Source organism: Phyllobates terribilis, unplaced genomic scaffold, assembly GCF_046119375.1.
Source record: "Phyllobates terribilis strain yellow unplaced genomic scaffold, ASM4611937v1 Scaffold_12__6_contigs__length_324123572, whole genome shotgun sequence".
Classification (NCBI taxonomy): Eukaryota; Metazoa; Chordata; class Amphibia; order Anura; family Dendrobatidae; genus Phyllobates; species Phyllobates terribilis.
In genome coordinates this window covers 290,197,140-290,338,067 of record NW_027362772.1, presented here as the reverse complement: position 1 = coordinate 290,338,067, position 140,928 = coordinate 290,197,140, and the positions used below count along the sequence as shown (strand labels likewise).

Here is a 140,928-nt window from a genome sequence, read left to right as displayed (position 1 = left end):
GGTCCCGGTAAAGGACTTGACAGCCCAAACAGCGGCCAGAGCCTTCCAGCAATATTTCTGCCATCCACACGGGTATGCGGAACAGGTCCTGACAGACCAGGGTCCAGCGTTCGAGGCTGAAATCTTCCAGGAGTTCTGCAACCTCTATGGCTGTAAGAAGATTCGTACAACGCCTTACCACCCCCAAACCAACGGGATGTGTGAGAAGATGAACAATATAGTCATTGATCTCCTAAAGACGTTGCCCCTGGAGGAACGCAGCCTGTGGCCAGAAAAACTGCCGGATCTGATAGACTTATACAATCATATCCCGGTGAATGCTACAAACTGCACCCCGGCTTACCTGATGCGAGCTAGACCAGGTAAGCTGCCCGTAGACCAGGAGATGGGAGTCCTAATACCTGAGGACACCTCCCCGGATGCGGACTGGGATACGGAAAGGCAACTGCAGTACAAGAAGGTACAGGAGAGTGTGGAGAAGAGCCTGGCCCAGGTGAGAGAGAGGCAAGAAAAACTCTTCAATCAACACGCCCCTGCTGGTCCCCTAGAACCTGGTGAGCAAGTCCTGAAGCGGAAGAGAAGGCTACATAAGTTGGACGACCATTGGGAAAGGGAACCCTACACCGTACTGCAGTCTGATCACGACAACCCGAAGGTGTGCGTGATCACCAAGGACGGAGGAGAAACCACTAGTGTCGTCTCCAGAGACCACCTCAAAAGATGCCCCCAGCAACTCCGTAGTGCAGAAGAAGATCAGAGTGACCTTGAACCCGCAGAGGACAAGGAAGAAATGATCAGCACCGTTCTCGGAGAGTTCCCTCAGTCCTGGACTCGCATAAATGATGCCATAGTGGTACCCGTCCTGCATTTCCTGCAACCGGCACAGCAACAACCAACATCAGAGCCGGAAGGTGAAGAGGAGCAAGCGGTTCCAGAGGCAGAAGAGCCTGTACCAGCAGCCCAGGAGAGTCAACCCTCTGCTGACAGTGAGCCTGCCATGCCTGCGGTAAGCCAAAGGACCCGCAGACAGCTGCCTGCCCTACCTGTACACCCAGCTGGTAGCTGTACCCCTAACGCTAGTGGGGAAAGCCAGGTTGGTCCACCACCAGACAGTGGGCTACGTAGATCAACCAGGAGCACAAAGGGGCAGATACCCGCTCGCTGGAGAATATAGAGTGTACTAAAATTGTAAATAACCCTGTTGCTAAATGTTGAAATGTTTGCCAAGTTACATGCATGTTTGGTAATTCTGTGTTTCAGTTTCTTGCAGCTACCGTAAGGACTCAAAGGTTATGGACTTTTTATAACCGGGACCTTGTATGGACTGCGTACGGAGCCTAACCCAGAAATGAACTAAGACTGTAAAGGACTTGGGGTAGGACAGACCCCCACCTGGTTAAGGCTCCCCGTTGTATTGGTGATATGGACACCCGGTCACAGGCCACACTGTGACCTTAAGAACTCAATCTGTGCGTCGTCTGTCTGTTATTGTTTTATGGTTATGCATATTGTCTTTGTTTACTGTTTAGTCCCGGAGTACTAAATTTCACTAGGGGGGAATGTGTCACCCTGCCCTGGATGCCACAAAATGTATTAAAGCTGTGTCTGAGAGCAAGGGGGAGGTTCTCTAGTCAGGGGAACATTAGCATGCAATGCCTCCTGTCTCAGGCCAGTAGGGGGAGCTGGCAGCCCCTATAAAAGCTGGTGCTGGGGGCAGGGTTAGAGAGAACTTGAAGGCCTGTCTCAGGACTGAGACGTGTCCCGGAGCAGAGCAGGGACAGACAGTTTTGTATTGCACCTAAGAGGAAGTGTGGCAGGAGGAGAGCCACAAGCCAGAGACAAGAGGCGACGAGAGCCTGTCTTGGCAGATAAAAGACTTACTTTACCAGACTTTGGTGTCTGAGGCTGGGAGGATTCCACATCCCCCACCAGATAACCAGTCCGCAAGGGACTGTATATTCCTTGGCCTAAGAAGCCTGGAGGCCCTGCCACAACAGAAGGGACCAGTAAAGCCGTACAAGGCTGGGAGCAGAAAGGAACCCACGTCACAGACCATACAGGCGAGAATACACGAAAAGCTCGGAAACGTGGGCTGTTACCCTATAATGAGGAGATAGCCAGAAGGAGCGCAGAAAGCACGGTAGGCCTACACCCTCACCCTGACCAGGGCCAATTTCCCCGTTGCTCTCAGACATCCAGGTCCCCTCCTAGCTAGGACTGTTTGTGGGTCAATTTACCTGTTCTAGTAAAGACCCTGGACTGCAACCTGTTGTCTGCGTGCTCCTTGCTCCTCCAGCACCATCAGCACTGGGACTCTCACTACCATCACTCCCAACATCCATTATACTGCCCTGGGGCCGCACTCTTCCCGTGGGGAGTCACACTACCCTAGCTGCACACCTCATCAGCCCCAGCGGTCTGCATGCAGCGTCGGTTCCTAATAACCGCAATCCACGGGTGGCGTAGTCGGACATTGTTAACAGCACATAACGGACTACAACTGGACTGACCACCCTGAGCCACGGAACCGGGTTGCCACTACTACTCCCATAGTTCCCCTATTGCCCGGATCCGAGTGCCCCACGGCCCAGGGGGCGAGTCACATGCTTAACATGCCCCCGATGAGTCTCAAAATCAGGTGAGTAAACAAAATATTGTCAAGATAGACCACCACAAACCTCCCCACCAGATGATGGAAAATATAATTTAGGAAATGTTGGAATACCGCAGGTGCATTGGTCAAACCAAAGGGCATAACCAGACTCTCGAAATGTCCTTCGGGGGTATTGAACGCTGTCTTCTATTCGTCCCCTTCTTTGATTCTAACCATGTTGTAGGCTCCCCTTAAATCCAACTTGGAGAATACCTTAGATCCTGCAACCTGGCTGAACAAATCAGGAATCAGAGGAAGAGGGTATGAATCACGGATGGTAATTTGATTTAATGCTTGGAAATCTAAACAGGGATGTAGACTGCCATCTTTTTTCTTCACAAAGAAAAATCCTGCCACCATGGGCGAAGATGATATGTCCCTTTTGCAGACTTTCCACAATGAAATCCTTCATGGCTTGTCTCTCAGGACCAGAAAGATTATACAATCTGGACTTAGGTAGTTTAGTTCCGGGGGTCAGAATAATAGGACAGTCATAAGCACAATGAGGAGGCAAATCCTGACACCCCCTCTCAGAAAAAACGTCCTCAAAGCCAGACAGAAAAGTAGGTAATATTTCCGTAGAAACAGTAGCCAGGGAAATATCTAAACAGTTCTCATGGCAGTAATCTCCCCATTCAATAATCTCCCCAGTTTGCCAATCCATCAACGGATTATGTTTAGCAAGTCAAGGTATATCCAAGACAATCGGTGTGGGAAGATTGTCCAGGATGTAGCAAGGAATTATTTCACAAAGAACTGACCCCACCCTCATTTTTACATTATGTACAATCTGAGTAAATGCTTTCTGTGCAAGTGGCGCTGAGTCGATGGCAAAATTGGAAATAGGTTTGTCTAAAGTACAGCAAACAAGACCATGAGTTATCACAAACTCAGAATCCACCATGCTGACTCCCCCTCCACTGTCAACAAACACAGAAATTTTCTCGGTTTTGCTCTCTAGCACCACCTCTGCTGTCAGGACAAAGCGAGAACTGCAGTATGGCCACAAATGCACCCCTTGTTTATCCAACTCCAGACTACCAAGAGTCAATTGAGTCTCCTTTTGTTTAGGAAGGACTGGTCCCAACAAAATGTCCCTTTCTCTCACAAAAAAAAACCTACGCCTTTTTTCTTGCGAATCTCCAGGGAGATGTATCACGCAGAGACACCCCCTAACTGCATGGGTTCCTCCACCTCCCTAAGCACTGGTTCACCCCCAGACCGCTCTCCTCGCAGATACACAACCCCGGCAAGAAAGCCCTGGAAAAGGTGGCCTCACCCGTCTATCCCGAAGGCGTCTATCAAGACGTGTGGCCAACAACATGGCAGCCTCCAAGTACTGAGGGGTTTCATATACTGCCAAGACATCTTTCAACCTTTCAGTTAACCCCTCACAAAATTGACTTCTAAGGGCTGAGTCATTCCATTTGGAATCCGTTGCCAATCTACGGAATCCCAAACTGTACGTCTCAACTGACCCATTCCCCTGCTGAAGGCGACGTAGCCTAGAGTCAGCCAAGGCGACTCGGTCAGGGTCATCATAGATGAGGGCCAGAGCCCCCCAAAAAACCCTCCACAGACTGGAGAAAAACCGAGTCCTGCGGCAAAGAAAACGCCCAGGACTGAAGATCTCCCTGGAGTAGAGAGATCACAATTCCAACCCATTGCGCCTCATTTCCGGAGGAATAGGGACAAAGTTTAAAATACAGTTTGCAGGCCTCTTTGAATACAAAAAACTGTCCCTACCTCCAGAAAACCTGTCCGGTAGGGCAACCTTGGGTTCTGGCTGGGCAGGTCTACCTGCAGAGACCCCCATATTGGTGACCTGTAGCCGCTGATGCTGCTGCTGTACCTCACCATGGAGGTCATTCAGCTCCAGAGACAGCCTGTGCAGCCACTCTGCAAGCTCTGCAACTGAACCCATACCAAAGGAGAAAGGAAAAAAAAAGGTGCATGCCCAAAAACACACGAAGAAAGAAAAACCCAAAATGTCAGTTTTCCTTTTTTTTTTTTTTTACTTATTCAAAACGTGCTCGGCCGGCTATAATGTCACGTAGGGTGTGGGAAATACTTAGTGCAACACAGAGGGAAGAGGGACCTAGAGCCCAGACTCTAGGGAAAGGGGGGAGTGGAGACCTCCTAGTCTGGTCTAGTGTCACCCTGTCTCAACTGCTGTTCCTATATTGGCTCTGCACTAATCGCTGCACGCATGCCTCGCCCTGTCTTTTCCTGACATACAGTACGGCTACGGCTAGGGATGGGAGGAGATGAGCACTAGTTGATCTCCACTTAACTCTATAGACAACAAGGGGAGACAAACGGGGAGATTGCTTAGCTTTAGACGACTCCAGACAAATGCACACTCGGCCTCAAGCTCCAGAGAGGACAAAGTACTGCTCTTGCTAAGCCTTCAAAAGTAAAAATGAATATAGCCGGCATCTCCCTCTCAGACAAACCAGGTATTTATGTCATGGTTGTGTCGCCACGAAGATCGTCACGATTGCACAGCCTGACTTCTCGCAGCTGAGTTTTTGGTGCTTTGTGCTTTTCGGCAGTGAGGGAGTTAACTCTCTCTCTCTCTGTGCTAGACAAGGTCCAGCCTCGCCCAGCTGCAATCAATTCTGCAGTAGTGAGATTCCTTCATATGTCTGCTGCTCTGTTAGGGAAGTGTCGGTGAAAGCATTTCATGCAGACTAACAGAGCGGATCGTGGTATTTGGAGTTTCAGAGATAAGTGTATTTGGAGTGATTTTTCCCTTCCTCGCTTTATCATTTATCTCCTTTCCCGTTGGTGTTCCCTCTGTTGTAGTTGTGTAGTTTTTGTATGCAAGGTGGTTTTGGTTTTACCCTTGTACTGTCTCGTTTGTCTAAGTACTGAGTGTTGGCATATTATTACCTGTCCCCTTTTGTTGTGATCGGGGTCCTTCTCAGGACTAGATTACTTAGGTGCAGGGATCCTCAGGAGGTAGGGGTTACGCTGGCGGCCTGGACCTCTGTACCTTTAACAGTACCTCCAGGTAGAGGGATTAGTCAGGGCCCCAGCTCAGGGTCAGCTTAGGCCCCCTACCTCCAGTACACAGTGACAGCGTGACAATTTATACACCCAGGCCAGAGGCTAATTAGCCAGAGGGAGGTAGCTACTGGGTCCTAAAGACAGCCTCTCATCTAAGAAGATGTCTGTAATGCCGAAGAGATCTCCTGCAGCCAACTGCAGTGCGACTGTCTGTCACTTCTGACATATTCATGACAATGGAGGACTATGTGGGGCCAATTATTCTATATGGAGGACTATGTGGGGCCCTTACACTGTATGAGGACCATGTGGGACCCATTATACTGTATGGAGAACTATGTGGGACCCATTATACTGTTTGGAGGACTATGTGGGCCCATTATACTATATGCAGGACTACGTGGGGCCCATTATTCTGTATGGAGGGCTATGTGGGGCCCATTATTCTGTATGGAGGGCTATGTGGGGCCCATTATTCTGTATGGAGGACTATGTGGGGCCCATTATTCTGTATGGAGGACTATGTGGTGCCCATTATTCTGTATGGGGGACTATGTGGGGCCCATTATACTGTATGGGGGACTATGTGGGGCCAATTATACTGTATGGAGGACTATGTGGGGCCCATTATACTGTATGGTGGACTATATGGGCTCATTATACTGTATGGAGGACTATGTGGGGCCAATGATTCTGTATGGAGGACTATATGGGGCCCATTATTCTTTATGGAGGACTATGTGGGGCCATTATACTGTATGGAGGACTATGTTGGGCCCATTATTCTGTATGGAGGACTATGTGAGGCCATTATACTGTATGGAGGACTATATGGGGTCCATTATTCTGTATGGAGGACTATGTGGGGCCATTATTCTGTATGGAGCACTATGTGGGACCCATTATGCTGTGTGGAGGACTATGTGGGGCCATTATACTGTATGGAAGACTATGTAGGGCCCATTATTCTGTATGGAGGACTATGTGGGGCCCATTATACTGTATGGAGGACTGTGTGGGGCCATTATTCTGTATGGAGCACTAAATGGGACCCATTTTTCTGTATGGAAGACTATATAGGGCCCATTATTCTGTATGGAGGACTGTGTGGGGCCCATTATTCTGTATGGAGGACTGTGTGGGGCCCATTATACTGTATGGAGGACTGTGTGGGGCCATTATTCTGTATGGAGGACTATGTGGGACCCATTTTTCTGTATGGAGGACTATGTGGGGCCCATTATACTGTATGGAGGACTATGTGGGGCCCATTATACTGTATGGAGGACTATGTGGGGCCCATTATACTGTATGGAGGACTATGTGGGGCCATTTTTCTGTATGGAGGACTATGTGGGACCCATTTTTCTGTATGGAGGAATATGTGGGACCCATTTTTCTGTATGGAGGACTATGTGGGACCCATTTTTCTGTATGGAGGACTATGTGGGGCCCATTATACTGTATGGAGGACTATGTGGGGCCCATTATACTGTATGGAGGACTGTGTGGGGTCATTATACTGTATGGAGGACTGTGTGGGGTCATTATTCTGTATGGAGGACTATGTGGGACCCATTTTTCTGTATGGAAGACTATATAGGGCCCATTATTCTGTATGGAGGACTATGTGGGGCCCATTATACTGTATGGAGGACTGTGTGGGGCCATTATTCTGTATGGAGCACTAAGTGGGACCATTATACTCTATGGAGGACTATGTGGGGCCATTATTTTCATGCTAGGTATGGAAAGGACCCAGCATACGACGAGGGAAAAAAAGGGGGGAAAGCCCAGCAACTAGGGAAATGGGGAGTGGAGACTCCTAGGTAGATCCTACAACACCCTGGCTCCCTTATCGTCCCTAAATAGGTTCCTCACCTTTTGCCAAGCAGGTTACCTAATCCCCACTGACCGTAGAGCTAGGCCCTAGGTAGGGAGGGGGAGAGGTGAGCACTAGTCAGCCCCACTGCAACTAAAGACAAACAAGGTAAACAGACAAGGGGATACACTTAGCTTTGAGAAGACACCAGAGCGATCACAACAACGATCACAAAGGAACTCCAAGAAGAAACTAGCCGACTGCTATAACTCCAGGCCTGAACACAGGAAAATGTTTCTATCACCGGAGATTCTCTGGAGAGACTTGGTCTGATTTAAAGTTCCAGCAAGGGTGTGTAAATTAGCAGCAGAAAGGAGAGCTCACCACTGGGTCCTAGAGAGGGGAGAATCAAGAAGGTGTCTGCAAAGCCAAGCGCAGCGACCTTCTACAGCCGGGTCCAGAATGACTGTTTGTCACACCTGACACAATCGTGACAATTATTTTGTATGGAGCACTATGTGGGGCCATTATTCTGTATGAAGGACTATGTAAGCCCCATTATACTGTATGGAGCACTATGTGGGGCCCATTTTACTGTATGGAGGACTATGTGAAACCATTATTCTGTATGGAGCACTATGTGGGGCCCATTATACTGTATGAAGGACTATGTGGGGCCATTATTCTGTATGGAGGACTATGTGGAGCCAATCATTCCTTATGGAGAACTATGTGAGGCCCATTATACAGTATGGGGGACTATGTGCGGCCATTATTCTGTATGAAGGACAATGTGGGACCTATTATACTGTATGGAGGACTATGTGGGATCTATTATACTGTATGGACGACTATGTGTGGTCTATTATTCTGTATGGAGGACTATGTGGGGCCCATTATTCTGTATGGAAGACTATGTAGGGCCCATTATTCTGTTTGTAGGACTATGTGGGGCCATTATTATGTATGGGGCACTATGTGGGGCCCATTTTTCTGTATGGAAGACTATATAGGGCCCATTATTCTGTTTGTAGGACTATGTGGGGCCATTATACTGTATGGAGGACTGTGTGGGGCCATTATACTGTATGGAGCACTATGTGAGGACTATTATTCTGTATGTAGGACTATGTGGGACCCATTATTCTGTATGTAGGACTATGTGGGGCCATTATACTGTATGGAGGACTGTGTGGGGCCATTATACTGTATGGAGCACTATGTGAGGACTATTATTTTGTATAGAAGACTATGTGGGGCCCATTATACTGTATGGAGGACTACATAGAGCCCATTATACTGTATGGAGGACTACATGGAGCCCATTATACTGTATGGAAGACTATATAGGGCCCATTATTCTGTATGGATGACTATGTTGGGCCCATTATTCTGTATGGATGACTATGTTGGGCCCATTATACTGTATGGAGGACTGTGTGGGGCCATTATACTATATGGAGAACTGTGTGGGGCCATTATTCTGTATGGAGCACTAAGTGGGACCATTATACTCTATGGAGGACTATGTGGGGCCATTATTTTCATGCTAGGTATGGGAAAGACTAAGCATACGATGAGGGAAAGAAAGGGGGGAAAGCCCAGCAACTAGGGAAATAGGGAATGGAGACCCCTAGGTAGATCTTACAACACCCTGGCTACCTTATCGTCCCTAAATAGGTTCCTCACCTTTTGCCAAGCAGGATACATAATCCCCACTGACCGTAGAGCTAGGCCCTATGTTACGCTCGCGCCCGGACTGGCTGGCGTGAGCGTGATTAGTGATCCAACTGTACCATGAACCGAGGAGTGCCTGGAGAGGCGTAGCTAAGTATCAACCCGATCCGACCAAGGTCGCACGACGGCTTAGTCGACTCCGTGGACCAAGGAGGAACCGAGCAGAGGGACCAGGTGCGACTCCAGGTCAGACCCCGGTCACAGTTGTTGACCCACACCGGGGAATGCAGGAACAGGCAGGTTAGACTGGCATAAAGAACCAAGCAATGTGAACTGAAGTCTAAGATAGTACACATGCAAGAAATAGGAGCATGTTCACACTAGCAAAAAGAAGCAAAACCTACAAAAGACAAAAAATATATCTCATACCCTACCATCATTATATATAAATGTAAAGCAAAGTTGCATATTAAATAAAGGGTACTTAGTGAACTATTTTTGATCAAAAAAAGTATACAAGCCGTCTCACCAGTGACAAGGTGACCCTAAATTGGGACGGTACCTACACTGTCTATATTAAAAACCTTACTGTATATCAAAGTTGAAGTAATGCATATAAAAGGGTAGACAAATAGGACCGGGTCCCAACTTCAGACCACCTAGGCCCGTGGTAAGCTACATATATACTAATCAGCTTAACAAAGGGGATGTCACACCCTTAATTTGCACAGAATGCAAACAAGACAAAAAAAGCAAGCAATGTGAACTGAGGTCTAAGATGGTACACATGCAAGAAATAGGAGCATGTTCACACTAGCAAAAAGAAGCAAAACCTACAAAAGGCAAAAAATATATCTCATACCCTACCATCATTATATATAAATGTAAAGCAAAGTTGCATATTAAATATAGGGTACTTAGTGAACTATTTTTGATCAAAAAAAGTATACAAGCCGTCTCACCAGTGACAAGGTGACCCTAAATTGGGACGGTACCTACACTGTCTATATTAAAAACCTTACTGTATATCAAAGTTGAAGTAATGCATATAAAAGGGTAGACAAATAGGACCGGGTCCCAACTTCAGACCACCTAGGCCCGTGGTAAGCTACATATATACTAATCAGCTTAACAAAGGGGATGCCACACCCTTAATTTGCACAGAATGCAAACAAGACAAAAAAACAAGCAATGTGAACTGAGGTCTAAGATGGTACACATGCAAGAAATAGGAGCATGTTCTACTTTGATATACAGTAAGGTTTTTAATATAGACAGTGTAGGTACCGTCCCAATTTAGGGTCACCTTGTCGCTGGTGGGACGGCTTGTATACTTTTTTTGATCAAGAATAGTTCACTAAGTACCCTATATTTAATATGCAACTTTGCTTTACATTTATATATAATGATGGTAGGGTATGAGATATATTTTTTGTCTTTTGTAGGTTTAGACTGGCATATAGGCAGGTGGGTACTGTCAAGCACGGCTGGTATGCAGACAGGTGGGTACTGTCAAGCACTGCTGGTATGCAGACAGGTGGGCACTGTCAAGCACTGCTGGTATGCAGACAGGTGGGCACTGGCAAGCACGGCTGGTATGCAGACAGGTGGGCACTGGCAAGTACGGCTGGTATGCAGACAGGGAGATACTGGCAAGCACGGCTGGAGTGCAGACCGGGAGGTACTAGCAGGTTGGAGCGCAGGCTGGATAGGGTCCAGTACAGACTGGGAGACAGGTACAGAGCCGCAGATGCGGTAGACAAGCAGAGTAAAGCGAAACCACCTAAGCGGAGGACAAGGCAGAGCAGAGAGGAACTGCTGGTGCGGTGAGCAAGCAGAGCGGAGCAAAAACCGCAGGTGCGGTGGGCAAGGCAGAGCAGAGCGGAACCGCCGGAGCGGTGGACAAGGCAGAGCAGAGAGAAATCGCTGGTGCGGTGGGCAAGGCAGAGCAGAGCGGAACCGCCGGAGCGGTGGACAAGGCAGAGCAGAGAGAAATCGCTGGTGCGGTGAGCAAGGCAGAGCAGAGAGAAGCCGCCGGAGCGGTGGGCAAGTCAGAGCAGAGAGGAACCACTGGTGTTGTGAGAAAGTCAGAGCAGAGAGAAGCCGCCGGAGCGGTGGGTAAGTCAGAGCAGAGAGAAGCCGCCGGAGCGGTGGGTAAGTCAGAGCAGAGAGAAGCCGCCGGAGCGGTGGGTAAGGCAGAGCAGAGGGAAGCCTCCGGAGCGGTGGGTAAGGCAGAGCAGAGGGAAGCCACCGGAGCGGTGGGCAAGTCAGAGCAGAGAGAAACTGCTGGAGCGGTGGGTAAGGCAGAGCAGAGGGAAACCGCCGGAACGGTGGGCAAGTCAGAGCAGAGAGAAACCGCCGGAGCGGTGAGCAAGACAGAGCGGAGCGAAACCGCAGGTGCGGTGGACAAGGCAGAGAGGACAGGGCTCTGTTAACATGGAGCAGACTGGAAAATGCAGGAAGATACGGAGGAAGGGAAAAGGGACAAGCAGGACCAGATACACACAAGGTACTTCCTATGAAGTAGCGAGTGGACACAAAACTCACAAACAGAAGTTCAGAGACAACGAGTTGGAGTTAGGTGCAGGTTCAGATACTGCAGGAAAAGGGAAGGTACGGACATAGAGACAAACAGGTAACAGGCTAGGATACAGTTCAGACAGGAACTGCTACTGCAAAGAGATACAAGAACGAGCCTGGGTATACAGCCCCCAGAGATGGCAGAAACGGACAAGAAGCAGAACTGGACCTGGCAACTTCAGAGTCAAGGAACACACTGAATGTTAGTGTTGCTCAGGCTCCTCCTTCTGGGTGGAGGGGGTTTAAATATCCAGAGACTCACAGCAATAGTCTGGAGACGCATTAGGGGTGCGCCCACAGCAGCTATAAGAATCAGGAAGTAACCGGGCAGCCGCCCTAAGCAGTCAGTCAAGAGACATGCACACAGCATGAACTGGAGCAAGATTAGCAGGCTGGACTGACAGGTAAGATTGCAGTCTTGCATAGTGGGAGGTGGTGCACTATGCAAGCACACCGCCAGGGATGTTACACCCTAGGTAGGGAGGGGGAGAGGTGAGCACTCATCAGCCCCACTGCAACTAAATACAAACAAGGTAAACAGACAAGGGGATACACTTAGCTTTGAGAAGACACCAGAGCGATCACAACAACGATCACAAAGGAACTCCAAGAAGAAACTAGCCGACTGCTATAACTCCAGGCCTGAACACAGGAAAATGTGGAGATTCTCTGGAGAGACTTGGTCTGATTTAAAGTTCCAGCAAGGGTGTGTAAATTAGCAGCAGAAAGGAGAGCTCACCGCTAGGTCCTAGAGAGGGGAGGATCAAGAAGGTGTCTGCAAAGCCAAGCGCAGCGACCTTCTACAGCCGGGTCCAGAATGACTGTCTGTCACACCTGACACAATCGTGACAATTATTCACTATGTGGGGCCATTATTCTGTATGAAGGACTATGTAAGGCCCATTATACTGTATGGAGCACTATGTGGGGCCCATTTTACTGTATGGAGGACAATGTGAGACCATTATTCTGTATGGAGCACTATGTGGGGCCCATTTTACTATATGAAGGACAATTTGGGGCCATTATTCTGTATGGAGGACTATGTAGGGCCAATGATTCCTTATGGAGGACTATGTGAGGCCCATTATTCTGTATGGAGAACTATGTGAGGCCCATTATACTGTATGGAGGACTATGTGGGGCCCATTATTCTGTATGGAGGACTATGTGGGGCCCATTATATAGTAAGGGGGACTATGTGGGGCCAATTATACTGTATGGAGGACTATGTGAAGTCATTATTCTCTATACTGGTTGGCCCGCAAATGGCAAAAAACAATTCCAAGTGCAGTGAAGTGGTGGGAAAAAAAAATTCTGTGATTTATTGTATGGTTATATTTTAAAGAGGATGTCCACTACTTGGACAACCACTTTAAGATGCTATAGTTGCAGTAAACGTGCACCCCCCCTTCCCCCAGATTATTGTCCAATTCAGTGCAATATACGGTGATTCCAAACTTGCATAGTTTTTTTTAACTATTTTAGTTTAGCTTTAGTTTGCGCCACCATTTTCTGTACCTTTATATCTTTTTTATTTTTCCAGACGGTGTTTCTATTTGTACCATTCTATTTTTTGATTACCGGTTATTGTTATAGCATTTTTTGTGGGAGGTACAGCGACGAAACAATTTTATTTTTAGTGACATTTACTGTACGGATTAAACAATTTTATATTTTGATAGATCAGACATTGTGATACCAAATGTAAGGTAATATTTTTTTTATATTTCCTTATTTTTAACTGGGGAAAAGGGGGATGATTTAAAATTATTTTAAAAAAATGTATGGCTTTTTTTTTTTGTGTATATATATATATATATATATATATATATATATATATATATATATATACTTAATATTTTTTTTTTAACTTCTCTCTTCTTTTTTAGGTCCCCCTAGGGGTCTTGAACCTGAAATTGTTAAATCGCTTATACTAAATGTACCAATGCTCCGGTATTGCTGTATATAGTAAAATCACAGTCTCCTATGATGCCCATCCTATGGTTGGATGTCACAGAAGGATTAACATGACAGGCATGGGGGTCTTCAGCAGGCCCCCTGCTTTCATGACAACCCATCAACTTGCCACAATTACATCGTGCTGGTGGGATCTATGGGCCCTGACCAAATTGCGGGGCTTAAATACTGCTGTGAGTAATGGACAGCAGCATTTAAGAGGTTAACAGCAGCAATCAGCAGCAGCGTTGATGTCAGCCATGCAGTATTGTCAAAAATCGTATTGTTATGGATGCGGCGATAGCAAAATCTTTATCATTTTATTTTTTAGATTGAGAAAAGGGGGTTAATTTCAACTTTTTATATATTTTTTTTCTCTAATATTTTTAAAGACACATATTAATTGATTTTTACTTTAGCTAGCCTTGAATCTGTGACTGCAGTACATGGTGAAAATCACAGGCTGTCCAAGGTCCGGGCTTCATAGGAGGTCTAAGATGGCAGTGACCCCCAGGCTACTATGGCAACCTAAACACATTGCCATTCCCACCATTTATCAGTGATTGACAGCAGCACATAAACGGTTGAGCTCAGGTCAGATCACTGCTGGCGCCGGTCCGGTATGAAGCGCTGTAATTGCTTGCTATGGGCAACAAAGGCAGTTTTTCCAGCTTTGATAAACGAGGCCTAGATGTCAAAAGAAAGAAATTGTCTGTCAAGGCGAGATTCACGGGCCTAGGGGTGTATTCTCAACCCAGAAACGCGCAAATTCTGTTGTAAAACCTGCGCCTGCTTGTTCAATATCTGGGAAGTTCTGAAACCCAAAAATAATACATGTATCTTTGTATATTAAAGTGTCAATGTTGGGAGCAGTTGTTGAACATTCACAGGCTCCCACCCCCCATTTACTTACAAAAAAATCCTCACTAAACTTACGTGGTCGCCTTTACGTGGTCACCGGGGAGAATCGAGGCCTTTACTTTCGCTTTCAGTCGGAATGAGTCATGGAGTCATTGCCCGTTCACACGCAACGGGGAGCGATTCTCCTCCGATTATCACATGTACTTTGTACACAGACACAGGCTGTTCACATTCTGGCACCCAAAGTCCACCAAAAGATCTATCCCGGCACTGTACTTTTTTCTCGTACATGCATTTTTACGAATATGTTTCTTGATCAGACATTTTTTATCATTTTAGTCCTGTTTTTGTGATATGTTAGGGCCTATATATATATAGATAGATAGATATTTCTTTTTTTTGGGGGGGGGGGGTTGTAGACCTGAAATAGCAATTCAAACTGATAGTGACTTTCTTTTTTTATAATTTTGTTCCATTTATTAATATAATTTATTTCACACGTTGTGACTAGAGATGGGCGAAACCGAACAGAAATGTTCGACGTTCGTACCGGACAGTCACTGTTCAGACCTGAATACCAAACACAGACTTTCCCTTGAAGTCCGGAAATCCGGGGTGAGTCGCTGGTGGCACGGCGATGAGAGAGATTTGAGTTTGGGTCTCCATTATTTTTCAATGGGGATCGGTACTGTTCTGGTACCAGAACCCGAACTTCTGCCAATCCGCCCATCCCTAATTGGGGCATTCATAAGGTGATAAAAGACCATCGAGGGGAATTTCAATCTTTAAAGAGGACCTGTCGCCAGGTCAAAAATGACTGTATTTTGTTCCTTTTATTCCCACTGCTCCTCTGATTTTGTTGCTTTTTTTTTTTTTTTTAATTGGAACTGTTTTCCAACAGTTTTTGAAGCAGTTTATGATAAAGATTTTGGAGTGGATCTGCTTAAAAAAAAACTCCTAAAAAACCCCTCTGTGTAAACATAGCCGTACTGTAAAGAAGCCTCGACTTTTTATAATATTTTATATCATTCTGAGCATTTATTATAACATTTTATCTGGCTTTTCATGATGATGCTGATTTATGTTGTGAAGTCAAGTTCTTGTTCAAGAATTCGATAACTTTCACAGCTCCAACACACAGACTGCTCTCCTAGCTGACCCGTGCAGTCTCCATTCAGAGAGAGACCCTGGCTTGTCTCTATCCCAGGCACAGCTCACGTTTTGGCTAGTCACTCACCAGCTGTACACTGTGCTCTACTCAGCATCCAGCAGACTGACACAAAATGAACCCATTTCCTGGTTCTTAGTCAAAGCTAGCCAGGTGCATCTGATTAAGACCTGCTGTGCTATGATTTAACCAAGTCCTAAATGGCTTTGCTACACTACACATATATAAATATACACATTACAAATATATAACACATCAATCTATTATTGATGACCTAGCCCTTGGATAGGTGATTACTTTCAAAGTAGCGGACAACCCCTTTAAGGGTAACAATACTATTTATAAGAATGATGAGGAAAACGATTGTTTTTTTCAATTACATTTTTTATTGACTGTATAGTGGTTTTATACACATAGACCCTGACAGACATAGTGTATATGTTTGGCAGCGAGGGATCACTTAAGAAGCTGATTCAGATATTGCAAAAAATTTGTTGGTGATTTGGCAATTCCTACAACTTTGATCCTTTTTGGATCCCAAATACAATCTTCTTCTAATCCACTTTTTACCATGCCACAGTACGCAGGCACCCATGCAGTGTCATACCCAGCTTCGTGCCACATTTTCTGTAACTTATGGCCTTGGCAATCTATCATCTTCACCCGACCCACATTCACTCTCAGCTTCAGGATAACCTGATCCCGTTGATCCCCTAGAGGATACCGTGCGGCTTTCTCTATATCTCTGCTGACATAGACACCGGGCCCTAACATGCCCTCACGTGATGTCACAAAACCATTCTGAATAATCTGAACGGCCGCCTTCAATGTGGTTCCGTGGTACATCACATAAATTTTCCGATCAATTGGCTTATCATCGCTGCGCAGTGTGACTTCACGGAAATTAGGCAGGCTCTCTTCTTCCCAGAAATCTTCATCATGTGCATAGGCCATGTTCTCTGTAAGAGTAAATATCTATTAGACTTGTACTGTGTGTTATTGTGTTGCACTAAGGCTCTGTTAACATTTACGTCTTGTTTCTGCTATATATAGTGGAAACCACTAAGTGTAGCTGGATCCATCAAACGTTTGATTGAATGGATCTATTATGGGTTTGGAGTTTTTTTTCATTTGAAATGAAAAGTGTCAGAACATTATAATCTCCAAATCCTTAAATGTGTCAAATAGACAGAGTCCTGATGATGAAGCTTAGCCAGGTGGAAAGAAATTGGAGTAAGCAGCTTGGTGAACTTTTCTCCCCATTCCTGGCTCGTTTTCCAAACTTTGTTTTACAGAATTTTGGAGTAAAACACAGACATTTATACCAATGGACTCTTATACTTGTCGAAGTTTGTGTCTCTGACTCTTTCACTTGCTCTGGGAGGCCATAACATGCATTATGCCTGTGGCCTACCAGAAGTCCGGAGCACTAGAGTTTGTTAGGCTGTGCAATGATAGTACTAGGTGAGATTAAGTTAATTTTAAATTGCATAAACAGGATATGAGAGAATATGATGGGGACCCAAACAGGGGCACTATTACCATGTGGAGGCACAGAGGGGCACTATTACCATGTGGAGGCACAGAGGGGCACTATTACTATGTGGAGGCATAATAGGGGCAATATTACTATGTGGAGGCATAGTGGTGGCACTATTACTATGTGGAAGCACAGAGGGGGCACTCTTACTAAGTGGAGGTACAGAGGTGGAACTATTACCATGTGGAGGCACAGAGGGGCATTATTACTATGTGGAGTGTAACATCCCTGCCGGCGTGCTGGCATGGCTTACCATCTCCCACCATGCAAGACTGCCAACTTACCTATCAGTCCAGGCTGTGCACTATACTCCTTTTCTTTCTGTGTGCATGTCTCTTGCCTGCTGGCTTAGGGCGGCGGCGCTGGTACTTCCTGATTCTTAAAGTTACAGTGTGCGCAGTCCTAATGCATCCCCAGCCTATTGCTGTGAGTCACTGGATACTTAATCCTCCCTCACCCAGTGGGAGGTGCCTGAACAACACTTTCTTTCAGTGTGTTTTGTGCAACTGAATTGCCAGGTCCTGTCCTGTATCTTGTCTGTTTTCTGCCACCCGGGGGCTGGGTACCCAGGCCCGTTACCTGTATCTGTGACTTCTAGTCTATTTCCGCTACCCTGGGGGCTGAATGCCCAGGCTCGTTCCTGTATCTCGTTCCTTTGTCAGTTCCTGTCTGAACTGTGTCCTAGCCTGTTACCTGTTTGTCTCTATGTCTGATCCATCCCTTTTCCTGCAGTGTCTGAACCAGTACCTAACTCCTACTTGTTGTCTCTGTACTTCTGTTTGTGAGTTTTGTGTCCACTCGCTACTTCATAGCAAGTACCTTGTGTGTATCTGGTTCTGCTTGTCCCGTTTCTCTGGCTCTGTATCTACCTCCTGTGTTCTAACTATCTTCTGGTGTTTCCCAGTCTGTTCCATGTGCACAGAGCCCTGTACTGTCTCCTCCGCACCAGCGGCTCTGCTCTTCTCCGCTTGTCCTCCGCATCTGCGGCTCTGCTCCGCTTCTCCTCCGCACCTGCTGCTCTGCTCCGCTGTCCTCCGCACCAGCGGCTCCACTTGTCCTCCACACCTGCGGCTCTGCTCTGCTCCACTTGTCCTCCACACCTGCGGCTCTGCTCTGCTTGTCCTCCGCACCTGCGGCTCTTCTCTGCTTTGCTTGTCCTTCACACCTGCGGCTCTGCTCCACCTGTAATCTACAACTGTGGCTCTGTTCCTGTACCCCAGTCTGTACTGGTCCCTATCCAGCCTGTTTTCCTACCTGCCAGTACCGGCCTGTCTGCATACCAGCCGAGCCTGCTAGTACCAGCACGTCTGTATACCAGCCGTACCTGCCTGTACCTGCCTGTCTGCATACCAGCCGTGCCTGTCAGTACCCATTTGTTTGCATACCAGCCAAACCTGCCCTTTCCTGCATTCCCAGGTGTGGGTCTACAGCTGTGACCGGGGTCTGACCTGGAGTAGCACCTGGGTCACCTCCCACGTCCCTCCTCGGACCACGGAGTCGATTAAGCCGCCGTGTGTTCATGGTCGGATCTGGTGAGGCCCCTAGTCACGCCCCTCCAGACACTCCTCGGTTCGTGGCCCAGTGGGACCACTAACCACGCTCAGTCCGGGCGTGAGCATAACAGTTTGCTCAGGCCATTTTCCCCATTGAGTCCGACAGCCCTTAGCTCTCGGAGACATTTGAATCCTTGTCTGGTGAATACATGCACCAAGAAATTTTTTTTTCCCAAGCTGAGGTCCAGGCGACTTACGCACCAGCCCAAATGGAACTATCAGCACTCGTTCCTGTGGATCTACCACAGTACTATGGAGATCCAAAACAAAGCAGTGCGTTTGTGGAGCAATGCATGATGCATTTCAAATTCTATGCTCATTATTTTCCCACCGCTCGGGTTAAAGTAGCATTTCTGATGTCCTACCTAGCGGATGATGCATTGAATTGGCTCACCCCCCTATGGGAAGCAAGGTATCCTATCGTTGCTGACCTGCAGGCCTTCCTGGTGGCCTTTCTAATGGTCTTCGATGACCCTAACCCTGAATCTTCTGCTAAAGCTTCCCTTCTCAATATCCTGGAGCAGTCCAGATGGTTGATGCGTGTAGGTAGCCCACCAGTTCCCCAGCCTGAAGAGGCTGCTGCCCACGCAGAATTCACACAGGATGACAATGCTCCGCAGAATACTTCACTTCCCAACCTCAAGAGGCAGTCCAGACATGCAAGGCGTAGAGGTAAACCGTCAAGTCAGGTTCTGTCCTCCCAAAGACCTCCTGTTCCCCAGCCTGTAGAGACCGCTACCCGCACAGAATCCATGAAGGTTGACCATGTTCGTCAGGCAAAGCAGAGGCCGGAACTCGGTCATAAAATCGGATTGCGGACCTGCTGTGGTTGTTTGGGACACCCTGATGGTCTTTGTCCAGCGAAGGTTGGAGAGTCCCAAGACATTAGGCCTGTAGGAGAGGCTTCCCTTGGCGTTAGTGTTTCCTTTCCACGGATGACCATGACTGGACTGTCTCCATGGCAAGTGAAGGCCTCGAATTAACCGGAAGTTTCGGGCTGAAAACCTTGAAGAGTCGGTGTCTGATTCCCGTCCGACAACTCCTGAATCCAGTTTGGGCATTGTCAGCGGAAGGACGAGCCCTACTCAGAAACAGTCAAAATATGTCTGTACAAATTAAGCTCCAGATTGAAGCATTACACATGAAGAAGATCACATTCCAGGTGCTGTCTGGTTTACCCACTGGTCGTCCAGAGCCGAGAGCTCTAGTTCCCGCTCAGATCTGGAGATCCCACATGGTGTTTCCTGGGGGACTGCTGAGGTACAAGGGGTGTCCTGTCCCCATATCTTCAGGACAGTCAGCTATGTCGTCTTCTTCTTCACCAGATCTAATAGTCGCTGACTCTCTGTGCGCTGAAATCTCCGAAGGTAAGGAAGCGGAGGCAATGTCCCCACAAAGTCTCGACTATTGTACCACTCCGCCTCGCAGACGTGTCATCTCAGAGACCAGACTGAAGATGGTCCCGAAGCAAGGATCTTCCATCTCTAATAAATCTAGCAATAAGTCCTTCAAGGCGGTGGCTACCTCCAAGTCTCTGCACCCCTCCAACCAGGCAAAGGACCTCCAGTTGTCTCTTGAATCCTCCGGGGTGCTACCTGATGTTAAAAAATGGAGATAGACTTTCCTACACCCTGTACCTGGTGCTTAGCCCACTTCATCCAGTAACCTTGGCAAAGGGTACGTCAAAATGGTGGCTACCCCCAAGTCTCTGAACCCCTCCTACCAGGCGGAGGACCTCCAGTTGTCTCTTGAATCCTCCGGGGTGCTACCTGATATTAACAAATGGAGAGATACTTTCCTACACCCTGTTGCTGGTACTTCGTCCACTTCATCTGATGCTGAGGATGGCTCGATGGGATGAAGCATCCTAGTCACCAGGTTGGTGAGACCAGTCTCGCTCCCTCTAGTGGACAGAAGAGGTAGTCTTCTTGAAGAGAAGTCTTGGGAATCCATTGTAAAGGATCGGCCTCCAACTTCTCTGCAGAAAATCCTTGCAGGCTTGAAGAAGAGGGGGGTAAAGGGGGGGTACTGTAACATCCCTGGCGGCGTGCTGGCATGGCTTACCATCTCCCATCATGCAAGACCACCAACTTACCTATCAGTCCAGGCTGTTCACTATACTCCTTTTCTTGCTGTGTGCATGTCTCTTGTCTGCTGGCTTAGGGCGACGGCGCCGGTACTTCCTGATTCTTAAAGTTACAATGTGCGCAGTCCTAATATGTCCCCAGCCTATTGCTGTGAGTCACTGGATACTTAAACCTCCCCCACCCAGTGGGAGGTGCCTGAGCAACACTTTCTTTCAGTGTGTTCTGTGCAACTGAGTTGCCAGGTCCTGTCCTGTATCTTGTCTGTTTTCCGCCCGGGGGCTGAGTACCCAGGCCCGTTACCTGTATCTATGACTTCTAGTCTATTTCCGCCATCCTTGGGGCTGAATGCCCAGGCTCGTTCCTGTATCTCATTCCTTTGTCAGTTCCTGTCTGAACTGTGTCCTAGCCCGTTACCTGTTAGGCTCTATGTCTGATCCATCTCTTTTCCTACAGTGTCTGAACCAGTACCTAACTCCTACTCGTTGTCTCTGTACTTCTGTTTGTGAGTTTTGTGTCCACTCGCTACTTCATAGCAAGTATCTTGTGTGTATCTGGTTCTGCTTGTCCCGTTCCTCTACCTCCTGTATTCTAGCTATCTTCTGGTGTTTCCCAGTCTGTTCCATGTGAACAGAGCCCTGTCCTGTCTCCTCCGCACCAGAGCCTTTGCTCTGCTCCACTTGTCCTCCGCACCTGCAGCTCTGCTCCACTTGTCCTCCGTACCTGCGGCTCTGCTCTGCTCCGATTATCCTCTGCACCTGTGGCTCTGCTCTGCTCCGCTGTCCTCTGCACCTGCGGCTCTGCTCTGCTCCGCTTCTCCTCCGCACCTGCGGCTCTGCTCTTCTCCGCTTGTCCTCTGCACCTGCGGCTCTGCTCCGCCTGTCCTCCACACCTGCAGCTCTGCTCTGCTCCGCTTGTCCTCCGCACCTGCGGCTCTGCTCCACCAGTCCTCCGCACCTGCGGCTCTGTTCCTGTATTTCAGTCTGCACTGGTCCTTATCCAGCCTGTTTTTCTACCTGCCAGTAGTGGCCTGTCTGTATACCAGCAGAGCCTGCTAGTACCCGCCCGTCTGTATACCAGCCGTACCTACCTGTACCTGCCTGTCGGCATACCAGCCATGCCTGCCAGTACCCACCTGTCTGCATACTTGCCAAACCTGCCCGTTCCTGCTTTCCCCAGTGTGGGTCAACAGCTGTGACCGGGGTCTGACCTGGAGTAGCAGCTGGGCCGCCTCCCACATCCCTCCTCGGACCACAGAGCCGCCGTGTGTTCGTGGTCGGATCTGGCGAGGCCCCTAGTCATGCCCCTCCAGGCACTCCTCGGTTCGTGGCCCAGTGGGACCACTAACCACGCTCACGCCAGTCAGTCCGGGCGTGAGCGTAACATGGAGGCACAGAAGTGGCACTATTACTATGTGGAGGCACAGAGGTGGCACTATTACTATGTGGAGGTACAGAGGTGACACTATTACTATGTGGAGGCACAGAGGGGCACATTTACTATGTGGAGGCATAGTGGGGGCAATATTACTATGTGGAGGCACTATTACTATGAGGAGTCACAGTGGTGGCAATATTACCATGTGAAGGCTCAGAGATGGCACTATTATCATGTGGAGGCACAGAGGTGGCACTAATACTATGTGGAGGCACAGAGGGGCACTATTACTATGTGGAGGCACAACAGTGGAACTATTACCATGTGAAGGCATAGTAGGGGTACTATTACTATGTGGAGGCACAGAGGTGGCACCACTAACCACGCTCACGCCAGTCAGTCCGGGCGTGAGCGTAACATGGAGGCACAGAGGTGGCACTATTACTATGTGGAGGCACAGAGGGGGCACTATTACTATGTGGAGGCACAGAGGGGGCAGTGTTACAATGTTAAGACACAGATGTGGCACTCTTACAATGTGGAGGCACAGATGTAGCACCCTTGCAACGTGGAGGCATAGAGAGGGCACTATTACCATGTGGAGAAACAGAGTGGGCACCATTACTATGTGGAGGCACAAACATGGCATTGTTACCATACAGGGGCACAGAGTGGGCACTTTTACTGGAGTTGCAAAGGGGACACTATTATCATGTGGAACTAAAAAAGGGGGCACTATTATTTTATGGAAGGAAAAAAATGGGCACTATTACCATGTGGAGGTACAAAAAAGGGCACTATTTCTGTGTGTAAGTAGAGTGGGGGAGGGGGCAATATTATACTGAGGAGATATAAGGGGGGGCGCTATTACCATGTGGAGGAAGAGAGGGAGATGTAATGTAACTAATGTCCTGTGGATATACAGAGGCGGTAATATTATCATGATAGGGTTCAGAGAAGCACAAATGAGGCAATATTGCTGTGTAGGACTACAGAGGGGGGTATTATTTTTGTGCAGGGGCATTTAGTGGCACTATTCCCACATGGAGGCAATGAAGAAGCACAAGTACTGTGTAGGAGCACAGAGGGGGCAATATTACTGTGTGAGGCACAAAGGGGGCACTATTAACATGTGAGGCATAAATAAAAGGGTCACTTTTCCTCTTGGAAGCACAAAGGGCACATTATTACTGTGTGGAGGCACAAAAGGTGCACATTTACAGTGTGGCTATGCAAAGGTGTCACTATTACCTTGTGAAGGAAAAATGGGGGCACTGTTATTGTGTACGGGCACAGAGTGGCATTACTGCCATGTGGAGGCACCGAAGAGGCACTGTTACTATAAATGGGTGCAGAGGGGGAATATCTGTGGTGTTACATAGGACTGCAGGTGGCATCTAATACATTATCTGTACTCAGAGAGTTATCACTGTTATCTGTGGTGTTACATAGGACTGCTGGTGGCATCTCATACATTATGTGTACTCAGAGTGTTAGCACTATTTTATCTGTGCTGTTACATAGGACTGCTGGTAAAATATACTACATTATCTGTACTCGGAGTGTTATCACTGTGTTTTCTTTGCTGTTACATAGGACTGTGGGTGACATCTACTACATTATATGTACTCAGAGAGTTATCACTATGTTATCTGTGCAGTTACATAGGACTGCAGGTGACATCGACGACATTATCTCTACTTAGAGAGTTATCACTGTGTTATCTGTGGTGTTACATAGGACTGCAGATGGCATCTACTACATTATCTGTACTCAGAGTTATCACTATCTTATCTGTGGTGTTACATAGGACTGCTGGTGGCATCTCATACATTATGTGTACTCAGAGTGTTAGCACTATTTTATCTCTGTTATTACATAGGACTGCTGGTAAAATATACTACATTATCTGTACTCAGAGTTATCACTGTGTTATCTGTGGTGTTACATAGGACTGCAGGTGGCATCTAGTACATTATCTGTACTCAGAGTTATCACTATCTTATCTGTGGTGTTACATAGGACTGCTGGTGGCATCTCATACATTATGTGTACTCAGAGTGTTAGCACTATTTTATCTCTGTTATTACATAGGACTGCTGGTAAAATATACTACATTATCTGTACTCAGAGTTATCACTGTGTTATCTGTGGTGTTACGTAGGGCTGCAGGTGACATCTACTACATTATCTGTACTCAGTTATCACTTTTTTTTTTACATAGGAATGCAGGTGACATCTACTCCATTAACTTTACTCAGAGAGTCATCACTGTGTTATCTGTGGTGTTACATAGGACTGCAGGTGACATCTACTCCATTATCTGTACTCAGTTAGCACTTATCTGTGGTGTTACATAGGACTGCAGGTGACATCTACTACATTATCTGTACTTAGACAGATATCACTCAGTGATCTGTGGTGTTACATAGGACTGCAGAGGACAGAGTAATGTGCATTCATTTTGGTCTGCTACTTTAAGTTTACAGATACTCTGTCTTACTTACTATGTAAATATTGCCCAGTGACTGACTGCAGCATGTTAAAAAAGATTGGTGGCAGTACTGGAGCGACAGGAGGTAAGTCAGGCTTATTTTCTTATTTTTGCTTCCTTTGAATTAAAAAATGTATGCGTGGAAACTTTTTTTAATCTGCAGTTACTTTACCTGGTGCCTCGATGTACGACGATAAGTTTGATGTTTTGATCACGTCTTTATTTTCTTTCAGCAAATAAACTAAAACATTAGTAGAAAAAATAGTTATTTCCAAAAATCAATAGTCAGGTTACAAAGCTTATCTATTCTGAATCAGGAAAAATCTTTATTTTTCAATCATTTTTGCTAGGTATACAGCAAAATCTGCATAAAATCCACCACAAAATAACAAACGCAGCACAGGCAGATTTGTTATGAATTTTGGTGTTTTTTATGGGAATTTTAAGACGGATTCCGCTCCAAAATTCACATGGCAAAATGCTTTGATTTTTTTTAATAAGCTTTCTATACATTTTAATTAGTAAAAAGCCCCTATAGTGCAGATGGTGCAGAAATCATATGAAAAACTATCATAAAAAACTTAAAATAATGAACATACGTATGCAGTTCTATGTAGTAGTATGTTCAGGCTTTTTAATGTTTTTTAATCATTTTAGGTTTTCAAAAACTTGGTTAAAAGAAGTGACGTCCATTCTTCTGGCATTTTCTGCTCAGAAGACACTTTGTACTTTATAAGACCAGTGAATGGGAAAGCTCGGAAGACGACTGGATGATTTTTTGGAGTGTTTTGCCATTATTTTTGCTTAAAAATCCACTTGCAGTTTCTTCAATAATGGAATGAAAAAAAACAACAACCGGAAAATAACAGTTAAAGACCACAAAAACCATGGGAAAACACTCACCAAAAAAAAAAACCATCTGAAAGGTGCTCAGGAAATGACCCCAAAAAAAACCCCAAAAATGCTAGAGTTTCCTTAAGCGTATTCTGCTTGAAAAATTCATTGCGTTCTCCTGAGTTTAAAAGACATATGCACAAAAACACCCATCAAAAATGCATGAAAAATAAGTAGGCTTTAGAAGTGGATTCTTTTCTACTAACATTGCCATTTCTACGATATATTTTTTGAAGACTAAAGTAGCAAGAACAAAGGAAAAAACGTATGACCCAGAGTTTTTAACGCACTTACCAGGGCTCGTCTACTGCGGGAGTGGCGGACGAGAGAGGACTAAACTTTATATAGTTTTATTAAGTTTCGATTCTAAATAGCAGCTGAGGATTTCCTGTAAAAATCGTTGTTTCCTGTTATAATGAATAGCCAGCGTATGTCGTCTGTTTATAGTCTAAGGTAAGAAGAATGATTTCATCTGTGTTATCTCACCACCTACAAACAATCAGACTTGGGGCTCCTTCACACATCAGTTTTTTGGTACATAGAGTATTCGTTATTTTTGCAGGTAGATCATGGACCCGTTATGATAAATGTGCATTTTCACCTGCCCTTTTTTTTGGCCTGATTGAAAGGAATCCGTCAGGAGGATTTGCTATGTAATCTGATAGCAGCATGATATAGGGGAAGAGACCCTGATTCCAATGACGTATCACTTACAGGGCTGTTGTTATGATAGTGTAACCACTCACTTGGGAAAATAGGTGACACACTAAAAACTGCAACTGACCCTGCCAGTTCCTGTACAGACTAGAGATCCTGACCCAGCAGTCCATAGTGGTTCCTGCATGAGCTGAGATAGCGCTTACCACAGACTAGACGATTACAACTCAGACCTATTCTGTCTGAAAGGAAGTCGAGTGCTTCACGTTACTCCTAAAAAAATGGAGGACAGAGTAGAGTGCAAATTACCTACAGAAGGGAAAGTGTGCTCAAATAGAAAGATCCCAGAGTGAGTAAAGCTAACCAGGAAATACAAAATATAGGATTAAGTATGTGCTGTTAGAGAATATGCCGCCTACTTCCTAAAAAGAACAGAATATAGGTGAAGGGTAAAGAACATAAAGAGCAAAGAGATAAACCCTAGCTGGTCTTTCACTGACTGGGTTAAACTACTGCAGTATGGCTGGACATCCAAATGAGAATATCACCAGCAGGAAATACCAGCAGGGGGAAGGTACTTAAAGCTGCACCTGAAAGGTGATAGGGCAGACAAATGAGTAAATAATAATACCTGGTACCCTAAAAACACTGAAGCAAGTAAGCTAGTATAACAGAAACTAAACACCTGGAGAAAAGGTGTGTCTGCTGTGGCTCAGCAGACAGAGAAGCCGACCACAAAGCACAGGCTCAAGGGTCTCTGCCTCTACATTACGCTATTCTCAGAGAGAGTAGAAAAAACCTGGTGACATATTCTCTTTAAAGAGACATGTCCTACTTTGATCTGTGTTGCAATTCAAAACAAGTCAATACGCCCTTGAAAATAAACTGATATCACCCAGTTTTCCATAATTTACTGTTTAACTCCATAAGGCTAATAGCTCGATATTAGGGAAAAATTCCTTCCCAACTGCATATACGGCAGTCTGAATTATTGCCTGAATCAATGTCCCATATCAGAATCTTGTCCCCGTAAGCTGTAATTTTATATTTTCCAAGAAAGGCATCCATACCCTCCTTAACTTTTGGAAGTGAAATAACCATTTCAGCATTGTGTAATAAAGAGTTCCATAGTCTCACTGCTCTTACAGTAAAGAATATGTGACGCGCCCCTGGGCCTGCTGTGTCGCGCAGCGTCTCGCGCACGGGGGCTTACCCGGAACCGGATCAGATGAGGGTTGTAGTCTCCGAGTGGCGGGGACCCGGTCCGTGCCCAGGGAGTCAACTCAGTGTGTGGCAGTCTTGATAGATGTTATTTGAGTGTCGACTACGCCACCCGTTGATTTGCAGCTATGGAGCTGCCGCTGCAGGGCAGACCGCTGAGGCCGGTGTAGAATTGTGCAGCGTGATAGTATAACCCCCAACGGGAGGGGTATGGCCTCAGGGCAGCCGACGTGGAAGATGAGGGTAGCAGGAACCACTCAGAGACGGTGCGGTGTAATTCAGGGTCTTTACTGGTAACAACGATAGACCCTCCCGGAGTACTTGCTAGCGAACGGGGCCTGGTCAGTCCTTGAGCAGATGGGATCTCCCCTGGCCAGGCGGAGTTGTAGGCCTCCCAAACTGGCTGTACTCTTCTGGCTACCTTGCTAGAAGCGGGTATAAGTAGCCCACGTCCCTGAGTGTACCGTGTGGTGCTCACCCGTATGGCCGGTGACTCGGGGCCTTCTAATGGCTTCCGCTCCACGATGGCGGCGCTGGTCCCACGCGTGTGACTGTGCCTTCGGGTTTCTGGGCCTGAGGACCTGAAATCCCCTGCCGGTCGGCTTCTGCTGCTGGGTAAGAGTTAGTCCCCACAGCCTCGGACGCCGGGCCCGGTAAGAAAGCTTCTCAGTCAGGGCGAGCTCTGCAGCTGCCAGCCCCTGACTTGTAGTAGTATTGCTCCCACTGAGCTTCTGCTGTTTCTTCCTGTGACTGTTTCTTGTCTCTACTCTCCTTGACTGACTGACCCTGCTTCAGCCCCGGGTTTATATAGGGGAAGGTCTTCCCCTCCCAAGACTGGGCAGGAGGTGTGGCATGCACAGGATCCCTGGCCAAGAGACCTCCCACCTGCTCTCAGACATAACATTGCTTGTTACTGTGGAAACCAGACCCCTGGGGTGCCACATATGCATCTGTGATTATAATTAAAGTTTCTTTCCTGTGGAGGTAGAGGATGCCACCTTGTCCTCGTCGCAGACCTAAGTGTAAAAAGATCACTAGAAAGATCTCTGTACTGTTCCCTCATATATTTATATATTGTAAAAAAAATCACCCTTAAGCCTTCTTTTCCCAAACAACCCCCATTTTATAACCTGTCTTGGTATGGCAGTGTACCCATTCCCTTAATAACCTTGGTTGCTCTAGTTCAGCTATGTTCTTCTTATACACCGGAGACCAAAATTGTACATAGTGTCTAGGTGTCGCCACACTAGTGACTTGTATAGAAGCAAAACTCTTTTAATGCATCCTATTATTTTACTTGCTTTAGCAACAGCTGCCTGACACTAATCACTAAAATGGAGTTTGCGATTCGCTCATACACCCAAGTCTTTTTCAGTGACAGTTTTACTCAGTGTATTACAATTTAGTACATAATTGTACATTTTATTTTCTATGCTTAAGTACATGACCTTACATTTATCTACATTAAACATCAGTTGACATTTCTCAGTTGAATTCTCCAGCTAATATAAATTCCTCTGTAATATTTAATTATTTTCCTCTGTGTTGATTACCCAGCAGAGTTTAATATGATTTCTAAATATTGAAATTCAACTCCGTATGCCCCCTACAAGAGGTCATTAATAGATATGTTAAAAAGAAGAGGGCCCAATACTGACCCCTGTGGTACCCCACTGTTAACTGTGATCAAAACAGAGTGTGTTCCATTAGTAACCACCCTTTTGTTTACGATTTCTGAGCCAATTGTTAATCCAATTGTTTCATACTTATCCCTGGTCAAGATATCCCTGGTCCTGCTCTGCTCCATCTGCCCCGGTCTGTTGAACTTTGTTGTGCTCCACGTAGGGCTTTTCAGGTAGCCTGGCGTCCTTCCATGTGATTAATTACCTGGGCCTATTTAAGGGCTCCTAAGACAGACACCCGGGCCTTGGTATTGAATCTGTGACTGACTTGCAGTTTGTGTGCACAGCAGCCTGGCTCTTGTAGATGAGCAGCTTCTAGTGCCTCTACCTACTTGTCTGTGGCTTCTTGTGACTCTGGAGTTCTGTCGGCTACCTGGACCTCTTCTCTGTATTCACTTGTGGTTTTCAAGACTTCTTCTTGGCTGTGTGCGGCTTCCTTGGTAGCTGACTTCCCCGTTATCCCAGAGTGTTATTTGCTACCTACCTGCGGTTTCCACCATTGCACTACCTGCCTGCGACTTCCTGACGTCCTCAGTCCTCCTGCACTTTCCTGCACTCCACATACTTGCCTGCGGTTACCTGATGTTCACCTGCTCACCTGCGGTTTACTGATGTCTTCTGCCTGCCTGCGGTTTCCTGCAGTTCACCTTCTTGCCTGCGGTTTCCTGATGTCGCCCTTATGACTGAAAGCCAGAGGCTGCCAGGAGGAAAAAAGTTAATTTACTCCCAGCAGTGGGGCTATGTAAGAAACCTCTGTTACTGAGCAAGGGGATAAGAGACTCCTGCCTCAAAAGAAGTTTCCAGCTTCATATATACATACATAGAATATTATAATAATGCAGTATACAGCTGCCAATTATATTCTAAGTGACTGGTATCCTATGTGCAGAGCATAATGGCCATTATTAATATTAAATATCGCAATCCATTATGTTTACACTGCCTGAATTATTATTTGCTACATTAGGGGATGTTCCCATATAGTAGTTGTCCTACAAACCTTCACATATTATCAATGATCCAAGGGCATTAAAGGAACAATCCAGAAAAAACACATAGACTTTGTTAAGCCTATAGCAGGATCTAAGGGGCAGGTGACTAATTTCTTTGGTGATGATCATATTAATTATAATGATTAAAATAGATTACAAGTTTTTTATTGACTATATAACAGTATTACACACTATTACACACACAGAGTCTGGCAGACGTAACATATACAGCATGCGCTGTGTATATTTTGGGAGCGAGCGATCACTTTCTATACATCTTAATAAGATGATTCAGAAGTTTGGTTGTATAGGCTGGAGATTTCGCGGTTCCTATAACTTTGATCCTTTTTGGGTCCCATATACAGTACAATCTTCCTCTAATCCACTTTCAACCATGTCCTCAGGCACCCAGGCGGTGTCATACCCTTCTTCGTGCCACGTTTTCGGCAGTGGATGACCTTGGCGGTCGATCTTCTTTACTTTTCCCACATTCACTCTAAGCTTCAGGATGACCTGATATCGTTTTCCTACTAATGGATACCGTGCGGCTTTCTCTCTATCTCTGCTGACATAGACACCGGACCCTAACATGTTATCATCATTTGATCTTTTAAATCCATTCTGAATAATTAGTATGGCTGACTCCAAATTGGTTCCGTGGTACATCTCATATATCGTCCCGTCATTTGGCTTATCACCGCTGCAAAGTAAGATTTTACGAAAATAAGGCAGGGTCTCTTCTTGCCATAATTTTTCATCAATTTCTCTGGCCATGTTCTCTGTAAAGGAAAATATGTGTTAGACTTGTAGTGTAAATTACTGTGTTTCACTAAGACTCTTTCACATGCACGTCTTATATTTCATTATATAGATGGAGAAAAAAGCACAGAGCTGAGCCCTACAAGTGATGCACAATATTAATCTATTAGGGGGGACTGAGACATCTGTTATTTCGTAGGAAAAAGCATCAAAACAACAGAATCTGCAACTGAAGCTCCGGATATATACATATAAGAAATAGTCAGAGACCTGTCAATCAGGCCGAGTCAGGGGGAGAGAAGCCAGGAGGGGGCTGCTCGCTGGACTGTCCACTCCCTCGTCCCCCATTTAATACACCATTTTCAGTTACGAACATACATTAATTGCTGTATTAATGTTTATCAATACCATTTACAGTGGTGGCCAAAAGTATTGGCACCCCTGCAATTCTGTCAGATAATACTCAGTTTCTTCCTGAAAATGATTGCAATCACAAATTCTTTGGTATTATTATCTTCATTTAATTTGCCTTCAATGAAAAAACACAAAAAGAATTGTCCTAAAGCCAAATTGGATATAATTCCACACCAAACCTAAAAAAGGGGGTGGACAAAAGTATTGGCACTGTTTGAAAAATCATGTGATGCTTCTCTAATTCGTGTAATTAACAGCACCTGTAACTTATCTGTGGCACCTAACAGGTGTTGGCAATAACTAAATCACACTTGCAGCCAGTTAACATGGATTAAAGTTGACTCAACCTCTGTCCTGTGTCCTTGTGTGTACCACATTGAGCATGGAGAAAAGAAAGAAGACCAAAGAACTGTCTGAGGACTTGAGAAACCAAATTGTGAGGAAGCATGAGCAATCTCAAGGCTACAAGTCCATCTCCAAAGACCTGAATGTTCCTGTGTCTTCCGTGCGCAGTGTCATCAAGAAGTTTAAAGCCCATGGCACTGTGGCTAACCTCCCTAGATGTGGACGGAAAAGAAAAATTGACGAGAGATTTCAACGCAAGATTGTGCAGATGGTAGATAAAGAACCTCGACTAACATCCAAACAAGTTCAATCTGCCCTGCAGTCAGAGGGTACAACAGTGTCAACCCGTACTATCCGTCAGCGTCTGAATGAAAAGGGACTGTATGGTAGGATACCCAGGAAGACCCCACTTCTTACTCCGAGACCTAAAAAAGCCAGGCTGGAGTTTGCCAAAACTTACCTGAGAAAGCCTAAAATGTTTTGGAAGAATGTTCTCTGGTCTTTTGTGTTTTTTCCTTGCAAGCAAATTAAATGAAGATAATAATACCAAAGAATTTGTGATTGCAATCATTTTCAGGAAGAAACTGAGTATTATCTGACAGAATTGCAGGGGTGCCAATACTTTTGGCCACCACTGTATGTATGTGGCTGACAGTGGCATAACTATAGTTCGATGGGCCCCGGAGCAAGACTATGACCGGGGCCCCCCCATCCTGGCATATATATCCTCTATTCTGGTATTTATCTCCCTTATCATGGCCCCATCATGGTATAAATTTATCCCTCATCCTGGTATATATATTCCCCACCCCGGTATATACTGTATATCCCTTGTCCTGGGCCCCATATACAGTGGGGGCCCCATATACAGTGGGTACAGAAAGTATTCAGACCCCTTTAAATTTTTCACTCTTTGTTTCATTGCAGCCATTTGGTAAATTCTAAAGTTCATTTTTTTTTCTCATTAAAGTACATTCTGCACCCCATCTTGACTGAAAAAAAAAACAGAAATGTAAAAATTTTTTCAACTACCTTTTCCCGTAAATCTGTTGACAATTGTTTTGCTTTCCCCATGACTCACAATCCAGAAACATCAGTGGCTGGATGAAAGATGCAAGAGTCTTTCTGGATCCCAGAAGCTCACTCAGCTTTTATGCATACCCACTGATTACAAGCAAACAGGTCACAGGTGAGGATGTTACCTTTAGCAGCCATTCAAACCCATTTGTGTCAAATTCTGTGCATGTTTTCAGGCCAAAATTACCAGGGTATGTGAACTTTTTATCAAGGTCATTTGAATGTTTTTGGTTGTCATTAAGATTTAAAAAGAGAAAACACAGTAGTTTGACAATAAATGGCTTCAACCAACCAATTTTGTTATCATTCATATTCTCTGAAACAAGGCCAAGAAAGGAAAAATTCTGCTGGGGTATGTAAACTTTTGATCACAACTGTATATATATAATATATATATACAGTTATATGAAAAAGTTTGGGCACCCCTATTAATCTTAAGCTTAATGTTTTATAAAAATTGGTGTTTTTGCAACAGCTATTTCAGTTTGATATATGTAATAACTGTTGGACACAGTAATGTTTCTGCCTTGAAATGAGGTTTTTTGTACTAACAGAAAATGTGCAATCTGCATTCAAACAAAATTTGACAGGTGCATAAGTATGGGCACCTCACCAGAAAAGTGACATTAATATTTAGTAGATCCTCCTTTTGCAAAAATAACAGCCTCTAGTCGCTTCCTGTAGCTTTTAATGATTTCCTGGATCCTGGATGAAGGTATTTTTGACCATTCCTCTTTACAAAACAATTCCAGTTCAGTTAAGTTTGATGGTCGCCGAGCATGGACAGCCCTCTTCAAATGATCCCACAGATGTTCAATGATATTCAGGTCTGGGGACTGGGATTGCCATTCCAGAACATTGTAATTGTTCCTCTGCATGAATGCCTGAGTAGATTTGGAACGGTGTTTTGGATAATTGTCTTTCTGAAAGATCCATCCTCTGTGTAACTTCAACTTTATCACTGATTCTTGAACATTATTGTCAAGAATCTGCTGATACTGAGTGGAATCCATGCGCCCCTCAACTTTAACAAGATTCCCAGTACCGGCATTGGCCACACAGCCCCAAAGCATGATGGAACCTCCATCAAATTTTACTGTGGGTAGCAAGTGTTTTTCTTGGAATGCTGTGTGCTTTTGCTGCCATGCATAACGCCTTTTTGTATGACCAAACAACTCAATCTTGGTTTCATCAGTCCACAGGACCTTCTTCCAAAAAGAAATTGGCTTCTCCAAATGTGCTTTTGCATACCTCAGCCGACTCTGTTTGTGGCGTGCTTGCAGAAACGGCTTCTTTTGCATCACTCTCCCATACAGCTTCTCCTTGTGCAAAGTGCGTTGTATAGTTGACCGATGCACAGTGACACCATCTGCAGCAAGTTGATGCTGCAGCTCTCTGGAGGTGGTCTGTGGATTGTCCTTGACTGATCTCACCATTCTTCTTCTCTGCCTCTCTGATGTTTTTCTTGGCCTGCCACTTCTAGCCTTAACAAGAACTGTCCCTGTGTTCTTCCATTTCCTTACTATGTTCCTCACAGTGGAAACTGACAGGTTAAATCTCTGAGACAGCTTTTTGTATCCTTCCCCTGAACAACTATGTTGAATAATCTTTGTTTTCAGATCATTTGACAGTTGTTTTGAGGAGCCCATGATGCCACTCTTCAGAGGAGATTCAAACAGGAGAACAACTTGCAAGTGGCCACTTTAAGTAGCTTTTCTCATGATTGCATACACCTGGCTATGAAGTTCAAAGCTCATTGAGGTTACAAAACAAAAAAAAGTGCGTTAGTAAGTCAGTAAAAAGTAGGTAGGAGTATTTAAAACAAGAAAATGATAAGGGTGCCCATACTTATGCACCTGTCAAATTTTGTTTGAATGCAGATTGCACATTTTCTGTTAGTACAATAAACCTCATTTCAAGGCAGAAACATTACTGTGTCCAACAGTTATTACATATATCAAACGGAAATAGCTGTTGCAAAAACACTAATTTTTATAAAACATTAAGCTTAAGATTAATAGGGGTGCCCAAACTTTTTCATATGACTGTATATATATATATATATCCCCCATTCTGTTGCATGGGCTGCACCAGAATTGTCACAGTGTGCTTTGCTGCATGGACAGTGACACAAAGGCTATGATAGAGTGATGAAGGAGCTGCTGAAGAGATTGCCAGCAGATGACAACTGCTAGTAAAGTCTAACAGGTGTCATCCCACTCTGTGTATGCCAACTCTGTACATTTCTGCACTCCTGTTATTGGCTCTTGTGAGGTTGTTGAACCCACAAAGCTCATTGATTCTTGTAACACATTGTAACAATCAAACTTGTTGCCTCTTTGGCCATAAACTTATGGAATTGTCTTTTTTATAAACCTGCATTCCTTCCAACATCTCTGTGTAGGATGATCTGCTAAACCACCCTAGGACTTTGCACCTTACCATAAATTAAAAACATAAACAAGACCAATTAACCATACATTTCCCTGTCGGACCTTACAGAGATCAAAATGATACAGCACAGAATTTCCCACAACTACCCAATGTGCACGATTAGGTTTCATTGTAGTTTATTGCATCAAGTGGTTTGCATATCAATGTGTATAGGAAAATACTGCAAAGGAACTGCAGCACTAGTTAAGATTTATTCCTAATGAGCTTTGGATGCATCAACAGACAGACCCTGGGCTGGGACGATGGTTAGGTAGACGTAGACATCTGTCTATGGCCCTCATTCCTCTCTGGGGACATGCTAATGAAAATATATATATATTACTTGGGGAGCCTGCGGGCTACGGCCGCCTGACACCATCCATCAGCTTTCAGCATAGTGACAGCTGGGGCGCCCCGGCTGTCACCCCCTGTATACTTTAAGCAATCAGTTCCCTACCCCAATGTGCAGCGGTATGATGAGGTCACCCCATCACGCTGCTAACATCACTACAACACCTTATCACAGTGCTGATGCCTTGTAAGCACCACGAGGTGTCAAACATGGCAGAAAAGTTAAGCACTCATAGGAGCCAGAGATTCAAGAGAGAGCATCATGGGAGGGACTGTCAGGAGGGAGCACAATTTGGAGAGGGCAGCATGGGGGACAGTATGAGCGCAGAGTGTAAAGAGGGTTCAGCATGAAGTGTGTGCAAAGTATTGAGAGGTGGTAGCATTGCATTGGCACGCTGTGATGATGGAGGCAGCGAGGGGGGGTGGGAAGTGTAGAGAAGGGAACAGTGTGTAGGTCATGGTTCAGAGAGACGGACAGTGTAGTGGTTCTAGTTTATAAGGGCACATAGTGTGGCAGTTATAGTTCATAAGGTTGAACTGTGTGGTGATTATTTCTAATAAGATCAGATAATGTGGTGGTTATAGTTTATAAGGGCAGACAATTTGGCAGTTATAGCTAAAAAGAGTGGACAGTGTAGCGGATATTGTTCATAAGGGCAGACAGTCTGGAGGCTAGAACCATAAGAGGGATATCATCAGGGACATGAGGGGCAATGATATATTCAGGAAAAAAGCATAGGAATCTATCTTTATTCAGGAAAATTATAATGACATTGTTATTTTTAAGGGCATTGTGCCAGGTTGTGCAGCAGAAGACCGGAGAAGAGGAAAATCTGCAGAGACAAGCTGTGGTCATGCAAAGTTATCATGGCATCTGAACAAGATGAAGGCGACAGACATGAGAACTACTCCAATCAGAGGAGAGGTCACATGTAAGGTACCTGGATGTATAGCCCAAATTCCAAAAAAAAGTTGAGATTTGTCCTCATGTTTTTGGAATTGGGATTGTAAATGTTTATTTTTGATATTGACTGTGTCTAATCAGTACTATGGTCCTAAGTCTGATGATGGATGGCAGCAAGAACTCCCAGCATATCTTTACTATTTTTAAGGACATATTGGAAGTTGTAGTTTCATGAGATTCAAAGGTCTATAAGGCTGATATGACTTTGCAATTGGTCACTGTAATAAACTTTGTTCTTATAATCATGTACTAATGATGCTTCATGATGTATACATGTATTTATGTTGGTTCTCGTGATGTATTCATGCATTGATGGTGGTGTATTTATGTATCTATGGTGCTTCAGTTGATGCATTCATGTACTGATTGTAGTTCTGGTGATGTATTCATGTACTGATGATGGTTCTGGTGCTGTATTCCTGCGCTGATGGTGGTTCTGGTGCTGTATTCATGTCATAATGGTGTTTCTAGTCATGTATTCATGTACTGATTGTAGTTCTGGTGATGCATTCATGTACTGATGGTGGTTTTGGTCCTGTATTAATGTACTGACGATGGTTCTTGTGATGTATTCATGTACTGATGGTGGGTCTAGGGATTTTATTACATTTAGAGCCTAATGGAAGCTGGATATTAATTATTGCAGGCATTATAATGATCAGTGTTTGTTATCAGCTCTCTATACCAGAGAGGAGATGTAGGCTTATATATAGAGTTTCAGCAGATAGTATCACGCACTATAGTCTTAAACAAGAGTCACACTTGCGCTTGAGCCTCAGTAAGGAAGTTTTGGCGTAAACTGTATTTGCCCGGTAGACAAATGCAAATGCCATCAGACGGATTCCTTTGTGTTTTGTTTAGTTTTCAATAACATATCTTTCAAGTGCTGGACACCTTAATTGAAACCAAATGGCCCACATTATAGTTGAGCTATATTCGTTTTCATGACAATCCTTGGGTTTGACAATTAAAGTATAGGATGACAAGGATGAATATCACCATTGGTCTATGGTATTGCGTAAACAGTCTGCAAAGAATGAGTCGCTCCTATCTCTAACTGTGAAATTGCACCCCCTGTTAAGTCACACTTCTAAAGGATAACTAATTTTCATTTTTTGCTGATATTTTTTTGAGTGAAAAAGCGAACAATTCTAGTGTAATTGGTCATGCAAGTGTGTTACCATCTGGAGAGAATGAGTGTGTTATGGGTCTTGTTACTTTACTCTCTGAGTCATTACTTTTCTAGAGGGCAGGAGGCATCATTGGCCTCATCTGCTTAAGGCATCAATATAAGTTGTCCCAGCCCTGGATAGACCCCTACTGATATGAAGGTGTTGGCCTAATGTAGTGATGTGTCATCACCTCTAATGTGGAAAAACCACATTGTGTTTTAGAGAAGAGCATACGATTCCTTGGAACCCTTTTGAGTCTAAAACCATGTCATTATCATTATTATACCTGATGCTTCGATGTTGAATGATAATTTCAATGTCTGGATCAGTTTCTCGATTTTCTTTTGTTGTGAACTGAAATACATTTGAATAAAATGGTTATTTCTAAACCTGCAAGCATGGATTATCCAAGTCTTCGCACTTCAGAACTTCGGGACGTGAAGAACTGCTGACGCGGTGTTCTTGGGCTGTGCACACCCGGCAGGTGTCATCTGATAGCTCTGCATGCTCAGTGGGAATGGTACACATGCCCTACCAATCAGAATAGCACGTGTGCATGATTCCCGGCAGGCAGCTGATGGATGCCACCGCAGTGTCTGTCACCCCCTTCCCGATATGTGTTCATGGTTTGAGCGGGCTCAAGAGATGTGTTATACAGCCGGTATCTTTCTGTAAAAGCAGCAATTGGAGCTAGTTCCGATTGCTGCTGTTTAACCCTTTAAAAGCTACTGTCAATCGCTGACAGTTCCATTGAAGCGGCCTAATCATTGGAGTGCGTGTAGAACCTCCCATTACTTTTCCCCTGTGATTCGATTGTGGGGTGCAGATGAGTTGTTATATTGTCTGGGGGAAGTCTGAAAGCCCCCATTGTTTCCATGTCAGTCCTCTTAAGAAGCCCATGATTTTTACTTTACACTGGATATAAATAATCATGCCAAGAAGAAGCATTTCAAATCATTCTCCACCTTTAAAGTTGTCCATAATCTATACAAGTCAATAGAAAAACACAGTGATTTCTTTTGGCAGGAAAAAGGAAAATAAAGAACTAAAATAATTTGGTTGCATTACTCACTGCACATCCTTACACTAATACTTGAATTTTGGACACAATTAAGTCTTTTGGGGTCGGAGCAGCACAGCACATCTTGAATTGGTGATCTTTGCCCACTCTTCCTTACAGTAGCTCCACATCTGTCAGATTCGTGGGGCATCTCCTGTGTACAGCGCCCTCTTCAGGTCACCCACAGATTTTTCCATTGTACTCGGGTCTGGGCTTTGGTTGGGCCATTCCAAAACTCTGATCATCATCTAGTGAAGCCATTCTTTTGTTGATTTGGAGATTGCTTAGGGTCGTTGTGCTGAAAGGTGAAATTCCTCTTCAGCTTTTTAGCAGAGGCCTGAAGGATTTATTGCAAAATTGACTGATATTTGGAACTGTTCATATTTCCCTCTACCTTAATTTAAGCTCCTGTTCCAGCTGCTGAAAAACAGCCCCAAAGTTCAATGCTTCCTCCACCATGCTTCACTATGGGTGTGGTGTTCTTTTAGTGATGCACAGTGTTGTCTTTGCACCAAACATACCTTTTGGAATTACGGCCAAAATGTTCAGATTTTTCCATATTCTTTTGTCAGACTTGATGTACGCTTTGGCAAAACATAGCCAGGCATGGATGTTTTTCTTTGTAAGGAAAGGATTCCTTATTGCCCCTCTACACCACAGGCCAGACATGTGAAGTTCACAAACAGTACTTGTGGGAATTGTTGCTGTAGGCCTCTTGGCATTCTCTGGGACTAATTAACCTTTTCTCTTTTCATTAAATTTTGAGGGACGTGCAGTTTTAGGTAATGTCATTGTTGTGCCAAATTTAATCCACTTCTTGATGATCATCTTCCCAGTGTCCATTGTATATCCAATACCTTAAAAAAAATTGTATCCTCCTCCTAATCAATAACTTTCAACAATGAGATCACTTTGCTGTGTTGTCAGCTGTTTATAGGCTGTGGTTTTTGCTGTAAAGAGCAGCTAAGAAAATGTCAGGAAAAGCCTGCTAGAACAACTAAACTTTATATGAAGTTAATCAGAATTGTTGTAAATGACGGCAGCCGTATATTGACAACTACTGTGATTATCTGATTCTGAACACAACCACAATCTCAATTATAAGAGGGTATTCACACTTATGCAACAGCATTGTTTTAGTTTTTGATATTATTTTGAGGGGGGAAATAAAAAGTATCAGTTTGTTTCTCAGTGAATTTGTACAGATTATGGGTAACATTAAAGGTGGAAAAGTAGTATTGCAGTATATTATTACATTAGTAGTAAATAATATTATAGTAGTATTGCTGTCAATAAAACAAGTAATTAAATTAGGTCAAAGTCCCCTAAGGGAACTAACATATAAAGATATAAAATAAAAATATAACGTTTTAGAAATATTAAAAAAGTGTTTAAAAATATGAACTATTTTTCACTTGCTAAAAAATAAATAAATATGAATATTTAGTATCGCAGTATTGATAAAATTCCAATCTATCAAAATATACAATTATTTAACCTATAAAGTATAAAGTGGGAAGCTGGAAGTTGCGCCCCCTTAAAAATACAATAAAAAATGGTAAAAATGTCAATTATATCTCAAAATTGCATATTTTTCACTATTTCACCCCACATGTAATTTTTTTCCTGTTATTCAGTTTTGAGCGGTTTGCACCTGGTCGTGGCCGGTTTATGGTGAAATTATGTTTTTTCCACTTCTGTATTATGGCATCAACAGTGCTCACTGGATCATTCAGTAGTTTACAAATTCTTCTGTAACTAATGCCATCAGCATGTTTTACAACAATAAGGCTGCGAAGGTCTTGAGACAGCTCATTGGTTTTACCCATCATGAGATATTTCTTGTGTGGCACCTTCGTAATCAGACTCCTTTTTATCAGCCATAGGGTGAACCGGCCGATATTATTTTTCACTAAGTGGCAGGAAATATATTTACTTAGAAAATTGGTGATGTGTTTAATACCTTTTTCACCCGCCCCCTGTAGATCCTGGCAGACATAGTGTATATGTGCTGTATACTTTATATTTCGTCACTGAGCGATCACTACCTTTTAATATGCAGAGTCAGGTATTTGGACATTTTTGGTGGAGATTTTGCGGTTCCTATAACTTTGATCCTTTTCGGGTCATAAATACAATCTTCCTCTAATCCACTTTCAACCATGCCACAGTACGCAGGCACCCAGGCGGTATCATACCCTTCTTTGTGCCACGGTTTCTGCAGTGGATGGTCTTGGTGATCGATCATCTTTACTTTTCCCACATTCACTCTCAGCTTTAGGATGACTTGATCTCGTTTGTCTCCCTTGGGATACCATTTGGCTTTCTCTCTATCTCTGGTGACATAGACACCCGACCCTAACATGCCGTCACTTGATCTCCTAAATCCATTCTGAATAATTTGAATGGCCGACTCCAATGTGGTTCCGTGGTACATCTCATATATCGTCCCATCATTTGGTTTATCGTTGCTGTTAAGTAGGATTTTACGAGATTTAGGCAGGGTCTCTTCTCCCAATAAATCTTCCTTTGCACGAGCCATGTTCTCTGTAAAGAAAAATACATACTAGACTTAGGGTATGTGCACACGATGCAGAAATGAAGCAGAAAATTTCTGCATCATTTCTGCATCTCCCTGGCAGAAAAAACGCATGCAGATTGTGCATGCGTTTTTCCTGCAGAATACATGCGGATCCACATGCGGATTCACATGCGTTTCCGCATGCAGATTGACAAGCGCTTTCCAGGCGATTTTAGCATCACCTGGAAAGTGCTTGACAACTAGGTCACACTATATAAATCCATGCAAACAGCATGGATTTAAATAGTGTGACCCGAGAGAGTGTATATACTTACCTCCGATGGCCCGCGCTGTCCTGCTTTACACTCCGTTCTCCCGGCTGCCGGCAACTTTGAATTGAAAGACCTGCCGACGTCAGCGTCACGTGACCCGTCACATGACTCTGACGTCAGCGCAGGTCCTTCAACTCACTGCAAGTGCCGGGAACCAAGCAGGAGCGATGCGCGGGCCGACAGATGGTAAGTATATACAGTACAGACCAAAAGTTTGGACACAGCTTCTCATTTAAAGATTTTTCTGTATTTTCATGACTATGAAAATTGTACATTCACACTGAAGGCATCAAAACTATGCATTAACACACGTGGAATTATATACTTAACAAAAAAGTGTGAAACAACTGAAAATATGTCTTATATTCTAGGTTCTTCAAAGTAGCCACCTTTTGCTTTGATGACTACCTCTTGAAGCTCATCAAGAGAATGCCAAGAGTGTGCAAAGCAGTCATCAAAGCAAAAGGTGGCCACTTTGAAGAACCTAGAATATAAGACATATTTTCAGTTATTTCACACTTTTTTGTTAAGTATATAATTCCACATGTGTTAATTCATAGTTTTGATGCCTTCAATGTGAATGTACAATTTTCATAGTCATGAAAATACAGAAAAATCTTTAAAAGAGAAGGTGTGTCCAAACTTTTGGTCTGTACTGTATATATACGGAAATCAGACAGGGACCATATGGCAGGACTGAGACGGATAGAAAGTGTGCTGCAGACTCAGTTTTTTCTTTAGAATATCAGGTTTGAGTCATTCTCCCCCATCTTATTGTTTGTTTTGTGTTTGTTATATTGGTCTATATAGAGAAAGATGGAGAAATTAATGCAGTTTTGTCGTATTGGCACTAAGCCAAATTCAGATGGGAAGTTAAACCCGTGTGCATTAGTCGCGACTCGTGAAGGGAAAAGTCAAGTTAAACAATGTAAAAAGCTTATGAAGTTGTGTGGAATGCCAGAAGGGGTGAGGTTACAGCTCCTGGAGAGGAAGACTCTCTTAAAAGAGAGAAAAGGTCCTCTAGAAGATAATGGATTGTTGTCTACTGCTAGGGCATGGGAAAGAGTCTCTGAAAGTTTGTATAGAGAAAATTGTGTAGAAGAGGAAAGGAAAAAGAAGGACAGAGTTTTGAGTTACAGTATGTGTATTACAAAAATGTATCCTGTGAGCGGCCACCGCCGTATAATGGTGGTGATGGTGGCACATTGCCATGTGCTCCTTCTGGCGGCAGCCATTTTGTGGATGGCACATGTGCTCCTTCTGGTGGCCATTTTGTGGATGGCAAGTGTGCTGCTTCTGGCGGCAACCATTTTGTGGATGGCAAATGTGCTCCTTCTGACGGCAGCCATTTTTCGGATGGCAAATGTGCTCCTTCTGGCGGTGGCCATTTTGTGGATGGCACATGTGCTCCTTCTGGCGGCGGCCATTTTGTGGATGGCATATGTGCTCCTTCTGGTGGTGGCCATTTTGTGGATGGCAAATGTGCTCCTTCTGGCAGCAGCCATTTTGTGGATCGCAAAAGTGTTCTTTCTGGTGGTGACCATTTTGTGGATGGCACATGTGCTTCTTCTGGCGGCAGCCATTTTGTGGATGGCAAATGTGCTCCTTCTGGCGGTGGCCATTTTGTGGATGGCACATGTGCTCCTTCTGGCGGCGGCCATTTTGTGGATGGCAAAAGTGCTCTTTCTGGTGGTGGCCATTTTGTGGATGGCACATGTGCTCCTTCTGGCGGCAGCCATTTTGTGGATGGCACATGTGCTGCCTCCGGTGGCAGCCATCTTGGAACGTTGCCCCAGATCATACAAACTGAGCCATATCATCATGTAACTGACATAGATCTGGCTAAATCGAGTGTGGCACAATCCAGGAATATACACACGACTTTCGGTGGTGAACATACTAGGCCAATGCTACACACCACAAGACCAGATCCTTTTTACCCAGTAATGGCCACTAATGGCCAGTACTATACTCCTTCGGGAAGTGAACAGGTTTTACCCATGTTCCCTGTCACAACGGTGTCCAGTGGGCCACCGACCCTTTCACCTAACACTCTCATCGTCAGCCCAACTATTCTCCCACCTGGATCATCCCCAGAACCGACCCTTTCCACTGTCACTTCCATTGGCAACTCAGCCGCACGTCCACATGAGCTACTTCAAGCAGCGACCTCTCCTCCCAACACTTCCACTACAACAGCATTCTAACGCAGTCTACTTAACTCTATTCCCAGTACCTCACAGCCTCTCTCGCAGCCGAGCGCACACCTGTATGGAACAGTGGCCACTGAATCAAGGAGGGGCTCAATCTGGGGGGGGGACACCAACATCACAGGAAGCACAAAGGGGATTGAATATTGGCAACCCATTTTTGAAAAAGAACTTCCTGAGGGAACCTTGTTAGTGGTGGGTAAGGGTGACATAACGACAATGGAAACGGATGCTATTGTTAATGCTGCCAACCCTGGGTTAGAGCACAGGGGAGGTGTGGCTAGAGCTATAGTGGGCGCAGGAGGGGCGACTATTCAAACTGACAGTTGAATCATTGTTGAGTTGCGTGGTCAGATAGCTGTTGGGGACATAGCGGTGACTAAATCTGGCAATCTTCCTTGTAGAATGATCATACATGCTGTGATCCCTACTTTTGACCCTATTCATCCAGATGTCAGTGCTCGACGACTACGGGCTGCAATAACTCGTATCTTAGAGTATGCCAATATTAGTGAGCAGATTGAGACCTTGACAATTCCTGCCAGTGGTGTTGGCATCTTTGGGTTCCCTGTTCATGCATGTGCAAGGCAGATTGTTGGAATTATAATGAACAAGTGTAGCCCCCCAAGCATTTGCTGCCTCTCCGAAATCAGGTTAATTAGTAATGAGGACAGGATTGTTAAAGCTTTTAAGACTGCCTGCGTCACCTGGACTCCACCCTATGATATAGGAGCTGCCCAAATAGAGCCCCTCATTCCAGGACTGTTACGTCCTCCTGCTCCTCATACACAAGTAATTACACATGTACTTCCGGTGCCATCTCTACTGCCGCCCCAGGTGCGACCACCAACCGTGCCAATGCCCACGTCCGAGGATCCCATCCTTTATGTCAAGTGTACACCCCAGCATGCTGCTGAACCAACTCCCAGATCCAGAAAAACAGCCGATGCCTTTCTATAGAAGCATGCTTCAAATCCAAAGGAATTACTCCGCCATATGGCAAGATCTCATTTCCCTGGCAAATCTTAAAGCAGGTGATGCATATTGGCCTGTTATGGACACTGCATTTAATGATGCCTCACTTGTCAGTGACACCACATGGAACTCTGGTGTTCAGTTCTGCCAACAACTTAAGCTCCGAGCTGTTAACGCGGCAACCGTACTAGAAAGTCCCATTGTGCCCAATCCACATACAATGTTGTCAGAAATACCATCAGATGCAAAACGTTTCACTGTCATCGATCTGGCCAATTCTTTCTTCAGCGTACCACTGCATCCAGAAGATTGGTACCTGTTTGCCTTCACTTACAGAGGATCACAATACACCTGGACGGTCTTACCACAAGGAGCATAGAACTCACCAAGTCATTTCTCTCAGGCTCTTGCCTCTTGTTTACAGCGGTGGAAAGAGACTAACCATCAAGTTGTCCTTCTTCAGTAAGTTAATGATCTCCTACTATGTTGTCTGGATCAGGCGACAGCTGAAGAGTCGAGTCTTCTCTTTCATTTTGCACAACAAAACTGCAAGGTGTCCCTCAACAAAATCCAGTGGTGTCAGCCCAAAGTTGTGTTTTCAGGCCACTGTCTCTCTCCAAACCTGAAACACCTAACAGGTGAAAGGAAACTTGCTATTGAGACCGTTCCTCTACCAAAAGGACCTAAGCAATTACAAGCTTTCTTAGGACTTATCATATATTGTCGCCAATGGATTCCAGATGCCTCAAAGCTGATGCAACCGTTGTACGATGACCTCAAGACCTCAGCTTTTCCACTACGTCCCAAATCTGTGGAAGCCTTCTACGCTCTTAAACAGGCCATACAGTTTGCACCAGCTATTGAAATCCCAAATTATCAACTACCTTTTTACTTGTTTGTCAGTGAAGTAGCAGGACATGCTTCCGCAGTCCAAGCACAGAAACATGGGGGAAGAACAAGACCCATCGGCTATTACTCTGCCCGGCTGGACTCGGTGTCTCAAGCTTCCCCGACTTGCCTCAGAGCCGTTCATGCTGCACATGTGCTTCTGAACAAAACTTTTAATATCATCTTAAGACATCCGGTTCTCTTAATGGCTCCACACGACATAAAAGCTATTCTTGACCAAACTCAACCTAAACATCTATCGCTGCATCGTCATATGAGACTCCAATGTTCCCTCTTGATTCCGGATAATGTCACTCTTGTCCGCTGCACCATCCTCAACCCGTCCACGCTACTTCCTCTTTCCAGGGGGGATGTGGATGATGATACTGATACTCTAGGTGAACATGCCTTTACACACTCAGAGGATCATGATTGTCTCGAACAGATGCAGGAAGAAGCTGCCTCCAAGAGAAATGTGTCTGAAGACCCACTCCCGCATGCTGACATGACGTTCTTCACCAATGGTTCCAGATTTGCAGATGAAACAGGAAGATTCCATACGGGATATGCAGTGGTTACACATGACCAGGATTTATTTAGAAAAGAGAAAGCAGCAGTGTACGTGTCTCAAGACACTGAAGAAGGGCCTCAAAGCTCTCTTATGAAGTTTTATCCATTTAAATCAAGACAAGACACCAGATGATGAAAAGAAGTCGTGGCAAGAAGCAGGAGCTAAAAAGGATGAAGATGGAGTCTGGAGGTAGAACAAAAAGATCTGTCTACCTCATAATCTGTACCCCTCGGTGACAGAGTGGGAACACAGTATCACCCATAGAGGCAAGAATCAGATGAATGACTTGTTTTGGAAGACCTATATGGCACCTGGGATTTCTACTGTCACCCAAAAATATTGCAAGTCCTGCTTTGTGTGTGCAACATGCAATCCAGCACCACCTCAGAAAATTACTCAGAAACATTTGGCTAAACCACTCTATCCCTTTCAAAGAATTCAAATCGATCATATTCAAATGCCAAAAGTAGGGAAGTACGAGTATGTACTGGTAGTGACTGACATGTTCTCGGGATGGCCTGAAGCCTATCCAGTAACCAACATGACTGTCAGAGTGACTGTTAAGAGACTGATCACTGAGGTAGTGTGCAGATATGGAATCCCAGAGGTAATTGAGAGTGACCAAGGACCCACATTCATTGCAGCACTGACTAAGGAACTATGGACATTGGTAGGGGCCGATTTGGGTTTACATACTCCGTATCACCCCCAGAGCAGTGGTAAAGTTGAAAGGCTAAATGGCTAAATTGAAAAACAACATACTGAAAGCCAGTCAGGAGGTCAAACTTCCTTGGGCAGACATTTTGCCCATTGCCTTATATTCAGTCAGAAACACTCAGAGGGGTCCAGCTAAACTCACACCATATGAGATTCTTTTGGGGGAGGCCTCCAAGGTTGGGTCAATATTTTCCACTTCAGCTAGCCTTAGGAAGTGATACTCTTGTAAATTATGTCATTGCTCTTACTAAAGAATTGTCAGTAACACATGCACGAGTTTTGTCATCCATAACAGATCCAGATTTCAATGAAGGTACTCACACTTTCCAACCTGGTGACTCTGTGCTGGTAAAGAAGTTCACTAGAAATACATCCCTAGAGTTGAGATTTGAGGGTCCCTAACAATTGCTCCTGACCACTCCTACTTCAGTCAAACTTGAAGGAAGACTGACATGGATACACGCCTCCCACTGCAAGAAGTTCGTGCCTCCATCAGAACCTTCGTCAAAATGTTACATATCCTCTATTTTGTGTGTTGTGCCATTCTATACTCATTTGTAGGAGGACAACAGGTCGCAATCACCCAAGCAAGGGGGGTGATCACGCACTGATGGGTGAGGGAACCACAGTAGGGAGAAAAGGTTAATAAATAGTGTTGAGCGAGCATGCTCGACACTACTCGTTACTCGCCTGAGCATCACGCTACTCGGGATGTTCGGCGAGCACAGAGCATTTCCGGGTTACTCGGGCGGGAGCTTGGGTCTCCGTCCTGCAAGTTTGGCACTCTGTACAGAGCCAATGAACATGCAAGGATTGCCAGCCAGTCACTGTAATGCCGCAGCCATGTTGTTTGTGGGCATTACAGTGATTGGCTGGCTGCACAGCGTCACCTTGAGTATTTAAAACCGGGCGCCCCCATCTTGGACACAGTCGCTCCGGATCAGACGGTGTAGGGAGAGCGCTGCTGAGTTAGGGAGAGATATATAGTGCGAAATATATAGTGTAGGGTCTCTAAAGCCTGCCAAATCAAACAAACAGTCCTTCTCAGGACTAATATCCATCCCAGATATCAGGCAGGCTGTATAGGAGACGCAGTGGTTATACCAGCAAACGTTGCATTACAGTCCTGTGTGCGCCTGTTGGTCAAATTGCTAGACTTATCACCCCGGTCTCAGGGGCCAGGAAAAAAATTTTTTTTCATCTAAATCCTGTATTTTTTTTTTCCTCAGTTAGACTGTCCAAATACGCATCTTATTAACCTTTTGGTATCCCCCCCCCCAAAAAAAAAATTAAGTGTGTCTGTGACTGTTCAGACACCAATATATCTGTTTAAAAGAGTCTGATATACACCAGTAAATTAGAACAGTGGTTTTGCAGTTCCACGGTTCAAATCTCTGTATTATCCAGCTTTTGGTATTTTTTACATAAAAAAACAGTAATAGTGTCTCCCTGTCTGTTCAGTCACAAATATATCTGTTTAAAAGAGTCGGGTGTAGGCCAGAGCAATAGAACTGTGGTTTTCCTCTTCCACGGTTCTAATCTACTTTTTATTACCCTTTTTCCATTGATAGTGCGAGTGTAAGCTATTTTACTTCCTTTACAATGGGCAAGGCGCGTGGCAAGGGACGTGGAACTGGACGTTCTGGTGATGGTGCGTGTAGAGGACGGGGCCGTGGCCAAGGTGAAAATGTGCCACAACCAACAGTCACATCTTCTCGCTCCCACTGCTTGACCGAATTACTAGGGAAGCACACTACAACACCAGTATTGCGAACTGATCAGTGTGAACAGGTTATTAATTGGATAGCAGATAATACTTCCAGTTACCTGGGCACCACCACCTCCGGTCTGTCTTCCACACAGTCAAGTTTTAGTAGCTGTGAGTCTCGACCGCATACTCCTCCTCACCCTGATGCGCCTTCCTCCCACCATGCCGAGTGTCGTCAGACAGCAACTGATCCCACACTTGGACACTCTGAAGAGCTGTTCACTGGTCCATTTCCATATTTGTGCCCCTCGCCTGCTCCACTTGAAGTGGTGAAAGAGGAGATCCCATGTAGCGATGCACAAATATTTGAAAAGCCACGGCCACAGTAAGTCGACGCTGGCAATTTGTCACAAGAGGTGGACGATGACGAGACACAATTGCCATGAAGTGAGGAAGAGGATCGTGGTGCGCAAGTGGAAGAGGAGGAGGTGGTGGATGATCTAGTAACTGACCCAACGTGGCAGGAGGACTCGCAGAGCGAGGCCAGCAGCACACAGGGGGAGGGAGGCAGAGTACCCCAACAGGCAGGAAAAAGCAGTGTGGTGGCCGCACACAGAAGGCGGGCAACAGTTCCCCGCAACACCAACACGATGGACGTTGCCAGTATAACCCCAAAAAGGCCATTTGTACCACCTGCCATGCGAGCATCAGCAGGGGTGACAAAACTACCAGCCTGACCACCACCAGCATGATCAGGCACATGGCAGCAAAGCACCCGACTTTGTGCGGCGAACCCCAGGGTCCACGACCAGTGTCAGCGGGTGTCACCACTGCTTCTTCCGATGTTGTGCGTGTAATAGAACCCAGTGTTGTGCATGCAAGGCAATCCCCTGTCCATACTGCATGCAAAGATGCCCCCTCCTCTCAGTCTTCACTTGTTATGGCAGATTCTCAAGAAACATCATCAACGTCCACGTCCAACCGCAGCGTTTAACTATCCATATCCCAGAGCTTTGAACGAAAGCGCAAATTCGCAGCCAACGCCCCACAGGCCACAGTCCTAAAATCGCACATTTCATGACTGCTTTTGCTGGAAATGCTGCCTTTTAGGCTGGTGGAGACGGAATCCTTCCGCAACCTGATGGCGGTGGCCGTCCCTCGGCACTCGGTCCCCAGCCATCACTATTTTGACTGGTGTGCCATTCCAGCACAACACAAGTAGGTGTCCCAAAACATCTGCTGTGCCCTCAACAACGCAGTTACTGGGAGAGTCCACTTGACAACGGACACGTGGACAAGTGCTTGAGACCAAGGACGTTACATCTCCCTGACGGCACACTAGGTAAACATAGTGGAAGCCGGGACCCAGTCGGACCTTGGGACGGAACACAACCTCCCCACACCGAGGATTGCGGGCCCTATGCCAGTCAGAGTTGCCCACACAGTGTACAGCTCCTGCGCATCATCATCATCCTCCTCCTCCTCATGTTCAGCCTCCATCTCAGATATCACCACATCAGTTACAAGCTGGAAGCACTGCAGTACTGCCTCAGCCAAGCAGCAACAGGCTGTGCTGAAACTCATAAGCTTAGGTGATAAACCTCACACTGCTTGTGAGTTGTGGACAGCTGTGAAAAAGCAGGCAGATCTGTGTCTAAGACCGCTGAACCTACATCCAGGCATGGTCGTGTGTGACAATGGTTATAACCTGGTGGCGGCTCTGAGGCGAGGCGAGATCACACACGTACCATGCCTTGCTCATATGCTTAACCTCGTGGTTCAGCGGTTTCCTAAATCGTACCCTGAGTTGCCAGATCTGCTCGTCAAAGTACGCCGCCTGTCAGCTCATTTTCAGAAGTTGGCTACAGCTTCCACCGCCTTGCTGTGTTGCAGCAGCATTTGCAGCTTCCGGCACACCGACAGGTGTGTGATGTCCCCACACGTTGGAACTCTACCCTCCACATGTTGCAAAGGATTTGTGAGCAGAAGAGAGCAGTTGTGGAGTACCAGCTGCAACAAGGCCGTCGATATTAAGGTCAGACTCCACACATAAGAGCTCAGGAGTGGACCTGGATGTCTGACATATGTACCATCCTGACAAACTTTGAGGAGTCCACCAAGATGGTGAGTGGCGATGAGGCCATCATTAGCGTCAGCATCCCACTTGTCTGTCTTTTGCAACGCTCTCTGCAGAGAATTAAAGAGGAGGCATTGCAGCCAGAGTATGATGAGATGGATCAAGAACCCGAAATGGGCGATTACACACAGCCCAGCCTCATCTCATCCCAACGTGCATTGGGGGACAATGAGGGAGAGGAGGAGGAGGAGGAAGAACAGGAGCTGGTATCATGCGCTGTAGACGGTAGTACCTGTACAACTGTCATACAGTCGGTTCAGGATGGGTGGCCTGAGGACAGGGGGGAGGAGGGGGAGGAGGAGAGCATGGTCAGTCGTCATCTTGGTGTGGACACGGAAGTCTTGCCCGTTACCAGTCTGGCACGCATGGCTGACTTTATGTTACGCTGCCTTAACCGTGACCCTCGCGTTGTCAAAATGTTGGGTGACAGTCATTACTGGTTGTGACACTTTTAGACCCCCGCTACAAGGAGAACTTTCACTCTCTTATTCCTGAGGTGGAGAGGTCTACAAAAATGGGGCAGTACCAGAAGGCCCTTGCTGCAGAACTGTTAAAAAAATTCCCATCTGAACACGCTAGCGGCAGAGGTCACAGTTCGTTGACCAACCAAGGCGTACAGGCGAGAGAGACGCAACTCCAATCCAGCAGAGGCAGGGGAACACAGTCAATATTCTGGGACAGTTTTCTGAGACCCGCCCAGCTTACAGGCCCTGAGGCGTGGGGTACTTTCACAAGGAGTGGAAAGTTTCAAAACATGGTGAGGGAGTACCTTGCCGACCGTACCAGCGTCCTCCGTGATTCATCTGTGCCTTTTAATTATTGGGTATCCAAGCTGGACACTTGGAATGAACTCGCTCTGTACGCCTTGGAGGTCCTGGCCTGCCCTGCCGCTAGCGTGTTATCGGAGCGTGTTTTTAGTGCCACTGGAGGAATTATAACTGATAAGCGCACTCGCCTGTCAGCTGACAATGCTGACAAACTGACCCTTATCAAAATGAACAAGGGCTGGATTAGGCCAGACTTCTCATCACCACCAAATGACAGCAGAGTAACAAAGTCAAAACCACTGTGTTATTTCGGGAGGTGTATTCCCATGCACCGCTTCACACCCACACATTCTCCTTATCCTCAGCCTCCACCACCACTATACCACCAGGGTGACCGTGGTCCATGTTGCCAGCATTGTAAGTTCCTCCGTCCTAATTTTTGGCAGCTTTTGCTTGGAAGGCATAGGCAAAGACTATGGGAGACCCACTCCCCAATAATGGGAATAATGTTTTTAATATGCTGTACTGCATGTCTCTTGTAAGGGGCATTAAAACCGTCTTGTTAAACCACTCTGACCTCCACGTCTCTTCCAAGGGGCATTTAAACCGTCTTGTTAAGCTACTGCAACCTCCACGTCTCTTCCAAGGGGCATTAAAACCGTCTTGATAAGCTAATGCGACCTCCACCACTTTTCCAAGGGGCATTAAAACTGTCTTGTTAAGCTACTGCTACCTCCACGTCTCTTCCAAGGGGCATTTAAACCGTCTTGTTAAGCTACTGCAACCTCCACGTCTCTTCCAAGGGGCATTTAAACCATCTTGCTAAGCTACTGCGACCTCCACGTCTCTTCCAAGGGGCATTAAAACCGTGTTGTTAAGCTACTGCGACCTCCACGACTCTTCCAAGGGGCATTTAAACCATCTTGTTAAGCTACTGCAACCTCCACGTCTCTTCCAAGGGGCATTAAAACCATCTTGTTAAGCTAATACGACCTCCACCACTTTTCCAAGGGGCATTAAAACTGTCTTGTTAAGCTACTGCGACCTCCACCACTTTTCCAAAGGGCATTAAACTGTCTTGCTAAGCTACTGCGACCTCCACCACTTTTCCAAGGGGCATTAAAACCATCTTGTTAAGCTAATGCGACCTCCACCACTTTTCCAAGGGGCATTAAAACCGTCTGGTTAAGCTACTGCGACCTGCAACACTTTTCCCAGGGGCATTGATATTGTATTTTTATTCCACTGCGACCTCCACCACTTTTCCAAGGGAATTAAAACCGTCTTGTTAAGCTACTGCAACCTCCACGTCTCTTCCAAGGGTCATTTAAACCATCTTGTTAAGCTACTGCAACCTCCAAGTCTCTTCCAAGGGGTATTAAAACCATCTTGTTAAGCTACTGCAACCTCCATGTCTCTTCCAAGTGGCATTAAAACCGTCTTGTTAAGCTAATGCGACCTCCACCACTATTCCAAGGGGCATTAAAACGGTCTTGTTAAGCTACTGCAACCTCCACGTCTCTTCCCAGGGGCATTTAAACCGTCTTGTTAAGCTACTGCAACCTTCACGTCTCTTCCAAGGGGCATTTAAACCGTCTTGTTAAGCTACTGCAACTTCCACGTCTCTTCCAAGGGGCATTAAAACTGTCTTGTTAAGCTAATGCGACCTCCACCACTTTTCCAAGGGGCATTAAAACCATCTTGTTAAGCTACTGCGACCTCCACCACTTTTCAAAGGGGCATTAAAGCTGTCTTGTTAAGCTACTGTGACCTCCACCACTCTTCCATGGGGCATTAAAACTGTCTTGTTAAGCTACTGTGACCTCCACGTCTCTAACAAGGGGCATTAAAACTGTCTTGTTAAGCTAATGCGACCTCCACCACTTTTCCAAGGGGCATTAAAACTGTCTTGTTAAGCTACTGTGACCTCCACCACCATTCCCAGGGGCATTGATATTGTCTTTTTATTCCACTGCGACCTCCACGTCTCTTCCAAGGGGCATTAAAACCGTTTTGTTAAGCTAATGCGACCTCCACCACTTTTCCCAGGGGCATTGATATTGTCTTTTTATTCCACTGCGACCTCCACCACTTTTCCAAGGGGCATTAAAACCATCTTGTTAAGCTACTGCAACCTCCACGTCTCTTCCAAGGGGCATTAAAACCGTCTTGTTAAGCTTTTGCGACGTCCACCACTTTTCCAAGGGGAATTAAAACTGTCTTGTTAAGCTACTGCGACCTCCACGTCTCTTCCAAGGGGCATTTAAACCGTCTTGTTAAGCTAATGCAACCTCCACGTCTCTTCCAAGGGGCATTTAAACCATCTTGTTAAGCTACTGCGACCTCCACGTCTCTCCCAAGGGGCATTAAAACCGTCTTGTTAAGCTACTGCCACCTCCACCACTCTTCCAAGGGGCATTTAAACCGTCTTGTTAAGCTACTGCAACCTCTACGTCTCTTCCAAGGGGCATTAAAACCGTCTTGTTAAGCTAATACGACCTCCACCACTTTTCCAAGGGGCATTAAAACAGTCTTGTTAAGCTACTGCGACCTCCACCACTTTTCCAAGGGGCATTAAAACTGTCTTGTTAAGCTACTGCGACCTCCACGTCTCTTCCAAGTGGCATTTAAACCGTCTTGTTAAGCTCCTGCAACCTCCACGTCTCTTCCAAGGGGCATTTAAACCATCTTGTTAAGCTACTGCAACCTCCACGTCTCTTCCAAGGGGCATTTAAACCATCTTGTTAAGCTACTGCGACCTCCACGTCTCTTCCAAGGGGCATTAAAACCGTCTTGTTAAGCTACTGCCACCTCCACCACTCTTCCAAGGGGCATTTAAACCGTCTTGTTAAGCTACTGCAACCTCTACGTCTCTTCCAAGGGGCATTAAAACCGTCTTGTTAAGCTACTGCGACCTCCACCACTTTTCCAAGGGGCATTTAAACTGTCTTGTTAAGCTACTGCGACCTCCACGTCTCTTCCAAGTGGCATTTAAACCGTCTTGTTAAGCTACTGCAACCTCCACGTCTCTTCCAAGGGGCATTTAAACCATCTTGTTAAGCTACTGCGACCTCCACGTCTCTTCCAAGGGGCATTAAAACCTTCTTGTTAAGCTACTGCCACCTCCACCACTCTTCCAAGGGGCATTTAAACTGTCTTGTTAAGCTACTGCAACCTCCACGTCTCTTCCAAGGGGCATTAAAACCGTCTTGTTAAGCTAATACGACCTCCACCACTTTTCCAAGGGGCATTAAAACAGTCTTGTTAAGCTACTGCGACCTCCACCACTTTTCCAAGGGGCATTAAAACTGTCTTGTTAAGCTACTGCGACCTCCACCACTTTTCCAAGGGGCAATAAAACCGTCTTGTTAAGCTAATGCGACCTCCACCTCTTTTCCAAGGGGCATTAAAACCGTCTTGTCAAGCTACTGCGACCTACACCACTTTTCCCAGGGGCATTGATATTGTCTTTTTATTCCACTGCGACCTCCACCACTTTTCCAAGGGGCATTAAAACCATCTTGTTAAGCTACTGCGACCTCCACGTCTCTTCCAAGGGTCATTTAAACCGTCTTGTTAAGCTACTGCAACCTCCAAATCGTTTCCAAGGGGCATTAAAACCGTCTTGTTAAGCTACTGCAACCTCCATGTCTCTTCCAAGGGGCATTAAAACCGTGGTGTTAAGCTAATGCGACCTCCACCACTTTTCCAATGGCCATTAAAACCGTCTTGTTAAGCTACTGCGACCTCCACGTGTCTTCCAAGGGGCATTTAAACCGTCTTGTTAAGCTACTGCAACCTCCACGTCTCTTCCAAGGGGCATTTAAACCATCTTGTTAAGCTACTGCAACCTCCACGTCTCTTCCAAGGGGCTTTAAAAAGGTCTTGTTAAGCTAATGCGACCTCCACCACTTTTCCAAGGGGCATTAAAACCATCTTGTTAAGCTACTGCGACCTCCACCACTTTTCAAAGGGGCATTAAAGCTGTCTTGTTAAGCTACTGCGACCTCCACCACTTTTCCAAGGGGCATTAAAACTGTCTTGTTAAGCTACTGCGACCTCCACCACTTTTCCAAGGGGCAATAAAACCGTCTTGTTAAGCTAATGCGACCTCCACCTCTTTTCCAAGGGGCATTAAAACCGTCTTGTCAAGCTACTGCGACCTACACCACTTTTCCCAGGGGCATTGATATTGTCTTTTTATTCCACTGCGACCTCCACCACTTTTCCAAGGGGCATTAAAACCGTCTTGTTAAGCTACTGCGACCTCCACGTCTCTTCCAAGGGTCATTTAAACCGTCTTGTTAAGCTACTGCAACCTCCACGTCTCTTCCAAGGGGCATTTAAACCATCTTGTTAAGCTACTGCAACCTCCACGTCTCTTCCAAGGGGCTTTAAAAAGGTCTTGTTAAGCTAATGCGACCTCCACCACTTTTCCAAGGGGCATTAAAACCATCTTGTTAAGCTACTGCGACCTCCACCACTTTTCAAAGGGGCATTAAAGCTGTCTTGTTAAGCTACTGTGACCTCCATCACTCTTCCATGGGGCATTAAAACTGTCTTGTTAAGCTACTGTGACCTCCACCACTTTTCCAAGGGGCATTAAAACTGTCTTGTTAAGTTACTGTGACCTCTACCACTATTCCCAGGGGCATTGACATTGTCTTTTTATTCCACTGCGACCTCCACGTCTCTTCCAAGGGGCATTAAAACCGTTTTGTTAAGCTACTGCGACCTCCACCACTTTTCCCATGGGCATTGATATTGTCTTTTTATTCCACTGCGACCTCCACCACTTTTCCAAGGGGCATTAAAACCATCTTGTTAAGCTACTGCGACCTCCACCACTTTTTCAAGAGGCATTGATATTGTCTTTTTATTCCACTGCGAAGTCCACCATTCTTCTAACGGGCATTGCATTTTCTCCTAATTTTAGTCAGCTTTTGCTTTTCAATGCATAGGCGAACACTTAGGGAGACCCGCTCCCCAATAATGGGTAGAAGGTTTTTAGTATGCTGTAATCCATGTCTGAAGATCTCCATTTTTTTTTCTCTTTCCCGCATTTGCAGTGGGGAGGTGCAATCTGTCAGCCTATCAGCAGCGCACACACGGAGCGAAGTGCTTTTTTTCACACAAGCAAGGGCATGTGTCATTGGCAGTGTATGTCACATGTCCTTGCCCTATAAGACCAAGCCATTTTCCCCGTCGCCACCATTTTCTCACTGCTGCAGCTGCGTGTTAGACGGCACCGCTGTTGCTGTGTGCGCTATACCTTGTTAATTTCAAGCCAATTTTCGCACAAATCTACAGATAGCTTGGGAGTAGGGAATAGTTGTGATTGCAGTCCTTTTAAGGACTAGGTTACAGCATTTCCTACGACTTTTATCAGGCAGGTCTGTGCTCTTAAATAGATAGATTGTGGGAGTAAAGACTAATTGTAATTGGAGTCCTTTTCAGGACTAGGTTACATCAGTTCCTATCAGTTTTTGCCAGGCAGGTCTGTGCCAGTGCTGTGCAAGTTTTTTTCACAGCATTTGGCTGAATCTAGCAAAGCTAATCCTTTTTGGCCTATTGCAGAGTGTGTTAGTCAGTGGAGTAGCCTATCTGTGTTGCAAGATATACCACCTGTGTATAGAATACCAATTTTTTTACTGCACCTAGTGAAGTAAAATCTTTTGGGCATAGCATCATTCTATTAGTCCATCTATACTGACCTCCATCAGGTTGCAAATTGAATATAATTTTTTTCTGCATCAAGCTCTGAAAAAATATTGGGCTTCTAGCTGTGTGTGGGACTTGTTGTACTAGTCCATCTATACTGACCTCCATCAGGTTGCAAACTGAATATATTTTTTTCTGCATCTACCTCTGAAAAAATATTTGGCCTTCTAGCTGTGTGTGGGACTTGTTCTATTAGTCCATCTATACTGACCTCCATAAGGTTGCAAACTGAATATAATTTTTTTCTGCATCTACCTCTGAAAAAATATTTGGCCTTCTAGCTGTGTGTGGGACTTGTTCTATTAGTCCATCTATACTGACCTCCATAAGGTTGCAAACTGAATATAATTTTTTTCTGCATCTACCTCTGAAAAAATAATTGGCCTTCTAGCTGTGTGTGGGACTTGTTCTATTAGTCCATCTATACTGACCTCCATAAGGTTGCAAACTGAATATAATTTTTTTCTGCATCTACCTCTGAAAAAATATTTGGCCTTCTAGCTGTGTGTGGGACTTGTTCTATTAGTCCATCTATACTGACCTCCATAAGGTTGCAAACTGAATATAATTTTTTTCTGCATCTACCTCTGAAAAAATATTTGGCCTTCTAGCTGTGTGTGGGACTTGTTCTATTAGTCCATCTATACTGACCTCCATCAGGTTGCAAATTGAATATAATTTTTTTCTGCATCTAGCTCTGAAAAAATATTGGGCTTCTAGCTGTGTGTGGGACTTGTTGTACTAGTCCATCTATACTGACCTCCATCAGGTTGCAAACTGCATATATTTTTTTCTTCATCTACCTCTGAAAAAATATTGGGCTTCTAGCTGTGTGTGGGACTTGTTCTATTAATCCATCTATACAGACCTCCATCAGGTTGCAAACTGAATATATTTTTTTCTGCATCTACCTCTGAAAAAATATTGGGCTTCTAGCTGTGTGTGGGACTTGTTCTATTAATCCATCTATACAGACCTCCATCAGGTTGCAAACTGAATATATTTTTTTCTGCATCTACCTCTGAAAAAATATTGGGCTTCTAGCTGTGTGTGGGACTTGTTGTATTAGTCCATCTATACTGACCTCCATAAGGTTGCAAACTGAATATAATTTTTTTCTGCATCTACCTCTGACAAAATATTTGGCCATCTAGCTGTGTGTGGGACTTGTTCTATTAGTCCATCTATACTGACCTCCATAAGGTTGCAAACTGAATATAATTTTTTTCTGCATCTACCTCTGAAAAAATATTTGGCCTTCTAGCTGTGTGTGGGACTTGTTCTATTAGTCCATCTATACTGACCTCCATAAGGTTGCAAACTGAATATAATTTTTTTCTGCATCTACCTCTGAAAAAATATTGGGCTTCTAGCTGTGTGTGGGACTTGTTCTATTAATCCATCTATACAGACCTCCATCAGGTTGCAAACTGAATATATTTTTTTCTGCATCTACCTCTGAAAAAATATTGGGCTTCTAGCTGTGTGTGGGACTTGTTCTATTAATCCATCTATACAGACCTCCATCAGGTTGCAAACTGAATATATTCTTTTCTGCATCTACCTCTGAAAAAATATTGGGCTTCTAGCTGTGTGTGGGACTTGTTGTATTAGTCCATCTATACTGACCTCCATCAGGTTGCAAACTGAATATAATTTTTTTCTGCATCTACCTCTGAAAAAATATTTGGCCTTCTAGCTGTGTGTGGGACTTGTTCTATTAGTCCATCTATACAGACCTCCATCAGGTTGCAAATTGAATATAATTTTTTTCTGCATCTAACCCAGCCAATAGTTTTGGCCTAATACCACAGTTTGGCCACTCAGCTCTGCTCGGTTCCCATCCATTGTTTTTTTGTGCAAACAACTCCAGAGTTGTGAATTAGTTAACCACCAAAATGAGTGGAAAAAGGCCTGCTGCTGGTGGAAAGGGGAATAGGCGTGTTGGGAAGGGGAAAAAAGGTTGTGTCCGTGGGGTAGGTGTTAAAGCAACAGTAACATCTGCAGAAGAAAGACCATCTTCCAGCCAAACTAAAATGTCTACTTCTTTTAGCGGACAATGTGATAAGATCCCTTTCTTACGGCCACGCCAATCGCTACAAATTCCAGATGAGGCACAAAAACAGCAGGTGCTTCAACAGATATCAAGTGCTCCTTTAAGTGGGCTCTCCTCCACATCAACTTCAACATCACAAATACTCCAGTCCTCAAAGGTGTCACCCCAATCGCACTTGCTTCCTCACAGCTCCCAAATCTCCAGCTGCCCGTCTGAGTATGAGGTAGAACAGATGGTTGAGTCTGCAGAGCTGTTTACTCATACTATAGCCTGGGAATCAGAGGTCGACTCCAGCGCTTCTGTGAATCCAGACGAGGAAATGATCTGCACTGATGCCCAGAATCTTTATGAGTCGGATCCAGGACCAGACGCAGAAGGTTCTGACCATAATGTAGACCCTCATTCCCAAACTGTAACTCCTGTTGGTGGAGACAATGAGGACGACGATGATGAGACTCAAATACCTGATTGGAGCGACAACTTTAGTTTTTTGTCAGGGCAGGAACAGGTTGGCTCTGAGGACGACGGGTGTGATAACGCACAGGGTGATGATGATGAGGTTGGAGATCCCACTTACTGTCAACCCACAGTCAGCCAAGAGATGAGGTCAGCAGAGGAGGTGGAGGAAGATGCTAGTGACGACGAGGTCAGGTTGCGCCTTCCTGGACAGAGACGTAGTACTGGAAGCACGTCAACAACTGCATCCTCAAACACAACTCTGCCTCTCACCACAAGTCGTGGTGGCTCTTCAGGTCGCATGGGTGCTAAGCCTTGCATAGCCTGGGCATTTTTTCAGATCGATAAAGATGACCCAACTCGTGTTATCTGTAACATTTGTCAGCAAAAGCTAAGTAGAGGCCAAAAAATACATAGTTTGAGTACTTCATGCATGAACCGGCACATGGACATGAAGCATAAGTTGCAGTGGGAAGCTCAGTGTGCTACAATGCGGCCTAGCCGGCCGGGCCAACCACCGTCTGCCATATCTTGTGCATCCGCGGCCTCTTCATCCTCTGTGACTGGGGGGACAGCAGTCACACCTGTTTTGGGGCGCAGACCTGCCACCTCTTTACCCGCAACAGCCAGCGTGATTGGCAGGTCATCATTTTCTTTGGAGGTGGTAACACCAGCTGGTGTTGAGCGCTGTCCGACATCGATAGCACCACCTTTGGATCAAGGCAACCTAACATGTCCGCCTGCATCTTCCTCACAGACCGGCAGTTTGCCGGGGACACCCTTATCAACCCCGTCTAAGCACAATAGCCAGCCCTCGGTCCCTCAGATGTGGACAAGTAAAAGACCATTTCCTCCTAGCCATGAGAAAGCTAAGAGGTTGAATTTCACCATCTGCAAGCTCTTGGCTACAGAAATGCTGCCTTTCCGCCTGGTGGACACAGAGGATTTTCGAGACCTTATGTCTGTCGCAGTGCCCCAGTACCAGATGCCCAGTCGGCACTACTTCTCAAAGAAAGGTGTGCCTGTGCTCCACCAGCATGTCGCACACAACATCACCGCTTCTTTGAGAAACTCTGTGTGTGACAGGGTGCATTTCACCACAGACACTTGGACGAGTAGGCATGGACAGGGGCGTTACATGTCGCTGACTGGGCACTGGGTAACTATGGTGACAGCAGGACAAGGGGCTGCTGTCCAAGTCTTGCCGTCCCCACGAGTTGTGCGTCAATCCTCTTTATGTCAAAGTTCCTCCACTGCTTCTGCCTCCTCAACCTCCTCTCGGTCCTCCACCTGCACCCAAAGCCTATCTGGTCATGCCACAAGCTTTCTAACTGCGCAGAAGGGATCCTGCACACCTCCTTACTATGCTGGCAGTAGGGCTCAACGTCATCAGGCGGTTTTTACATTGAAATGTCTGGGAAATGTGAGTCACACAGCTGAGGAGTTGTGGTCAGCTCTGGAGAACCAATTTCATGAATGGTTGTCTCCACTGGACCTGAAACCAGGGAAGGCCGTGTGCGACAATGCTGCAAACCTGGGTGCGGCCCTTCGCCGGGGCAATGTCACACACGTGCCTTGTATGGCTCACGTGTTGAACCTGGTTGTCCAGCAATTTTTAGCCCACTATCCCAGACTAGATGGCCTTCTGCAGAGGGCACAGTCGCTGTGTGCTCACTTCCGTCGTTCGCATCCCGCAGCTCAGCGACTTACATCTCTACAGAAGTCGTTGGGCCTGCCACTTCACCGGCTAAAATGCGATGTGCCTACCCGGTGGAATTCAACTCTGCACATGTTGCAGCGACTGTGGCAGCACCGACAAGCCCTGGTGCAATACGTTCTGACGTATAGCCTGGGCCAACGAGATTCAGAGGTGGGGCAAATCACGCTGGAGGAGTGGTCTCAGATCAGGGACCTATGCACCCTTCTGCACAGTTTTGAAATGGCGACGAAGATGTTTAGTGCTGACGATGCCATTATCAGCATGACTATTCCGGTGATTTACATGCTGGAGCACATGTTAAACAGAATTCTGAGTCATGTGGTGGCACAAGAGGAGGTGGAGGAAGTAGAGGAGGAGGAGTTGTATGCGGAAGGGCTAACATCTGCAAGGTCCAGACGGTCGGCAGCACCAGGCGGCAGGCATGTGAGGGTGGGGGAGATGGTTTTACCAGGGCGCATGGTAGCAGCCAAACTAGTGAGGAAGGTGCAGGAGCCCAGGAAGAAGTGGAGGACGAACTGATGGAAGACTCATCAGATGAGGGAGACCTTGATCACATTTCTGTTGTGCGAGGTTGGGGGGAGAGGACAGAGGAAGGAAGCATGATTGTTACCTCGCCACCAACACAACAGGGACTTGGTGCTCCTGGATGCGCAACACACATGAGTGCCTTCTTGCTGCACTACCTGCAACATGACCCTCGAATTGTGAGAATTAGAAATAATCCTGACTACTGGGTTGCCACACTGTTAGATCCCCGGTACAAAAGTAAATTTGCAGAAATTATTCCTGCCATAGAAAGGGATGCACGCATGCAGGAGTATCAGCAGAGACTGTTGCAGAATCTTACATGTGTTTTTCCACAAAATACCAGTGGTGCACGTAGTGAATCTCACAGTTCCAACTTGCCAACCGTGGGACCGTCAAGTGTTCAGCACTCAAACCATAACAGAACCACAGTATCTGCTGGTAACATCAATTTTGCGGAATCATTTCACCACTTTTTTAGCCCATCCTTTGCAAGGCCACAGGAGACAAGAAGTCTGACACATAGTCAACGCCTAGAGATGATGGTACAGGAGTATCTCCAAGTAAACATTGAAGCCACGACTGTGTCACTGGACCCTTGCTCTTTTTGGGCTTCCAATCTGGATAAATGGCCGGAGCTAGCCACTTACGCCTTGGAGATCTTGTCATGCCCCGCAGCCAGCGTTCTGTCTGAACGTGTGTTCAGCGCTGCTGGTGGTGTGCTGACAGATAAGCGCATGCGGCTCTCCACTGATAATGTAAACAGACTCACGTTCATAAAGATGAACAAATCATGGATCCGAAACGACTTTTCTACCCCTGTGTCATCCTGGGGAGAGTAAAAGCTTGATGATTGGTTAAAATCACCCTACCAACCGTTTTAAGCTTTCAAATTACTAATCATGTTTATCTGTATCTTGGCTGGAAAATAATTTGGGCTTTGTAGCAGTGTGCAGCACTGATTCTATTAGGCCATCTATAATAAGCTCCACCAGATTTAAAATTACTAATCATGTTTATCTGTATCTTGACTGGAAAATAATTTGGGCTTTGTAGCAGTGTGCAGCACTGATCCTATTAGGCCATCTATACTAAAGCTTCACCAGATTTAAAATTAATAATAATTTTTAGCTGCATCTAGCCCGGAAAATAATTTTGGGGCTCCGAGATGCGCAAGACACATAAGTGCCTTCTTGCTGCACTACCTGCAGCATGACCCTCATATTGTCAGAATTCGAAGTAATCATGACTACTGGGTTGCCACACTCTTAGATCCCCCAAACTTTTCGATCAACCTTTTCATTTTAATAAAGACCAAAAAAATGGTCATTTTTGAAATTATAAGCATTAGCAGGTTGTTAGAAACTGAAATCAAACAGTTTTCAACTCAAAACTTTATTCTAGGTGATGTTACATTTTCACATAGGACCCCTTGTTCGAAAGGAGCTTCTGAACTCTCTCGTCCATTGAATTTGTCAGGTTTTGGATGGTTTCTGCTTCAATTGTTTTGCATGAGGACAGAATACCCTCCCAGAACTGTTGCTTAGATGTGAACTGCCTCCCGCCATCATAGACACTCCTTTTAATGATGCTCCAAAGGTTCTGAATGGGGTAGAGGTCAGGGGAGCATGGGGGTCACACCATAAGTTTGTCCCCTTTTATGCCCATATCAGCCAGAGATGCAGATGTTTTATGTGCAGCATGAGATGGTGCATTATCATGCAGAAAAATGATCTTGCTGTGAAATACACGGTTCTTCTTCTTGAACCATGGCAGGAAGTGCTGTTTGAGAAAATCCACATACATTATGGAGTTCATCTTTAGCGCCTTCAGGGATCCTAAAGGGGCCGACAATCTCTCTCCCCATGATTCCAGCCCAAAACATTACTCCACCTCCTCCTTGTTGGCGCTGTAGCCGTGTTTGCGTGGGGTGTCCATCAACCAGCCATCCTCCACTCCATCCATCTGGACCATCGAGCGCTGCACGGCACTCATCCGTGAACAAAACAGTTTTGAAATCAGTCTTCATGTAATGTTTGGCCCACTGGAGCCGTTTCTGCTTGTGTGAAGTGGATAGAGGAGGTCGACAGGATGGCGTATGCACAGCTGCAAACCTCTGAAGGACCCTGCATCTTGTTGTTCGGGGGACGTTGGAGGCACAAGCAGCTTCAAAAACTTGTCTGCTGCTATGACAAGGCTTTTTTGCCGCTGCTCTTTCAACCTGACGTAATTGCCTGTAGGAAAGAGTCCTCAATTTGCCCTTATCAGCACGCACACGTGTGTACTGTGAATCAGCTACATACTTCTTGATTGCCAAGACACTTCATCCTGATCATCGCACAATGTTGATTGTAGTCATGCCTTGACCTAAACACTCCACAATTTGTTGCTTCTCAGCAGCCGACACATCCTTTTTCTTTCCCATTTTGGCAGAAAATGTAGGCTGCTTAATAATGTGAGAGAGCCTTCTTAAGTAGTCTTGCCTTTCATTGGACACACCTGCCAAACTAATTAGCACAGGTGTCTGCAATTGCTTACAGTGATATAAAGAGCCCTGAAACACATCACCATCAATGAGTTTAACTGACAAACAAACAAATTCTTCCCTTATCACTCCTAAACACTTTTTGCATAATAATTTGGAACGCAGTGTACATGTGCTTTTCCACAAAACACCAGTGGTTCACGTAGTGAATCTTACAGTTCTAACTTGCCAACCGTGGTCTGTTTGGAGTTGTTCAATAAAGGGCCCAAAATTAAGATAACATAGATGGGAGAGGTCTCTATGAATAGGAATTCCTAAGTATTTGATACCCTGTGAGGGCCAGGCAAAGGGAAAGTTGGACTGGATGGAATCCTATATGGATTTGGGGAGGGAGACATCGAGGGCCTCAGACTTCGCTGCATTGATTTTAAAATTTGACCATGTAACAAAGTGATCTATTTCAGCCATAACAGCATGGATGGATATATGTGATTGAGTGATATATACTAGGACATCATCAGCAAATAGAGAGCACTTGTACTCGGTGCCTCCCACCTCAATCCACCTAATATTGGGGTTATGGCGAATTGATGAGAGCAGGTGCTCCGTCACTAGGATGTATAAGAGAGGGGACAGAGGACATCCCTGCCTTGTCCCATTGGTGATTGTGAAAGGTGATGAAAATGTTCTGACGCACCCCCTGGGCCTTGGGACACCCGGAGCCGGACCCTTTTTGGTGGATGCTGGTGGTTGTAGTCTTCGTGGCGGCGACCCGGTTCCGTGGCTCAGGGTGGTCAAACCAGTGGCGGAACTATTTATGTGGTTTTGATGTTTAAATGTCCGACTACGCCACCCGTGGATTGCGGTCAGAGTGAACCGCCGCTACAGGGCAGACCGCTGAGGCTGGTGTTGTGGGTGCAGCAGAGCGTAGCATAACTCCCCACGGGAGGAGTATAGCCTCAGGGCAGTGTATGCGGAGGATGGGGGTGATGGTGCAGGGCAGCAGCAGTAATGACACGGAGTCAGTGATGCAGTTCAGGGCCTTTACTCACAGTTCTTATTATCCAGACCACGTCTGCAGGTAACGGCTGCCCACGTCGTACTGTGCTCACCAGGTGAGGGGCTCAGACAACTCCCAGATAACTTTGGAGCGCTTCACAGGACCCCCTTTGTGTGTCCTTTGTCTGGCCTTTCTTACCAACACTTCTGTCCGGCTGCCTCGGGCCTCCTCTTGGTAAACTTGGCGCCAGTTTCCCTGACCCTATGTGGTGCCTTCCTAGCGGGTGTAGCGAGGGGCTGCGCCACATAAAATGTCAGAGCCTCCGGTTTCTAGCTGAGGGTCGTTTCCTGCCTCCACTAGTTCGGGGACCGGTCTCCCCCTTTGGCCTGACCCCTCCACGCAGGTGGATTCGGGCGTGCGGTGGCGACTCGCCCGTCCGCACCCCTGGGATCCCTTCATTCCTCGTTCCTGGAGCCTTCTCCGCTCCTCTTCCTTCCTCTTCCCTCTTGCAGGCCTGGGCCTCTGTTACTAGGCCCGCCTCCGGAGCAGAGCTCATGCAGAGCCCCTGCTCCCTGCCACTTCTGCTCAGACTTCTCTGCACTGAACTAAGATGGTGCCCACCTTTTATACTCCCTTCTCAATGCACCCAGGAACTGCTTCCTCCCTGCTCCTGCACTACAGGGTTCCCCTTCCTCAGTGTTCCCTCCCCCCACTCCAGCCAGGGACAGGGACTGTCGTGCCCATCTCAGGGGCATATTGGTCGCCCTGCCCCACGGCAATGTGGTGTAATGCATACAGGTGTCGGGTCCTGATCCACACTCCATCCTTACCTGAGAGTGAGATATCACACCTCTGGGTGAGGTGCAATACGTCTGTAGCAACCGAGCCCTCAGGGTGCTACAGTTCCATTTATCTTCAGCCTAGGTGACGTATTGTGATACAGGGCCGTGATTTTGGCTATAAAAGGGTCCCCTAGACCCCTACCCCAAGCTTTTTAAGAGAATCATATATGGCGTGCCAGGAGACTCTATGGAATGCTTTCTCAGCATCCAACGAGAGTATCTACTTACAAATTTTTAACTGCATCTAGCCCAGTAAATACTTTGTGCCTAGTAGCAGTGTCTGCTAGTCAGCGGATTATCCCGGCTGTTGAGCAAGCTACACCACCTGTAGTTTGGACACTTAATTTTTTCAAAGGAAATGCTTCGGGACCACGGGATACTCAGTGAAGAGCATCAGGAGGCACCCCAAGGCATAGGGGCTGGGACTGGCAGTAGGATGCCTTGCGGTGGACAGCCGAGCTCGATCCTTATAAAAGCTTTTTAACTGCAGCAGCTTTAGTGGACACTACTGGAGCTGGAATTACGCGGCTGCTGGCATGAGACTTGCCCTCCAATAGATCCTTGTAAATGGATTTAAAGTGTATTCATTCAAATTAGAGAGACAATTTAAATTATAAAACTTAGAGCTGCCTCCACCACAGGGGGGCTCGCTCGACCCACCAGCGGACAGGCACCAGTATTGGGAGAGGGGGGCTGGCCGTCAGGGTTCACCGCGGCTCTGGCACAAACCCGGCGACACGGAGGTGGCACGGGCAGGAGCGGACTGAACGTGTCGGCTTCTCACTTTTTGGATTTTAGAAGGGCATGACATGCCTATATCTGTGTCTCCCCCTCCTTTTACTCCTCCACCTCTTTTCTTTTCTCATGACTATATGTACTTGTCACTTTTCCATGTGTTAGTTGTGTCTTCTGAGCAGTTTGTCAGCTTTTGGACACCTTTGAAGGTGTTTTCTATGTGTTTCTATGTGTTTTTGTTTGCCTGCCATTGGTTTTAACGGTGTTCGAAGGTGTTCGACGAACAGTTCGACGAACAGTTCGGCGAACACACGGGTGTTCGACGAACCGAACCGAACTCGAACACTACGGGGGTGGCTCAACACTACTCAAAACCCTAAATAGCTATTCAACACTTTCAACTCTCTCCTCTGTCCCCCAGCGCCTCCTCCTCTCCTCTCATCTCAGCCAAAGACTTTGCCTCATTCTTCAAACAGAAGATTGACACCATCAGACAAATCTTTTACCTAAAGTCCCCACAGCCCCTCCTCATATCTACTCAATCCTCCTCCTCCAAAACCAGCTTCTCCACCATTACAGATGATAAACTTTCCCTTTTACTCACCAAATCACATCTCACCACCTTTGAACTTGACCTAATCCTGTCCCACCTCATCCCTAACCTTACCACAGTCTTTATCCCAACCCTAACCCACCTCTTCAACCTGTCACTAGCAACTGGTGTCTTCCCATCATGCTTCAAACATGCCTCGATCACACCCCATCCTCAAAAAGCCCTCCCTTGACCCATCCTCTCTGTCTAGCTATTGACCCATATCACTTCTCCCCTATGCCTCAAAACTAATGGAACAACACATCCATTTTTAACTCTCCTACCACCTCTCCTCCTGCTCCCTCTTTGACCCCTTACAATCTGGTTTATGACCACACTAGTCTACTGAAACTGCCCTTACTAAAGTCTCCAATGACCTACTAACTGCCAAATCCAAGCGACACTACTCTGTCCTCCTCCTCATAGACCTGTCATCTGCCTTCGACACAGTGGACCATTCCCTCTTACTACAGACTCTTTCATCTCTCGGCATCACAGACTTGACCCTATCTTGGATCTCCTCATACCTAATAGACAGGACATTCAGTGTCTCCGACTCACACCCCACCTCATCTTGCCCCCTATCTGTTGGTGTCCCCCAAGGTTCAGTCCGAAGGCTCTTGCTCTTCTCCATTTACACCTTCAGCCTGGGACAGCTCATAGAGTCTCACGGCTTTCAGTATCACCTCTATGCTGATGACACACAGATCTACCTCTCTGGACCTGATATCACTTTTTTACCAACCAGAATTCCACAATGACTGTCTCTTATTCATCTTTCTTCGCCGCTAGATTTCTAAAAGTTAATGTGGATAAAACCAAATTCCACCCCATTTCCACCATCTCACTCAACCCCCCCATCTGACCAATCTATCAAAGTCAATGGCTGTCCACTCTCCCCAGTCCCGGAAGCTCGCTGCCTCGGCATAACCCTGGACTCTAATCTCTCTTTCAAACCTCATATCCAAACCCTTTCCACTTCCTGCCAACTCCATCTCAAAAATATCTCCAGGATCCACACATTCCTCAACCACCAATCTGCAAAAACACTAGTGCCTGCCCTCATCATCTCCCACCTCGACTACTACAGTCTCCTGCTCTTTGGCCTCCCTTCTAGTACTCTCGCAACCCTCCAATCTATCCCTAACTCTGCTGCCTGACTAATCGACCTGTCGCCTCGCTATTTCCGGCATCTCCTCTCTGTCATTCCCTTCACTGACTCCCCATTGCTTAGTCTCCCGGTACTTACCTGCACGCAACCTCTATCTTCACAAGATCTCCTTCTCTACTCCCCTCTTATCTCCTCCTCCCACAATTGCATACAAGATTTCTCCCTTGCATTCCCCCTACTCTGGAACTCTCTACCCCAACAAATCAGACTCTCACCTACCATGGAAACCTTCAAAAGGAACCTGAAGACCCACCTCTTCCGACAAGTGTGCAACCTGCAGTATTCCTCGCTCCACCATACCACTAAATGACCAGCTCTACCGTCACCTACTGTATCCTCACCCATCCCTTGTAGATTGTGAGCCCTCGCGGGCAGGGTCCTCTGTCCTCTTGTACCAGTTGCCGTCACATTTATTTTCAAGATTATTGTAATTGTTCTTGTATGTATACCCCCTTTTTCACATGTAACACTATTATAGTTTTGTTTTTTCATTTCCCCCTCAAGTTGATTTTAGTTTGTTTCTCAATGCATTTTTACAGATTATGAGTGACATTAAAAATGAAAAAAGAAGTTCTGCTGTTTATAAAATTAGCATTCAAATGAAGTAAAAGTCCCTTAAGTTGAATTAAATATATACATATAGCATAAAAATAAATAAGAAAACTGTTTTTAACCCTAGAACGCATACCTGGGGCCTCGCAGGCCTGCTAGATTACTTGTTTTCTATTTTCTGCAAGATTACTTTAGTTAGAATTTTGAAACTCTAGGTATTCCTCAGGTATATAGTTGTTAGTAATTTCCAGTTGTTCATATATTTTTATGTCATAGGCATTTCGGTAAAACAACTCTTTTTTGGGACTACTCCATATTCACATACCTGGGGCCTTTTAGGCCTGTACTTGGTTTATATGTGATCCTCAGTCTTTTGGTCTGTACTGTTAATTAGAAGGAAAACATATCGCTTCAGGAAGAAAAAAAAACATGGAAAAATATAACAAAAGAGGAACTATACAGTTATATTGCCCTTACTCTTCTGGCAGGGTGTACAAAATCGTACGACGTTCCAATCAGAGAATTATTTCTGAACCCTTTTTCAGATCCACACTACAAAGCTACAATGTCAGTCAATAGATTTGAGAATATTCGGAGAAGCCTTCGTTTTGATAAGAGAACTCGTCCTGTGAGGTTGAAAACAGATAAATTAGCCCCTATTAGCTACATCTGGAATCTTTTCATCAAAAACTGTACAAAGCTTTACCATTCTAATGACAATGTGACAGTGGATAAGCAACTTCTTGCCTTTAGGGGACGTTGCAAATTCATTCAGTATATGCCCAGTAAACCTGCCAAGTATGGCATAAAAATTTTCTGGATGTGTGATTCTACAAGCTATTATAGCATGAATGGTCTGATTTACTGTGGCAAAGAAGCTGATGCTCCAGTCCAGAAAGACCTATGTTCTGACATAGTAAAAAAAACTTGCAGCACCAATTTTCAATTCTGGAAAAAATATAACAATGGACAACTACTTTACCAATCTGGAACTGGGCAAATTTTTACTTGAGAAAAAGCTCACACTTGTTGGTACTATGAGGCCAAACCGCCGCGAAATTCCTCCAATCATGAAGCACAATCCCAAGCGACCACTTTATGAGAGTGTCTTTGGTTTCTGCAATCAAGCGACAATGGTATCTTATAAAGCAAAGAAAGAAAAATCTGTGATATTACTGAGTACAATGCATGATGATGGAAGTATTGACACCGATGAAAGGAAACAAAAACCTGAAATCGTACTGCATTATAATAAAATAAAAGGAGGTGTGGACAAGATGGATGAAATGATTGGAGAGTATTCATGCAAGAGGCAGACAAAACGTTGGCCTGTAGTCATTTTTTATAATATCCTTGATGTGCCAGCCCTCAATAGCTATATTGTTTATAGTGAAACTCATCCAGAATTCCATGCCAACAGGAAGGACAAGAGATGTCTATTCTTGACGGAACTTTGCTATGAACTTTTGATGCCTACCATGATGGAGCGAAGCAACACGAAATGCTTGCCAAGGCAAATTACGGAAGCTATGATCCGATGTGGTATACATTTTCAGGAACATCCAGAGCCAAGAGATAAAAAAAGAAAGCGCTGTTATATTTGTCCAGCAAAGAAGGAAAGGAAATCTGAGCGTTTCTGTACTACTTGTGGACAAAATGTCTGCAAGGAACATTCTTCCGAAAAAATATGTGAAAATTGTTGGGGTAATCAGTCAAGTTGAAAAGGAAAGTTTTTGAAAAGAAATATTCCTGCACCATGTTTACTACAACTTTTATATAAAAAACTTTTAGACAAAAAAACGTTATATATATATACAGTCATATGAAAAAGTTTGGGCACCCCTATTAATCTTAAGCTTAATGTTCTATAAAAATTGGTGTTTTTGCAACAGCTATTTCAGTTTGATATATGTAATAACTGTTGGGTACAGTAATGTTTCTGCCTTGAAATGAGGTTCATTGTACTAACAGAAAATGTGCAATCTGCATTCAAACAAAATTTGACAGGTGCATAAGTATGGGCACCTCACCAGAAAAGTGACATTAATAGTTAGTAGATCCTCCTTTTGCAAAAATAACAGCCTCTAGTCGCTTCCTGTAGCTTTTAATGAGTTCCTGGATCCTGGATGAAGGTATTTTTGACCATTCCTCTTTACAAAACAATTCCAGTTCAGTTAAGTTTGATGGTCGCCGAGCATGGACAGCCCTCTTCAAATGATCCCACAGATGTTCAATGATATTCAGGTCTGGGGACTGGGATGGCCATTCCAGAACATTGTAGTTGTTCCTCTGCATGAATGCCTGAGTAGATTTGGAGCGGTGTTTTGGATCATTGTCTTGCTGAAAGATCCATCCACTTTGTAACTTCATATTTATCACTGATTCTTGAACACTATTGTCAAGAATCTGCTGATACTGAGTGGAATCCATGCGTCCCTCAACTTTAACAAGATTCCCAGTGCCAGCATTGACCACACAGCCCCAAAGCATGATGGAACCTCCACCAAATTTTACTGTGGGTAGCAAGTGTTTTTCTTGGAATGCTGTGTTTTTTTGCCGCCATGCATAACGCCTTTTTGTATGACCAAACAACTCAATCTTGGTTTCATCAGTCCACAGGACCTTCTTCCAAAAAGAAATTGGCTTCTCCAAATGTGCTTTTGCATAACTCACCGACTCTGTTTGTGGCGTGCTTGCAGAAAAGGCGTCTTTCGCATCACTCTCCCATACAGCTTCTCCTTGTGCAAAGTGCGTTGTATAGTTGACCGATGCACAGTGACACCATCTGCAGCAAGTTGATGCTGCAGCTCTCTGGAGGTGGTCTGAGGATTGTCCTTGACTGATCTCACCATTCTTCTTCTCTGCCTTTCTGATGTTTTTCTTGGCCTGCCACTTCTGGCCTTAACAAGAACTGTCCCTGTGTTCTTCCATTTCCTTACTATGTTCCTCACAGTGGAAACTGACAGGTTAAATCTCTGAGACAGCTTTTTGTATGCTTCCCCTGAACAACTATGTTGAATAATCTTTGTTTTCAGATCATTTGACAGTTGTTTTGAGGAGCACATGATGCCACTCTTCAGAGGAGATTCAAACAGGAGAACAACTTGCAAGTGGCCACTTTAAGTAGCTTTTCTCATGATTGCATACACCTGGCTATAAAGTTCAAAGCTCCATGAGGTTACAAAACCAAAAAAAGTGCTTTAGTAAGTCAGTAAAAAGTAGGTAGGAGTATTTAAAACAAGAAAATGATAAGGGTGCCCATACTTATGCACCTTTCAAATTTTGTTTGAATGCAGATTGCACATTTTCTGTTAGTACAATAAACCTCATTTCAAGGCAGAAACATTACTGTGTCCAACAGTTATTACATATATCAAACTGAAATAGCTGTTGCAAAAACACCATTTTTTTATAAAACATTAAGCTTAAGATTAATAGGGGTGCCCAAACTTTTTCATATGACTGTATATATATATATATATATATATAAAGAATTATATAGAATGCATATATTGGGCGTTTTAAGCCGGTGTAATTACTTTTTTTTGTTTTATGCACATAATTATAATGTTTTGAAATATTCACATCTGAAATAAACTTTGAAAAGTATTTCTATTTGAGTTACTCCATGTTATTTGCACACAGGCCTAAAAGGCCCCAGGTATGTGAAAGTGTAGATTTCTATGGTTGCGCGTTCTAGGGTTAAAACAATGTATAAAAATTTAAATCATAACACGCATTAGAAAAAAATAATATTTGATATCGCTGCATTCATATAATTCCAATTTATCAAAATATAGATTTTTTTTTCTGATGTAGATTTAAAAATTATATTGTATATATACACATACATATTTATATAGTTAACTATATATATAGTATATACACATATATACATACAGTATATATGTAGATTTGTGTATATATATATATATATATATATGTGTATTTTTGTCAATTTGTCATATTTACCACGTAATAAACAACATAATGTAATTTTTTTATGTCTTTAATTTTTTTTTTTTTTTTTACCATTTCTCCCCCTAACAGATTGTTTTCCCATTTTTCCAGTAGAACATTGTAAAGAAAAATGAATGGTATCTTTCAAAACTTCAACTCATCCCCCCAAAAAAGTCCTCATGCAGCTACATTGACAAAAGAAAAAAAAAGTTGTGACTTTGAAGAAGGGGAAGAAGAAAACGAAAGCTTAAAAATGGAAAAATCACCCTGTCGGGAAGGTGTTAAATGAAGAATTCCTAAAAAAGTGTCTGAATTGCAAGAATAACAATAATTATATAACATCAATATATCTTTAGATGGAGTTTGATTCTTTTTTATTAATGTTTTTATATTGCCCTGTTGCAACCAGAACAGAAGAGATGCCTTATGGACCCTGCAATAATGAATAGACTTACCAGAGCCTTCTGTTGCAGAAGTGTCAGGCAACAGAGAGCTATGCCCTATATAGGTCTTCTAAGTTTCGTTTCTAATGATCAATTACTTATTTTCTTTTGTGTTGTAAGAACTCGTTACAGTACTATGACGAGTTCTTACAACACAAAAGAAAATAATGAGCATCACATGCTTGAAACAAAGTTGTTTACCCACAATTTTAGAAAGGTGACAACAATTTTGTCTGGCCCAATTTTGGTGTTTTGTGTGAAATTATGTCCACTTTGCCTTTTTTTTCTCAGTTTTCTTTGTGTTATTCCAATACACACAAAGGAAATTAACATGTGTATAACAAAACAGGCAATTTTCTGGGAGAAATATTTCATTTTCTGGAACAATTTCAAGGGTGTGCAACACTTTGGTCTTGACTGTATATACAAGTATATGTTGGAATTTTCACAGTAGTGCAGTGCCACTTTAGAACTCCCCTCTCCCCTCACTTTGGTTGCACTGGTACATTTATGCATTTCTTACAGCAAATTATGTTGTTTTGTTGGTTTATTTTCTTTGTGAATTATATATTAAATAAAGTTCATGTGTGTATATGTCAGTTTATCTCACAATTGACAAACATTCTATAGCGATCAGTCTGAGTCCATGATATCTGGACCATTGACACCTGCCAATTATTGCTAAACTAAATGGAAAACATAATAATAATATCCTGTATTCACAGTTTGGTTACTTACTGTAAAGATCTGAGATTGTGGGTTTTAATAATCACCTAGGCAGGTTAGCGATGCAACAATATTTTATTCCTCACATCCATGGTAAATATCCAAAATACAATTGTCTCAGTTCACAAGATCCCCTTCCCAGGACAGTAGTTCCATTGCCTTTGTGCCAGAATAGTCTTTAGTCACAGTCCTCGATCCTCCAGACAACAGGTAAAAGGATAGAAGCACAGGTATTCAGTAGCAAAAATCCTTTAAGACAGTTTAAATCTCAATGACATATCCCACAACTGTAGCATGTTTATCCACTCCAGTCGGTAACTGATTTCCAACACTCCATGTGCCATGCATCCATCTATCCTTCCAGGTCCCCAGTCTCAATCCTATTCCTTCAATGTGATTCCACCAACTCCCCACTAAACATGTGGATTATTTTCTCCTTCACTGGGATCATCCCCCTGAATGGGCAGAACTGCTCTCACCCTCCCCCTCAAAGCTAAGTGTGCATTACTGGAGGTATTTTCTCAGGTTGATCTCATCACCTGGGTCTGCAATCTTTCAACACTCACACAATGGGCCTAAACGCTGTTTGAAAAATGGCTTAAGACTCCTGAGATACTGATGAGATTGCTGGAATGCTAGACACTTTTTTATTATTATTATTTATTAAATAGCGCCATTGATTCCATGGTGCTGTACATGAGAAGGGGTTACATACCAAATACAGATATATCTTACAGTAAACAAACTAACAATGATAGACTGGTACAGAGGGAAGAGGATCCTGCCCATACAGGCTTACATTCTACAGGAATGGGGAAGGAGACAGTAAAATTAGTGTACATAAACTAACGAACAAGCAGAACATTAATAAAACACAGCAAGCAAATCTGTAATAAAACACAATAATAATATCAATGTAAACGGAGCTCCGTGATGGAAAAGTCTCATAGTCTTTAGTAAGTGGGCAGCTCCTCACATACCTCCCCCACTTTTTCAACACGGACACAAACATAAGAGGCTTCACCTTTATGAGAACGAAACTTTGTATCATTCAGTTCACTCAAAGCATATTCCATGTCATCCTTGCGAATAAACTCCACAGTCCCCATTAAACCCTGGTATACATCAGCATAGTAGACCTCTCCAGCTTCTCTCGTATGATCTTTCAGATCCTGCCAACTCCCCAATGGGGGAAGCCCTGAGACAAGGACGCTGTATTTAGTTTGCAGGACAGGGATCTGTCCATCCCGCAGGGTTCTCCATATCCTCCGCCTGATCTGGGATATTCCACACGTGCTCAATGAGAACCAAACTTGTATCCATTGCAACCAACCCCAGAGTGCTGACTCACAGCTACGAGGATGGTCACTTAGTGGCCAAGTAAATAGTATTTTGGGGCGACAATATCTGGGCTGACCAGGGTGATGGTAGAACCAGTGACCCGAAGTCCCTGGGCCTCCTCACTGATGTAATTTACCTCCCCAAGGTTACATTCCTTCATGGTGACAGTCATTGCATTTTGTGCATTACTCACCACTGGCAGGGGGTAGTTATTGGTATGCTGAGATTGCTCCTTTCCCCCTCAACTGACGCAGGGTGAAACGGTCCGTGGCTTCGGGTTACGACATTGGCCCAGTAGCACACCAATCCTGCTCCCAGATTGTATCCCAGCAACACATCTACTGGTAGATGCCGCACTACTCCTATATCCACCATTCCATGACTGTGACCCCAATCTAAACGTAGTCGGGCCCTCCAAACATTCAAAGCTTCTCCTCTGGCTATGTTGACTAACATACAGCTGCTGGGGACAATACATTGGTCCAGTACTAGATGGTCTTTTACCAATGTGACTGAGGCTCCGGAGTCATGGAATCCCACAGTCTCCACACCCTCTACCCAGACCGGCTGCAAATGCTGGTTAATGGACTCTGAGGTGTCCCATCTAGTCCGGGACACTTGTCCTTGTACCACAAATGCCTCTACTTCTTCCGTTTGGGGTAGTAGGATCCTCTCTCCCTCAGCATTCCAGCCCCATTGCAGCACAATGTTCACAGGTTGAGGCGCAGAGGATGTGGGCTAGAACAATCCTGCCATTCCCTGGCAAAGTTTTCCATGGATCCACAGTTATAGCAGTTTAGCCCTCCTCGTCCCAACACGGGCCATACTTGGGGGCTTTTGAAACTTCTCCCTCTTTGTGAAGTTCGAAATACCTGCAGTCCCTCTTCTGGCCAGTCCATGGGTCTCGCTGGCCTCCCTGTAAGCTCCTGTTTCCGACTCCCTGTTGGCTGTACTTTCACGTAGCCCTGGTTGATTAGCAGACCAATCATTAGCTAATCTTGCAGCCTCATCCAGGCTGAGTGCTTTTCTATCTGCCACCCATTCTTTTAAGTCACCTGGGAGTTTGGACATAAATTGTTCCAGCATGAATATACAGTGTCTATGACATGTTCTGCTTTCTGAGCCCCCAGTCCTTCTATTCACTGAGTGCATGTCATACATCATGGTGTGTTAGCAAACTCCCGATGCGTGTGTGCACAGGGCTTGTCAGCCTCCCGAAACTTTCTCCGGTAGGTTTCAGGCCTGACGGAGTACCTCTCTAGTAATGTGCTGCGAAAGGTAGAGTAACATCTCTGATCCCCAGGACACAAGTTATTAAAAGCTTCTCTTGCTTTTCCTGTCAGGCCAACACTCAAAAATCTGGGCCAGTCACTGACTGACACCTCATGCAGCATGCAGAGGTTCTCAAAAAACCGGAGATGCTCATCAATATCTGAGGTGTCCTCATTAAACTGTGGTATATTCTTATATACCTTATAGATGTGGGCCCCTCTCTCCTGTTATCCACTGTCCTCTGCGCTGGGGCGGGTGAGGGTACAGCTACATGCGCACCCAGATATTTGCTTAACACTGCCGCCCGCTCTATCTCCGTGGCTGGCTCTCCTAGCGCGTCCAGCATCCACCTCAGCTCAGTCGGTCGATCCTCCACCATCTGGATGACAGCCCTGGGCTGTTGTCCCTCATCCACATCTAAACTGACCTCCTCACGTGGTTGTTCACGGTTTCAGTCATCCAAGAGTTGCATTAGGGTCACCCGATTGTCCTCCGGCAACCACTCTAGTTCTCTCTCAGAGCAAAGGGCTCTCAGATCCTCCTTCTTGAGCCTCTTGTAGATGGAGTCTGCCAGCTCTTCTGCCAAGTCACCTCCTAGTAACTTTCCCTGGTATGCTGTCCAGGTATGGGTGATCCCACCTGCTGCCACCACTTGTAAAGATCTGAGATTGGGGGTTTTAATAATCACCTAGGCTAGTTACCAATGCAACAATATTTTATTCCTCACATCCATGGTAATACAGCAATTCCAAGTAAATGTCCAAAATACAATTGTCTTAGTCCACAAGATCCCCTTCCGGGGACAGTAGTTCCACTGTCTTTGTGCCAGTATAGTCTGTAGTCACAGTCCAGGATCCTCCAGAAAACAGGTAAAACGATGGAAGCACAGGCATCCAGTAGCAACAATCTTTTAAAAAAGTTTAAATCCCAACGATATGTCCCACAACTGTAGCATGTTTATCCAGTCCAGTTGGTAACTGATCTCCAACACTCCATATGTCATGCATCCATCCATCCTTCCAGGTCCTCAGTCTCAATCCTATTCTTTCAATGTCATTCCACCAACTCCCTACTAAACATGTGGATTATTTTCTTCTTCACTGGGATCAGCCCCCTGAATGGGCAGAACTGCTCTCACACTTCTCCCCCAAAGCTAAGTGTGCATTAGTGGAGGTATTTTCTCAGGTCGAACTAATCACCTGGATCTGTATGTGAGACTCCCTGGAGTGATGGCTTAGCCGGATCTTCTTTCAACACTCACACAATGGGCCTAGATGCTGTTTGAACAATGGCTTAAGACTCCTGAGATACTGATGAGATTGCTGGAACGCTGGAGACTTTACAAGTAAAATTAGTGTACATAAACTGACAAGCAAGCAGAACATTAATAAAACACAGCAAGAAAGTCTGTAATAAAACACAATAATAATATCGCCGGAAACGGAACTCCATGATGGAAAAGTCTCATAGTCTTTAGTAAGTCAGCAGCTCCTCAAACTGACTTTTTAAGTAGTATATCATAATTGAATATCAAGGGTATAGAAAATTGCTATCAACTCCCATAGGATGATGCTTTCAAATTTACTTGTTGATAGGAAAACAGGTAAATTTGCATCTTTTACTTACATATACATGTTCATACATTGCAGTATAAAATATTTGATAATGCACATTGGTATTTATTATTCAGTAGCAAAATGTAGGGAAGGGAAAGGAAAAGAAAGGGTGTGAATATATAAAAATTTATCTTTATTAGAACAAAAAATTGATATTTTATTATATCAATTTTAATAGTTGTTCTAATAAAGATTAATTTTTATATATTCACACCCTTTCTTTTCCTTTCCCTACCCTACATTTTGCTACAGTCTTTTCGGTGGTGTACACCTATGAATATAGGTCTTATGAGGTTTGACTTATGGTTTTGGTTGTATTTATTATTCACAAATTTATTGCATCACTTTGTACTTGTCTTTGGTTATTTTTAAATAATTTTAAATAATTAATGTATTAATTATTTACTGCATGATGTTCACTAATTGAAAAAAAGGCCTCTGTATAAGCCAAAAGGTTGTTGTCAGCTGACTTTTCTGCCTGATATAAAATTAAATAATGATATGCTGATCAGGGGCGGAACTACCGCCCGTGCAGCCGGTTCATTGAACGGGGGCCCCGAGGGAGAGGGGGCCCCTCCAGCCTCCAGCAGGGCCGCCATCAGGGCATGACTGCCCTGACTCCAGTATGGGGCCCGGCCGGTAGGGGCCCCCTCGGGGGCCCCCCTCTTGTGCGTCTCTCTCCTCCTGGGGCCCCCGGCCCCATGCTATGCGCCGGGTCCGGGACATTTCAGCGCTGCGCTGCTGCGGCAGCACCTTCATGATTCCCCTGACTTCCGGTCATGTGACGGCGCCGTCACATGGCCGGAAGTCAGGAGAACCTGCTGTCAGCGATTTGGACGAGCGCCAGGATTCTGCAGGGATCGCATGGGGGTAAGTATAACAAGTTTTATTTTTTTTAAAATACAATTAACTAGGAGTGGAGAGATGGGAGATGAACATGTGTGTGTGTGTGTGTGTGTGTGTGTGTGTGTATGTGTGTGTGTGTGTGTGGGGGGGGAGATGGGAGATGCACATGTGTGTGGGGGGGGAGATGGGAGATGCACATGTGTGTGGGGGGGAGATGGGAGATGCACATGTGTGTGTGGGAGGAGATGGGAGATGCACATGTGTGTGTGGGGGAGATGGGAGATGCACATGTGTGTGTGGGGGGAGATGGGAGATGCACATGTGTGGGGGGGGGAGATGGGAGATGCACATGTGTGGGGGGGGATGGGAGATGCACATGTGTGGGGGGGGAGATGGGAGATGCACATGTGTGGGGGGGAGATGGGAGATGCACATGTGTGGTGGGGGGAGATGGGAGATGCACATGTGTGTGGGGGGGGGTGGGAGATGCACATGTGGTGGGGGGGGAGATGGGAGATGCACATGTGTGGGGGGGGAGATGGGAGATGCACATGTGGGGGGGGTGAGAGAGGTGCACATGTGGTGGAGGGGGATGAGAGAGGTGCACATGTGGTGGAGGGGGATGAGAGAGGGGCACATGTGGGGGAGGGGGATGAGAGAGGGGCACATGTGGGGGAGGGGGACGAGAGGGGCACATGTGGGGGAGGGGGATGAGAGAGGGGCACATGTGGGGGAGGGGATGAGAGAGGGGCACATGTGGGGGAGGGGGTGAGAGATGTGCACATGGGGGGGATGAGAGCTGCACATGGGGGGGTTTGAGAGCTGCACATGGGGGAATTGGGAGTAGGGGGATAATGAGCTGCACATAACGAATGTGGGGTGGGGGAGAGTAAATGATAAATGATGATGGGGTGGGGAGAGCACGGACATGATATAATGAATTGGGGCAGGGGGTGCATGTAAATATTGAATGCGGGGAGCAGGAAGTATAGAGTAGGGGGCGTTGCGGATGCAGGAGTGTGACTGGTAACAAATTGGCGGAAAGAGTAGAGGTTCTAATTAAATTATATATTAAGTGCCTATTTACAGTTAATGGGGGCACAGTGGTGGATTACAATTTATATTTGGAATGGTAGGTTGCATAATAACTAACCATATATTGATGGTGGATGCACGTCTGTATTCAGCTGCGTAATGTAGAAGTTGGGGAATGTGCTCTAGATAACTGTGTTATTTTATGCAGAGACGAGTCCTGGCTGGAAGACGTGATGGCGGTCTGTGCTGGATGAAGGAGAAAAGCGAAGATGAAGGACTTCACCTAGAGACGTCACCGGTGAGTCAGTCTATTACATATACACTGTGTATAATGTCACTGGTGATCACTGTATTACCTGTACACTGACACTATATACAGAGCTCCTGTGTATAATTTCACTGGTGATCACTGTATTACCTGTACACTGACACTATATACAGAGCTCCTGTGTATAATGTCACTGGTGATCCCTGTATTACCTGTACACTGACACTATATACAGAGCTCCTGTGTATAATGTCACTGATGATCACTGTATTACCTGTACACTATATACAGAGCTCCTGTGTATAATGTCACTGGTGATCACTGTATTACCTGTACACTGACACTATATACAGAGCTCCTGTGTATAATTTCACTGGTGATCACTAGATTACCTGGACACTTACGTTATACATACCATGTATAGAGCTCCCGTGTATAATGACACTTATGGTAATATTAGTAATGTGGTGGTAATATTAGTAATGTAGTGGTAATATGTGGTCTGGCCATGGTGTGGCAGTTTTTCTCCCTTCTGTGTGGTATTATTCGGTCACTATGTTGTGGTAATATGTGGTCTGGTCATGGTGTGGCGGTATTCCCTGTATGTGGTATTATTGGTCATTTAAAAAAAAATGTATATGACACATTCCCTTAAAGAAAACTAAATAAAAATATATCTAAAAAGAGTATTGGATATTTTAAGAAAATTTTAATAGGTTAGAGTAGGGCCCGCCCAGAAGAGTCTACCTTATCGTGGTGGCGGCTTTAAAAATCTTTTGGCCAAAACAAAAGCTGATGGCTATGTATGTGGCGCCGTCACATGGCCGAACGTCAGGAGAACCTGGTGGCAGCGATGTGGACGAGCGCCAGGATTCTGCAGGGATTGCATGGGGGTAAGTATAACAAGTTTTATTTTTTTTAAATACAATTAATTAACTAGGAGTGGGGGGAATCAGAGATGCACATGGTGGGGGTGAGAGATGCACATGGGGGGGTGAGAGATGCACATGGGGGGGATGAGAGATGCACATGGGGGGGATGAGAGATGCACATGGGGGGGATGAGAGATGCACATGGGGGGGATGAGAGATGCACATGGGGGGGATGAGAGATGCACATGGGGGGGATGAGAGATGCACATGGGGGAGATGAGAGATGCACATGGGGGGGATGGGAGATGCACATGGGGGGGATGGGAGATGCACATGGGGGGGATGAGAGATGCACATGGGTGGGATGAGAGCTGCACATGGGTGGGATGAGAGCTGCACATGGGGGGGTGAGAGATGCACATGGGGGGTTATGTTTACATAACTTTGTTGCCTTATGAAGGGCAGGGGGGGCCCCCCAAAATTTCTTGCACAGGGGCCCACTACAGTCTGTGTCCGCCCCTGATGCTGATGTTCATTTTTCTCTGTAGGCTTGAGTATAGTGTTGTCCCATTGTCATATGCCTCCAAAATCCTGGTCAGTGGTTGTTCCTGAAGAAGCAGTCAGCATTGATTCTTAGGGCCCCCATACATATTAGATGACTGACAGCCAAACCTGCCAATATGGATGAGTTCGGAAAACAGTGTAATGTGTATGGGGGCACTAGATGACTGACGGTCATGGGAGATATCGAACGTGCATGTCCAATTTCGGACTACCGATCACATTGTTCTCCTGGAAATAAGCCATCAGCCGACATGTAAATCAACGGCTTTCTCATACAGAACACATGAATACTCTGATAAACAAGGGCTCCTGAGTGCGGAACAGTCAGCTGAGATGGCTGTCGGCCTACGATCAGCCAAAGCATCATTCAACCAACAACTATCTAACGTGTATGGACAGCTTTAGGCAGAGAAGAGTAGCAGTCCTCTAGAGCCACTCTTAGTGCTGACCAGCAGACAATTTCCCTATGGTTCCAGCCACTGCATAGTCAGGGTAAATAAAAAATTGTCATTGCAGGCAGCAGATAGTTAGACTGTCCCTTGACGGGTGAATATTTCTCAGTTTGTCTCGTGGAGTATTGGGCAGACAGGTAGAACATTAAGAGTAGTTCGCAGAATAAGGAGCTTCTAAAATGGTTGGAAGCCTCACTCTACAGATCACATGTGTTTAAAAAAACACAATGGAGATATATTATCCTAAATGTGACAGAATTCTGGAGCAGTTTACACCAAAGAACTTAAATGATGACATATTTATGTGTTTTAGACACTTTCTTGTGCAATAAAGAGGTCTGGCCACTCTTAAAAGGTTGTGCTATGATGGAAAGGTGCATGGATTAACATGCAGTACCATGTTCGAGAACATGCCAAAATTGCTGTAAATTTCTGGCACAGAGTGAACCAAATAGGGGATGTAAATTTAGCCTAGACAGTCTAAAGAGTCACAAGATTTCTCAAACATGGAACTCAGATTTTCAACCAGCATGAACCACTAAGATAAATGTGATGAATTTGAAGACTGTTGAGTCAAAGTTTACAATGGTTAAGAATTTGTTTCAATAAATCTGAGCCAATATTTTGTCTACTGTAGAGCAGTAATTGGGCTGGCATATTGCTTAATGATAGCAGTAGGAAATCCAGGTGCGTGGAGTAGTGTTGAGCCACCCCCGTACTGTTCGAGTTCGGTTCGTCGAACACCCGTGTGTTCGCCGAACTGTTCGTCGAACTGTTCGTCGAACACCTTCGAACACCGTTAAAACCAATGGCAGGCAAACAAAAACACATAGAAACACATAGAAAACACCTTCAAAGGTGTCCAAAAGCTGACAAACTGCTCAGAAGACACAACTAACACATGGAAAAGTGACAAGTACATATAGTCATGCGAAAAGAAAAGAGGTGGAGGAGTAAAAGGAGGGGGAGACACAGATATAGGCATGTCATGCCCTTCTAAAATCCAAAAAGTGAGAAGCCGAGACGGCCAGTCCGCTCCTGCCCGTGCCACCTCCGTGTCGCCGGGTTTGTGCCAGAGCCGCGGTGAACCCTGACGGCCAGCCCCCCTCTCCCAATACTGGTGCCTGTCCGCTGGTGGGTCGAGAGAGCCCCCCTGTGGTGGAGGCAGCTCTAAGCTTTTTAATTTAAATTGTCCCTCTAATTTGAATGAATACACTTTAAATCCATTTACAAGGATCTATTGGAGGGCAAGTCTCATGCCAGCAGCCGCGTAATTCCAGCTCCAGTAGCGTCCACTAAAGCTGCTGCAGTTAAAAAGCTTTTATAAGGATCGAGCTCGGCTGTCCACCGCAAGGCATCCTAGTGCCAGTCCCAGCCCCTATGCCTTGGGGTGCCTCCTGATGCTCTTCACTGAGTATCCCGTGGTCCCGAAGCATTTCCTTTGAAAAAATTAAGTGTCCAAACTACAGGTGGTGTAGCTTGCTTAACAGCCGGGATAATCCGCTGACTAGCAGACACTGCTACTAGGCACAAAGTATTTCCTGGGCTAGATGCAGTTAAAAATTTGTAAGTAGATACTCTCGTTGGATGCTGAGAAAGCATTCCATAGAGTCTCCTGGCACGCCATATATGATTCTCTTAAAAAGCTTGGGGTAGGGGTCTAGGGGACCCTTTTATAGCCAAAATCACGGGCCTGTATCACAATACGTCACCTAGGCTGAAGATAAATGGAACTGTAGCACCGAGGGCTCGGTTGCTACAGACGTATTGCACCTCACCCAGAGGTGTGATATCTCACTCTCAGATAAGGATGGAGTGTGGATCAGGACCCGACACCTGCATGCATTACACCACATTGCCGTGGGGCAGGGCGACCAATATGCCCCTGAGATGGGCACGACAGTCCCTGTCCCTGGCTGGAGTGGGGGGAGGGAACACTGAGGAAGGGGAACCCTGCAGTGCAGGAGCAGGGAGGAAGCAGTTCCTGGGTGCATTGAGAAGGGAGTATAAAAGGTGGGCACCATCTTAGTTCAGTGCAGAGAAGTCTGAGCAGAAGAGGCAGGGAGCAGGGGCTCTGCATGAGCTCTGCTCCGGAGGCGGGCCTAGTAACAGAGGCCCAGGCCTGCAAGAGGGAGAAGGAAGGAAGAGGAGCGGAGAAGGCTCCAGGAACGAGGAATGAAGGGATCCCAGGGGTGCGGACGGGCGAGTCGCCACCGCACGCCCGAATCCACCTGCGTGGAGGGGTCAGGCCAAAGGGGGAGACCGGTCCCCGAACTAGTGGAGGCAGGAAACGACCCTCAGCTAGAAACCGGAGGCTCTGACATTTTATGTGGCGCAGCCCCTTGCTCCACCCGCTAGGAAGGCACCACATAGGGTCAAGGAAACTGGCGCCAAGTTTACCAAGAGGAGGCCCGAGGCAGCCGGACAGAAGTGTTGGTAAGAAAGGCCAGACAAAGGACACACAAAGGGGGTCCTGTGAAGCGCTCCAAAGTTATCTGGGAGTTGTCTGAGCCCCTCACCTGGTGAGCACAGTACGACGTGGGCAGCCGTTACCTGCAGACGTGGTCTGGATAATAAGAACTGTGAGTAAAGGCCCTGAACTGCATCACTGACTCCGTGTCGTTACTGCTGCTGCCCTGCACCATCACCCCCATCCTCCGCATACACTGCCCTGAGGCTATACTCCTCCCGTGGGGAGTTATGCTACGCTCTGCTGCACCCACAACACCAGCCTTAGCGGTCTGCCCTGTAGCGGCGGTTCACTCTGACCGCAATCCACGGGTGGCGTAGTCGGACATTTAAACATCAAAACCACATAAATAGTTCCGCCACTGGTTTGACCGCCCTGAGCCACGGAACCGGATCGCCGCCACGAAGACTACAACCACCAGCATCCACCAAAAAGGGTCCGGCTCCGGGTGTCCCAAGGCCCAGGGGGTGCGTCAGAACATTTTCATCACCTTTCACAATCACCAATGGGACAAGGCAGGGATGTCCTCTGTCCCCTCTCTTATACATCCTAGTGACGGAGCACCTGCTCGCATGAATTCGCCATAACCCCAATATTAGGTGGATTGAGGTGGGAGGCACCGAGTACAAGTGCTCTCTATTTGCTGATGATGTCCTAGTATATATCACTCAATCACATATATCCATCCCTGCTGTTATGGCTGAAATAGATCACTTTGTTACATGGTAAAATTTTAAAATCAATGCAGCGAAGTCTGAGGCCCTCGATGTCTCCCTCCCTAAATCCATATAGGATTCCATCCAGTCCAACTTTCCCTTTGCCTGGCCCTCACAGGGTATCAAATACTTAGGAATTCCTATTCATAGAGACCTCTCCCATCTATGTTATCTTAATTTTGGGCCCTTTATTGAACAATTCCATACAGACCACGGTTGGCAAGTTAGAACTGTAAGATTCACTACGTGAACCACTGGTGTTTTGTGGAAAAGCACATGTACACCGCGTTCCAAATTATTATGCAAAAAGTGTTTAGGAGTGATAAGGGAAGAATTTGTTTGTTTGTCAGTTAAACTCATTGATGGTGATGTGTGTCAGGGCTCTTTATATCACTGTAAGCAATTGCAGACACCTGTGCTAATTAGTTTGGCAGGTGTGTCCAATGAAAGGCAAGACTACTTAAGAAGGCTCTCTCACATTATTAAGCAGCCTACATTTTCTGCCAAAATGGGAAAGAAAAAGGATGTGTCGGCTGCTGAGAAGCAACAAATTGTGGAGTGTTTAGGTCAAGGCATGACTACAATCAACATTGTGCGATGATCAGGATGAAGTGTCTTGGCAATCAAGAAGTATGTAGCTGATTCACAGTACACACGTGTGCGTGCTGATAAGGGCAAATTGAGGACTCTTTCCTACAGGCAATTACGTCAGGTTGAAAGAGCAGCGGCAAAAAAGCCTTGTCATAGCAGCAGACAAGTTTTTGAAGCTGCTTGTGCCTCCAACGTCCCCCGAACAACAAGATGCAGGGTCCTTCAGAGGTTTGCAGCTGTGCATACGCCATCCTGTCGACCTCCTCTATCCACTTCACACAAGCAGAAACGGCTCCAGTGGGCCAAACATTACATGAAGACTGATTTCAAAACTGTTTTGTTCACGGATGAGTGCCGTGCAGCGCTTGATGGTCCAGATGAATGGAGTGGAGGATGGCTGGTTGATGGACACCCCACGCAAACACGGCTACAGCGCCAACAAGGAGGAGGTGGAGTAATGTTTTGGGCTGGAATCATGGGGAGAGAGATTGTCGGCCCCTTTAGGATCCCTGAAGGCGCTAAAGATGAACTCCATAATGTATGTGGATTTTCTCAAACAGCACTTCCTGCCATGGTTCAAGAAGAAGAACCGTGTATTTCACAGCAAGATCATTTTTCTGCATGATAATGCACCATCTCATGCTGCACATAAAACATCTGCATCTCTGGCTGATATGGGCATAAAAGGGGACAAACTTATGGTGTGACCCCCATGCTCCCCTGACCTCTACCCCATTCAGAACCTTTGGAGCATCATTAAAAGGAGTGTCTATGATGGCGGGAGGCAGTTCACATCTAAGCAACAGCTCTGGGAGGGTATTCTGTCCTCATGCAAAACAATTGAAGCAGAAACCATCCAAAACCTGACAAATTCAATGGACGAGAGAGTTCAGAAGCTCCTTTCGAACAAGGGGTCCTATGTGAAAATGTAACATCACCTAGAATAAAGTTTTGAGTTGAAAACTGTTTGATTTCAGTTTCTAACAACCTGCTAATGCTTATAATTTCAAAAATGACCATTTTTTTGGTCTTTATTAAAATGAAAAGGTTGATCGAAAAGTTTGGGGGATCTAAGAGTGTGGCAACCCAGTAGTCATGATTACTTTGAATTCTGACAATATGAGGGTCATGCTGCAGGTAGTGCAGCAAGAAGGCACTTATGTGTCTTGCGCATCTCGGAGCCCCAAAATTATTTTCCGGGCTAGATGCAGCTAAAAATTATTTTTAATTTTAAATCTGGTGAAGCTTATTATAGATGGCCTAATAGGATCAGTGCTGCACACTGCTACAAAGCCCAAATTATTTTCCAGTCAAGATACAGATAAACATGATTAGTAATTTGAAAGCTTAAAACGGTTGGTAAGGTGATTTTAACCAGTCATCAAGCTTTTACTCTCCCCAGGATGACACAGGGGTAGAAAAGTCGTTTCGGATCCATGATTTGTTCATCTTTATGAACGTGAGTCTGTCTACATTATCAGTGGAGAGCCGCGTGCGCTTATCTGTCAGCACACCACCAGCAGCGCTGAACACACGTTCAGACAGAACGCTGGCTACGGGGCATGACAAGATCTCCAAGGCGTAAGTGGCTAGCTCCGGCCATTTATCCAGATTGGAAGCCCAAAAAGAGCAAGGGTCCAGTGACACAGTCGTGGCTTCAATGTTTACTTGGAGATACTCCTGTACCATCGTCTCTAGGCGTTGACTATGTGTCAGACTTCTTGTCTCCTGTGGCCTTGCAAAGGATGGGCTAAAAAAGTGGTGAAATGATTCCGCAAAATTGATGTTACCAGCAGATACTGTGGTTCTGTTACGGTTTGAGTGCTGAACACTTGACGGTCCCACGGTTGGCAAGTTGGAACTGTGAGATTCACTACGTGCACCACTGGTATTTTGTGGAAAAGCACATGTAAGATTCTGCAACAGTCTCTGCTGATACTCCTGCATGCGTGCATCCCTTTCTATGGCAGGAATAATTTCTGCAAATTTACTTTTGTACCGGGGATCTAACAGTGTGGCAACCCAGTAGTCAGGATTATTTCTAATTCTCACAATTCGAGGGTCATGTTGCAGGTAGTGCAGCAAGAAGGCACTCATGTGTGTTGCGCATCCAGGAGCACCAAGTCCCTGTTGTGTTGGTGGCGAGGTAACAATCATGCTTCCTTCCTCTGTCCTCTCCCCCCAACCTCGCACAACAGAAATGTGATCAAGGTCTCCCTCATCTGATGAGTCTTCCATCAGTTCGTCCTCCACTTCTTCCTGGGCTCCTGCACCTTCCTCACTAGTTTGGCTGCTACCATGCGCCCTGGTAAAATCATCTCCCCCACCCTCACATGCCTGCCGCCTTGGTGCTGCCGACCGTCTGGACCTTGCAGATGTTAGCCCTTCCGCATACAACTCCTCCTCCTCTACTTCCTCCACCTCCTCTTGTGCCACCACCTGACTCCGAATTCTGTTTAACATGTGCTCCAGCATGTAAATCACCGGAATAGTCATGCTGATAATGGCATCGTCAGCACTAAACATCTTCGTCGCCATTTCAAAACTGTGCAGAAGGGTGCATAGGTCCCTGATCTGAGACCACTCCTCCAGCGTGATTTGCCCCACCTCTGAATCTCATTGGCCCAGGCTATACGTCAGAACGTATTGCACCAGGGCTTGTCGGTGCTGCCACAGTCGCTGCAACATGTGCAGAGTTGAATTCCACCGGGTAGGCACATCGCATTTTAGCCGGTGAAGTGGCAGGCCCAACGACTTCTGTAGAGATGTAAGTCGCTGAGCTGCGGGATGCGAATGGCGGAAGTGAGCACACAGCGACCGTGCCCTCTGCAGAAGGCCATCTAGTCTGGGATAGTGGGCTAAAAATTGCTGGACAACCAGGTTCAACACGTGAGCCATACAAGGCACGTGTGTGACATTGCCCCGGCGAAGGGCCGCACCCAGGTTTGCAGCATTGTCGCACACGGCCTTCCCTGGTTTCAGGTCCAGTGGAGACAACCATTCATGAAATTGGTTCTCCAGAGCTGACCACAACTCCTCAGCTGTGTGACTCACATTTCCCAGACATTTCAATGTAAAAACCGCCTGATGACGTTGAGCCCTACTGCCAGCATAGTAAGGAGGTGTGCAGGATCCCTTCTGCGCAGTTAGAAAGCTTGTGGCATGACCAGACAGGCTTTGGGTGCAGGTGGAAGACCGAGAGGAGGTTGAGGAGGCAGAAGCAGTGGAGGAACTTTGACATAAAGAGGATTGACGCACAACTCGTGGGGACGGCAAGACTTGGACAGCAGACCCTTGTCCTGCTGTCACCATAGTTACCCAGTGCCCAGTCAGCGACATGTAACGCCCCTGTCCATGCCTACTCGTCCAAGTGTCTGTGGTGAAATGCACCCTGTCACACACAGAGTTTCTCAAAGAAGCGGTGATGTTGTGTGCGACATGCTGGTGGAGCGCAGGCACACCTTTCTTTGAGAAGTAGTGCAGACTGGGCATCTGGTACTGGGGCACTGCGACGGACATAAGGTCTCGAAAATCCTCTGTGTCCACCAGGCGGAAAGGCAGCATTTCTGTAGCCAAGAGCTTGCAGATGGTGAAATTCAACCTCTTAGCTTTCTCATGGCTAGGAGGAAATGGTCTTTTACTTGTCCACATCTGAGGGACCGAGGGCTGGCTATTGTGCTTAGACGGGGTTGATAAGGGTGTCCCCGGCAAACTGCCGGTCTGTGAGGAAGATGCAGGCGGACATGTTAGGTTGCCTTGATCCAAAGGTGGTGCTATCGATGTCGGACAGCGCTCAAGACCAGCTGGTGTTACCACCTCCAAAGAAAATGATGACCTGCCAATCACGCTGGCTGTTGCGGGTAAAGAGGTGGCAGGTCTGCGCCCCAAAACAGGTGTGACTGCTGTCCCCCCAGTCACAGAGGATGAAGAGGCCGCGGATGCACAAGATATGGCAGACGGTGGTTGGCCCGGCCGGCTAGGCCGCATTGTAGCACACTGAGCTTCCCACTGCAACTTATGCTTCATGTCCATGTGCCGGTTCATGCATGAAGTACTCAAACTATGTATTTTTTGGCCTCTACTTAGCTTTTGCTGACAAATGTTACAGATAACACGAGTTGGGTCATCTTTATCGATCTGAAAAAATGCCCAGGCTATGCAAGGCTTAGCACCCATGCGACCTGAAGAGCCACCACGACTTGTGGTGAGAGGCAGAGTTGTGTTTGAGGATGCAGTTGTTGACGTGCTTCCAGTACTACGTCTCTGTCCAGGAAGGCGCAACCTGACCTCGTCGTCACTAGCATCTTCCTCCACCTCCTCTGCTGACCTCATCTCTTGGCTGACTGTGGGTTGACAGTAAGTGGGATCTCCGACCTCATCATCATCACCCTGTGCGTTATCACACCCGTCGTCCTCAGAGCCAACCTGTTCCTGCCCTGACAAAAAACTAAAGTTGTCGCTCCAATCAGGTATTTGAGTCTTATCATCGTCTTCCTCATTGTCTCCACCAACAGGAGTTACAGTTTGGGAATGAGGGTCTACATTATGGTCAGAACCTTCTGCGTCTGGTCCTGGATCCGACTCATAAAGATTCTGGGCATCAGTGCAGATCATTTCCTCGTCTGGATTCACAGAAGCGCTGGAGTCGACCTCTGATTCCCAGGCTATAGTATGAGTAAACAGCTCTGCAGACTCAACCATCTGTTCTACCTCATACTCAGACGGGCAGCTGGAGATTTGGGAGCTGTGAGGAAGCAAGTGCGATTTGGGTGACACCTTTGAGGACTGGAGTATTTGTGATGTTGAAGTTGATGTGGAGGAGAGCCCACTTAAAGGAGCACTTGATATCCGTTGAAGCACCTGCTGTTTTTGTGCCTCATCTGGAATTTGTAGCGATTGGCGTGGCCGTAAGAAAGGGATCTTATCACATTGTCCGCTAAAAGAAGTAGACATTTAATTTGGCTGGAAGATGGTCTTTCTTCTGCACCTACCCCACGGACACAACCTTTTTTCCCCTTCCCAACACGCCTATTCCCCTTTCCACCAGCAGCAGGCCTTTTTCCACTCATTTTGGTGGTTAACTAATTCACAACTCTGGAGTTGTTTGCACAAAAAAACAATGGATGGTAACCGAGCAGAGCTGAGTGGCCAAACTGTGGTATTAGGCCAAAACTATTGGCTGGGTTAGATGCAGAAAAAAATTATTTTTAATTTGCAACCTGATGGAGGTCAGTATAGATGGACTAATAGACCAAGTCCCACACACCGCTAGAAGCCCAAATATTTTTTCAGAGCTAGATGCAGAAAATTTTTTTATTCAATTTGCAACCTGATGGAGGTCAGTATAGATGGACTAATAGACCAAGTCCCACACACTGCTAGAAGCCCAAATATTTTTTCAGAGCTAGATGCAGAAAAAAATTATTTTTAATTTGCAACCTGATGGAGGTCAGTATAGATGGACTAATAGACCAAGTCCCACACACCGCTAGAAGCCCAAATATTTTTTCAGAGCTAGATGCAGAAAAAAATTATATTCAATTTGCAACCTGCTGGAGGTCAGTATAGAAGGACTAATAGAACAAGTCCCACACACTGCTAGAAGCCCAAATATTTTTTCAGAGCTAAATGAAGAAAAAAATTATTTTTAATTTGCAACCTGATGGAGGTCAGTATAGATGGACTAATAGACCAAGTCCCACACACTGCTAGAAGCCCAAATATTTTTTCAGAGCTAGATGCAGAAAAAAATTATTTTTAATTTGCAACCTGATGGAGGTCAGTATAGATGGACTAATAGAACAAGTCCCACACGCTGCTAGAAGCCCAAATATTTTTTCAGAGATAAATGAAGAAAAAAATTATTTTTAATTTGCAACCTGATGGAGGTCAGTATAGATGGACTAATAGACCAAGTCCCACACACTGCTAGAAGCCCAAATATTTTTTCAGAGCTAGATGCAGAAAAAAATTATTTTTAATTTGCAACCTGATGGAGGTCAGTATAGATGGACTAATAGAACAAGTCCCACACGCTGCTAGAAGCCCAAATATTTTTTCAGAGATAAATGAAGAAAAAAATTATTTTAATTTGCAACCTGATGGAGGTCAGTATAGATGGACTAATAGACCAAGTCCCACACACTGCTAGAAGCCCAAATATTTTTTCAGAGCTAGATGCAGAAAAAAATTATTTTTAATTTGCAACCTGATGGAGGTCAGTATAGATGGACTAATAGACCAAGTCCCACACACCGCTAGAAGCCCAAATATTTTTTCAGAGCTAGATGCAGAAAAAAATTATATTCAATTTGCAACCTGCTGGAGGTCAGTATAGAAGGACTAATAGAACAAGTCCCACACACTGCTAGAAGCCCAAATATTTTTTCAGAGCTAAATGAAGAAAAAAATTATTTTTAATTTGCAACCTGATGGAGGTCAGTATAGATGGACTAATAGACCAAGTCCCACACACTGCTAGAAGCCCAAATATTTTTTCAGAGCTAGATGCAGAAAAAAATTATTTTTAATTTGCAACCTGATGGAGGTCAGTATAGATGGACTAATAGACCAAGTCCCACACACCGCTAGAAGCCCAAATATTTTTTCAGAGCTAGATGCAGAAAAAAATTATTTTTAATTTGCAACCTGATGGAGGTCAGTATAGATGGACTAATAGACCAAGTCCCACACACTGCTAGAAGCCCAAATATTTTTTCAGAGCTAGATGCAGAAAAAAATTATTTTTAATTTGCAACCTGATGGAGGTCAGTATAGATGGACTAATAGAACAAGTCCCACACGCTGCTAGAAGCCCAAATATTTTTTCAGAGCTAAATGAAGAAAAAAATTATTTTTAATTTGCAACCTGATGGAGGTCAGTATAGATGGACTAATAGACCAAGTCCCACACACTGCTAGAAGCCCAAATATTTTTTCAGAGCTAGATGCAGAAAAAAATTATTTTTAATTTGCAACCTGATGGAGGTCAGTATAGGTGGACTAATAGAACAAGTCCCACACGCTGCTAGAAGCCCAAATATTTTTTCAGAGATAAATGAAGAAAAAAATTATTTTTAATTTGCAACCTGATGGAGGTCAGTATAGATGGACTAATAGACCAAGTCCCACACACTGCTAGAAGCCCAAATATTTTTTCAGAGCTAGATGCAGAAAAAAATTATTTTTAATTTGCAACCTGATGGAGGTCAGTATAGATGGACTAATAGAACAAGTCCCACACGCTGCTAGAAGCCCAAATATTTTTTCAGAGATAAATGAAGAAAAAAATTATTTTTAATTTGCAACCTGATGGAGGTCAGTATAGATGGACTAATAGACCAAGTCCCACACACTGCTAGAAGCCCAAATATTTTTTCAGAGCTAGATGCAGAAAAAAATTATTTTTAATTTGGAACCTGATGGAGGTCAGTATAGATGGACTAATAGACCAAGTCCCACACACCGCTAGAAGCCCAAATATTTTTTCAGAGCTAGATGCAGAAAAAAATTATATTCAATTTGCAACCTGCTGGAGGTCAGTATAGAAGGACTAATAGAACAAGTCCCACACACTGCTAGAAGCCCAAATATTTTTTCAGAGCTAAATGAAGAAAAAAATTATTTTTAATTTGCAACCTGATGGAGGTCAGTATAGATGGACTAATAGACCAAGTCCCACACACTGCTAGAAGCCCAAATATTTTTTCAGAGCTAGATGCAGAAAAAAATTATTTTTAATTTGCAACCTGATGGAGGTCAGTATAGATGGACTAATAGACCAAGTCCCACACACCGCTAGAAGCCCAAATATTTTTTCAGAGCTAGATGCAGAAAAAAATTATTTTTAATTTGCAACCTGATGGAGGTCAGTATAGATGGACTAATAGACCAAGTCCCACACACTGCTAGAAGCCCAAATATTTTTTCAGAGCTAGATGCAGAAAAAAATTATTTTTAATTTGCAACCTGATGGAGGTCAGTATAGATGGACTAATAGAACAAGTCCCACACGCTGCTAGAAGCCCAAATATTTTTTCAGAGATAAATGAAGAAAAAAATTATTTTTAATTTGCAACCTGATGGAGGTCAGTATAGATGGACTAATAGACCAAGTCCCACACACTGCTAGAAAACCAAATATTTTTTCAGAGCTAGATGCAGAAAAAAATTATTTTTAATTTGCAACCTGATGGAGGTCAGTATAGATGGACTAATAGAATGATGCTATGCCCAAAAGATTTTACTTCACTAGGTGCAGTAAAAAAATTGGTATTCTATACACAGGTGGTATATCTTGCAACACAGATAGGCTACTCCACTGACTAACACACTCTGCAATAGGCCAAAAAGGATTAGCTTTGCTATATTCAGCCAAATGCTGTGAAAAAAACTTGCACAGCACTGGCACAGACCTGCCTGGCAAAAACTGATAGGAACTGATGTAACCTAGTCCTGAAAAGGACTCCAATTACAATTAGTCTTTACTCCCACAATCTATCTATTTAAGAGCACAGACCTGCCTGATAAAAGTCGTAGGAAATGCTGTAACCTAGTCCTTAAAAGGACTGCAATCACAACTATTCCCTACTCCCAAGCTATCTGTATATTTGTGCGAAAATTGGCTTGAAATTAACAAGGTATAGCGCACACAGCAACAGCGGTGCCGTCTAACACGCAGCTGCAGCAGTGAGAAAATGGTGGCGACGGGGAAAATGGCTTTGTCTTATAGGGCAAGGACATGTGACATACACTGCCAATCACACATGCCCTTGCTTGTGTGAAAAAAAGCACTTCGCTCCGTGTGTGCACTGCTAATAGGCTGACAGATTGCACCTCCCCACTGCAAATGCGGGAAAGAGAAAAAAAAATGGAGATCTTCATTGTTCCTGCAGAGATCCATCCCCTGCCCCTCCCCCCGCCCCGCTGTACACTCAAACTGCGTATTAACATTAATTTTCATCATTACTGAGAAAAAATCCAGTTATGATTTTGGTGCACGAACAGTTATCGAACATAACCTCGAACAGCCGAATTTTTCTCAAATTGTTCGTGTTCGCTGACCGGCTCGAACACCGCCCAAAACAGCTCGAATTTGAGATTGGCGAACAGTTCGAGTAGAACAACGCTCATCTCTAGTGTGGAGGAGCTTCCACAGTGGGAAGGTAAAAAATATAACCCCCCCCCCCTTACCAGATGTTCACCTTTGATTTGGAACACGATTAAATACTATTTAGCCCTGCTTCCCCCTTCCACTATTCACAAATGAAAAGACCAGAGGAAAACGAGGAGCGAGCAAGCCCAATAGAAAACCACAGAAGTCCCATATGGAAAATTCACAAACTATGAAGATTTTAAATTTATTATATACTGAATCAAGGTGAGCTTGCTCTTTTGAGTAAGGGTCTAAATGTTGTCCTTCCCAAAAAATTAACATTAAGTAGACATTTTACCATCAAGAAAGGTTCGCTTGAAAACAAAACAACCCTGCTGGATGACAATTTTATACATCAGGATGTGAAACCCAGTTCCAACTTTTACCTCATACATCACAGGGGTCATGTCATCATCTCGATACTTTTTTCTCCTTAGTAGCAGAGGAATTTAATATTATTAAATCAATACAGTTCGGCACAGACAACTTTACCGCTACAGAAATAAAGGCTGTTGAATCCTTGAAAACTAATGATAGCATTTAAATCAGACAGGCGGATAAAGAGTGGTGGTGATACAAAATACCGCAGATTATGAAATCAGGTGGGAGGATGACTTTTTGTTCATGACATTGGATGTATAAGCCTCGAATTCAAATATAGACTATGACTTGGGTCTTCAAGCCATAGAATATTATTTATGCACAAATCCCGATATTGGGTCCAAACAAAATTTTTTTTTCTTAAATAGAGTTCATATTGAAGCATGTTTTTCATTTCAGGGCAAACTGCATCTACAGCAACTTAGTATAGTGATGGAGACTCAAGTCTCCCTAAGTTTTGTAAATATCTTCATGGGGCGATTTGAGTCCTTATCACTCATTACATATGACGTTTATAGCAATCATATTAAATATTATCGTCGTTATATTGTCGATCTCTTATTCTTTGGTGTGGCACTGTTTCAGAAGCTTCTCAATTTGTTTAATTACTAAATAACAATAGGTGGGGATTTTCCTTTACCGCGTATACCGCAGAGGATAGAATCATATTCCTAGATCTAAAGTTCCGTGTAAACAAATCCATCATGACTAAAACACATTTTAAACCTGTGGATTGAAATGGTTATCTGGATTTCCATAGTGCACATTTTCCCAAATGGAAGAAAAACATTCCCTTGAGTCAATTTCGCCATATCAGTAGAAATTGCATTTCAACAAAAGACTATGCGAGTCAATCTGAATTATTATAAAAAAAAGTTTTCTGAAAAAAGGTACCCTAAAAGAATTATAGAGACAACTTTCCAAAAAAATCTAGAATTAACCCAAAATGATTACTTCTGTACTAAAGAAAATATCAAATAATTATTAAAAAAAGAACATAATGATGGGAATCATTGGAAAGATAATTATATTACAATTTATAATAAGGGTAATCAAACTATTCAAAAAATTCTTAAAAATACTGGTACCTTTTGAAAAAAGATCCTATCTTAAAAAAGCTCATTCCAGCAGAATGAAACATTACATTCCGTAAGGGTATCAATGAACACAGACATAATACTAAAAACGTATTTTGAAGCAAAGTGTTTCACGTCATCCTGCTATCAAACATGAATATAATTTTGACGTGATTAAAGTTGCACCCTTTGAACAGATAAATAGTGAAAATCAAAAGAATCTTATTGGATATACAAATTACAAAGTTTGCATCCTGATGATTTAAATGATGTGGTGGAGCAAGTTTAGTGTGTATATAAGTATTCTTTCATAATTGTCATCCACTTTCTGAAAGATATTTACCCACATCTTTTTTCTGCGAGGAGGCTTTTTTTTAATGAAAAATGTTTTTTTTTTACAGCAGTTTGAGCCCTTTGAGCTTCCGTAGCAAATTTCTCAATATTACAGAACAGTTACTTTTTTTCCCCCTTGTTTTTAGGCTTCTTTTTCACTTGAGAAAAATGTGGCTATTTTATAGACCTTGTGCTGATTAGTAATTTTTTGGTTAATTTTTTTCTGTGTAAATGTAAATACATTTTTGGGTTATTTTAGTTTTTTTTGTTCTTTCATAAGTCCATATCTCTAAAACTCTTTCGATTTTATTTATCTGTTTAGGATGTAATATTACTGAGAATAATCAAACCTAAATACTGTACTTTTTTTCTTGTTAATGATTAACTCCATCCCTTTCAATTGGCTCTCCATTTCATCTGCATACCCCTGAGGAAGGCTGTTAGAAGGCGAAACATGTTTTTATTCTGCTTTTAAGATAAAAAAAACCTTTTTTTTATTAGAGATAATTTTGTCCATACTCCATTTTTTACTTTCCCACTGCATTAGCGCCACACTCCTAGTTTTCATACTGCTATCACGCGCTGTTGGAACTACACTGGAGGAACTTCCTGCAGCACACCAGGATAGTGCCTCTCTTCTTTTTCCTAATGGATTTCCATCATTTTTATATTACTGAATGGGTTTTTTTCTCACTTTTTCTCGATCTATATATTACAAAGAAAGCCCAATGATACAAACGTGTACTGTGTACAATGAGTACTTGGTAACACTTTCTCCTGTTGTGCGCTATACAGATGTCAAACATTTGTTACCAGGGTCCCCCACAGATTACAGCTGATTACTGGGGTCTCAAGCAACAGGACACCATGTGTTTATTTCATATTGAAGAGGATTCTTAACAAAAAGGTATTCTGAAATGCAAACAAGTCTTTTAATCCCATTTTAGGGGATCTTAAAAAGCCAAGAAACAAATGGTGGCATTGTTCAGTAAATGTATATTTAATTAGACATTTTGTATTACAGGTTAAGTAGGATTTTACATATACATGATTACTCAGTGATATTACTAAAACCAGCAGGACTGAAACATACTGCAATATTTTAGAATGAAATTGAAGATTATTTACATTTACTATGGCCACAGGATATGGCTTTATTCTGGAGAAAGGTGCTTGTCCCAAAGGTGCGTCTGACATTTTTGGCATCTGTATTGCAACCTGTTAGCAAAATCCTAGACATGTTACAATTTACAACACAACCACTATGTGGAGGAGAGGCACAAATGAACATGTATGTAATATACAGTATATGTCTAGCTGAGAAAGTTAAGTAATGAGACATGTACATGACGTTAAAAATAGACAATTACAAGACAGGTGACAGTAAACACATTTAAAGGGTTATTCCTACAACCACATTATTTTTTACAAAGTAGATGCATACTTGTTGTTAATATACAGACAAACCCAAACACAAAGCTTATTTCTAGCAACTTTGCTCTTTTTTCATCTCTATCTGACCTTCTGTGTATCCAGCTTCACATACAAAAATAAACGGTCCTATTCTTATCTGCTTAGAATTTCCCAGTAGCACCCTGCTTCTCCTCAGTACTTCAGACGCTCACCTCACTCTCATGTGTGCTCCTGATGAGCCCCACCTATCTGGGTTATCATCAGGCTAATCTAAATGTGGAATTCTGTGCAATCTCTGCTCCTGTACAGTTCCCTGTACAGTTTGACCAATGTCATCTTCTGCCGTCTACATCAGTATAGCTGCTAATGTGGTGTTACATAATTAGCTGGTTCTAGCCAAGCTTAACTCTCCTGCACTTCTCCACAATGGCAGTGCAGTGCTGTGTTTGTTGCCTGCTGTTGACAAATAAGTCATATCAAACTGCAAATGGCGCTACGTTGATGCATATGACGCGCCCCCTGGGCCATGTTCAGGGGATACCCGGAGCCGGATCTGTATGGGGGTAGTAGTCCTTGTGGCGGTGACCCGGTCCGTGCCCAGGGTGTCAAACTAAGTGGCAGTCTATGGCAGTAGATGTTATTAAGTGTCGACTACGCCACCCGTTGAGTGCGGCTTTAAAGCCGCCGCTGCAGAGCAGTCCACTGAGGCCGGTGGTATATGTGCAGCAGTGATGGTATAACCCCCAACGGGAGGGGTATGGCCTCAGGGCAGCAGGTGTAGATGATGGGGGTTGTGATGATGCAGAAAGAAGATTCAGAGTCAGGAGATGCAGTTCAGGGTTTTTACTTACTGGTGTTCTTGTGGTCACTCTGGCCTTGAGTGACCACCCGAGCCGTGCTGCGTCCACCAGGTCCTGGACTCGGCCAACCCCCAGGCAATTCCGGAGCGTGGTCCTGAGCTCCTTTCTGACTCTCCCTTCCTCTGGCCGTCCCCACCAGGGATCCACTTTTGGCCGGCTCCCTCGGGTCTCTTGGTGGTCAAGCCTCCTCTGGGCTCCCTGACCCTATGCTTGGTGTGCCTTTCTAGTGGATTTGGTGAGGGTCGTGGCAGATCCAGACCACGACCTCCGGTTCCTGGCTAAGGGTTGCTTCTGCCTCTGCCAGCTTGGGATTCGGTACCCGTGTCCGCCAACCCTTCACCCTTCTGTCCTTATTCTGGGATCTTGGGGTTCTCTTCTTTCTTTCTCTCTGGGTCCTTCTGACTCCTCTCTCTCTCTCTCTGCAGGCCTTGCTCTGGAGCTGGGCCCAGCCGGAGCCACAGCTCCCTGTCAGCCCTTCTGGCTGAGCTCCTCTGCTCTGCTCCTCTTCTGACTAAAGACCCTATTCTAAGATGGTGCCCACCTTATATACTCCCTCTATGTGTGAGCCCAGGTGACCAGCACCCAATGAGCTCCTAGCTTTACCCAGACTACTCCCCCTATCTGCCCCTACACTACTGGGATGTTCCACCCCCCTCCCACTCCAGCCAGGGACAGACGCTGTCGTACCTGCACATATACTGGTGGGAGTACCGTTGTTCTGTCCCCCGGAAATGGGATGTATGTAGTGCATGCAGCCTACTAGCTCAGTTCCACACTCCATCCTTACCCGGGAGTGGAATACCACACCTCTGGCTTGAGGTGTAATACCCCTGTAGCAGCCGAATCCTCAGGGTGCTACATTCCCCCCTGGTAAATCACAGCACGTCCTCGGGCTGTAAAAGAATAAAAACATCCACAAACATACAATTTTTTTTTTTTTTTTTCAAAAACATCATAAACATATAAAACAATATATATATTATCAGCATAAAACTTTTTCATATAAACATTCTTGTAAACTCTCTTGTTCCTCCGGCCACGGTGCAACTTGTGACCGGGTAAAGTGCGCCAGTCTCCTGTAGAAAAACACAGCTTTCCTATAAAACCAATAAGGGGCGCCTTAGAAAGCGCAACTATATACAAGGGGAGGTATGGCCCTCTCAGTCCTCGGCCAGGTATTAGGGAGGAATGACCGCTCTCAGTCCTCGGTCAGTGGGACTAGGGACACACGGGTTAAAGTTCACTTTGCTGGTCCCAACGGGGACTATAATGGTAACAGTTCCTGTACCCCGACGGGTAACTATGTACAGTCTCTTTACCGTACTTTAATGACGGCGTACTCCTGCTCTTTCTTCAGACCCGTCCGGGTCCTCTTGCTCCTCCTCACACCGCAGCTCCTCCTCCGTCAGGCGATGCACATGGAGGGCGTAGGGTCCTTTGGCACACTTGTGCCGGGTGAATGTGACCTCGTCCCCTACATACAGGTCACGACCTCTGTGTCCCTCCGACAGATGGCTTTCTACGTCTCTGCGGGTGACAAAGACGTCGCCGGGGGTGTGATGATCCCTGATGAAACCCCAACCATGCTGCAGTTGGAATTTAATTACAGTCCCGGTGGCACGGGGACCGTGGGCTGCACGGGGGTTCCTCCTGGTCCGGCTCTTCTGCTCTGCGCTCTGGATTTGCAGCCGCTGCTCACGGACCCGCCTCTCTCTCCTCTCCCGGTCGAAGACCTCTAACTGCTGCCGGCAGCACTCCGCACGTTCAGCTGCGGCCGCCCGCGTTTCTTGGGTGAATCCCATGAGGTCTCCTCCGGTGGGGTCCCACGCAAACTGCGCTTCCTCCAACGAGAGTGGGGTGATCTTAACGGGCTTCGGAACCGGAATCAGGGGCTCATCTAGGGGTCTTTCTTTTTGGAGCTCAAGTTGGTAATACTCCGGTGGCCATATAAAGGGCTGCCCATCCGGGCAAGTGTGCTGGGCAAACAAGTCTTCACCCAGGTGCGGCACTCTAGATGTTGAGGGCGCGGTGGTGGAAGCGGCGCCCGGGTTCACCAGGCCTTGCGACCAGGCTTGGGGCACCCTGAAGGTAAAGGGCACCGTGAAGACGGCGGCGCCCGGGGTTACTTGGCCCAGCGACCAGGCCGGTGGTTCAGTGGAGGTGGAGGGCGCTGTTGGTACTGCGGCGCCCGGGGGCACTCGGCCTTGCGACCAGGCCGGTCGTGTTTCCTGCTTTGCCGCGCTCAGGGTTGAGGCGCGTGACGTCACAGGGGTCGCAGCCGCGGCTTCTGCTTGAGGCCTTGTCTGGAGCGGTGACGGTGCAGCGACGGGCACGGCAGGGGGAATTTCGGGCTCTGCGACGGGGAGCTGGGGCAGGCTCACGGTTTCTCGTCTCGGGGTAGTGACGTCACCTTTACCTGCCTCCGTCCGTTCAGCTCCCTCCTCGGCGCCGTCTCCGGCCTTCACTCCTCCTGCACCATCCTCAGAGGCGGTCTGTCTCCTCGTCTCGGGTGGCGTGCTTCGCTGGCGGGTTCTTGTCTGCAGGGCCATCTCTCGGCTCCACTCCGTCAGCGTCTCTCGCTGCACCTGGGCCATCCTCCGTGCGAGGCGCTCCAGCGCGGTCTGCGCACACTCCCGGTCTTGGGGGAGCTGTGCTAGGATCTCCACTAGGCCTAGTGGGGTTGTTGCTTGCAGCAGGCTCCTGACCACAGGGTCGGTGCTGCCTGACTCTCCCTCCATCTCCGGGTACGACTTCTCTGGACTCCTCTCCAGACTTCTTGTCTCCGGGTGCGCTCTCTCCAGACTCCTCCAGGCTGCACCCATCTTCGTTCTTTTGTTCTGTCTCCGCCCACATTGAGGATGGTCCCGGGGCAACTTAGTGATTGTCAGTTCCAGGGGCAGTTCTCTCACGCTGATGGACACTTCTATCATCACAGTCTCTGTTAGTGGGGGCGGTTTCTGCTTTTGGCGCCATTCCTGGACCTGGCCCACGATGGGAGGTGGCCTTTTGCCACCCTCTGGCATGCCCATAATGGCGTCTGCTCTTCCAAGGCGGGAAATCCTCTGGAAATGGCGGGAATCGTCTCCCAGTGGCGGGAAACTCCGTGGATGGCGGGAAAAAGGCTGCAGATGGCGGGCAACCGGCGGGAAACGATCCGTGATGGCGTCCGATGGCAGGGACCCTCTGGAACCGGCAGGAGACTTCTTTTTGAGGTAAATGTGAACTTTTCTTCAGGCACGCAGTACCCGGTGGTTGCGGGCACGTGATCCTGCCGACTACGCCAAAGTTGACGGGCCATGTTCAGGGGATACCCGGAGCCGGATCTGTATGGGGGTAGTAGTCCTTGTGGCGGTGACCCGGTCCGTGCCCAGGGTGTCAAACTAAGTGGCAGTCTATGGCAGTAGATGTTATTAAGTGTCGACTACGCCACCCGTTGAGTGCGGCTTTAAAGCCGCCGCTGCAGAGCAGTCCACTGAGGCCGGTGGTATATGTGCAGCAGTGATGGTATAACCCCCAACGGGAGGGGTATGGCCTCAGGGCAGCAGGTGTAGATGATGGGGGTTGTGATGATGCAGAAAGAAGATTCAGAGTCAGGAGATGCAGTTCAGGGTTTTTACTTACTGGTGTTCTTGTGGTCACTCTGGCCTTGAGTGACCACCCGAGCCGTGCTGCGTCCACCAGGTCCTGGACTCGGCCAACCCCCAGGCAATTCCGGAGCGTGGTCCTGAGCTCCTTTCTGACTCTCCCTTCCTCTGGCCGTCCCCACCAGGGATCCACTTTTGGCCGGCTCCCTCGGGTCTCTTGGTGGTCAAGCCTCCTCTGGGCTCCCTGACCCTATGCTTGGTGTGCCTTTCTAGTGGATTTGGTGAGGGTCGTGGCAGATCCTGACCACGACCTCCGGTTCCTGGCTAAGGGTTGCTTCTGCCACCCTTCTGTCCTTATTCTGGGATCTTGGGGTTCTCTTCTTTCTTTCTCTCTGGGTCCTTCTGACTCCTCTCTCTCTCTCTCTGCAGGCCTTGCTCTGGAGCTGGGCCCAGCCGGAGCCACAGCTCCCTGTCAGCCCTTCTGGCTGAGCTCCTCTGCTCTGCTCCTCTTCTGACTAAAGACCCTATTCTAAGATGGTGCCCACCTTATATACTCCCTCTATGTGTGAGCCCAGGTGACCAGCACCCAATGAGCTCCTAGCTTTACCCAGACTACTCCCCCTATCTGCCCCTACACTACTGGGATGTTCCACCCCCCTCCCACTCCAGCCAGGGACAGACGCTGTCGTACCTGCACATATACTGGTGGGAGTACCGTTGTTCTGTCCCCCGGAAATGGGATGTATGTAGTGCATGCAGCCTACTAGCTCAGTTCCACACTCCATCCTTACCCGGTAGTGGAATACCACACCTCTGGCTTGAGGTGTAATACCCCTGTAGCAGCCGAATCCTCAGGGTGCTACACATATGGCAGAAGATATTCCTCTATCATATGCATCAATAGAGTGACATTTACAGGTTGATATAACTAATTTCTCACCAGCCAGTAGCACACACAACTCAACTAATTTTAGCCCGTTTACAGCCTCCTCTGGCAATATATCTCTTCTTTTAGACCACTGTGTATACAGCACTTTCCTCCAGTATATCTCTCCTCTCAGTCCCCTGTATATAGCCTCATCCTGCAGTATATCTTTTCTCTCAGTCTCTTATATGCACCTCCATCCTGCAGCAGATCTCTCTTCTCAGCCAACTATATACAGCCTCATTCTGCTGTACATTGCTCCTCTTATTTACCAGCACACAGGCACAATGTTGCTTCCTAGTATGAGATTTTTTCTGTAATGAAGGTGGCGCTTATCCTTTTTGTGAAGCTCCATTCTAGACACAGCACAGCTATGCTTGCATGATGCCTGCTGAGAAACTACACTGCGCATAATCAACCATAAGCTGAAACCACTCCTTGGCAATAAAGCCTTGAGAGCAAGCCTTGGGGAATGGGGGCTTGATATGTTCAAAACTGGGCAGATTTAAAAAGGCGTTATATTGGTTTGGCACAAATTAATAAATATACGTATACATTATTCCAAAATCCCATAGTGATTTTGGGAATAACCATTTAACTAAGAACACAGGTACAACATCCATCACTTTCGTCACTTTCATAACTTTCATCCCTATTGTAACTTCTATAATTTTCGTCACTTTCACCACTTTTATACCTTATGCAAGGGTCCCTTATGTCAATTTCGTCACTTTTATCACTTTGGTAAAGTTCGTCGTTTTGTTGACTTTCATAACTTTCATCACCAAAAAGTCTTTGATATATTCCAAGCAAACAATTCAGCTCTTCTAAATGTTGTGGAGGGGCTTTGGCAATGCCAACCAACTTGATTCTTCTGGGATCCCAGACACAATCCTCTTCCAGCCCACTGGGGACCATACCACAATATGGTGGCACCCAGGCGGTATCATAGCCATGTTCATGCCATGTCACCTGCAGAGGGTGATCTTGATAATTAATCTTCTTTACCTTGCCTACACTTACTCTGAGCTTCAGGACAACCTGATTTGATTTGTCATAAAGGGGATATCTCAGAGCTTTGTTTATGTCTCTGCTGACGTAGACCCCTGGTCCCAACATTCCATCTTCAGATTGCTCAAATCCACCTAAAATAATGTCTTTAGCTGCAGAATATGTGGTTCCGTGGTACATCACATAGATCCTTCCATCTTCTGGCAGATCAGAACCATTGAGAATGACTTCCTGAAATCCAGGCAAAAGTTCCTCTCTCCAAATATCTTCAATGTAGTTTGAAATATATCCAGAGTAAAGTGCCATGATTACTGTAATAAAGAAGGATGATCCGGTGAGTAATAGGGCAATATATAGTCTGTAGGCTCATAAAGTCTTCTAAAACCACAGTTTTTTCCCCTTTTTTTGTGGTATGTCTCTTCATTGAAGTGTGATCACCTTCATTTTTCAATACAGTTTAAAAATGGTGTACCAAACTATCTAATCCAAAGGTGTGACTAAAGGACATGAAGCCTATAGATGGCTGAACACATATACTAAAAATTAAAGGGGTTGGCCACTACTTTTCTAGAGATCAATACTTGGTTGTTAGGAGTGCGACACTTGACACCCGGCACCCCTGATGATCAGCTGTTACCGGTAGCAGCCGGAAGTTCTCAGATGCTTCCGAAACATTGCTGCTCCGTCGTAGTCACACCACCGCCAATCAAATACTGATAATCTATTAATGATAAGCCATCAATAAAAAAAAGTAGTGGACAACCTCTTTAAAGATTTCAGATTGTGTACTTTGGAATATGATAGAGCCCACTCCCTCTATAAAACTTTTTAGGTGCTATTGACACTGTTGACCTCAGCGTCTATAGCGTAAACTACCAGGAGCGTAAGTATCTCTAAACCGAGTAATTACAGCAGGGGCCTGACTGTCAATCACCATTTCGCACATGTTTATGTACTTGGTGGGGCCTTTTGGGGCAATTTATCTAATTCTTTGCACAACTCTTTTTAGCTTTAAAAAGCATATTTGAGCAAAATTTTTTTTAAAAAAAATGGCAAGAAATGTTGGATAAATGTCATGGATAAGTGGGAATTAGAAGGAGTACCCTTGGTCTACCCCCACCCCTTTAAAACCCAACCTAAAATTTCATACACATATTTACATACATATTCACAATCGGCACACATACATAAAATATACACATGCTAATACATTGCATGCACATTTACATACATAGTACAAACATGCAGGTAAGCATATATAAAGTACATACATACACATATCACATGCATATTCAGAATCACATTTTTATGATGCACTTGATGACACAACCTGTCAATTTTTATTAATTAATTAATTAATTCATAGCTTTAACAGGTATACTATTTTTATACATAAGCTTTGTGGCACCCCAGGGGGTCTGGTTGCCACAGTGGTAGTAATACCATGTTTGGGAGCAAACCAGGAGTTTCCTGGTCAGGGAACACACTACATGCAACACCTCCTGCTCCAGACCAGAAAAGGATAAGATCCTGCCCTATATAACTGGATCTGGAGGAGGGGTTAGTTGAGTTCAGTGTGAGGAGTCTGATAGGACACTAAGGAGCAAGGAGCTGAGGACTGGTGCTGGCAGAGCTTGTCCTAGCCGGAGTAGATACTGATAACCGGACACCGGAGTCCGAAGCTGTGGGACCCTTCAAGCCCAGCAGCAGATACCGCAAGGCAGGAGATTGCAGGTCCCCTGGCCCAACAGAAGCCTGGAGGCTCAGCCACACGAAAGGACCAGTACCGCCACAGAGTAGCGAGGAATACATGGGATCCGAGTCGCCAGCCATACGGGTGAGCACAGCACGTCACACTCAGGGACGTGGGCTACAACACGACTATAAGCGGGATAGCCAAAAGAGTACAGTCAGAACGGCAGGCCTACAACTCCACCTGGCCAGGGGAATTCTAGGATTGCTCCCAGACTGACCAGGCCCTCATCCCTAGCAAGTACTCCCGTTGAGGCCTATATAATTGCCACCAGTAAAAACCCTGGGACTGCACTACAAAGACTCCGTGTCATCATCACTGATCCAGGTACTATCACCACCATCATCCTCTCACGCTGCCCTGAAGCTACACTCTTCCTGTGGGGAGTTACACTACCTTGCTGCACATATCACCAGCTTCAGTGGACTGCTCCGCAGCGGCGGTTCCCAATAACCGCATTCCACAGGTGGCGTAGTCTGACTATTTAAACCAGATACACATAGACTACCCTGCTTTGAATGCCCTGGGTCACAGACCGGGTCGCCGCCATGGTGATTACTACCCCCAGCATCTACAAGGCCCGGCTCCGGGTATCCCCACGGCCAAGGAGGCACGTCAACTTTGGCGTAGTCGGCAGGATTACGTGCCCGCTACCACCGGGTACTGCGCGCCTTCACAGACTGTGTCGCATACCGTGGTGAAGATTTCCCGCTATCTGCTGACGTTTTCCCGCCATTGTCAGACATTTTTGGGTCGCCGCGCGGGAAGAAGAGGGGCGTGATCGCTGAAAACGCGCGAAGTACAAAGCCCCGCCCCACGCACTGACGCAGCGCCAGGTTCTGGAAGGAGCCACAGTGCATGCTGACGTCAGACGCGTGAGACGCCAGGTCCTCGACGGAGACCATCGCCTGCGGAACTGCTGCCTATGGAAGAAAAGAGAAGGAAGGTAGGCCACGGTTCACTAGGGGGGAGGAAGACGCCCGATATGGAGGGAACTTCAACCACTGGCGCTGCCGCTGTACTGCCATTCTCCATGCCATATATACCGTGAGCGTTGTGGTTGTCCCAGTACTCAGGAGAGTCGCACACCCTGAGTGACTTCAAGGAGAGACTCAGCAGTTTATTTAAAGTATACCCCCTGTCCAAGGAGCAGAAAGTGAGCATCCTTATAGGCCAGTTGATTGGTGCAGCCCAGAGAGAAGTAAAGTCCTGGTCAACCAGGGAAAAAGGGACTGTAAAAGAGATACTGGCCCGCCTATAGGACACTTTTGACACCCGTACTACAGCTGAGATAAAGATGAAGTTTTATGGGTGCAAACAACGGGCACAGGACAGTGTAAGGGACTATGCTTTAAACCTGCAAGAGGCGCTGAGGGCCATCAAACAGGTAGACCCTGACAGTGTGCGTGATGAAAACAGACTGTTAACTGAGCAATTTATAGAGGGTTTACTGTCCAGCGCCCACCGAACCCAGCTGCGCATAATGGCCCTGCAAAACCCTGACTTGAACTTTGCTCAGTTTAAGGACAGGGCCATCCGGGTGCTACGAGAATCAGCACCAGGTGGCGCTACAGCTCACCGCCGCCCAGCCATCACCTACCACCAGGAGGTGGCACCCTTTTCCCCAGAGCCTGTAGGAGCTGATGCACAGACTCTGGACAATGCCCCATCTACATACCTGCACCATTAGGTCCAAGAGTTAACTAAAAGTGTAGCTGCGCTAACCAAACTGTGCAGTCCTTGCAGATGTCTCCCAAAGGAAAGATCCAGCTGGCTTCCAGTCCGGAGGACGTCCCGTGGCGCCGACAGAAGAGGATTCCACCATCCAGAGGGAGGAACAGTGACCGCTACGACCAGGACAGACAACCCATCTGCCGCCGCTGCAACCAGCCAGGACATTATGCAAGGTACTGTCATTTAAACGAGCAAAACCTGGGGCAGAGGGCCAACACCCAGGCATAAGACCACCAGGCCCATCAAGCTGGCGAGACAAATATGTGGGAGGACGACCTGTCCTACCGGTCGTGCTGGACGGCTTTCCAATGAGTGCGTTGCTGGACACTGGATCCCAGGTGACCACCATCCCCTACATTCTTTTCAAACGGTACTGGACCGACTCTGACATCACTCGCCGTCCAGATGAACATTTGAGCATTTATGCCAGCAATGGTCAACCTTACCTCAGGTGGGGTTCAAAGACCATAAAGGTTGGCAAAGTCGAACTGCCAGCACAGGGACTGATTATTGTCGACATTGATCGCCGAGAAAGCCATCCCATGATAACCTTGGGCACTAATGTCATTGAAAATTGTCTTGCAGAAATAATTGTCTTGTTACAGCAGGTTGCGGACACCGCCAGTTCCAGCCAGCAGCGGGTTCTACAAAGAGAGATCAGAGCCCTGATGAAAAGACAACAGGTAGAACTGTCTGGTGGTGAGATTGGCAGTGTTAGGATGAGTGACCCATTCCCTATTGCCATGCCCCCAAGAAGTGAAATGCTGATATGGTGCCGGGCAGCCATCGGTCTAAGGGGTAGAGATTACTTCAGTAAACACCCACTCGACTTTGGGAAGGTAAAGGGGGTTCAATACCATATCCCCACGGGAAACCATCCACCCATTAAGGAAAGGTACCGGCCTGTACCGCCAGCACACTACCAAAATGCCAAAGGGATGTTACGAGAGATGAAGGAGGCTGGGGTAATAAGAGACAGTTTTAGCCCCTGGGCAGCTCCATTAGTTCTTGTAAAGAAAAAGGATGGCACAATGAGAATGTGTGTAGACTACAGGCAAATTAACTGTATAACTCATAAAGATGCGTACCCGCTACCCAGGATAGAGGAGTCACTAGCTGCGTTAAAATCTGCTAATTATTTCTCTACTTTGGATCTTACTAGTGGGTATTGGCAGGTTCCTGTAGCAGAGGCGGATAAGGAAAAGACCGCATTCACCACCCCGATGGGCCTCAGCGAGTTCAACTGCATGCCATTCGGGCTCTGCAACGCCCCAGGAACCTTCCAGCGGTTGATGGAGTGCTATCTAGGACATAAGAATTTCGAGACAGTCCTTCTGTACCTGGATGACGTCATAGTATACTCCAAGACGTATGAGGATCATCTGGAGCACCTGGCGGAAGGGTTTGAAGCCCTGGCTGGCTTTGGCCTGAAGGTGAAGCCATCAAAGTGCCACCTGCTGAAGCCCAAAGTACAGTACTTAGGACACGTGGTAAGCGCTGACGGTGTAGCATCAGACCCCGACAAGGTCACCGTAATCAAGGACTGGCCGAGACCTTCCACCATCAAAGAAGTGCGGCAGTTCCTCGGGTTGGTAGGCTACTACCGAAGGTTTATACCAGGCTTCACCAAGATGGTGGCACCCATGCAGGACCTCCTGATAGGCCAGTTCAGAAAGGCCAAGAACCAGAAACTGCCATTCAAATGGGACAAGCTGGAAGATGAGTCCTTCACCAGGCTGAAGATGGCTCTCACAGGAGACGAGGTCCTGGCCTACCCTGATTATGGCCAACCCTTCATCCTCCACACGGACGCGAGCAACGTGGGACTAGGAGCGGTGCTGTCCCAGATCCAGCAAGGCAGAGAAAGGGTGATAGCCTATGCCAGCAGGAAGCTCCGGCCCACAGAAAGAAACCCAGAGAACTACAGCTCCTTCAAGTTGGAGTTCCTTGCCATCGTCTGGGCTGTGACTGAACGCTTCAAGCATTATCTCGCTTCCTCCAAATTCACCGTCTTCACGGATAATAACCCGCTGACACACCTGGACACTGCAAAGTTTGGTGCCCTGGAACAAAGATGGATGGCCCGACTGTCTAATTACGAATTCACCATCAAGTACCGGGCTGGGCACAAGAATGCAAACGCAGATGCACTGTCCCGAATGCCTAACTTGCCAGACGGGGGAAAAGACGCAGAGGAGCTGGAAGAGATAGAAATCCCCGCGTTCCACCGCCATGGGATAAAGCAGTGCTCCCATTGTGTGAAGAACAGGTGCTCTGCCAACAGAGAAGCCACGTTCAATCCATTGCCCCACCATGGATGGGCAGAAAACACAAGACAGTCACCCGGCTGTTCACCTAGTCAATGAGTTGCTGACACAAGCTGACTCATACCCTGATTCAGATGCTCCAGAAGAGACCAAACAGCTGTGGAAAGAAAAGAGCAAGCTGTTCATCTATGAAGGGAAGCTGTGTCGAAGAACTGTCAACTCCCCGACACATGAGCTGGTCTGGCAGGTGGTAGTCCCGAGGCGAGATGCGTCTATGGTCCTGGAAGCATACCACGATGGAGCGGGACATTTCGGATGGAAGAAGCTGAAAGTCCTACTACGTGAACGGTTCTATTTTGTTGGCATGAGGAAAGCAGTCGAGAGGTGGTGTCGAGAATGCGGACCATGTAACCTGAGAAGAAAAGACCGTGACAGCCAGAGGGCTCCCCTGCAGCCCATTATCACCAAGCAGCCACTCGAAATGGTAGCCCTGGACCATGTGAAGCTATCCCCAAGCAGGTCAGGCTATGTCTATGCTCTCACCATCGTAGACCACTACTCCCGGTTCCTGGTAGTAGTGCCAGTCAAGGACCAAACGGCTCAGACAGCAGCCAGAGCTTTCCAACAGCACTTCTGCCACCCGCATGGTTATCCAGAACGTGTGCTAACTGACCAAGGTCCGGCCTTCGAAGCAGAAGTATTCCAGGAGTTCTGAAATCTGTATGGCTGCAAGAAGATCAGGACAATGCCTTATCACCCCCAGACCAACGGGATGTGTGAAAAGATGAACCAGGTGGTGATAGACCTACTGAAGACATTGCCCCTGGAGGAATGCAGTCTGTGGCCAGAAAAGTTGCCAGACCTGGTGGACCTCTACAATCATATCCCAGTGAATTTCACCAACTGCACACCAGCTTACCTGATGAGAGCGAGACCTGGTAAGCTGCCCATCGACCTGGATATGAGAGTCCTGACACCAGAGGACGCCTCACCGGATGCAGATTGGGATACTGAGCGGCAACAGCAGTACCGCAAGGTACAGGAAAGTGTTGAAAGAAGTCTGTCCCAAGCAAGAGAAAGGCAGGAGAAGACTTACAATCAACATGCACCTGCTGTTCCCCTGTCACCTGGAGAGCAAGTCCTAAAGAGGAAGAGGCGACTCCACAAGTTGGATGACCAGTGGGAAAAAGAGCCGTACACCATTCTACCATCAAGTCATGATAACACCAAGGTGTGCTTCATAAGTAAGGACGGAGGTGAGACAACAGCAACAGTTTCCAGAGACCACCTGAAGAAATGTCCCGAGCAGCTACAGCATGCTGAAGAAGGCCAAGATATCCCTCAACGCGCAGAGGAAGTTGAAGAAATGGTCAGCACAGTACTCGAAGAATTTCCCCGGTCGTGGACACAAGTAAATAATGCAATAGTTGTGCAAGTCCTTACATTTCTCCAACCAGCCCCTCAAGAAGCTGTAGAAGTCCCAGTAGAGTTGGAAGAACCACTGGCTCCAGAGACAGAAGATTCCTCATCAGCAGACCAGGAGAATTTACCCTCTGCTAGTAGCGAGCCTGTCGTACCCACGGTAAGCCAAAGGATCCGTAGGAAGCTGCCCAACCTACCAGAGACACCTCCAAACACCTGTAATGAGGTGAACATTGAGCCCACCACGCCAGGGGTAAATACAGGGGACCAAGGTAGAACACAGACAGTGTGTTACGCAGGTCTACCAGAATCACCAGAGGTCAGATTCCTGCTCGTTGGAGAATTTAAATGTAGCTATAACTGTACTATTGCAAATGTTATATGTGTGTATTGAATGTGCTTTTCCAGTTACCCTACAGGGTCCAAAAAGACTTTCAGGTTATGGACAATGGATAACCAAAAAACTTTACCTTGCACATGGAAAGTGCCCCTTTTGTGCCAGACCACAGAACAGAAACCCGTGGAGGTGGCTGAAGACGTGGTCCAACATCCGGATCATCAATGCCCTGTAACCACCCCTGGGCCTCCGTGGAGGGTTTGGGATGGGTCCCTCAAACTACATCTTCAGTGAAATGGACACCTGGTTACGGATGATACCGTGACCTATAAAGACTGTAAAGTTTGTAATATTCTAATGTACCTTGTATTTACTATTGTATTTGTTACCTGTTATTTTTGCAAAATATGTTCAGTCCTGGAGTACTGAAATTTACTAGGGGGGAATGTGGCACCCCAGGGGGTCTGGTTGCCACAGTGGTAGTAATACCATGTCTGGGAGCAAAACAGGAGTTTCCTGGTCAGGGAACACACTACATGCAACACCTCCTGCTCCAGACCAGAAAAGGGGAGGATCCTGCCCTATATAACTGGATCTGGAGGCGAGGTTAGCCAGTTTAGTCTGAGTTTAGAGTGAAGTCTAGTGTCAGGAGTCTGATAGGACACTAAGGAGCAAGGAGCTGAGGACTGGAGCTAGCAGAGCTCGTCCTAGCCGGAGAAGATACAGAGAACCGGACACCGGAGTCCGAGGCTGTGGGACCCTTCAAGCCCAGCAGCAGATACTGCAAGGCAGGAGATTGCAGGTCCCCTGGCCCAACAAAAGCCTGGAGGCTCAGCCACACGAAAGGACCAGTACCGCCACAGAGTAGCGAGGAATACATGGGATCCGAGTCGCCAGCCATACGGGTGAGCACAGCACGTCACACTCAGGGACGTGGGCTACAACACGACTATAAGCGGGATAGCCAAAAGAGTACAGTCAGAACGGCAGGCCTACAACTCCACCTGGCCAGGGGAATTCTAGGATTGCTCCCAGACTGACCAGGCCCTCATCCCTAGCAAGTACTCCCGTTGAGGCCTATATAATTGCCACCAGTAAAAACCCTGGGACTGCACTACAAAGACTCCGTGTCATCATTACTGATCCAGGTACTATCACCACCATCATCCACTCACGCTGCCCTGAAGCTACACTCTTCCTGTGGGGAGTTACACTACCTTGCTGCACATATCACCAGCTTCAGCGGACGGCTCCGCAGCGGCGGCTCCCAATAACCGCATTCCACAGGTGGCGTAGTCAGTCTATTTAAACCAGATACACATAGACTACCCTGGTTTGACCGCCCTGGGTCATGGACCGGGTCGCCGCCACGGTGACCACTACCCCCAGCATCTACAAGGCCCGGCTTCGGGTATCCCCACGGCCCAGGGGGCGCGCCAGCTTCACTATATTAGGTTTTTGAGTGATTATGAACTGTAGGTTTTATTTGAGGACTATTTTTCCAAACACTAATGAAAGCATTATATTTGTGTTAACTTTCTGAAGCGTTTACTGGAGAAAAAAAAAATAATCTCACATTTTTTGAACATCATTAGCAAATAGACTGTTTACTGTATTGTAACAATTGTTACAATTACAGGGATACCAAATATAGCCACGTTATTTACTGATTTATGACATTTCTTTAAAAAAAATATTAAAAATATCACTATTGTATCATTATTTTCTGTGTAATTTAAAGGAAAAAAAAATCTGACTTTTGTTTTGTTTTTTTACAGATATTTTTACCAGTACAATATGCCTGTAAAGAAGAGGAATGGTAGTTAGATCTTTTGGCAGTGAAAATTCCCCCTATACTTTGCAATGCAGCCTGTGGCTCTAGTCTCTACTGTTTCTGCCTGCCATGCTACAGGTTAGGAGTTTGAATCCTGTGAATGACCCTTCTTCAAGAAAAGCAAACATTTAACTATATATAATGTTATCTACTAAGTGCAGACAGTTGTCGGGAGAAGAAGAGAATCTTCAATGGGAGAAAACAGAGCAATCACAAAAGGGTTGTGACTGATATAGATATAATGTGACCGGGCACTTGTGCAGCTGACAAGGTAGGTAGCACATGCGGTATGTCTGCTGCTGCACTACACCAAATACTATGTATCCCCATATACCTATTGTAATATGTACTCACCAGATATAAGAGAAAGCAGGAGTGTACCTGCATTCGGCACTGCACCACCGTCTATTAACTTGCCAATTAGCTCAGGTTTCATTTTTAGCAATCTTTATCTACAGGCTTGATTTTTTTACTGCTAAGGACTAAGTTAAATATTTACTTATATAGTCAAAGAAAGACACATAGTAATCAATCTCTACGAAAGGGGAGGGGAAAGGGAGGAACTAAGAAGGAGCAATAAAGGCACATGCTGATATACACAATATTGCCAGAAGAGTATGCACGACTGACCATCTCACCTACATGAACTTGTTGAAAATCCCATTCCAAACCATGGGACTATGAATAGTCTTGGATTGTTTTTTAAATAACAACACACATTATCCCTTAAGGCCAAAAACAGGGATAAGCTGGAGACACGACACAATTGAAAAGTAAAAAGCATATTTTATTATTAAATTCATTAAAATTATTTTTTTACTTTCACACACATATATTAAAAATTAAGCAGGAAAATGTTATTATCAGCAATGCAGGAACAGATATGTGGGTCTCAAGCCAAAGGCTAACTAAATAAGCTAGGCAGACTAAAGGCATATATTCAGAGATATTGTAAGATATTATTCTACAGCCCAAATTAATGGACCAGTATACATAAAGTGCTAGTGCTCAGTATATATCCATCAAAACTTGCAGTACTGTACATAAAGTTACCACATATGCCTGCTGACCAGTCAGTATAAACAAAATTACCTATTGGTATAGTCCACCCTCTTTATAGATATACTGCCAATGTCAAGGTCCTATTAAATAAAAGCCCACAATCATGTGGATTCAAAACGGCAAGACACCGGGACCACAATGAGGCAGGGGTGCAGCAGCAGGAACTGTAGGCTATATGTTCTCTCCCCACTTGGCGATAGGTAATGTCCCCTTCCTTTTTATGCCTCATTGTGGTCCCGGTGTCTTGCCGTTTTGAATCCACATGATTGTGGGCTTTTATTTAATAGGACCTTGACATTGGCAGTATATCTATAAAGAGGGTGGACTATACCAATAGGTAATTTTGTTTATACTGACTGATCAGCAGGCATATGTGGTAACTTTATGTACAGTACTGCAAGTTTTGATGGATATATACTGAGCACTAGCACTTTATGTATACTGGTCCATTAATTTGGGCTGTAGAATAATATCTTACAATATCTCTGAATATATGCCTTTAGTCTGCCTAGCTTATATAGTTAGCCTTTGGCTTGAGACCCACATATCTGTTCCTGCATTGCTGATAATAACATTTTCCTGCTTAATTTTTAATATATGTGTGTGAAAGTAAAAAAATAATTTTAATGAATTTAATAATAAAATATGCTTTTTACTTTTCAATTGTGTCGTGTCTCCAGCTTATCCCTGTTTTTGGCCTTAAGGGATAATGTGTGTTGTTACATAAATTGCTTGGAGTGACTATATTTATTTTGTGACAGATGTTGGATTGTTTTTTGCAGGTTTAACATCCTCCACTCTTTGGGGAATTGTGCGTGTTGTGTCGAAATGTGCGCTCATTCAGCCAAAAGAATATTTGTGATTTTGGATGATGAGATCTGCCGTGCAAATAGTGTTTCACTAGCTCTATAGCTAAGCCATCTGCCCTCCTTTCCTGTCTATAAATCAAATGTAGCAGAGAACAGGAATGGCTTACTTACTGAAATGAACCATTCAGCCAGCCTCCTTCAAACATCTCACTGGACGCTCTGAGATTTTCTACCACTAAATCACATCTATACCATATAATATCTTTATGTAGAAGGAAGTTTGTCCAGCATACATTTCGAACACTGTAGGTGTTCTTAGACTAAGCACCCTGATAGTGTTCGAAACGCGTCAGAGGAACTTTTTTAACCCGTGTCTGTCTTTAACTTTTGCTGAAGAATAAAGTTTAATATTTAATATGTGCTTGACATACTTCTATTTCCTGCAATCTACGATGCCGGTATTCAGTCCGTGCACCTGACTTCAGCAAGAGCTGGCGCGGTTCTAATCTACTGACCATCTTTATATAGAGCTCCTATGTCATATGTGCACTGCATTAGTTATCAGATGCAGCCAAGAAGTCTGCCAACAGCATGCAAGATCCAAAAACAATATAGCTTCCAAGAGCCATAACTTTATTTATTTTTCCATTCCCATAGCTATATCAGGATTTGTTTTTTGTGGGACAAGTTGTATTTTTGAATGACACCATTTACTTTATCATGTAATGATAAACTGGAAAGCGGGAAAAAAAAATCCAAGTGTGTTGAAATGGCAAAAAAGTGCAATTCCACAATTGTTTTTTTTTATTTAAAAAAAAAATTAAAAAATTTGTTAGAAAAAAAAAATGTTGCTTTTGTCGCCATTTTCTAAGACCCATAGTGTCTCCATTTTTCGGGATCTGGGGTAGAGGAAGGGCTTATTTTTTGTGCACTGAGCTGATGTTTTTACTGATACCATTTTGCATTAGATACGATGTCTTCATCGCCTTGTATTTTATTGTAATGTTGTGGCGGACAAAAAAATTGTAAGTCTGGCATTTTGATCATTTTTTTTTTCTATTACACTGTTTACCGGCCGGATTAATTTACTTTACAGTTTAATAGATCAGACGTTTGCGAGCTCAGCAATACAAAATATGCAGATTTTTTTCATTTTTTTTATTTTTTATTTTTAATAGGGCAAAAGTGTGGAGGGGTTAATTTGAACTTTTGAGTTTTTTTATTTTTTCAATGTCTTTAAAAACTTTTTTTTTCACTTTTTACTTTATTTAATAGTCCCCTTGGGGGACTTGAAGCTGTGACATAGTACAGTCATGGCCAAAAGTATTGAGAATGAGACAAATAGTAATTTTTCCAAAGTTTACTGCTTCATTTTTTGTAAGGGCAATTTGCATATACTCCTGAATGTCAAAGAGTGATCAGCTTAACAGCAATTACTGTACTTGCAAAGTCAATATTTGCCCAGAAAATGAACTTTAACCCCCAAAACACATTTCAACATCATTGCAGTCCTGCCTTAAAAGGAGCAGCTAACATCGTTTTAGTGATTGATCCATTAACACAGGTGTGGGTGTTGATGAGGACAGGGCTGGCGATCAATCAGTCATGATTAAGTAAGAATGACATTACTGGACACTTTAAACGGAGGCTGGTTCTTGTTATCATTGTTTCTCTTCAGTTAACCATGGTTATCTCTAAAGAAACACGTGCAGCCATCATTGCACTGCACAAAAATGGCCTAACAGGGAAGAGTATCGCAGCTACAAAGATTGCACCTCAGTCAACAATCTATCGCATCATCAAGAACTTCAAGGTGAGAGCTTCCATTGTTGTCAAAAAGGCTCCAGGGCGCCCAAGAAAGACCAGCAAGCGCCAGGACCGTATCTTAAAACTGTTTCAGCTGCGGGATCTGACTACCAGCAGTGCCGAGCTTGCTCAGGAATGGCAGCAGGCTGGTGTGAGTGCTTCTGCACGCACTGTGAGGCGGAGACTCTTTGAGCAAGGGCTGGTTTCAAGGAGGGCAGCAAAGAAGCCACTTCTCTCCAGAAAAAACATCAGGGACCTACTGATATTCTGCAAAAGGTACAGGGAGTGGACTGCTGAGGACTGGGGCAAAGTCATTTTCTCTGATGAATCCCCTTTTCGATTGTTTGGGACAACTGGAAAACAGCTTATTCGGAGAAGAAGAGGTGAGCGCTACCACCAGTCTTGTCTCATGCCAACTGTAAAGCATCCTGAAACCATTCATGTGTGGGGTTGCTTCTCAGTCAATGGAATCGGCTCACTCACAGTCTTGCCTAAAAACACAGCCATGAATAAAGAATGGTACCAGAATGTCCTCCAAGAGCAACTTCTCCCAACCGTCCAAGAGCAGTTTGGCGCCCAACAATGCCTTTTCCAGCATGATGGAGCACCTTGCCATAAAGCAAAGGTGATAACTAAATGGCTCATGGAACAAAATATAGAGATTTTGGGTCCATGGCCTGGAAACTCCCCAGATCTTAATCCCATTGAGAACTTGTGGTCAATCATCAAGAGACGGGTGGACAAACAAAAACCAACAAATTCTGGCAAAATGCAAGCATTGATTATGCAAGAATGGACTGCTATCAGTCAGGATTTGGTCCAAAAGTTGATTGAAAGCATGCCAGGGAGAATTACAGAGGTCTTGAAGAAGAAGGGGCAACACTGCAAATATTGACTTGCTGCATTAACTCATTCTAACTGTTAATATAACCTATTGGTACTCATAATATGATTGCAATTATATTTCTGTATGTGATATAAACATCAGACAAACACTAATAAAAACCAGAGGCCAGCAGATCATGTGAAAATATAATTTTGGTGTCATTCTCAAAACTTTTGGCCATGACTGTAGTGCATCAGCAGTGCTAAGTATAGAGAAAATCGCAATCTCCTATGAACACGGGCCAATGGGCTGGATTTCAAAGGAGTATCGTAATGATAGGCACTGGTGGTCATCAGGAGACCCCGGGCTGTCATGGCATCCTATCGGCACCATGTGATCATGTTGCCAACACGCCAATGGGGGGGTTGACAGTGGCATTTAAGAGGTTAAAATCTGCAAGCAGGCTCCACTCCACTAGCGTCTGTTAAGGGCGCATGATGGCTAATTAAATCAGTCATTATGTGCAGGTAAAGATGGTGGTTCGGCGTGAGAGCCCGTATCAAGGACAAGGTCGCAACTTTTTTGTACGTCAAAAGCCATGAAGGGGTTAAAGAGGGTATCAGGAGGCTGTAAAGCACTCTTAGCACCTTCTAAGGGTAGTCCAGATGCAAGTTCTCTTAAAGTTTTAGCCAAAGAATGTCAATTATGGTTGGAAACATCCATTTTCATCAAGTTTTGTTGAAAGTGTACAGGCACCTGTAGAGTCACATAGATGTAACCTGATAGATTGACTAAGAATATAGTCTAATCAACCCTAAAGAATGAGCCCGGGCAGATATAAATATACAAAGACTGACTTTGTGTTTCTTCGAAAAGATTTTCCAGCAGGTTATCTCAGCTATAAAGTCCAAAGGTAAAAGGTACAATAAAATAACACATATAGTAATAGTAACTATCTCAGTATGTAAAGGGATTTTACATTGCAGGAAATTGTGTTGCTGGTTAGTCAGCGAAGAGGAAAGTCTTTCAAGAATCGGCTTTTATGGTGGACATACTGTACCTATTTCTGTCCATTTTGAATTGTATTGGACTGATATTGAGTTTCTCAAGGATCGTAGCTGATACCAGAATAACAAGCCCTCTACATTGTCATGCAGGCAAGACGACAAAACCAGGTGAGCACCGGCCACTGTGGAGACAGTTACATTATATACAGTAGTTGTGACACTTGTACATGGATCTGTAATGGGTGCCGATGAATTGTCAATTTTGGAATTCCAGTTATACTGGGAGGACTTTAGTTGGTTATTAATTTTTTGGGGGAGAAGTTCTTAGTGATATCTAAGCCAAGTTGGAAGGGATTTTCTACTTACACCAACATGTTTCAGAACACAGTCCACAGACTTTTACCAATCATGTCAGTCCCTGCCCAAAGTCCTAGTTAGTATAGTGGTGAGTATCTCCGTCTGTCACACGGGAGACCGGAGTTTGATTCCCTGATGGGGAGGCTTCTTACGTTCTTTCTTTGGGGTAGGAAGGTTGAACTTGATGGACCTAGGTCTTTATGCAACTATGGCTAACTGTTTTCTCTATTCAAAACACACGTTAAGGTCAATTTTGCAGGAATCAGATTATCCGATTTTTCTGGGAGTGTGGGATAAACCCATGAAAACACCAAAAGAACTTACAAGCTCAATGCAGATTTTACTCTTGGTTGAATTCAAACCCAAGACCACAGAGATGCGATGCAACGCAGAGGAAGTGTGCCATCCTAGACAATTTCTTCTGGTTGGAAAAGTCACTTATCGGCAAGGTATCCTACTGCTGAGACTTCTAGAAATCAGCTGTAATCTTCAAGGAAACCTTGTAAGAAATGTTTAGTTTCCCAGAAGTGCCTTCGAAGGAGCATAACAATGCCACCTGATATGGTGCCATTTATTACATCAACATGTTTTCGCAAACTGTTGTTTGGGTAAAATGACAGGCTCAAGAGAGATGGGGTGCCATTTGGCTTTTGGAGCACAGTTTTTGCTGGAAGCGTTTGTGGACAACCTGTTTCATCTGTAGAGATCCTGACCACATTTTGAAAGTATAGTAATTATTCTGAACCTAAAATTGAATGTTTAGTACTTAGAGCACAATGAAAAGTGCATCTTTCCAAAGTTAATCAATTTAATGTCCAACATGTGGCACGGGAGACAAATACTACAAAAATTGTAAAGCGGGTTCTTTTGGGTGCAGCAATAACATAAATTTGGACACAAACTGGTGGACTCAGGGATATGTGTATTGTGGTGAAGATAAAGACATCCCCTCGTTTGTATACTTGACCAGCAACATATTCTCACTGCATAGTTGTTCAATCGTACTTTCTGACTGCTCTGGCAAACAGGAGACCTGTACTTAGTTTCATTTATCTTAAGTACCATTTTCCATACTATTTTTTATTGCTATTTTTGAGAGGCATGATGAACAAAAACAGCGATTTTGGCAAAGTTTTTAATATTTTTTTAAAGACTACTTCTACTTTCATTGCACTGTTTCATTCTCAAAAAATGCTCAAATCTTTATACAGTTCTGTCTTCAGTGAAGGATCATATTACAGCTGCTGCCTATAGAGATCTATGCAGAGGTGGGAGAGGAAATAAGGAGAAACTGCTGAGACTGCGAGCGCAAAAACTGCTAAATAAATGAAGGAAACAAGGAATAAAATGGTTGGAAATAGTTTTATTCCTCGTGTACACATGTCAGCATATCCTGAAAACTAACATGAAAGTGTAGGTGTTCTACTGTTTCAGCAAATGCTGAATAAATTAATAGTACAAATGTATACAAGAAACTATATTATATATCTTATCTGATAAATAATTCTTTCTCCAATTAAGAATCACTTCTTTTCTTCCCCTTGCCTCCTAAATTCATCATTCACAGTAAACAAGCTAGAAACTATCTGGGTCAAAATAAGGACTTTCAGCTCAATGAGGGATCAGATTATACCTACCTATCAAAATCTATGAAGAGGACGGAAAAGCATAGTGAGATACACACACCAACTGTGCTGCTGCTTTCTAGTAGGTGTTTTTTTCTCACCCTCATTGCTGGATTCACACCTACACTGCTCAGTACTGCTATATATTATCTTCCATGCTGCTGATACTTTGTAGTAGGTGTAATATAGAGACAAGAGAAGAGGAGACCTGGGTTCAAATCCCACCAAGGACAACATCTGCAAGGAGTTTGTATGTTCTCCCCGTGTTTGCGTGGGTTTCCTCCGGGTTCTCCGGTTTCCTCCCACACTCCAAAGACATACTGATAGGGAATCTAGATTGTGAGCCCCGATGGGGACAGCGACGATAATGTATGTAAAGCGCTGCAGAATATGTTAGCGCTATATAAAAATAAAGATTATTATTATTATTATAGGAGTCTTGCATATCTGTGTGTGTGGAGGAAGCTAGTCGTTGAGTTTGATGCTTTCACTTCTTTATTATTACATGAGGGTGGTTGTCCAAGATGGATTCCTGAGTCTTCAGGTATACCCTTGAAGGTCTATGAGGCCATGAAGTGTGCTTCGGACCTTACTACTACTTACCATTATATAGAAGATTGCCATCAGTCCAATAAAGGTGGTACTGCTACCACTGCCCAAGTGAACAAGTGGCCAAAAACGTATGAGCTGCCAATTAGCTGCTAACCATCAGTGACCGCATGGGAGCTATTCATTTTTACTATTGACCAATGATGTGCAAACTTGTTTCCCAATATCCGAATTAGTGTTCTGTTCTCCTTCCCTTATGAACACACCAAATATATGTTATGGGCTTGAGCGGCTTCATAAAGATCACAGCCCCAATACATTTACACATTATTGTGCTTGAGATGAAGTGTGAAGTGTATCTGTCTCCATCTGGTGCCCAGTAGGTTACAAGATGGAGGTTGATAGACAACTAGGAAGTTTGTTTGAGACCAGATCCCACTGACCTCTTCAGTTATGACGTGGAGTTGCACAATTTTTTTGTGCAACTCCACGTTGCACTTTCAAAGCATTTTAGGCTCTTATTCTGATGTGAAAGCTTTGAAGAATCGCCCCCATTGTGTTCTGGATCCTGACAGGAGACATTACTGGATCTGGAGAAGGTAAGTACCGTAATCCACCAGCTATGCAGTCACAACTTGGGAATTATTAAGCCTAAGGGGGCGATTCATTTAGTTTTTACACTAGAAAGCTGGCATAAAATTCATTGAAACATGGTTAAGTATTTTTGGAACGCAAAGTTGTGAAAAAATTATGTTACTTTTGTCACTTTCACAACAGTTTAAATCAGCTCAGTTAAAGTGGACAGAGCTGAAGAGGAGCCAGGACAGACATGGCTACGCCAGGCCATAAAATTCACCAAAGTGGTGGCATTTTTTACTACAGAAATGCTACTCCAGTTCCTGACTGCAGTAGCATTTCTGACGAGGCATGCGGAGGTGCACGCCACAGGGAAGATACAGCAATAGACAGTAGACACACCGGTTATAGAAGGAAAATAGGGCAACATGTTTAATGAAACCCATTTTTTAGGCACAATTACATGTATTTAAGTAAAAAAAATGCAGCCAAAGATGGGCAACCCTTTTAACTTATATTCTTTATCTATTTCTATACCCAAGATCTTGGAAAACAGCAACAGCATCTGGTACCAAATTATTCCGTTAACATTTGGCAATGCCAAAGGAAACAAGTGAGTAAAAATCATTTTATTAGATGCATTAGATCATACTTCTAAGGTGACTTTCACAATTTTTGTATCTTTATAACAATTCGAGACCAGGAGGCCAGGACCTCCTTTGGTTCTATCACTACATAACCCAATGTTGCAACCAACAACACACAACAGAAAAATTCTGAAGAATTTTAATGAGATCATCTCCTTTCCCTCCATAAGTATTGTTCTTCCATGGGTTCCATGTCAGTCCTCCTTTCTGTTTCTAAAGAAGGCAATGTTCAGTATGCAAACAAAAAATCATATTGCAGATCCTTAATGCAAGTTGATTGTGCGGTTTCCAGGCATTGTTACTATTATAGGCTTCTGGTGTCTGTCTCTGTAATCAGATATTATTGGTTGCAAGAATTGAGTAATTAGGCTAAATTCTATGTATTGAGATAAGTAATCTTTGGCATTGTCTTCCTTGTAATAAGAATAATACTAGATTTGAATCTGCTCATCCTTCCATGTTGTTGCAAATTAATACAACAAAACTCCTTTTCTAGGCCACAGGTTCTCATAAGAACACTTCAATTCCCTTCAAAGAAATGGCAGACAACCCTCCAGGAAGAAGATTCTACACCATGTACCATGGGACAACTGTAAATGCAGCTTATAATATTATCAACAATGGATTTGCAGTTTCTAATGATGGGATGTTGGGAAGAGGAGTTTATGCTAGTAGAGATATGGAGAAGGCGTCAAGATATCCTCTAAATGAGGTAGATTCAAAAGTGGTATTGAAGCTTTCTGTAAGAGTAGGAAAAGTTAAGAAGATTGACAGTCAACAGCACCCAATGCGACTTACCTGGCATGATCATGGGTACGACACTGCTTGGGTGCCTCCTGAATGTGGTATGGTTTGGAGTGGACTCCAGGAAAACTGTATTTATGAACCTTGGAGGATTAAAGTGGTCGATGTTGTGAGTGGTCCTGCTCTACATCTCAATTCTTTAAAATCCTTAATTGCCGCCAAGAACTGAGATGACAGAAATGTGGGGAGCTTGAATATATGCAGTTAAAATCAATCTATTAGAAGGTTTCTACAAAGAGAATTTACTGATATTTAGTGAAAATGTTAGCTTCAGACTTAGCGCTAAACTAAGCTATGTGACATTACCATATTGTACCAGGAGCTGCCCGTCTTTCATAACCTGAAGGTTGAAGAACATTGGCTATGGCAGGAGTGCACAACCGTGCTTGGTCTGAGGGACACATTGTCAGACTGAACAAACCCCAAGGGCTACAATAATATCTGGTTATTATCTTACGAGGGCATATTGAAAGTATATGCCAGAAATATCTAATCGGCACTGGCTCTATTTTTAGGACTCTTGCCTATAAGGAGGATAAATGTTCCCTTCTCCGTTGTTCACAACCCAAAAAGGAAGATATCACGTATTCAGCTCTTTCCATTGCAGTTACTGCAAGATGCTGAAATGGTCAAGTGTTTCTCTTCTCCAATAAACCACATTGAATATATCATTAATAGAAGGAACAAGGTGAAAAGGAAGACCAGTAATCCGAGGGCTCGGCTTGATACCATCAAAATAACGTCGGAGAAAACCCTGGTGGACCTGTCTAGGCTTGAACAAGATTGATCTTCCTACAGATCATTCATCCATCAAGTCGCCATGACTCAAGATCAGGCTGAAGGCCATTAAATAATACATGCACGTCCACTTCTTCACCTCATTTACTCCTTTCGGTACTACAGCGGAGTTAGGATTCTCCCATTCTGCCAAAATCTGGGGGTCCCAGAGATGATTACATAGTGCATCTTTATTAATACTTACTACTCTTCTTCCTCCTCTACTGCTCTTAGTACTTACACACTACTCCTCTTCTCCCTGACATTGAAAATACATGTGAGCGGCCACCAGAAACTGACAAGCAAGTCTAACCAGATGGATTGTATCGGATCGGATTGTATCGGACCGATACCCAAAAAATATCGGATATCGCCTATTCTGATACTGGAAACCAATGCAAGTCAATGGGACACAAATATCGGAATAAAAATAAACCGTTTCTTTCCTTGTAGGTTAATTCTACATGAAGGAAAACAACTAAGAATAATGTAGAATGTATTACATGAATAGCCGGCAATTCAGCAGCGGCATACACCGGTACCCGACAATTTAGAACAGAAAGAATAGAACATCACACATAGATTATATAGATAGATAGAAACATGTCAGTCATATATATAAGAAGTACAGTGACAGTGTTGCTTACTGTACTTGTCATTTAGTGTAAAGAATTTATTAAAAAAAATAACAGTGTTTTCATGCACCGTCTCTTTAAAAAAGCCGGCCGGCAATTCAGCAGCGGTACCCGACAATTTACAACAGAAAGAATAGAGAATAACACATAGATTAGATAGATAGAAACATGTCAGTCACATATATAAGAAGTACAGTGATAGTGTTGATTACTGTACTTGGCATTTAGTGTTAAAATAAAGGATTTATTAAAAAAAAAATTGGCGTGGGGTTCCCCGTAATTTTAGTCTCTAGTGGAGGGTAAGCAGACGGCTGGGGCCGATGTTTGAAGGCTGGGAAGGGGGTAATACCCACGGAGCTTCCCAAGCTACTAATATCAGTCCCCAGCTGAATACCTAGCCTTTACTAGCTATTAAAATGGGGGACCCTCAAAAAAATGACGTGGGGTCCCCCCTATTTTAATAGCTAGCAAAGGCTAGGCAGACAGCTGGGGGCTGATATTAATAGCCCAGGAAGGGTGCCATTAATATTGGCCACCTCCCAGGCTAGAAACACCAGCCATCAGCCGCCCCAGAAATGGCGCATCCATAGGGGTATTGAGCGGCTCCATACCGGTGAAACGCGGGGAGTTCTACCTCCTCCAGCTCTTCTGGGTCTTCGTCACCTTCAGGTAAGTGAGGCATTCTTGATAGGGCGTCCGCGTTGGCATTGGTTTTGCCTGCCCGGTACTTGATCACAAAGTCATAGTTGGAGAGACGGGCCATCCACCGCTGTTCAGGGGAACCCAGTCTTGCATTGTCCAGGTGTGTCAACGGGTTGTTGTCCGTGTACACGGTGAACTTCGCGGAGGCCAGGTAATGCTTGAAGCGTTCCATCACGGCCCACACCACCGCTAAGAATTCTAGCTTGAAGGAGCTGTAATTCTCCGGGTTCCTCTCCGTGGGCCTCAGCTTCCGACTGGCGTATGCGATCACCCGTTCTCTGCCCTGTTGGTTTTGGGACAGCACGGCTCCCAGTCCCACATTACTGGCGTCTGTGTGGAGAATGAAAGGCTGGCCATAATCAGGGTAGGCCAGGATCTCATCCCCCGTGAGGGCCATCTTTAGCTGGCGGAAGGACTCCTCTTCCGGTTTATCCCACTTGAAGGGTGGCTTTTGACTTCTGGACTTAGACTGTCCGATCAGGAGGTCCTGCATAGGAGATGCCATCTTAGTGAACCCGGGGATGAACCTTCGGTAGTAGCCTACCAACCCGAGAAACTGTCTCACCTCTTTGATGTTCGAGGGGCTTGGCCAGCTCTTGATTGCCGTGACCTTGTCAGGTTCGGGGGCTACTCCTTCCGCACTTACCACGTGCCCTAGGTACTGGACCTCTGGTTTCAGCAGGTGACACTTCGATGGTTTCACCTTCAGGCCATAACCTGCCAGGGCTTCGAACACCTCGGCCAGGTGCTTTAGATGGTCCTTGTAGGTCTTCGAATAGACGATCACGTCATCCAGGTAAAGGAGGACCGTCTCGAAGTTTCGGTGCCCTAGACAGCATTCCATCAGCCGCTGTAAGGTCCCTGGTGCGTTGCAGAGCCCGAAAGGCATACAGTTGAATTCGCTCAGTCCCATCGGGGTGGTGAAGGCGGTCTTCTCCTTGTCAGCCTCTGCCACAGGAACCTGCCAGTACCCGCTAGTAAGGTCCAAAGTAGAAAAGAAGTTAGCAGATTTTAGTGCGGCTAAAGACTCCTCTATTCTAGGCAGCGGATATGTGTCTTTGTGGGTGATACGATTGATTTGTCTATAGTCTACGCACATTCTCATGGTGCCGTCTTTCTTTTTTACCAGAACCAAGGGGGCTGCCCAGGGGCTACAGCTATCTCTAATGACCCCAGCCTCTTTCATCTCTCTTAGCATGCCCTTTGCGTTCTGATAATGTGCAGGGGGTACAGGTCTGTGTCTCTCTTTTATTGGTGGGTGGCTCCCTGTGGGGATGTGGTGTTCTATCCCTTTTACTCTGGCGAAGTCCAGCGGGTGTGTAACGGGTCTGGGAGGCGGAACCTCTGAGCAACTTATACAAGGGGGCAGTCCTTGTAAGGAAGCGGGTGGCGACCAGGGAAGACAGGCAGGCGGTCACAGCAGGTGACCGGGACAGTCTCTGGGCAAACGGGCAGGAGGTCACGGCAAGTGACCGGGACAGTCTCTGGGTAAACGGGCAGGAGGTCACAGCAAGCGACCGGGACAGTCTCTGGGTAAACGGACAGGAGGTCACGGCAAGTGACCGGGGCAGTCTCTGGGTAAATGGGCAGGAGGTCACGGCAAGTGACCGGGGCAGTCTCTGGGTAAACGGGCAGGAGGTCACGGCAAGTGACCGGGGCAGTCTCTGGGTAAACGGGCAGGTACGACCTGTGACGGCTGAGCCTCCAGGTAGGCTAGCAGGCAGATGGCAGATGAGTGCTCCCAGGTGAGCAGGCGAGAGTCTCAGGATAAGCAGGTGGTCACAGCATGTGACGGCGGAGCCTCCAGGTAGGCTAACAGGCAGGTAGCAGATGAGCGCTCCCAGGTGAGCGGGCAAGAGTCTCTGGACTGGCAGGTGGTCACAGCACGTGACGGCGGAGCCTCTAAGTAGGCTAACAGGCAGGTAGCAGATGAGCGCTCCCAGGTGAGCGGGTAAGAGTCTCTGGACTGGCAGGTGGTCACAGCACATGACGGCGGAGCCTCTAGGTAGACTAACAGGCAGGTAGCAGATGAGCGCTCCCAGGTGAGCGGGCAAGAGTCTCTGGACTGGCAGGTGGTCACAGCACGTGACGGCGGAGCCTCCAGGTAGGCTATCAGGCAGGTAGCAGGTGAGCGCTCCCAGGTGAGCGGGCAAGCTGGTCCATAGACAGACTGACAGGTGTCGGAAGGCAGACCGTCGGACCTCAGGCTAGCAAGCAGGAAAGCGGATGACAGGCAGGAATCAGGCAGCAAACTGGCAGGAGACTGGCAGGTAACTGGCAGGTAACTGGCAGGTAACTGGCAACGGGACCTGAGGGCTGAAGCAGAGTAGTGAACAGTGCAACAACATTGCTCGGGAACCTCCATTTTGGAGGAGGTGCCTCATATATGGAGGGATCCTCCGGCCATTGGCCGGGGACTCCTTAGGACGGCGCGCGCGGCCCCTTTAAGAGAGGGGGAGTGCGCGCGCGCCCTAAGCACAGTGACCGGGGGAGAGTGGGCGCTGCAGGCAGAGCGGGAGGAAGCCGCCGGGCACGGAGCAGAGAGGTGAGGGGAACAGCGTCCCCGCCTAGCAGGAGGCAGGGACGCCGACGCTACAGTACCCCCCCCTTTAGGTCCCCCCTTTTTTAGGCCAGACAGAAATTTAGCAAGGATGAGAGGGGCATGGATGTTCTCCCGGGGCTCCCATGTTCTCTCCTCAGGACCAAACCCCTTCCAATCCACTAGAAAAAAGGTCTTTCCTCTTACCCTTTTGGTGGCCAGAATGTTCTCTACCTCAAACTCGTCTTCAGCAGAAACCGGAGCAGGAGGCGTACCTGTAGACTTGGAAAAGGAGTTAAGTACCACGGGTTTGAGAAGAGATACATGGAAGGAGTTAGGGATCCGTAAGTTGACCGGGAGTTTCAATTTATAGGCCACCGGGTTGATCTGTTTGATAACCTCCAGTGGGCCGATGAACCGAGGCCCTAACTTATAGGAAGGAATCTTGAGCCGGACATATTTGGATGAGAGCCAGACTTTATCTCCGGGACGAAATTGTGGGGAATCCAGGCGTTTTTTGTCGGCGTGTCTCTTCATCCGCTCGGATGACTGAAGGAGTGCGGATCGGGTGCTCTCCCAAATGGAGGAAAATTTGCTAACGAGAGATTCCGCGGCCGGGTTGTCCACAGAGGTGGAGACAGGAAAAGGGATCCGAGGATGCTGACCGAAGACTACAAAAAACGGGGATTTAGAAGAAGATTCGCTCTCGTGATTGTTGTAAGAGAACTCGGCCCATGGTAGGAGATCCACCCAGTCGGAATGGTGGGCATTAACGAAGTGCCGGAGGTAACTGGTCAAATTCTGATTGATCCGCTCCACTTGACCATTGGACTGTGGGTGGTAAGCGGAGGAGAAGTCCAGGGTGACGTCGAGCAGTTTACATGTGGCTCTCCAGAAGCGTGTGGTGAACTGAACCCCACGATCCGACACAATGTGGAGAGGCAGACCATGGAGACGGAAGATGTGGCGGATAAAGTCCTTAGCTAGCTCGGGAGCAGACGGGAGGCCTGGCAGGGGAATAAAATGAGCCATTTTGGAAAAGCGGTCAGCGACCACCCAAATGACCGTACAACCGGCAGAGACGGGTAGATCTGTTATGAAGTCCATAGCTATATGTTGCCACGGGGCAGCAGGCACAGGCAGAGGAAGAAGGCGGCCGGCAGGCAGGTGTCTCGGAACTTTGTTGCGGGCGCAGGACACACAGGCAGAAACAAAGTCAATTACATCCTTGTGCAGGGTAGGCCACCAGTAGTGCCGGGTAATAAGCTGGAGGGTCTTTTTCAATTCTCGGTCTCCTATAGAATAATTGTGCTCAGAAGAGGAGAAAAGTTTGGAGAAAAAGCCGCAGGTTACCTTTCTTCCGGAAGAAGATTTTTGGGTAAGTACCGACCCAGCTCCGGAGGAGGATGCGTCAACTTCTAGGAAGAATTGTTTGTTGCAGTCCAGACGATGCAGTACCGAGGCGGAGAGGAAGGCCTGTTTTAAGGAAAGAAATGCCTCCTCTGCTTCGGGCGGCCATTCTCTGGGGTTCGTACCTTTACGGGTGAGAGCAGAGATAGGGGAGGTCCAGGAAGAGAAGTGCGGTATGAACAGGCGGTAATAGTTGGCGAAGCCCAGGAACCGCTGAATAGCCTTCAACCCCTCTGGTCGGGGCCACTTCTGGATGGCAGACAGTTTCTCAGGATCCATTTGTAGACCAGTCTGAGAGATTATGTAGCCCAGAAATGGAAGAGAGGTCTGCTCAAAGATGCACTTCTCAAATTTAGCGTAGAGGTGGTTCTGCCTGAGTCTGAGCAGGACCTGACGAACGTCCCTCCGGTGAGTAGGAAGATCCGGAGAGAAGACCAAGATATCGTCCAGGTACACCACCACGCAGGAGTAGAGAAGATCACAAAAGATGTCATTGACCAACTCTTGAAAGACGGCAGGAGCGTTACAGAGACCGAAGGGCATCACAACGTACTCATAGTGGCCGTCCCGGGTATTGAATGCCGTCTTCCACTCATCCCCCTGACGGATACGGACCAGGTTATATGCCCCACGGAGATCCAGTTTGGTGAAGATTCTAGCCCCCCTCAGACGGTCAAATAATTCAGGAATAAGCGGAAGGGGGTATTTATTCTTCACAGTAATCTGGTTTAGGCCTCTATAGTCTATACATAGATGGAGTGAGCCGTCCTTCTTTTTGACAAAGAAGAAGCCTGCTCCCGCCGGGGAGGTAGATTTCCGGATAAATCCCCGGGCCAGGTTCTCCTCAATATATTCAGACATGGACCGGGTTTCAGCAGCGGACAAAGGGTAGATTCGCCCATGGGGAGGAGTAGAGCTGGGCATCAGGTCGATTGGGCAGTCGTATGGTCTATGAGGAGGTAAAGTCTCTGCCTCTTTTTTATCGAAGACATCCGCATAAGACCAATAGGGAACCGGAAGACCGGGCAGATTGGCTGGGGTAGGAGAAGGACGGGCAGGATGAACGGGAACTAGACAAGTCTTATGGCAGTCCTGTCCCCAGCGAAGGACCTCTCCGGTCTGCCAGTCAAGCACGGGTGCATGTCTCTGGAGCCAAGGCAGGCCAAGCAATAGTGCGTGAGAGAGTCCAGGCAGAACATGGGATGTGGTAAGAGGCCCCCATCCACGGCGGCGACAGATATAGGTACGGCCAGAGGTTTGGTGGGAATGTGGTATTTTTCTACCAGGGATTGAGAGATGAGATTTCCAGCAGCTCCAGAGTCAAGTTGAGCCAGTTCAAAATAGCGGTTCTCTCCGCAGAGGATAGAAACAGACAGCATCAGGGATGGAGAGGGTTTACTTTTGTCTAGGGCGACCTCTCTGAGCGATCCTAGACACAGGCGTTTCCCGACCTCTCAGGGCAGGAACGGATCCGGTGCTCCTTACTGCCACAGTAGAAACAGCTCCCCTCGGCACGACGTAAGTCTTGACGGGTCTTGACCATCTTGGTCTGGTCGACCTGCATAGGCTCAGGTGAGTGTGCCTGGGGAGTAACAGGGGGAGTGACGGGTCTCCGGAAGGTAGGGACTAGACGTGGAATCCTCCTCTCACGGGTGACCTCCCTAGCGCGCTCCTGGAACCGGATGTCAATCCGGGTGGCAAGTGTAATCAAGTCTTCGAGAGTGGTAGGAATGTCCCGACCGGCGAGTTCATCTTTAATACGGCCGGACAGACCCTCCCAGAAGACGGACACCAGGGAGTCGTTATCCCAGGCCAGCTCCGAAGCAAGGGTACGGAACCGTATGGCATATTGGCCCACGGTGAGACTCCCTTGACGGAGGCGTAGCAGAGATGAGGCGGATAAGGTCTTCCGTCCGGGTTCGTCGAAGACCTTCCGGAAAGCCGTGAGAAAGGCTGGCAGGTCGGACACCAGAGGGTCTCCTCTCTCCCATAAAGGATTTAGCCAAGCCAGTGCCTCTCCCGTGAGATGGGACATGATGAAGGCTACTTTGGCCCGGTCGGAATTAAACTGGTGGGACTGGTGTTCAAAGTGCAGGGTGCACTGGTTAATGAAGCCCCGAGCTTGAGCGGAGTCGCCTCCGAAGTGAGGAGGTGCAGAAAGCCGGATTCCAGAGCAGGATACTATGGTATTGGTGGGCAGCGGAGCAGCCGGGCTGCGAGTCATGACACTAGCGGTGGTTGCTGGTGGGGCAGTCAAAGTGTCCAGGCGAGTATTGACATTCCGCAGGTGACCCAGGATGGACTCCTGTTGGGACCTCTGTCGGGACAGTTCATGACAAAGGTCCGAGAGCGAGGGAGCTTGGGTGCCACCGGGTTCCATGGCCCGAGCAAACTGTAACGGGTCTGGGAGGCGGAACCTCTGAGCAACTTATACAAGGGGGCAGTCCTTGTAAGGAAGCGGGTGGCGACCAGGGAAGACAGGCAGGCGGTCACAGCAGGTGACCGGGACAGTCTCTGGGCAAACGGGCAGGAGGTCACGGCTAGAGATGAGCGGTGTTCGACTAGAACTGTTCGCCAATCTCAAATTCGAGCTGTTTTGGGCGGTGTTCGAGTTGTTCGACGAACCCGAACGATTTGCAAAAAATTCGGCTGTTCGAGGTTATGTTCAATAACTGTTCGTGCACCAAAAGCGTGTCCTGCATGTCTGGCGCTATTTAGAGCACCAATCATGCAGGGATTGTCTGCCACTCACTGTAATGCCACAGCCATGGTGGTTGTGGCATTACAGTGATTGCCCAAATCGATGGGAACAGTGCCAACAGTGAAACATGAAAAGCCGGCAATTCAGCAGCGGCATACACCGGTACCCGACAATTTAGAACCGAAAGAATAGAGCTTCACACATAGATTAGATAGATAGAAACATGTCAGCCACATATATACGAAGTACAGTGACAGTGCTGCTTACTGTACTTGTCATTTAGCGTAAAGGATTTATCAAAAAAAATAATAGTGTTTTCATGCACCGTCTCTTTAAAAAAGCCGGCCGGCAATTCAGCAGCGGTACCTGACAATTTATAACAGAAAGAATAGAGCTTCACACATAGATTAGATAGATATAAACATGTCAGCCACATATATACGAAGTACAGTGAAAGTGCTGCTTACTGTACTTGTCATTTAGCGTAAAGGATTTATCAAAAAAAATATTAGTGTTTTCGTGCACCGTCTCTTTAAAAAAGCCGGCCGGCAATTCAGCAGCGGTACCCGACAATTTATAACAGAAAGAATAGAGCTTCACACATAGATTAGATAGATAGAAACATGTCAGCCACATATATACGAAGTACAGTGATAGTGTTGGTTACTGTACTTGTCATTTAGTATTAAAATAAAGGATTTATTATTAAAAAAATTGGCGTGGGGTTCCCCTTAATTTTAGGCTCTAGCAGAGGTTAAGCAGACGGCTGGGGCAGATGTTTGAAGCCTGGGAAGGGGGTAATACCCACGGAGCTTCCCAGGCTGCTAATATCAGCCCCCAGCTGAATACCTAGCCTTTACTAGCTATTAAAATGGGGGAACCCCCCCAAAAAAATGGCGTGGGATCCCCCATAATTTTAGTCTCTAGCAGAGGTTAAGCAGACAGCTGGGGCAGATGTTTGAAGCCTGGGAAGGGGGTAATACCCACGGAGCTTCCCAGGCTACTAATATCAGCCCCCAGCTGAATACATAGCCTTTACTAGCTATTAAAATGGGGGACCCCCCCAAAAAAATGACGTGGGGTCCCCCCTAATTTAATAGCTAGCAAAGGCTAGGCAGACAGCTGGGGGCTGATATTAATAGCCCAGGAAGGGAGCCATGAATATTGGCCCCCTCCCAGGCTAGAAACACCAGCCGTCAGCCGCCTCAGAAATGGCGCATTCATAGGATGCGCCAATTCTGGCACTTAGCCTCGCTCTTCCACGCTGCCCTGGTGCGGTGGCAGGGGGTAATAGGGTTGGGGTTGATGTCAGCTTATAATGCCAGCTGACATCAAGCCCAGGTTAGTAATGGAGAGGCATCTATAAGACACCCCCATTACTAACCCCATAGTCAAAGTTAAAAAAAACACAAACACCCAGAATAAAGTCCTTTAATTGAAATAAAGACACAATCCTTTATTGTTCTAAATTAAACCATACTTACCGTCACGCCCATTCCAGCTGAAGCCAACGATCTCCTGCAATAAAAGAAAAATAATAAAGCAACCTCATCCTTACCTTTCCATGGTTCCCACGACAGCTTCAGCTCTGCTACATCGAGATGACAGGCTGGACCGCAGCAGAACGCTGCCATCCAGCCTCTCATCCCGCAGACACTGAGAAGCGCAGGCTTGCTTGCGCTGCTCAGCGTCTCTCTGTGACGACATCCAGATGAGCCGAGTTCATGTCCAATGAACTCGGCTCACCTCATGCACGTCACTGACAGCGTGGGAAAATTCTCACGCTGAAGCGGTGAGTGCAGGAGAATTCTCCCACGCTGTCAGTGACGTGCATAAGGTGAGCTCATGTTCAATGAACTCAGCTCACCTCCTGCACGTCACTGACAGCGTGGGAAAATTCCCCTGCACTCAGCGCTTCAGCGTGAGAATTCTCCCACGTTGAAGCGCTGAGTGCAGGAGAATTTTCCCACGCTGTCAGTGACGTGCATGAGGTGAGCCGATTTCATTGGACATTAACTCGGCTCATCTGGATGCCCTCACAGAGAGACACTGTGGAGCGCAAGCAAGCCTGCGCTTCTCAGTGTCTGCGGGATGACAGGCTGGATGGCAGCGTTCTGCTGCGGTCCAGCCTGTCATCTCGATGTAGCAGAGCTGAAGCTGTCATGGGAACCATGGAAAGGTAAGGATGATGTTGCTTTATTATTTTTCTTTTATTTCAGGAGATCGTTGGCTTCAGCTGGAATGGGCGTGATGGTAAGTATGGTTTAATTTAGAACAATAAAGAATTGTGTGTTTATTTCAATTAAAGGACTTTTTTCTGGGTGTTGCGTTTTTTTTAAATACTTTACTAGAAATTCATGGTGGTCATGTCTAATATTGGCGTGACCCCATGAATTTCGGGCTTAGGGCCAGCTGATAATGCCAAGCTGGCCCTAACCCCTTTATTACCCAGTGAGCCACCGCATCAGGGCCCTGGATGAGTTGGGTACAGCGCCAGAAGATGGCGCTTCTATGAACGCGCCATTTTCCGGGGTGGCTGCGGACTGCAATTTGCAGCGGGGGTGGCCCAGAAAGCTTGGGCCTCCCTGCGCTGCGGATTCCAGCCCCCAGCTGCCTAGTTGTACCTGGCTGGACACAAAAACAGGGCGAAGCCCCACGTCAATTTTCTTTAAATTATTTCATGAAATAATTAAGAAAAAAAGGGCTTCCCTATATTGTTGTGTCCGGCCAGGTACAAATAGGCAGCTGGTGGTTGGGGGCAGCCCGTTCCTGCCTGCTGTACCTGGCTGGACACAAATATAGTGCGAAGCCCCACGTCAATTTTTTTTAAATTATTTCATGAATTTCCTGAAATAATTTAAAAAAATTGAAGTGGGGCTTCGCACTATATTTGTGTCCAGCCAGGTACAGCAGGCAGGAACGGGCTGCCCCCATCCACCAGCTGCCTATTTGTACCTGGCCGGACACAACAATATAGGGAAGCCCTTTTTTTCTTAATTATTTCATGAATTTCATGAAATAATTAAAAAAAAAGTACGTGGGGCTTCGCCCTATTTTTGTGTCCAGCCAGGTACAACTAGGCAGCTGGGGGCTGGAATCTGCAGCGCAGGGAGGCCCAAGCTTTCTGGGCCCCCCCCCCCGCTACAAATTGCAGTCCGCAGCCACCCCGGAAAATGGTGCGTTCATAGAAGCGCCATCTTCTGGCGCTGTACCCAACTCATCCAGGGCCCTGGTGCGGTGGCTCACTGGGTAATAAAGGGGTTAGGGCCAGCTTGGTATTATCAGCTGGCCCCAAGCCCAAAATTCATGGGGTCACGCCAGTATTAGACATGACCGCCATGAATTTCTAGTAAAGTATTTAAAAAAAACACAACACCCAGAATAAAGTCCTTTAATTGAAATAAAGACACAATTCTTTATTGTTCTAAATTAAACCATACTTACCATCACACCCATTCCAGCTGAAGCCAACCATCTCCTGCAATAAAAGAAAAATAATAAACCAACCTCATCCTTACCTTTCCATGGTTCCCACGACAGCTTCAGCTCTGCTACATCGAGATGACTGGCTGGACCGCAGCAGAACGCTGCCATCCATTCTGTCATTCCGCAGACACTGAGAAGCGCAGGCATGCTTGCGCTCCTCACTGTCTCGCTGTGACGGCATCCAGATGAGCCGAGGTCATGTCCAATGAACTCGGCTCACCTCATGCACGTCACTGACAGCGTGGGAAAATTCTCACGCTGAAGTGCTGAGTGCAGGAGAATTCTCCCACGCTGTCAGTGATGTGCATGAGGTGAGCTCATGTCCAATGAACTCAGCTCACCTCCTGCACGTCACTGACAGCGTGGGAAAATTCTCCTGCAATCAGCGCTTCAGCGTGAGAATTTTCCCACGCTGTCAGTGACGTGCATGAGGTGAGCCGAGTTCATTGGACATGAACTCGGCTCATCTGGATGTCGTCACAGAGAGACGCTGAGCAGCGCAAGCAAGCCTGCGCTTCTCAGTGTCTGCGGGATGACAGGCTGGATGGCAGCGTTCTGCTGCGGTCCAGCCTGTCATCTCGACGTAGCAGAGCTGAAGCTGTCGTGGGAACCATGGAAAGGTAAGGATGAGGTTGCTTTATTATTTTTCTTTTATTGCAGGAGATCGTTGGCTTCAGCTGGAATGGGCGTGATGGTAAGTATGGTTTAATTTAGAACAATAAAGGATTGTGTCTTTATTTCAATAAAAGGACTTTATTCTGGGTGTTTGTGTTTTTTTTAACTTTGACTATGGGGTTAGTAATGGGGGTGTCTTATAGACGCCTCTCCATTACTAACCTGGGCTTGATGTCAGCTGGCATTATAAGCTGACATCAACCCCAACCCTATTACCCCCTGCCACCGCACCAGGGCAGCGTGGAAGAGCGAGGCTAAGTGCCAGAATTGGCGCATCCTATGAATGCGCCATTTCTGGGGCAGCTGACGGCTGGTGTTTCTAGCCTGGGAGGGGGCCAATATTCATGGCTCCCTTCCTGGGCTATTAATATCAGCCCCCAGCTGTCTGCCTAGCCTTTGCTAGCTATTAAATTAGGGGGGACCCCACGTCATTTTTTTTGGGGGGTCCCCCATTTTAATAGCTAGTAAAGGCTATGTATTCAGCTGGGGGCTGATATTAGTAGCCTGGGAAGCTCCGTGGGTATTACCCCCTTCCCAGGCTTCAAACATCTGCCCCAGCCGTCTTCTTAACCTCCGCTAGAGCCTAAAATTAAGGGGAACCCCACGCCAATTTTTTTAATAATAAATCCTTTATTTTAATACTAAATGACAAGTACAGTAACCAACACTATCACTGTACTTCATATATATGTGACTGACATGTTTCTATCTATCTTATCTATGTGTGATGCTCTATCTTTCTGTTCTAAATTGTCGGGTACCGCTGCTGAATTGCCGGCCGGCTTTTTTAAAGAGACAGTGCATGAAAACACTATTATTTTTTTAAATAAATCCTTTACACTAAATGACAAGTACAGTAAGCAACACTATCACTGTACTTATTATATATGTGACTGACATGTTTCTATCTATCTAATCTATGTGTGAAGCTCTATTCTTTCTGTTCTAAATTGTCGGGTACAGATGCTGAATTGCCGGCCGGCTTTTTTAAAGAGACAGTGCATGAAAACACTATTATTTTTTTAAATAAATCCTTTACACTAAATGACAAGTACAGTAAGCAACACTATCACTGTACTTATTAGATATGTGACTGACATGTTTCTATCTATCTAATCTATGTGTGAAGCTCTATTCTTTCTGTTCTAAATTGTCGGGTACAGATGCTGAATTGCCGGCCGGCTTTTTTAAAGAGACGGTGCATGAAAACACTAATATTTTTTTTTATAAATCCTTTACACTAAATGACAAGTGCAGTAACCAACACTGTCACTGTGCTTCTTATATGTGTGACTGACATGTTTCTATCTATCTAATCTATGTGTGATGCTCTATTCCTTCTTGTCTAAATTGTCGGGTACCGGTGTATGCCGCTGCTGAATTTGCCGGCCGGCTTTTTTAAAGAGAGTGTCTTCTGAGCAGTTTGTCAGCTTTTGGACACCTTTGCAGGTGTTTTCTATGTGTTTCTATGTGTTTTTGTTTGCCTGCCATTGGTTTTAACGGTGTTCGACGGTGTTCTAAGGTGTTCGACGAACAGTTCGACGAACAGTTCCTCGAACATCCCGGTGTTCGACGAACCGAACCGAACCCGAACACTAGGGGGGTGGCTCAACACTAGTCACGGCAAGTGACCGGGACAGTCTCTGGGTAAACGGGCAGGAGGTCACAGCAAGTGACCGGGACAGTCTCTGGGTAAACGGGCAGGAGGTCATGGCAAGTGACCGGGGCAGTCTCTGGGTAAACGGGCAGGAGGTCACGGCAAGTGACCGGGGCAGTCTCTGGGTAAACGGGCAGGAGGTCACGGCAAGTGACCGGGGCAGTCTCTGGGTAAACGGGCAGGTACGACCTGTGACGGCTGAGCCTCCAGGTAGGCTAGCAGGCAGATGGCATATGAGTGCTCCCAGGTGAGCAGGCGAGAGTCTCAGGAAAAGCAGGTGGTCACAGCATGTGATGGCAGAGCCTCCAGGTAGGCTAACAGGCAGGTAGCAGATGAGCGCTCCCAGGTGAGCGGGCAAGAGTCTCTGGACTGGCAGGTGGTCACAGCACGTGACGGCGGAGCCTCTAGGTAGGCTAACAGGCAGGTAGCAGATGAGCGCTCCCAGGTGAGCGGGTAAGAGTCTCTGGACTGGCAGGTGGTCACAGCATGTGACGGCGGAGCCTCTAGGTAGGCTAACAGGCAGGTAGCAGATGAGCGCTCCCAGGTGAGCGGGCAAGAGTCTCTGGACTGGCAGGTGGTCACAGCACGTGACGGCGGAGCCTCCAGGTAGGCTATCAGGCAGGTAGCAGGTGAGCGCTCCCAGGTGAGCGGGCAAGCTGGTCCATAGACAGACTGACAGGTGTCGGAAGGCAGACCGTCGGACCTCAGGCTAGCAAGCAGGAAAGCGGATGACAGGCAGGAATCAGGCAGCAAACTGGCAGGAGACTGGCAGGTAACTGGCAGGTAACTGGCAGGTAACTGGCAATGGGACCTGAGGGCTGAAGCAGAGTAGTGAACAGTGCAACAACATTGCTCAGGCACCTCCATTTTGGAGGAGGTGCCTTATATATGGAGGGATCCTCCGGCCATTGGCCGGGGACTCCTTAGGGCGACGCGCGCGGCCCCTTTAAGAGAGGGGGAGCGCGCGCGCGCGCGCCCTAAGCACAGTGACCGGGGGAGAGCGGGCGCTGCAGGCAGAGCGGGAGGAAGCCGCCGGGCACGGAGCAGAGAGGTGAGGGGAACAGCGTCCCTGCCTATCAGGAGGCAGGGACGCCGACGCTGCAGGGTGCTTACTAAAGACTCTCTCGTACTCCTGTGCCACCCGGTAGACTCCTTGTTTTTGGTGCAGGGGAGTGGAGTCAGCACCCACATGGAGTTTCTGGCACCAGTCCTCCTTCTGTTTCTGGGAGCCATTATCCTCCGCCTGTGGATTTGGAGGCAAGGGTTCCACGGCCCTGATAGCTTTGTGTTCGACAACAAACAGTTTGGCGAGTGTAGCGTACCTGGGTAAGTGTACCTCCCTCTCCCCAATGTTGAGGATGCGGACGGGCACCCTCCCATGACGGACATCAACCACCCCCCGGGCTGTCAAAATGGTGGGCCTGCTGTCTGAGTACACGGGTTCTACCATGGCTTGGTAGTCTCTACCTCTCAACCCGATTGCAGTCCGACACCAGATCATCATTTCACTTTTGGGAGGCATGGAAATGGGGAATGGGTC

General features: G+C 45.8%; 1 protein-coding gene and 1 long non-coding RNA gene across 5 annotated transcripts; both read right to left on the bottom strand.

Annotated features, from left to right (window-relative positions):
- Positions 1-16,160: 16,160 nt before the first annotated feature.
- LOC141172700 (uncharacterized) lies at positions 16,161-26,066 on the bottom strand. Its single transcript, XR_012252523.1, has 3 exons — positions 25,969-26,066; positions 24,953-25,021; positions 16,161-16,691 (listed from the first exon to the last, which is right to left on the bottom strand). It is a non-coding gene; the product is annotated as an uncharacterized lncRNA (long non-coding RNA).
- Positions 26,067-29,037: 2,971 nt separating this feature from the next.
- On the bottom strand, positions 29,038-115,225 carry LOC141172699 (uncharacterized). Of its 4 annotated transcripts, none has more exons than XM_073657145.1 (4): positions 115,093-115,215; positions 40,850-41,348; positions 38,028-38,095; positions 29,038-31,005 (listed from the first exon to the last, which is right to left on the bottom strand). In XM_073657145.1, the coding sequence occupies exons 1-4, from the start codon at positions 115,172-115,174 to the stop codon at positions 30,557-30,559; spliced, it is 1,098 nt and encodes a 365-aa protein (XP_073513246.1). In that variant the 5' UTR covers positions 115,175-115,215; the 3' UTR covers positions 29,038-30,556. The 4 variants fall into 4 exon arrangements, 2 of the variants coding, with proteins under 2 accessions (XP_073513246.1, XP_073513245.1); XM_073657144.1 differs by lacking the exon at positions 40,850-41,348 and adding an exon at positions 105,078-105,702 and having other exon boundaries at positions 29,041-31,005; positions 115,093-115,222; XR_012252521.1 differs by lacking the exon at positions 40,850-41,348 and having other exon boundaries at positions 30,944-31,005; positions 115,093-115,225.
- Between the last annotated feature and the right edge of the window lie 25,703 nt (positions 115,226-140,928).

Excerpts from the sequence above, each read along its gene's own strand:
- LOC141172699 (XM_073657144.1), bottom strand. The coding sequence starts at position 115,174 with ATGAAACCTGAGCTAATTGGCAAGTTAATAGACGGTGGTGCAGTGCCG. Across the intron at positions 38,096-105,077 it reads ATAAGGGACCCTTGCATAAG|TTCACAACAAAAGAAAATCG; the intron begins GTATAAAAGTGG and ends AATGTATTTCAG. Across the intron at positions 31,006-38,027 it reads ATTCAACATCGAAGCATCAG|AGAACATGGCCAGAGAAATT; the intron begins GTATAATAATGA and ends TTTCCTTTACAG.